The 106003-nt window shown below is 39.0% G+C and overlaps 8 protein-coding genes and 3 long non-coding RNA genes across 12 annotated transcripts; 7 read left to right on the forward strand and 4 right to left on the reverse strand.

Annotated features, from left to right (window-relative positions):
* The first annotated feature begins 475 nt into the window (after positions 1-475).
* Positions 476-18420, forward strand: cp110 (centriolar coiled-coil protein 110). Of its 2 annotated transcripts, XM_028017355.1 has the most exons (10): positions 484-983; positions 1250-1375; positions 6420-8940; positions 9876-10018; positions 13072-13158; positions 13575-13691; positions 15038-15139; positions 15242-15358; positions 16905-16987; positions 17673-18420. In XM_028017355.1, exons 1-10 carry the CDS (start codon positions 846-848, stop codon positions 17830-17832), a joined length of 3594 nt encoding a protein of 1197 aa, XP_027873156.1. In that variant the 5' UTR covers positions 484-845; the 3' UTR covers positions 17833-18420. The 2 variants fall into 2 exon arrangements, with proteins under 2 accessions (XP_027873157.1, XP_027873156.1); XM_028017356.1 differs by lacking the exon at positions 1250-1375 and having other exon boundaries at positions 476-983.
* A 1047-nt stretch (positions 18421-19467) lies between these two features.
* sirt7 (sirtuin 7) lies at positions 19468-25772 on the forward strand. Its single transcript, XM_028017357.1, has 10 exons — positions 19468-19689; positions 19819-19956; positions 20311-20415; positions 20491-20561; positions 20657-20729; positions 20816-20914; positions 22598-22834; positions 23113-23193; positions 23272-23378; positions 24067-25772. The coding sequence occupies exons 1-10, from the start codon at positions 19585-19587 to the stop codon at positions 24275-24277; spliced, it is 1227 nt and encodes a 408-aa protein (XP_027873158.1). The 5' UTR covers positions 19468-19584; the 3' UTR covers positions 24278-25772.
* An 841-nt stretch (positions 25773-26613) lies between these two features.
* On the forward strand, positions 26614-34636 carry pcyt2 (phosphate cytidylyltransferase 2, ethanolamine). Its single transcript, XM_028017358.1, has 12 exons — positions 26614-26906; positions 29228-29316; positions 29513-29674; positions 30299-30450; positions 30530-30571; positions 30681-30819; positions 31421-31503; positions 31716-31793; positions 32197-32262; positions 33170-33235; positions 33462-33550; positions 33643-34636. The coding sequence occupies exons 1-12, from the start codon at positions 26782-26784 to the stop codon at positions 33761-33763; spliced, it is 1212 nt and encodes a 403-aa protein (XP_027873159.1). The 5' UTR covers positions 26614-26781; the 3' UTR covers positions 33764-34636.
* A 2387-nt stretch (positions 34637-37023) lies between these two features.
* gnav1 (guanine nucleotide binding protein (G protein) alpha v1) lies at positions 37024-88422 on the forward strand. The gene is made up of 10 exons (XM_028017704.1): positions 37024-37165; positions 37282-37949; positions 38060-38151; positions 49129-49221; positions 50652-50812; positions 56929-57057; positions 79976-80105; positions 80353-80424; positions 83977-84064; positions 87479-88422. Exons 2-10 carry the CDS (start codon positions 37820-37822, stop codon positions 87667-87669), a joined length of 1086 nt encoding a protein of 361 aa, XP_027873505.1. The 5' UTR covers positions 37024-37165; positions 37282-37819; the 3' UTR covers positions 87670-88422.
* On the forward strand, positions 61337-76285 carry LOC114144602 (histone-lysine N-methyltransferase mes-4-like). Its single transcript, XM_028017623.1, has 17 exons — positions 61337-62761; positions 62850-63012; positions 63110-63302; positions 63577-63678; positions 63796-63879; positions 64190-64261; positions 64431-64520; positions 65128-65199; positions 65369-65458; positions 66071-66142; positions 66312-66401; positions 67167-67238; positions 67408-67497; positions 68111-68182; positions 71473-71578; positions 74695-74742; positions 75283-76285. Exons 1-17 carry the CDS (start codon positions 62656-62658, stop codon positions 75525-75527), a joined length of 1767 nt encoding a protein of 588 aa, XP_027873424.1. The 5' UTR covers positions 61337-62655; the 3' UTR covers positions 75528-76285.
* LOC114144687 (uncharacterized) lies at positions 80614-81026 on the reverse strand. Its single transcript, XR_003595518.1, has 2 exons — positions 80787-81026; positions 80614-80705 (listed from the first exon to the last, which is right to left on the reverse strand). It is a non-coding gene; the product is annotated as an uncharacterized LOC114144687 (long non-coding RNA).
* A 343-nt stretch (positions 88423-88765) lies between the features above and the next one.
* npb (neuropeptide B) lies at positions 88766-89924 on the reverse strand. Its single transcript, XM_028017759.1, has 2 exons — positions 89562-89924; positions 88766-89101 (listed from the first exon to the last, which is right to left on the reverse strand). The coding sequence occupies exons 1-2, from the start codon at positions 89829-89831 to the stop codon at positions 88973-88975; spliced, it is 399 nt and encodes a 132-aa protein (XP_027873560.1). The 5' UTR covers positions 89832-89924; the 3' UTR covers positions 88766-88972.
* On the forward strand, positions 89759-90591 carry LOC114144690 (uncharacterized). The gene is made up of 2 exons (XR_003595521.1): positions 89759-89852; positions 89962-90591. It is a non-coding gene; the product is annotated as an uncharacterized LOC114144690 (long non-coding RNA).
* A 600-nt stretch (positions 90592-91191) lies between these two features.
* On the reverse strand, positions 91192-97373 carry sgsh (N-sulfoglucosamine sulfohydrolase (sulfamidase)). The gene is made up of 9 exons (XM_028017663.1): positions 97184-97373; positions 95791-95951; positions 95602-95707; positions 95138-95508; positions 94496-94577; positions 94213-94416; positions 92578-92744; positions 92286-92503; positions 91192-91388 (listed from the first exon to the last, which is right to left on the reverse strand). The coding sequence occupies exons 1-9, from the start codon at positions 97263-97265 to the stop codon at positions 91205-91207; spliced, it is 1575 nt and encodes a 524-aa protein (XP_027873464.1). The 5' UTR covers positions 97266-97373; the 3' UTR covers positions 91192-91204.
* On the reverse strand, positions 93202-94206 carry LOC114144691 (uncharacterized). The gene is made up of 2 exons (XR_003595522.1): positions 93699-94206; positions 93202-93538 (listed from the first exon to the last, which is right to left on the reverse strand). It is a non-coding gene; the product is annotated as an uncharacterized LOC114144691 (long non-coding RNA).
* Positions 97374-97435: 62 nt separating the features above from the next.
* slc26a11 (solute carrier family 26 member 11) lies at positions 97436-104074 on the forward strand. Its single transcript, XM_028017655.1, has 15 exons — positions 97436-97583; positions 97920-98078; positions 98167-98381; positions 99007-99199; positions 99394-99479; positions 100709-100928; positions 101018-101196; positions 101293-101365; positions 101903-102014; positions 102101-102156; positions 102446-102586; positions 102664-102791; positions 103136-103235; positions 103312-103445; positions 103539-104074. The coding sequence occupies exons 3-15, from the start codon at positions 98178-98180 to the stop codon at positions 103635-103637; spliced, it is 1725 nt and encodes a 574-aa protein (XP_027873456.1). The 5' UTR covers positions 97436-97583; positions 97920-98078; positions 98167-98177; the 3' UTR covers positions 103638-104074.
* The last annotated feature ends 1929 nt before the right edge of the window (positions 104075-106003 follow it).

Raw genomic sequence — 106003 nt, forward strand, 5'->3', positions numbered from 1 at the left:
TAGACGTTCTGAGAGTGAAGACAATGACATAACTTTTATTGCTAGCTTAGGAGTTTTGTTCAATTCAGTAACTTTTTCATTTAAAAAAAATTATGATGTACCAGTGGTTTATTTTTCTGGTGAGGGAAAACGAACCCATCCACTCCTATAAAAATGGTGCAAGCTCTGAAACTGTGTCTAATATACTGCAAAATAGAATAGAATAGAAATATTCTTTATTGTTCCACAGATGAGAAATTGAGGCGTAACAGCAGCAAAGTGATAGGCAATTGAGGCAGGCAGACAAAGACAAAACTAGAAAATACATAAAAAAACAAAATCAAGACTATGTATTTAAATATCTCTGTAGGTTTCTCTGATTATTACTACTATTATTATTATTTGAAGGGATAGATATTGTAAAGTTTGCAGCATTTTACATGTGTGAAAGTGTAGCTTTGTTGTGCTGTACCTTCGGATGGTGCCACCTCGTTGGCAGTCCGCTCCGGGTTTTCTCACCGTCCCAGCGGTGTCCAACTGTCACCGGCTGTTGCTCCTGGAGGAGAGGCGGGTAAAATGTAAACACTGGTCCTTCACCATGGAGACTTTCTTTAGCTGTTGCTCGATAGACTTCATCCTTTCTTTCTCGGTAAACCGGAAACCTCTACCAACCCAATTCCTACAAGTTGGTGTTTCGAGCTGAGTAGTTGGTCATGAAATAAACAGCTTACCAACACGGAACGTTATGTTAGCTAACTTAGCTAGCTGCTACTAGCCGGTGTCAGCTAGCGTTAGCAAACATTAGTGGTGTCGTTTAGTTCTGTTAATACCCTCAGTTACCGCCTATTGTGTCCTTATGCAACTTGATGGAGAACTACGCAGAGTTTGCACAGCTTTGTCTCTCTAGACTGAAGAAAAATGAGGCAGAAGAGGAGAAACACCGCAGACCTTTATCAGCATCCTCCCTCATCCAGTTTTATGGACGACCTATCCTCCCTCCACTGGTACGATGCTAGTTTTAAGACAGTTGCTCTCTGCTCATCTCGGTAGCAGTCGCTACTTTATGATCTAGGCTTCTTGTAGCCATTTATTAACATGAAAATGCACAAATACTTTCCGGGGGAAACCGCTCATCGTACAATCTGACCAGATGTGAAGTTTACTGCACGGTTAAACGTTGTTGAATATTAAAAAGAGCTTGAACGTGCTGTTGCTTTTTAGTTTTATGCTTCGTTTAAGAATACCAGTGTGTGCTTTGTGTTGAAAACAGCTCTCAGGGACACAGAGAGAAGAGATGAGGCGACACAGAGACGAAGCACAGGAAGGTAGAGCCAGCAAAAAGCTCAAGGATGACTCCAGAATGGCCCATGTGCAAACTATCCTGTACAGCGTTCAGGTAATTATACTGCACAGGGATGCAAAGATAAGGCTATTGCTGGCCAACACCAATTTCTTCTTTGAGGTCTGACCTCTAAGAAGAAAAGTGGAAAACATTTTGATGATATTTGCCACAATACTTATTGAAGATTATTGTACGGCAACATTATTTAGTTAAGATTTGTAAGGCTGACTGCTTTCAGTTTGTCTTTTCTGCTCACTGCATCACCATCCACGGCGATTCTTTAAAGATACTTGGATTATATGAGTTGAGATACCATTTAGATTTCCTTTGGGATAAAAAAAAAAAGTATGTTGGGTATGGGTTTAATTGAATTAGCACTTTTAATCATACAAATGTGCTTCTGGTTCCTTAAAAGAGGTCCAACAGAAAATTGAGTGATTACAAAATTACCCTCAGTTATTAAAACGCATATCTAATCTTGATTTGTTTCATACCAAACTCAGAATGATGTGCATTTAAACAACATCCAGTTTGTACAGATTGATAAAAGTGAAAGTGTTCAGTTTGGTGCATTTTTGGGGAAACAGAATCAAACCTGTCAGTATTTAACTTGCTGCTCACCGGGGGGAGAAATAACTTCCTGATATTTTACAGAATAAAGTTTTTGAGGACAGTGAAAGCATGAGCGGAGAGGACAGTACTTATAGCTTCACTTTGGTTTAAAACATTAACATTAGGAACATGCGGTGATAGTTACCTCTGCTGGACAATGATGCATAGATTTAAGTTGCCCAGGGATTTTGGGAGTTGCTAAAGATTTGCAACAGTAGTTTAATAAAGGTAAAACACCCCAGCAGTCTTTTAAATCAGGTCTCCTATGGGGAAGATAAATCAAGAAAATTACCAGGAACACCACAGAGGATTCCTCGTAGGTATCCGAGAAAGATGAATTAACAAGTGCTTCCAGTTGGAAAAATGCAGTTTAAACTGGTTTAATTTTGCTCCCCAAAATCTTTGGTTCTTTTCTCATTTTTTTCTCTCCAAACGTAATTTTTACACTGGCCAAAAAATATTTTTAATTTAATGCTAAGGCATAAATAGCTTCTAAATCCTCTGTTAACACTTTAGTGTGAGGGTGAGGATAGCTGTGTTCTTCAGACTGCTGTGGAGGAATTTGTTAAAATGGTATCTACATTTATTCTTTCTCTCTTTATATATTTTGAAGAATTATCTCCACATACTGGTGTCTGTTTCCTTAAATTTGTGAATTTGCTTTGAAACCCAGATTATGTTGGAAAGAAACCCCTGTTTGAAGATATTTTGTTTCAACAGTTTTTATATAATACGGGTCTAAACAAAATAAAAAACGTATAAAGATTCAGTTTAATGAGGAAATCACTGAGAAATTAGCTGAAGATTTGAATTAGAGGAATTTTAGCTTGACCAACTGGTTATAAACTTCAAAATCTGATCACTTTCTGGTCACTAAATACTCTGAGTGCTAATGGATTGCGCTAATAGCAACACTCGTTAGTGTTGAAGTAGTTACTGAAGGAAGAAGCTAAGCTTTTTTAGTTTCAGTGAGATGTTTTTAACAATAAAAGCAGAGAAGTCTAAAGATTTAAGAAGACATTTAAAATGCAGCTGTATTCATTTAAGAAACATTTTCACTGGTCATTCATGGAGTTGCAAAAAGTGAGACTTTCATATGGAGTGAAAATAGTGTCAAAAAGATTTGTGTGTGCGTAAAATGATTTGTGCGTGCGTAACAGGATTTGTGCGTGCGTAAAAAGATTTGTGCGTGCGTAAAAAGATTTGTGCGTGTGTAAAATGATTTGTGCGTGCGTAACAGGATTTGTGCGTGCGTAAAAAGATTTGTGCGTGCGTAAAAAGATTTGTGCGTGTGTAAAAAGATTTGTGCGTGCGTAACAGGATTTGTGCGTGCGTGAAAAGATTTGTGCGTGCGTAACAGGATTTGTGCGTGCGTAAAAAGATTTGTGCGTGCGTAACAGGATTTGTAAACCTTAAAAATAAAATACATGTTGAAAAAGTACACACAAATCACCTGGTACGCACACACAAAACTGCAGTTACACACAAATCCGGTTACGAGTGCACAACTATTTTTGAGACTCATTTCACGCCTCGGTGGAAGCTCCAAGATTTGTGTGTAGATGGTGCGTTTACATGCTAGTAAAAGCTGGGACATCTGAGTTTTCTTCGGAACTGTTTCTTTTTTCCACAGTTCAATACATATTTCTCTCTTTACTTGTCTCGTGGCTTAGACATATTTTTGTGAGAGAAAAATACATATGTCATTACACCCACGTCTACTTTTTAATACTATAAGATTGTTTATATATGAATCCGCATTTGGGACCTATTCAACTGTAATTACTTGGGTAAAAAATTCAACCACTAGGTGGCGGAAGTTTATTCCGCTCTGACTGGGAAAAGCCTTCATTCAAACTGAGAGAAGAAACAAGAGAATGGCGGGTCAGCCGAGTGATCATGTTCGTGGTTTACCGTCCGAAGTTAGTGGATGTTAAAATTTGCACGTTTTCCTGACCGTTGTAATGCGTATTTGTTAGATTATTTCAGATTACGTTTTACGTTTCAAGTAGTTCGACCCAAAGTTCTCGCCATGAGCAATAACTCATGTCTATTTTAGCTAAGCTACTATTAGCCCTCGATTAGCATCGGTACAGTTTAAAACAGAATCTTCCTGGCCCATTACAGCCATGTCTACGTTTATCACCATGCTCAGCTAGTTTTATGATGCCGACAATAATGTAGGCTTAGGTGACGTCTTTTATTATAATTTATTATAATTATATTTTATTAATTATCTGGCAGATAATTAATAAAATATTCCATATTTAATTTGTATATGTCCTTTTTCAACTATGCAATTTATAAAGTGAAAAATTGAACACTGACTGAAATGTGGAAAACACATACATTATTAGCACTTTTTGGGGACAATAGAAATATAATTTCACTAGATGGCTACAATTACAATTTAGTTAATGTGAAGCACAACTTAACATATTATCTGTCCAAAAATGTAAGTCATCACATGGAAGTAATGAGAAATGTGGTTTGCTCATAATGAAGTAACAGAAATATTAATATTTTAAAGATTCAGCCGAGTTACTACACTTATATTCAGCTGCTTACAAAGGCTTCAGTGTTGGATGAGGTTATATTTTCAAAATTTGAAATATTGATGATCTGCATGAAACTAATATAAAAAACGGTGCAGATGTATATGTATGGCATAGAATACATTTGTACATTTGTTAAGAGATGTTCTACGTATTTATTTCTGGTACGAAAGCAATGACCATCATATTCCAGGAAGAAATGTAGAGAAGAGTAAATCTTAAGTGATTACAGTAAGATATAAAATATACAGGTGATAGACGAAACATAAGTCTGTAGCAGAACTAAAAAAAAATTTAAATCAAAAACTACAATTAGTGAGGAGAACTGGAATGAATCCTTCAAATAATAAAAGACGTCACCTAAGCCTACATTATTGTCGGCATCATAAAAATAGCTGAGCATGGTGATAAACGTAGACATGGCTGTAATGGGCCAGGAAGATACTGTTTTAAACTGGACCGATGCTAATCGAGGACTAATAGTAGCTTAGCTAACGTAGACATGAGCTATTGCTATAGAAGGGCGAGAACTTTGGGTTGAACTACTTGAAATGTAAAACGTAATCTGAAATAATCTAACAAATACGCATTACAACGGTCAGGAAAACGTGCAAATTTTAACATCCACTAACTTCGGACGGTAAACCACGAACATGATCACTCGGCTGACCCGCCATTCTCTTGTTTCTTCTCTCAGTTTGGATGAAGGCTTTTCCCAGTCAGAGCGGAATAAACTTCCGCCACCTAGTGGTTGAATTTTTTACCCAAGTAATTACAGTTGAATAGGTCCCAAATGTGGATTCATATATAAACAATCTTATAGTATTAAAAAGTAGACGTGGGTGTAATGACATATGTATTTTTCTCTCACAAAAATATGTCTAAGCCACGAGACAAGTAAAGAGAGAAATATGTATTGAACTGTGGAAAAAAGAAACAGCTCCGAAGAAAACTCAGATGTCCCAGCTTTTACTAGCATGTAAACGCACCATCTACACACAAATCTTGGAGCTTCCACCGAGGCGTGAAATGAGTCTCAAAAATAGTTGTGCACTCGTAACCGGATTTGTGTGTAACTGCAGTTTTGTGTGTGCGTACCAGGTGATTTGTGTGTACTTTTTCAACATGTATTTTATTTTTAAGGTTTACAAATCCTGTTACGCACGCACAAATCTTTTTACGCACGCACAAATCCTGTTACGCACGCACAAATCTTTTTACGCACGCACAAATCCTGTTACGCACGCACAAATCTTTTTACACACGCACAAATCTTTTTACGCACGCACAAATCGTTTTACACACGCACAAATCCTGTTACGCACGCACAAATCTTTTTACGCACGCACAAATCTTTTTACGCACGCACAAATCTTTTTACGCACGCACAAATCCTGTTACGCACGCACAAATCATTTTACGCACACACAAATCTTTTTGACACTATTTTCACTCCATACTTTCAGCAGATAACAGGAAGGCTGAACTTATTTCTGCAAAGTTCCTCCATTTTCTGCTCTTTATCTTTTAAACGCTGCCATGGAACATTCTGGTTTTCTAATGTCAGTGTTTTGGATACTGCTAAGTATTGGGAGTCTACATTCTCCATGAAATACACACAGAGACAGCTGTTTACAGTGGTTGTTGCTAACTGTGCTAATTACCAATAAAATATGTTAAAAACAATTTGAAATATCAACATTTTATCTTTGTCTTAAATCAGCCAACCCCTGGAGAAAAGCAAAAACACGTATTTTGAACGCTGTTAATCTTAAAGAGAAATCAGCTTTGGTTACAAAACTGGTGTTGACACCATTACAACAACTAAACTCTGATTATAGCATCTGTCATTTTGTTACCTTTTATGAGATTGTTAAAAGAACTTTTCCTTTGGTCTAATTACTGTATTTTTTTTTGTCTTGTCTGTGCAGCTGAGAAAGACACCAACACTGCAGGATTTACTCCAAGAAACGGAGACTAAATTTGAATTTCCACACTTGCATAACAACAGCAGGTTTTCCATGTCCTGCAGTGATGTTTCCGTTGGAACCAGGGAAAGTCTTTCACCAGGACCTGCCGGGAAATTAAAGAATGGCATCGCCCAACCTCCAAAGATTTCCACAACATACAGTGCCTTTCTTCCTTCAAGTATGCCGCCTCAGCAAAGTTTCCAGGAAAAATACCTTACTGAGAGACTGGACAGCCAACAAGGATTACAGCCATGTTCCTTTAATACTGCAAGCCACCAGTCACTATCCTCAGGTTATATCACTTGTGAGAATCAAGAAAACGCCACAGTTGATTCTGTCCGGACGATTGACGTCTGGACGACAGAAGAAACGAACAACAATAGCGGCTTTTTCCTTCACAGCACCTCAAATACAATTGCCAAGATGCCTGATATTATCAGCCATCCTCCCATAGATGGAGAGGAGCTAGAGAGGACTGGACTCGAGTCGTTCTTTTGCACAAACATAATGGGACCTAAAGATCTGTGTAGCACCTCATTTCACATCAATTCACAGAGATGTGATCCTTTAAGAGCTGAACAGCCTGAATTCAGTCGTCCACACAGTCGGAACAAAGAGGTTGACATTCCTTTTACAGCCCAACTAAATCCTGCCAGGAATAGCAGCACAGAAACAAATGACGGCTCACTTGCTTCGTCAGAAAAAAACAGCCTGTCAGACAATGCAGATTTACAGCGGTCGCTAAATCTGACAGAAGTCGTCCATGTTCAGAAACCCCCCAGCAACGCAGAGGCAGAACCTGCAGACATTGAGATTGACGTCGCTGACTTAAAGCAACCCAAGGAGTCTCGTCCTCTGAGCCTCCAGGCTTTGCTGAAGAAGTCTCAGGAGTATCGGCGGCACCAGCGTATGCTGAGGAACCAAGCCAAAAACACTAAAATGCACCAGGAGAGAAGTCAGGAGAAGCCAAAAGGGCGAGCAGAGGAGCCGAGCCTTTCTGACAAGGAGAACGAGGAGTTACATCACAAGGGCGCTGTTACAGTAGAGGGCAAAAAGACTAAGGAGGGGAGAGGCACTCTTATCTGGTCGGAGAAACCCTCACCTCAGAAACCCTGGAAAACAAACAGGATTGAGTGCGAAGGCGTAGCAGAAGATGGAAAAGCCATGGAACGCCTCAGCATTGAAGAAGAGACATTCTTAAAAAACAAGCTGAACAGTTCTCAAGAGGTCATAGCGACACCTAAACAGGTCAGTGTTTTGATTCAGCAGCAGCAGTCTTTGATGAAAACCTCCCTTATCCAAGGAGCGTTTTATGAACCACCTTGTCTGCCGTCTTTTCATGGCGGAGTCGAGAAGTACCGTTCTGTTCCAATCCCAAGCTTCTGTCTGAGTCCCGTTCCCTGCAAAAATAAAACAGACAATGCTGCAGGAACACCAGAACCCAAATCAGATTCCAGTTCTGACTTTAACGAGGTCAGAGTTAAGGACATAAACCTCGATTGCCAACAGAGCACAACGGAGGTTCCTTCTGGGAATGTCATCGTTGGAGACGATGCCACAAGCGTGTTCGCCAAGGGTTCGCTGCACATCGATCAGCTCGAGTCCAACCTGTGCAGTCTGAAGGTACTGATCTCAGATCTGGAGTTCACAGTCAAAGAGAACTTGGACGATCGCCGGGAACCTGACTGCAGCGTGCAAAATGATGAGAACCTTGAGAGCAGCAAGGACTATGAGCAAATCGAAAACGCTGGTCCGGATGATTCCTCCTGCTGTTTGGAGGACACACAGGATGCTGCTGCTGCTGCTGCTGATGATGATGATGACAATGAAGTAGATGACTTATGGCAAAGACAATCATTCATTCAGTTTAAGAACATGGATAAAGATGTGGGACCTAATCCAAGGTCAAGTCTCAGGGATGTTTCCCTACAGAACGGCTCTGAGATTATTAAACTAGTCCAGCATAGTCAGGTCCGAGCCTCAATAAAAGAAAACAGAAATGAGATGAGTTCAGAAGGAGGAGGCAATGGTAATACACAGCGTGGTGTATCCAAAACAGAGCAACTCCCTTCTAAAAATACAATGTCCGTAGCACAGCAGATGCGAATACCCAGTATTTTCCGAAATGTTGCCTGCAAATACGTCTCTGCGGCTCACCTTTCACATCTTAAGGAAAGAGTGGGGAATATAGCTGCTGGCTCTGAGGGCCCCGCTCCCTCACAGTCTCTTAATCGGTCATATGACGTGGACACATCGTCGGACCTTTGGTTGCAGGAAGGATCAGGATCCGACCTCGGCTCACAGCGTAGTTACAGTCAGACAAAGGGTCTGACTCCAGAGAGTGGTGTTGAAGATCAGTCGGGGGTGTCTAAGGTCAAACGGAGACTGCTCATGCATGTGACCGAGGGGACCATGGAGATGAATGAAGGAGGGGGCCGAGCAGTGGACTCTATGGTCAGACCAAACTCCGGCACTCCTACAGGTAAGGACAGAGTGAAGGACTATCGGGGTTTTGAGATATGCAGGTTTTATTTCTCTGAAACAGTAGAACAGATATCCTGAAAGAGAAAACACGAATAATTGTTTATAATAAATGAAGTTAAGTAGAAAGATAGTAGGATAAGAAAGTCACCAATTAGAGTTTATACGATATCAGCACGAATCATGTATACTTTCATTATTTTTTTGATAGTGTTGCATGTTAGAAAAGACTTGTTCAAGTGACATTACTAAGAGAATAGCCAACACCAACAGGTTTGGGAATAACTGACACATTTATTGTTAACCATTGAGTCTGCATGCAGGATACAAGCCCTGCTGGATAGAAATGCTGGGGCGGAGTCAGTGCTGGAGTGGAGTGTTTCTGTCAGAGATTTTAGATATGTTCAGTCTGATATTGATATCAGACTGATTTCTGATATCAATATTAGATTGGGACAGTCCCTATTTTAAGCCGACTTTAGCCCAAATATTTGTGAGAAGCTCAGTTGGCATAGCTGGCATTACAGAAACGGTTATCTTTGTGTGCATATTCTAGACATTTTCAAATGCAGAGAAGTTCAAAAAGATAAAACTTTGCTATGTTCCAGTTAGCCTTCCACTTATTTGCTTAAAATCTTGCTCTCTCTTGCTTTCTTGCAGCCTCAGTGAACCTCAGATGTGTTTTGACAATTCATTTAAAATGCAGGTTCCTTTAAAAACAACTGCTTGCAGTTTCTTTTGCCCAGTCTCAATGAAAAGTGATCATTATATCTGGTGCATGGTTTGGTTGGAAAATTAACTTTGACTTTCTGACCACCTGGTCATCAGTTAGAGCTGTTCCTGATCAAGGACGGCTTTCTTCTCTAATTATTTTGCATCTGAATTTGGCCTTGAAATAATTCTTAACTTTTGACCATTTGTTTTTGTCAATGTTAGCTGGGGTGTATTTGTCCGAAGGCTGCAGCTTTCAGAAACAAGAGACACTGAAAAGTAAACAAGAGCGACTGAAACAGATCCATGCAGCTCAAGTCCGAGCCCTGCAAGAGGAGCACAGGAAGCAGCAGGAAGAACTCTTACAGGTGAGATCATTAAAACATAATTAAAGCAGATCTGTGCCTACAAATTTAAATACATAAGTACAGACCATAGTCAGTACTTATGTTTTATTTAAAAGTCCTAATTTCATTTGTTAGCCAAGTGCAGTCAGTGTGTTTGTGTGTGTGTTAGGTACCAGCACAGGTCATGCAGATTGTGTAGAAACCCTATTTCATGGTCTTTTTGTTTGAAAACAAACCTTTTATATCAAAATATGAGCGTTTATAGGATATGCTTTCACAAACACATTATATTTGGATCCCCACCCATTTGTTGTTTAGTATTCACAGATTTCTCTGATTTGAGTGGCGCGTCGCTCAAAAACATTGGCGGAAACTCCAACTATACGATTTTTTTTTTTTTCTCCCTAGAACAAATCTAAAATGTTTGAAAGAAAATGCAACTTGGGAAGCAGAAATAACTTGGCGCGATGCTGCTTGACACGCTGTTGGCTGGCGTTCGCAAATCCCGGAGCACCATTCATTTTCCTTGGCACTGATTGGCAATGGACGGTTGTGGTCCACTTAAATTATTCTGCAGTTGAATAACATGGACAGTCTGTTCAGCTAGGAAGAAATGCCGAAGTTCTTATTTTTCAAGTGTAGGACTTGTGAAAAATAAATTGCCATAAAACAGCTCTTGTTTTGTTTTTATGATCCGCCTTAATCATCAAATCATGAGACAGTCCTGAGAAGTCAAATTAGATTTTGATTACTTCAATATTGCAGTCGTTTTATGAGCAGGATTCAAGAGAGGACAAGCCGGGGAGATGAGGAGTTTAAACAGTCAGCTGGGAACTCCTCGCTGCCAAGCAGGTGATAAACAGGAAGGTATTAGACTGAGGAGACACTGAGTGAACTCGGTTTCTCACAGTCCAACAGTCTCTGTTCTACAAGCACCAAGGAAATGTTTCAACAACAGAATCACAGAAGCCTTTATCGTGTATTTTTGCCTTTTATTTTAGTCCCAACGCTCTTTAGTTTGCCTTTAATCCAACTTCTGATAATAACAGTGAAAACTATTTGATAAGCGAATAAGTACTATTTTGATTTTTGACTTCACTTTGACAAAAAAATTAATTACTCATAAAGTATTGGAATTGCTGACTGTGAAATTGAAAATAGGGCTGAAACAATTAGTCAAATTAATGGTGATTAATTGATAATTGCAATAATCGTCTACTAATGTAGGCATCGAGTAATCATTAACTGGCATGTAGACTCCTAAAAATGGCCAAAAAACATATATACATTTTGCATTTAAGATGTTGTTTTACCCTGAACTTCTCGAGTGGCATTTTTAGATTCACCTGGTTCAAATTCTGTTGAATAAAACAAACTCCTGTTAAACAACTTTTGCTATACAGTTATTAATAATAATAAAAAACAACAAAAGATTAGGAAACGCTATTTTTTTTAGCTGTAGATACAAATGATCAAATATTCACTATAGGAATGTTGCTATTGCATTTTAGGCAATAAAATGTTTATCTTCTCACTCTAAAAGGTATTTAAAAGGAAAGTTGGAAAGTAAAAGTTTAAACAAATAAACCAGTTTCAGTTCCATGAATATTCATGGGGTTGTTTAGACTGGCAACAACTGAGCTGCTTGAGATTTTGTTAAAAACAAGCATCTCCAAACATGATTTTGTTTGTTTTTCATTTGAATAAATGTTCTCAAATGAAAAGCTGGATTTAAAAAAAAAACAACACTTAAATCAGAATTTATTTCACAGCTTTTTGCACATCTTTACCAGCGGGGCCAATAACAAGTGGGTCTGCATCTGTATCTTTCTGAAACACCAACAGCAGTAAAACATTTACTCTGAGGCACGGTATTGTAACAGCGCAGCATCCTCCCATTGGTCTGCCTCTTGCATCGGATTGCATCACTTAATGCCGTACAGATTCTGTGCAGCGTAATTCCAGAACGGCACCAATAACTCACCCTGCCCGGGGTTCTCGGCTCACCCAAAGTCACCTTTGAGGAATTATAAATCAACGTCTGGCTCGTCTCGACTTTGTCTTTTTGGAAAGCTCTTTATGAATTTCTGACTGTTTCAGAAGAATAATAACTCGGGCTGCTAATGTTTCTTTTGAGACTAAAAGCACATAAGCGTTCCCGCGCAGGTCATGTGCCTACCTGTGAGAGTGAGCTCCTGGGCTGGGGCCAGACTGCAGACGTCTGCTCGTTACGAGAGACCTTCAGACTCCCCCCAGTCTGGAGAAAAAGGGGGATTCTACCATAAATGTTTCATTACATCCCTAAAAGACAAGCTGGCACGGCTGCCTGTTTCCCTGTGCTTGTGTGTGTGTATGCGTGTGGGCGTGTGCGCGCGTGAGTGGGGGTGGGCGTGTGTGTGTGTGTGTGACCATGCAAGGCTTCAAGGACGCCCGCTGTTCTCTGGCAACCTGTTCCCGGTTCCGTAGCCCGTGTCCGTATATTTGTTCTTGGCTGCCGTCCTCGCCCTGTTAATTGTGGTCTCTGTTTAATTTATGTATCCTTAACAACAATATAATTAACATAAGCTGTTTAATAAAGAAGACTTCTCTCTGGCTCTGTGACGCGGTGAGAGCGAGCTGGCCGGACTCTCCGGCGGAGGGCGGAAGGAGGGGGGACTGAGGGAATTGACACAGAAAAGGGAAAGATAATTTGCTTAATTCATGAGCGTCTGTGGTTAAGCGCCAGATCGTCCCGCTGAGCGCCGTCGCTAATGATTCCTTCTTCTTTTTATTCGCTCCCTCTCTTTGTTTTCTATTATTCCACCTCCAACATTGTTCTTACCGTCTGCTTGTATTAATTTCCCCGGATCTCTCCGGTCCTCGTCTCATCCTTCTTCCCTCTGTGCCCCGTCACTCCCCTTCTGTCTTCTTCTCTCTACCCTCAATTAATTTCTTCCTCCTGCCTCATTTGCTGTCCTTTCCAATTCAATATTTTCCACCCTTGTCTTCTCCCAGACACCCACACACACACACCTGTGCCTACACACACATACACACCCATCCTCATATTTGCTCTCTCCTTCTGCCCATCTCAGGTGTTGGCAACACGTTACCGTCTCCTGCAGGACGTGTCTCCCTGCTCTCGACTTGGGGACGCGTTGACCTTCTCCAGCCTCCCTCAGGTATTACCACAACATCTCCACCTTTTACCTGTGCAGTTTCTTATCCTGCTCCACATATTTTTAATCGTAATCAGCACCAATCGCGTGCTATTGTGCCGGATCTAATCAACAACCCGAGTTCCCGTTAGACTCCATTTGTTTAACAAATGTGACCCTTTAAAGCTGCGGCTCTTGAATCAACAAGTGAGTGACAGCACATCAGCTGCTTATTATTCTGTTTATTATTCTCTGTTCTAATGATGAGCCGTGAGTCCACTTGCGCCGATGCTCCGAACAGATGCCAGCAAAAGGACCTTGAGATGCCGTGGTGGAAATTAATTGGTTGTCATTGATGGAATTAGCATTCTCCTCTGTCTTCCCCCTCTCTTATCATTATTCACCCTCTTTTTTTCCCTCTCTCTCTCTGGCTTCATCAGCCCCTGAGCCCGCTCTCGCGGCGCTGCCGCCCCCTGGTGGCTGCAGCCGTAAAAGGCTTTCTAACTCGCAGGATTCTACGGACGGAGAGAATTGCGCAGCTGGTGCGCACCATCAGGGTGAGTAAAAACAGCAGGACTGACGCTCACCAGGGTTTGATGATAAAAAGTGGCTGGCAAACGTATTCATGCCCTGAGACTTTTTTTTTCACATTTTCTTATTTTAACAAACAGAAATATCAATGTACTTTCTTAGATTTTGCATGATTGACCAGGAGTGTCCAAACTTTTTGTCACGTGTCAAAATCGTCACCTCAAACCACTCGCAGACAGAAGAAATATAATTTTTAAAAACTAAAATCCTGCTCAACAATAAACCATGGATGAACTATTAGGGATACAACTTTTTCACTTCTGGTATGATGTTGATGTCGCAGCTTTGATTATTGGCTGATGCCAATATTGACCCAATATGATATCAGCTTGAATCGTACGTAATTTTATTACTTGTTTTGTTGTGTGGATTGTTAAAAAAAAGGTTTGATCAAGTGATAGAGAAACAACAACAATTGACTGATTTATTATTAACCAATGAATCTGCATCCAAGCAGATTTATTGGTTTCTACCCAGCATCCAAGCGCTGCTGGGTATAAATGCTTTAGAAGAGTGCTTCTACTGGCTTTCTTTTAGATGCAAACCATATATAACCCGATACTCGTTTTTTAGGCTGATATCGGACCAATTTATGATGTGAATTTCAGACTGGAAAATCACCATGAACTCTTTTAATTAAACAAATAGAGTAATCAGATTATTGTAGGAATGAGATCATAGATCCAAAACTTCAAGTGGTTTTCACACATTTTCCCTTTTAAATGAAAGGCGTCCAGTTTGCTTTTTATTTTTGGCTCAGTTGAAGAAAACTTAAAATGTATTTTGTTTATTCTCAGCAATGAAAAACAGATCTAGGTCAGTACTCATTTGAAAAACTAGCCAAGGTTTAATACAGCAATTAAAATCAGATTTGGTTTCACCAAGTTGTACTTTAGAGTATATGTCAATGAGTAGATGTGGTCCCAGTTACCATGATAGAAGCAGGCAACCAGAAAGCTTTGGAAAAATTATCACTTTGTGTTGCGTCTTAACATTTTTGTAAGTAGATTTTAATTTAAAGTCGTCTTTTTGTTCTAACTGTTCTAATTTATTCTTGAATTGTGGGCAAGAGGCCACACAAAATAAGTCCAGGGGCCGCAAATGGCCCCCGGACCTCACTTTGAAAACATTTGTACACATTCTTTATAAAGTGTGTCACAATTATCAACTGCTTTGTGCTTTTCTTATCACATTACACCCAAACAAAACACCAACAAGACAAAATATGGAACAGCATAGGCTGTATGAATATTTTTGCAGTACTCTCCATATGTTGCGGGGTGTGTGTGTATCTGTGTGTGTGTGTGTGTAGGACACGCAGCAGTTCCTGCAAGCCTTCCAGCAGCAGAGCGCCAGCAGAGTGGATCGCTGTAGTAGGCAAGATGTATTATTGCAGGAGAGAGTTGCTCTGCAGGTGTGAACACAAACACATGCCGTACAGACATCTGTTAACTCGCGCCGTTACGAGCTAATCATTAAAACCATCTTCTGCGTTTTAATTGTTTCTTCTCTCCAGCTGCGCGCTGCCCGTTATGAGGTTTACGACATATTCTTCAGTCTGTCAGCCGGAGAGCAGATGCAGCTGATCAGATGGGACAGAGAGCTGGCCAGGGAGAGGCAGCTCAGACGGCAGGTAATCTCCCCACAGTGTGCGGTAAATCCTGGGGTGGTAGAATTAGATGCAGGTGCACAACAGGTGATTCTGGACCATCTGGGTGCGTAATAAAGTAACATGGAGCGTCCTTGTGTCATGGCTCAGTTATTTATTTTTTTCATTTATGTCGAGTCAAAGTAAAAATGGGTGTTTCGTTTCTAGCCTTAATGTTTTTTTTATCTGATCACTCTTACCAGGACTTGACATGCAATGAAAAAAACAACACATGGAGTATCATGTGTTGTTTTATTTAGAGACGCACCAATCAGAATTTTGTATTCAATTTTAGATCTCCAGTTTCCATTAACTTTTGACCTCTAGATAAAGATTTCTCTTTAAAGGGGTGGTATAATGTAAAACTGACTTTTTCAAACTTTTTTTTTACCCCTTCAGGGTGTCTTTTGTGGGCTCTAGTGTCCCTTATATGAAAGTAGGCTGACAGGAAAGGGGGGAAGACATGCGGCAAATATCGTCGGGTCCGGGAGTCGAACCCGCGACGGCCGCGTAGAGGACTCAAGGCCTCCAAACATGGGCCTACGCCACCACGGCACGCCCGACTTTTTCAAACTTTATACCATCTTGTATTGTTACTCCCTCATCAAAAACATGGATTGCTTAGATTCTTTCATGCATGTTTGAGAAATCCTTGATCTCTCAAAGCTCCTCCAGCTGAGTTTCTGCCTCACAGAGCAGCCCTCCTCCCACTCAGCTCCTTCAGACTAGCGGCAGCAGCAATTAGCAAACACCTGGTGGAACCGGGAGTATGATGAACTGCTGAGTGAAAACGGTTGTTAACGGCATAGTGGAGGATTATTGTTATGCTGATGTACTGAAGGCAGAGTTTCCGAAAGAGCAGTAGCTTCTTAAAGAGACACAGGCCCAATTTCAAGAAGCTAAATAGCAAAATCAAATTTCTTTTAACTTATGTTTGATATATACAACATTTTTGTAACTACTGAAGGTAACATAGTTACTTGGTTTTGCTATAAAATGGCACTATGTGGCTGGAAAAGCACAAAATACTGCCCCTTTAAGAATGATAAAACAAGAAGATATCACTACTGGTCCTCATTAATAAAAAATATTCACCTTAGAAAATCATTGTAGACATTCTTACTTAAACTAGCGGGTGCAGCAAGTTCTTCCTGAGGTAACACATGCAACGTTCATAGAAACAGACATAAACTCATCTTCTCAGACCTAACAGCAGGTCAACACTAACTAAATTTAGAAGTAAACTTACGCGTTGCATTTTTAGGCAGATTGCAACAATAAACAATTTCTCTCTAAACAATTATGGCACCATGACTTAGATGATCAAGGTAGATGTCCTTTAGACAAAGGAGACCAAAGTAGAAATGGCCAAAAATTAAAACCAAACATATTTTATTTTTTATACTAAAAGCGCCTTTATGGTTAGAAGACTGAATTACTCAAGTCCTTTGTATATATATTTCTACCCTTTGGTCCCTCCTATCTCTGCTGACAAAGCTGTGCCTGTGTGTGTGTGTTTAATCTTGTTTAGAACGGACATGCCGGTTGCGCCCGAGGGAAGAGTTCTCTGTCTGCTGCGACGCAGAAATCCCTGGAGAGAAAGAGAGAAAGGATGTGAGTTTTCCCTCAGTGTACCCGAGTGTGTTCAGTACAAATTGAACCCAGCCTACATTAAAATATATACAGTACCAGCCAGTTATTGACACCCTGTCAAGGATGTGTTAAAAGCTCTAAAATACATTCATCTTGTATTGCTGCCCCATAATCTGACAATGGAAAGTCTTAGAAAAATATAATCACCTTTATTCAGTGGAAAGTAACTCAAGAGTAATTGTTTTAAGCAGAAATCACTGATGGTATATTTATTGGTACCACCAAGAAGTCTTTTAATCCTTTACTTAGGAAGGTTAATCAGAATTCTGTAGAACTTCAGATAAAAATCCGGTGGATTCTTACACAGAACTGAAAATGGGTCGTCATTAGGTTTGGCAACAGAGTAATGTTCCAAATCAACACAGAAATGTTCAACGAGCCATTGCTTTATGTAGGTTTGAACTTTGTAAAATGCTATGAGAGAAGACTATTGACAGAGGCAACATTTGTTCTACCAGTGATTTTTTTATTTTCTAAGAATTTTTCCCCACTGAATAATTTTAATCAAATTAAAAGTTCGATTTTTTCAAAGTGATGTTTCTGGCGCTGACTTTCAATTATTTTTGTCTTGAACACTTTAGAGATTTTATGTGGCATCAGTAATTTAAAATTTCAGCTAATAAAAAGCATCTTTTCTTCCCTCCAGGATTCAGAAAAAGGCTGCAGAATGTCACAGGGGGGCTGCGGCGCAGACCGGCCCAAAGTCTGGATTCTCAGTCGAGAAACCACAGGAGACAAAACGAGGACAGTTTAAAGCAAATCCTCAGAGGGTTCCCAAAAGCGTTTGCTCGTCTAGACCTCGATGACACTTTTTTAATTGGCCCCAGTGAGAACTCCTCTAGCAGTGCCCTCAGCCAACTGAATAAATGCTAGACAGGAAACCTTTTAAATGTAAAATCTAAATGGATGCTGTAGCTGACCGACCCCAGGAGATATAGAGATGCTGTTTCAGGAAAACTAATTATTTATCTAATCTGCTTCTTGTATTGCTCAGAGTTTTCAGTAGAGGAATCGTAGCTCATCAGAACAAAATATTCTCAAGAGTTGGAAACAAACGCCACCGGCGGTTTGGCTCCTAATTCATGGCTCACTTGGACTCCACACATCTTTAGGTGTTTTCAGTCCCCTGACGTGCATTTTTACTCCGTTCTGGAGCTAGTGATTGCACCTGTGCTAAATAAAAAAAATAAAAATGATGTTTTATGTGCCTTCCAACAAAGTCAGGTGAAGTATGGAGGGCCAAAAGTGTTAAAAATAATTACGTTTTTTAAATGTCTGTACATATATCCATATTTGAAGCGTTATGCAGATTTGTGTAAAATTATTTCACTTTTTATCTTTCATGGTTCCAATGCTGCAGTGCCATAATTTTAAACTGTTTAATAACTTTTTTTAAAAAAACAAACTTTGATAAATGAAAAAATTATCTGCAGGGCAAGACAATCAGCTTGACTGGAGCAGTGTTAATCCCCCTTAACAGATGTGCTGCACATGTGGGACCATTATTTCTAGAATGACATTTAATGAAATTGGAATTACTTGTGTCACATTTAAATAGTCTATTTTCAATTTGTTTTTAGCACTGTTGGCCTTCCATAGTATTGGCACAGTTTGGCTGTTTTGACTTTTGCTTATTCTGTTCTCAGACACCCAAATGTCACTGTCACATTTTAGACATGGATGTTTTTCATGCTTGGAAGCATTTTGTTGCCTTACAGTTTGTACCATTTTAAAATGACAGATTTGCCATAATATGTGTAGATTTTTGCTTTTTTACATTCTTGTGTGCAAATGCTCAGTATGTTTGGTATTTATTTGTTTATATTTGATAATAAAGGTTTCCTATTGTGTTATTTTTATGTTGTGATGTTTCTGAAAATACAGGATTATATTGATAGTTTTCATAATTACATTCAGATCTGCAGAGATGCACCAAAAAATTCAGATGACAAGATGGGAGTGGCATTTAATTCCAGAAATTTTTGTTATAGTGGGTAAAAAGGTGAGTGATGTACCACACGTCACTTAAAACAATCATTGGTTCAGAAGTTCATAATTGCAAAGTTTACATAACAGTAATTCAGAGGATATAGTAGATATTCTCAGATACAGCAGACAATGAATAAAACACAAAGAATGAGGTTTATGGCAGTATTTTGGTGAATACTAGTAAGTATTGGGGTAAATGGAAATGAGATGGCAGACAAAATGGCAAAGGTAGCAACAAAGCATGGCGATATTGATAAGAATTAATTTCAGTAGGTTAGAAATTAAAAGTAGGGAAACGAGATGCTGTCCATTTACAGTTCAGTTTCTCTGGTTTATTTGGAAGGATTTGTTTTTTCTATTATAATTCTAAAGTTCTCGTCACGGCAGTAATGTACCATCAAGTTGTTTTCTTCTAAACTTTCTGAATCTAAGGGCAGTTTCACACTCCGAGCAGCAGGGGTCGCTGTCGGTCGCCTCATCGCGTTGATCTACTTGCCTTAACGTCCGCCTCCGCTCTCAGTCGCTTTGTTTTGAATAGATTAGCTTGTTTCCAGCTAACCGGAGTCGGAATGGAGGAGGACCCGGAGACCGGGAATTCAGCCCGGACGGAGAGAAAAGCGTTGGAAAAAGCCAAAATACTACAACGTGAAAGAGAGAGAAAAGTTTTCCGACTGGTGAGGCGGCATTTGAAAAACGTAATTAGATAGCGGTGTACCGCATTAGCAGGCTAATCTGGCAGTCGGGGCTTTAAATCTATGGTTTCCATGGAGGTAATTCTGAGAGGGTTCTCGGTCGTTCCGCAGGTCGGACGGGTTCTGAAGAAGCCTGAAGCTGAGCGGTCGGCGGAAGAGGCCGCAGCGCTGCTGCTACACAGAGAGGCCGTGGACGAGCTCTGCAGGAGGCAGATCCGAAGAAATGTCTTGAAGAGGAAGCAGGAGGAGGTGAGACCAGCTGATGAATGAATGAGCTCAGCAGCGGACTACCAAATGAAAAAATGAAAATACTCTTGCAGGGCAGTAATTTTTGTCACTAGGAGAACATCTATACCGGCCAGGGAGGTATAACTAAATGTATGGCCATTGGTCCCTTTTTTTTTTACAACCAGAACAGACTCAAAATCACCAGGGGGGTACCTCAGGGTTCCATATTGGGGCCCTTCCATCAAATTGCTCCCATTAATTGAGATTATGATGTGCGAAGAAAGATAAATAAAAGTTATAAATGAGCATATTTGTTCTCTTTGGGGCCTGATTTCTAATATGTCTAGCATATTTATCCTCATGCGCTGTTTGCAGGTGTTTGACGAGGCTGATGAATTGAAGAGTAAAGTCAAGCAGCTGGCTGCGGCTGTCAAGCAAGCCAATCACCTGGTGGTTTACACTGGAGCAGGAATCAGCACGGTACGCCGGACCTTTCTTCCTCTGTGTTTTTGTGACTTAAAGGTTTCCCAGAAGTGATGATGACTTTAATTTTAGGCAGCCTCCATCCCAGACTACAGAGGACCTAACGGGGTGTGGACGCAGCTGCAGAAGGGCCGCACCGTAAGGTGAGTTATAGTTATATATTACTGATGGAAATTGAAAGCCATTTTCAGAAATATTTTGAACTGATTATTGCTCTCATTTCTGTTTTCTTTTGTAGCTCTTCAGACTTGAGCAAAGCTGCACCAACCGTCACACACATGTGTATCAGGATGCTGCATAAAGAGAAGCTTGTATGTTAAAACCCAAACAGGTGGTGCTGATTGTTCCCTTTCTTCCAGGAACATCTCAATGTCTTCTTTTTTTTTCTCCAATTTAGCTGAAACATGTTGTTTCTCAGAACTGTGATGGACTTCACCTGCGCAGCGGTCTGCCTAGACAAGCTCTGTCTGAGCTCCATGGCAACATGTTCATCGAGGTAACACTCCTCTACCATGGCTTCTTTTTTGTCTCTCACTGATTTTTGTCACTTAAAACTAAATAATTTCTACTTTCCAGTAAGTCAGGATGTTGTCACATAGTTCAGTTTTTGTTCTACTGCAAAAGCAGTGGACATTTTAGAATGTCTTTTTTTTTTACATGCTGCTGGATTTTTGACTTCACTACACTGTGTTCCAGATTATTGTGCAAATTGGATTTAAGTGTCATAAAGATTACATTTTTTGTTGTGCTATTAAATTTATAGATGGTATTGTGTGTCAGGGGTCTTTGAATCACTATAATTTATTTCAGAGAGCTGGGTTGATTAGTTTGTCTGGTGAGCTCAATTAAAGGAAATCTACTTATGAAGGATGTTCCACATTATTTAGCAGGCCACAAGTTTCAAGCAGTATGGAAAAGAGAAAGGATCTCTCTGCTGACGACAATAATCAGATAGTGTAGGCCGTATGACAAGATATGAAAACATTAGATATTTAACGAAAACTGAAGTGTTATCGTACTGTGAACATGTAACTCTGTCTGTTGAGATGTTTTTAATTGAAATAGCTTTTGATTTTAGTACATGTGACCACTTAATGCTGCACATTCAAAGAATGACTGTTTGCAGTTCTTTATAATCCATAAAATGTTTAGAAAATCTACTGTGCATAATAATTTGGAACAGAGCATTTTGAGTTTTTTATTTTTGAAAAAAATACTGTTCTCATGGGGAGCTTTGTTCAGTAAAATTTGATTTATACTGTAATAGTTCATGACTTGAAAATTATACTGACCATAATTTGCATTGACCATTTAAGAAAATCAGAGAAAATATCACTAGCATAATAATGTGGAACACGGTGTGTTTGTTTGTGTTTGATTATAGTAGGGATCCAACTTCATGGATGCTTTTACCTATGTTCTTATTTTGGTTTAGGCCTTGTGATGTTTGTTACGGCCTCTCAAACTGACCGGTAGCTCTGGTCAGAGATTTACATGAACCTGTTTTTGGGATGAGTTTGACCCATTGTTTTTTTTTTTTTAGTGTTGGAACAATCACACAACACACACCGTAGATGATTTTTAAATATATGAATTTGGTGCATAAGTTTGAATTTAGTGTGGCTTAACTTATATATTTGCTCTGACTAAATATGAATGACCTTTGTTTTTTTATAGCCATCAACCAGCCATATCCAGCCTGTAAAAGTAGTCACACCTTGGATGTTTTACTTCTTTTCCAAATCAATCATGAACCAAACAAATAAAAGAAAACCCTGAATGTCGTAGCTGATTTTTACAAAATAATGACAACAAAATAACATAAGTCCATAAATATTTGTTAAATGTCTTTTGTATCTACAGATAAAAGCACTATTTAAGCATTACAAGATGAATATTTGTAATTATATCAATAAACTGTCTTGTGTGAAAATCAAAAAATAATTTAACTGAAATGTAGGTATGTGGCGGTGAGACGCAGCTTCCTTATTTAATAGCCAGATAGGATTTAGGCAGGCTGTTCTCATTACGGTTACAATTAAAAGGCATCTGCTTTCACAGATTACAGGTTGTAAATAGAGTTTTTGTGCCAGACAAAATGGATGACTTGTTTTATAAACTGTCTTGCGGAAGTCACTCCCAAAGTAAACCGAGTTGCACCAACTGTCTCTGTTTCCAGGTGTGCACTTCCTGTTCTCCTCCCAGGGAGTTTGTGCGTTTATTTGATGTGACGGAGCGGACGTCGCTGCACCGCCATGGGACAGGGCGCCGCTGCAGCCACTGTGGCAGTGAGCTGAGAGACACCATAGTGCACTTTGGGGAACGTGGAACCCTGGAACAACCTCTGAACTGGAAGGGAGCGGCGGAGGCTGCCAACGAGGCCGACGTCATACTCTGCTTGGGCTCCAGTCTGAAGGCAGGTTTTGCATTTCCTCTTTATTGTTTATTGTGTTTTATTTTAGATATTCAAAATATCTTTTGTGACATGTTCTGTACATAATGAAAGTTTATTAGTCTTTGAGAGGGCCAACTTGCATTGTTATCATCAGTATATTGCTTGGAAATAATATTAAATCACAATTTCTCAGACAGCTTATCAACCAGTAACATTTATTGTTGTGATAGTCTAGTTCTTTGCTACCTAAACACATCTAACATAAATAAATGAATTTTGACTTTTTTTTACTTCAACAGGTGCTAAAGAAATATGCTTGTTTGTGGTCCATGAGTAGGCCTGCAAACAAAAGGCCCAAACTCTACATTGTGAATCTCCAGGTACATTAAATTTGATGGTTGTTTTGTAAATACCTTGATGTTCTGCACCAGACTTTCTGTTTCTGTTTCTATTTTTAGTGGACTCCAAAAGATGATCTGGCCGTGCTGAAAATTCACGGCAAGTGCGACGATGTCATGAGGCTCCTCATGGAGGAGCTGAACATCCAGATTCCTGAATACGACAGGTATGGACTGGATAAAGCAAGAGTTGCAAACGATGCTCCATTTAACTTCCTCTGTTAAGGACATAAGTGGATGTTTCTGTTGGAGATGCTAGTAATGGTGAACAGTGCTGAAATAAATCACATGCTGATATAAATTACAATATTATAGACTAACACAACATAGTTTAGGTTTATGAAGAAGAAGGATGTTTATATATGCGTCTTTCTTTTTAAAAAAATCTGAAAAGTGTGGAGTGAATTTGTTTTATTAAGGTTATTTTATTTTTAATTTGTGACAGATTATCAACTGGATTCAAGTCTGGACTTTGACTGAGCCATTCTCTAATACACATTTCTTATGTGATCTAAACCTTTCCATGGTAGTTGTCTTCACAGAACAGCTGGATTTATACAGAGATTAATATTCACACAGGTGGACTCTATTAACTAATTTGATGTCGTCTGAAGGCAGTTGGCTGCACTACTGCATGTATCGTTTTTACTGGACTACAAGCCGCACTTTCTTTCATAGTTTGGTTGGTCCTGCGACTTGCAGTCAGGAGCGACTTCATTAACTTAAGTTTGCAATTGTAAGGTTGAATCATTTTTGCAAGCCACTAGACATTTATGAAAGCATGCAAAAATGTAAACAAAAAAACAAAATGGCTGATTAGCTACGTTTTTTCTTCCTTTATGATTGTCTCCTCAGAGCAGAGGACCCTATTTTCAAACTAGCCACGCCTCTTCGCCCAGAAGAAGTCCAAAGCCATAACCGTGAGGTCTTAGCTGCCCCCGACGGCCTGGAAAGCCCCTCTGTCGAGAACCAGCAGCCGTCGGAGGAAACCTCGTCGCTGCAGGGCGGCTGGTTCGGTCGAGGCTACAACAAAGGCAGGAGGAAAAAAAAGAAAAAAGCAGCATAATGAGGGAAGGTCTTGGAGATGATGAAGTACATTCAGGTGCTACCAGTGATTTATGTTCCTTATCTTCTTGAGGAGCGCAGATGCTGTTGCTCACTGTATTGAAATGATACATATACGCATGCATCATGTGTATGAGTGATGAGATTTACAGAAAGCTCTTTGCACTGTTATTTTGTTCTACATTCTTTCTGTAGCAGCAGCAGGGATTAAAAGTAGATCCCGTCATGTAGCAGTTTTTCTTTTTTTTTAATGCTACCTTTTTTACAGCAGCTGGCAGATCGGGGTTAAAAAGAACTGCAATTTTAACCCACTTCAGTTGCTGTGGGATTACTGAGCAATGGCAATTACTATCAACAGAAATGTTGGTTAAAAAGTCTTAGAAAGATCCTGAAGACGGAAGCTTTCAGGTTTTGGATAGTAATGAAAACACTCCTGCACTTTTTGCTCATCTGATTGCGCCATATGCATGCACAGCACCATGTTAGCTTTTTTTTTTCTTTCTTCAAGCCTTTGTGGAACGAATTTGATTTAACAATGTTGCCTGTTGATAGATAAACATTATTATTGTTCTTCTGGTGCTGCCATATAAAGTGCCAATTACCTTAGTGTTCGTTTGGGAAAAATTAGACTTTTGTTTGTCAATGAAACGTTTCAGAAGAAGCAAGGCAGCAAAAAATTTGCGTTTTCTACTGTTTCTACATGCAAAAGATATATTTTTACTCCATTTTTCAGAAGGTGCATGTTAAAGTTGTATACATTTTATTTTTTACATTGCTGTACATTTGTGTTTATTTTGAAGTGGTTGTAGTTTACGTACACTATTTCTTAAACTTGGCAGTCGTTCTGTAACCTACCATCACAACTGTATATGTTTTGGGTTATTTTACAATTATCTTTATTTGTTTACAGAGGTGTAAGAAAGAAGCGTTTCATATTTTACTCGTGTTGGTTACTCCTTATTTTATGTGATAACTTAATGTTTTCTTTGGTTAGTAACAATTGCATTGATTATTTTTGTCTCAGGAAGGTCATATGATATTGAGATCATCGTGTAATTTATTAAATCAAAAACAGGGAACAGCTATAATGAGCTTGGGTTCACAGTTCCTAAAACTGAAAACAGTGTTAAACCTGAATGTGAAGACGACTCTGCTTTCCTTTGGTGCATTTGTTTATAAGACGAAAAAAACAATGTTTACCGTTTAATGCTTTAACTCGTTTAAGAACGCCAGAGGTGCTAGTGTTTATAAAACATTTTGTTTTATTTGTTTTATTGACATATTAATGCTAACGGGTTTAATTACAAGAGCAGTATCTTGCTGGAATGTGTGGAACATAAGCAGGTTGAGAACTGTGTATTAGAATTGTATGTTAAGATAGTTTGTTGATAGTTTATTACTTCCATCTGGTATTAAACTTGATTTTTTTTTTTCTTTTTGAAGATGATATTCAGATGCTAAACAAAAACCAGAATATTAAATGCCTTTGTCGTTTATTTTGAGTTCCTTCTGTGGGTTTTTTCTCCCCAAATATAAACCTGGCTTATGCTAAATGAACAGAATGTTCTTGTGGGTATCAGTACATAGTAATAGGGTTGTACAAATATCTAAAGTACATACCCAGTGTTTCTTTTAAAGGTTTAATTGCTTTTTTTTCTTTAGGGATTTGAAGATGCATTGTACTGTGTACTACCTATTGCTATCAAGCACATTTATTTGCAAGAATTTTGAAACATAATTTTTAATTATGTTTCTTGATTGCTAAAATTTTCATTTTTGATATCCATTCATCCCTTTTCTGTATACCCTAGTGGGGTCAGGAGGGGTGCTGGTGCCTGTCTCCAGCTGCGGGGTACACCCTGGACAGGTCGCCAGGCTATTTTTGATATGATTAGTTGAGGATCAGTTGAGTTAAGGAAGGAAAGCAGCATAATATTTTGTATGGACTGAATTCAAGTCTGCCTCTGTTAATAAAATAAATTATATATTGGAGCAGAGTTATAAGGTGGCATTACCAAAATTACAACACTTTTTTTATTAGAGTTATTACATTACATACAGTATATACATTGGCTTCCGTAGTTTTCATTTTACAGACGTGGTTTTAAAAAAAAGACCTGAGGTTAAGCATAAATTATAACTTGGACTTGGTAATTTGCGTGAAATTACAACTTTAGGAGTTTTTACATTTAATAAAAATGTACAAATGCGTATATGTATCTAAACTGAAGTCAACTGTTTTTGGTTTAAATTCGGGTTCTGTTTCTTTAAATCCCTTTTTGGATTAATTATGCAACCACTACGTCATCGCGAGACCAGCCGATCGCTGTGACGCAATCGGAGGCGTTGGCCGCCGTTCAGTGACATTCTGTCCCATCACCAGAAGCGGGGTTGACCCGTTGAAGACTTTTGTTGTTTAGTTCTTTCAGCACAGATTGTAGTAACTTTTTTTAAAAACACAAAGCAGCTCTAAAACATTAAACGTATCTCTGTAAACTCGTAGAAATGATCAAAAACGGACACCACGCTGCCAAGGATCAGAGCGGGGAAGCCGGTTGCAGTAAGCCGGGTGCCTCCGCGTGTAGCCCGGAGAAAAGGAAGAGGGTGGTCCGGTTGTGGTGCGATGGATGGTGAGTCGCATTTATACTGGTATTACTGGTATTGGTACGCGTGTCTGGTTTAAAGCTGTCCTTGTGGAAAAACCCCAGCAGGAAACAAGTCGGCTGACTAGCATGCTACTGTTAGCATGCTACTTAGCAGTTGATGACAGGAGTATAACCGATTTATAGTGATAGCCTTTCTATTTATTTTGCATATTGCTTGTCATTTGGTCATGGGAATATTTTATATATGTAAATATCTAAATTAAATGTAATAAATTATGTTAATGTAGTAGCTCTCTCCAAAACGTCTTATGCCCAGGGGTTAGATATAATCTCACAATCCTCCTGTGCCTTTAATTGATATCGTATTGCGTGTTTGTTCTAGGTAAACTATTTCACAGGCAATCCACCAGCAAACAGGTGTTTGATAGCTGGTCCATAAAGTAGTGTAACATAACATGTAGTTATATCCTAATTAACCTGCACAGTAAGTACTGCTAAGAGTGGCTCAAGGAGAAACATTATTTTGTTTTTTTCTCAACACAATTTACTGGCATAAATAGAGACTTAAACTCACACACTTAAGTGCATTTATAAGCTGTCAGATGGAAGTTATTTGGTGGAACCTTAAGCTCTTGTTGGTGTTATTAGATTAGGATTTCTGCATGATTTGGTTGCTGCTGCTGCTGCTCAGAAAACTGATTCATGTTGCAGAATCATGTATCTGTTTTGGTCCTGTGCTTGGAACAAAAAAGTTATGAATCGAGTTTAGCACATTTCAGCAACAAGGTATTTTATATCATGAAGCACTTTGAACACAAAAATACAGTCATGAAAAACACCGTACACTCAACATTTGACATAACCAGAAACAAGCATTACATTTTGATGAGTAATATAATCAAATACACCTTCTGACAGCTTCTGCTTCAGAACTGAACCTTTTTTACTTTAAACTGATTTGTTTTATTTTCAATAAATATTCCTTTGAGTTGGGGCGGTTTGGGGTTTCCTGGTCACTTCTAAAATGTAGTGCTATTGTATTACTGGTGTATTGTTAGCAGTCAGTATTACAGTGACTCTGAAGAAGCCTCTGACTAAACACAAACCCTTTCCCAAAAGCAAACATATTCACATGCTTAATTGTTAACTTCAGACAACACTTTATTTTAACTTTTGTCATTTATTTTGGTTCTGACTGCTGTCTGAGCAAGTCAACTCTTACATAACAGAATATGACCATTGTTGCATTGCACCTTTTCTGTGCAACAACCAAGTTCACTGGTTAAGGGTCCCTACCATGAAACTCCTTTGAGTTTTACCCTGAAATAATGAGTTTTGTAAAGTTTAAAACAGAATTTGATGCCAAAAATGATCAAATGTTACAAAATCCTCCAAATGGAACAGATACAGAGTGACATTCATTGTCGTCGCAACTTTGGGCCACACTTAGCTCAGCTTAGAGGTGCAACCAAGTTGTAGAGCGAGTTCTGCTTTTATCTTCTCCTCATTCTGGACCAAAGGGTATTGGTTATCAGTTTCATTTTGTTCATGTGTGACTGTCGCCAGTCTTATGTGTTATGGTTATGTACGCAGCAGCAGTGTGCGTGTGAGCAGATAAAAGAGACACAGGAAGGACACAGAATTATTTTATCCACAACACCACTGGTCATGATTCACAACAAAAATGATCGGATTGGTCGAATGGATCTAAACACCTGGATGTTTCTGGTAATCTCTGGCCTTAATGCACTGCTGGTATCTACTTTTACTTCAGTAAATAAAAGGTTTAGCTGTAATCTTACAGAGCTGTAAAATAGTTTTAATTCACTACTAATCAAAAGTGTCCAAATTAGTTATTTATTAATTGTATGAATAAAAGCAGCCGCTTCTCCTCATATTTACTTTTTATGTTTGAGTCAAGTCTCTGGTTTAGCATAGCAAAGCATCGATTGCCTTAGTTACTAAGTGACTGAAGTCAAATAAACATTGCTCATTGGTGGCCGGCAGGATGCCTGTGGCCATTACCTTAGTCCCAGTAACCTTTATCACTATAACCCACCAGCAACAGTCTGTTGTGAAATTAACTCGGATAAGTTTGGAAAGCCACAAACATGGACCCCAATAGTGAATATTCAACCCAAAAGGATTGTTTAGTTGGCCCTGAACGTCTTTGCTTATAGGACATTTAAAAGATAATAGTTGCTTTTAAGAGAAGAAAGCCTGACGGCAGGGGGTGCTGTTGCTGCAGCCTCCCTCTGGGTGGTTGTTGTTTTATCTCTTTTGACCTGGAGCAGTGCCCTCTTCAAGCTATTGTTTTTAAAACTCTTGATGTCTTGTTTCCACAGCTACGACATGGTGCACTATGGTCACTCCAACCAGCTGCGGCAGGCTAAATCAATGGGAGATTACCTCATAGTTGGGGTCCACACAGATGGTGAGACAAACGTGTATGAGATGAATTTCCTCCTCCACGTCTAAATGTTTTTATTAATAAAGACTTGACATATCATTACATTTCTTGACATATCATTATGTTTCATGCAAAGCTGCGGTTAATGTTTAGGGAACGTGTGTATGACTTGCACACACGCCAGTAATAAGCATCTGACTCCAAGAATTTCTTTTCAAAGCGGAGATTTCCAAACACAAAGGTCCCCCAGTTTTCACTCAGGAAGAGCGCTACAAGATGGTCCGCGCCATCAAGTGGGTGGATGAGATAGTTGAGGGAGCACCTTATGTCACCACTCTGGAGACTTTGGACGAATACAACTGTGACTTCTGTGTGCATGGAGGTGAGGCAGCCTTTGTTTTAACACGCATTTTGTCACGTTTTGACAAAAACACTCCACTTTGTTTTAATTGGATTAGTTGTGATAAATCAACACAAAATAACACTTAGTGTGAACGACGTTTCTACTTAAAAGGTCTCAAGGTAATTTATCTAAAATAAAGGCTTTTTAATGTCTTAAAGCAAATGTAAGTTGGCCTTAAATACATGAATCACAGGTCTTACATTTTGCTGTGACAGAACTATTCGGTCTCACATTCTATGTAGGTTTTTATCTCGCAAAGGTTTGAGGTATTCACAGACATCTTCACTTCACACAACCAGTGATGTGGTCAACAAATCTGGCCTTTTATTAAAGAATGGGTCCCTTTTCCAGTTCTCCACAAGTCAGGCTGTGAAGCGGACTCTGCAAACAAACATGTAGGTGAAGGTGCTTCTATCAAATGAGACCAAAACACAACTTTTTGGCCTATGTGCAAGTGCACCCCACACTTTTCAGATTTGTTCTGCTGAAAATTTGGAAACCTGCGTATTTTTTCCTTGTACTTCACAGTTATACTCAACCTCATCACATAGTATCCCAATAAAATACATTAAAGTTAATGGATGACTGCTTTCTTTCTGTCAGATGACATCACGCTAACAGTTGACGGTAAGGACACGTACGCAGAGGTTAAGCGTGCCGGGCGCTACAGAGAATGTAAACGCACTCAGGGCGTCTCCACCACCGACCTGGTGGGACGAATGCTGCTAATGACCAAAGCCCACCACAGCAACATGGTAGGTTTACACTCCTGTGTTCAGCGTGTCGCCCACGGTTGCTTATCTTGACTGTGATCTGGCGTGCTTCTCCCTGCAGGAAAATACAGATTACCAGCAGCACACTGACAACTTTGGAAAGGTAAATAAATGGCTTCTGTCTTGAAAGACAAGAAATTACATGCAGCTTTTGCTCTGTCATCGCTGCGACAGCAGAGAGTCTCTGTTAAGTCCTGCCGTTGCCTTTTCAGGGTGCTACACTCCACAGTCCGTGGACGGGGGTGTCTCAGTTCCTGCAAACATCTCAGAAGATCATCCAGTTTGCCTCAGGGAAGGAGCCGCAGCCTGGAGACACCATCATTTATGTGGCGGGAGCTTTTGATCTTTTCCGTATCCTTTACCACATGAGAAAACTCTGACGTGTAAATTTATGGAGGTATTTGCAGCTGTGAAATGTGCTTAAATGTTAGTATTTGTCTAATTCTGTAACAGCATACATCAGCACAGCTGGTCCTGGAACAAGTCTGCTAACCGTACAGCATAACTCTGCTCTGAGGCAGTTTGCTCACATACAAATGAGGTATTTTGCATGTGTAATGGCATACCTTCTGGCTTTGTTTATGTATTTTTTGTGATTTGCAGCTATAGAAACTGTAAATGTGTTATGTCTTTTAGCATCTGCAGCATCGCTTATTGATTTAGAAATGCAAGTCTGAAGCAATCCCGTGCATTCAGATAAAAAGTAAAACATGTTTTTATTCCAGTCTGATTCACATGTAAAGAGAGCGACTCAAAACTAGGTGCAAATTGGTCCCATCTGCTGGTCTTGGCGTCTTCATGTGTTTAATGCTATTTGCTTTGTGAATCTGCTGCAGTAAATAACGAAAATCTAACAAAACAGCAGCAAATTGGAAGAGGTTGTGTTGTTTTATGAGCTCCCTCCTGGCTGCTGTGTAGAAATGTTTCTGCCTTGACCTCTGACCTTCTCCAGATATCGGCCATGTTGACTTCCTGGAAATGGTTTACAAGCAGGCAGAGAAGGCCTACGTTATCGTAGGTCTGCACTTTGATCAGGTGTGCAGAATTTCTCACTAATCTCCAATTACTTCTTTTTGCACTGAGAAGATCAGTTAAAAGCACAGCTAACATGTTGGGACTTGGAAACTCGTCGTCTGCTGTCCAGGATTGGGAGACAGTTTAACTTTTTAACCTCTGCTGCCATCAAAAGTAAACATCTAGTTGATATGAATGTAAAAGAACTCACTGAGTCCTTCCACCATCTTCAGGAAGTGAACCGCTACAAGAGGAAGAACTACCCGATCATGAACATCCATGAGAGGACTCTGAGCGTCCTCGCCTGTCGGGTGAGTTCCCACTCAAACAGACACACACACACACAATGCTTGATGCTCAGAGTGGTGGGCTTCTTTTCTGCTCTTCCTGTTCGCAGCACCGCGGCCTGAACCGGGCTCTGTGCCCTTCATTCCTTCTAGTTAGCCATCAGCCAAGAACAATGAGTCCTTGTTACCGGTGTGCATGGCGTGTGTGTGTGTGTTGGTGTCAGTTATATCAATGTTACACAATCAGTGTCTGTACTCTATCAGTTCTGATGAAGGCCTTTTGAGAGACTTCAAAATTTTCTAACATTTAAGGAAGCAAAAAGTTTTAGCTTTGCTTTGTGGTTTAGACTCGTTTAAAGAAGAAAAAAGTATCAGAAGATTTTGTTTTTCCCTAATTGTTTCTCTGTGTGTGTGCGTGTGTGTGTAGTATGTGTCAGAGGTGGTGATTGGCGCTCCTTATGCAGTGGGCAAGGACCTGCTGGATCATTTCAAGGTGCGTTCCTCACTTTCTCTTAATGGATTAATTATTACCTACTTTTATCTGTTCAGCTAAAGAGAACAATAGCAGCCTGGCTGAAAGATGGCTGCAAATTGCTCCCCAATGAAAGAAGAAAGTGTAAAAACACCAACAACCGTAATTTACTGCGTCAGATTTTCAGCTAATAGCGCTTTGTTGAAACTAAGATACTTTATTTCTCTGTCTGACTGTATTATTGATGATAATTTTCATATAGTGGAACCTCTAACAGGCAAACTGTTTCTTCACAATTTTTATTTAAAGACATGTTTCCCCAGTGGAAATTATGGAAATCCAAGCAACTTATCCATGCTAAACAAGAACAACTTTCAGAATATTCAATTTTTAGCAAAGTAGAGTCATTATCATAAGTGATTAAAGTATTGTACATTGACATAATGCAGACAAATATAAGTAACAGACAGTAAACGTGGCTGTCCAGCTTCCCTTGGACAGCCACGTTTTTGATCAAGTAGCGTTCTCCATCTAAATTTCAACTTGCCTGGCAAACTGTCGACAGAAAGAGAGTAACTACAACTGGGCTTGCAATTAAAAATCTGTTCATAGAAACTATGAGCTTCAAAATGTTAGGAAGCATCCTAAAATGTGAATACTTATGCACATGTTATGTCTTAGTAGTTTATCTATAAGACATATATACATATATATATATGCAAAAAACTCATCATAGGGTATTTATAGTTTTGAAGGATGAAATGAACCATTTTGAAATAAGACTGTAACATATAAAAATGTGGTAAACAACATTATTTAAACACCTTTTTTGCTGTTTGACATGACATCATGCTGATCTTTCACTGTTTTAGATAAACTAGGGTTGCTACATTTGTTGCTGTATTCCTGCATTTCTGTTACTTTCTAGGTGGATTTGGTTTGTCACGGCAAAACCGAGGTGTTTCCAGACAAGGACGGGGTCGACCCATACGCTGTGAGTACAACAACAACAACAAAAAAAACGATGTCTAAAAATTACTGCCACACAAAATCTGTGCAGCACCTAGGAGTTGTAATCACTACATTACATAATTTATTACATTGTTATTTTTTAACGCAAGATGGCGCCAGGAGACCCAGTTTCTGCAGTGATATTTTAATACATTTCTGCATTTGGTCTTGGTTGCATTAATGCAGTAAGTTATGTGTTCGTCCTTTAGGAGCCGAGGAGGAGGGGGATATTCAGGACCATCGACAGCGGGAACAGTCTCACCACTGATGACATCGTGCAGAGGATCATCGCAAACAGGTGACACACCGCACAAACAGCAATGCCAGAGCGACACAGCACAGTTTAATGTGTTTATTTAATTTATGTTTAAATATCTGTTGGACTTCCAGGCTGCAGTATGAAGCCAGGAACCAGAAAAAGGAGGCTAAGGAGATGGAGGTGTTCGAAGCGATGAAGAGGAGAGAACACCAGGAGCAGGAGGCGCAGCAGGATGAAGCTGTGGCACATTAATGCTCCTGGACAGTTTTTAATCTGTTTTATGCATCCAGGTACAACTCAGCTTTAAGAAGGATGATCCGGCAGGGCCAGCCTGTTTCAGATCCTCTTTACGGTCTCAGTTTTTAAAGAAAAAATCTTTACTCCTTCATTTCCGCCAAAGAAAACTTTACTTGCTAGGTTTAGTTTTTCCCCATTTGAGTCACACACTACATGTGATAGAATGTTGAGTTCGGGATTTTATTCATAACTTATGAATTGTTAATATCAGTCTTTTAAGCAAAGGCGTTTTAGCATCAGTAATGTTTAATGTGCTGTAAAGTGTCACCGTTAATTTCTTGCTATAGTTTTGTTTTTGTCCTCACTGTATTAAAAAAAAAAACCCATCGTAGCTTTGTATAATAACTTGTGAAATAGTGTGTCGATTTTTATCTGTGGATTTTAACCACCTGAATTTGCACCAAGTGTGAATGAATGTGTGTCAGTGTGAGCGAGTGCAGACAGAAGAGAGGACGCGAGTGTGTGAGAGGAACGTAGTGCCTCGATCCTGAAGCTATAAATTATTGTAAGGGCTGTTAGTTTCAACCACTTCTGTCTCTGCAGCTGTTTGATTTAAATAAATAACATATTTTCTTCTTTTTTTATGAGACAATCCAAGGAAAGGAAAGATTTTCATTTCCAGACCTCCTCTGTTTTCTTTTAACGGAGTTCTGTTAATGTGATCCTTGAAAACAAAATGGTCTAAACGTGGTGAGATATAAACTTACCTGGTTGTTTTTTTGTTTGTTTGTTTGTTTTAAATGTTGGCGCTTTTCGCAGCTTTTCAGTAACAACTTTTTTGTGCGTGTATATTTCACTTTGTGAAATAAAATGGGTAATCTGTGAAAAGCGTCACGTGTTGATCCACGCAGGTGGACGTTTGTGTGATCAACACATAGTCCTGGTTCGCTGAGGCGGAGAAATTAGGCCACAGTCGCTCCGAAACAACTGAAGCTAACTCAGCCGCAGCACTCGCACAACCAACGCCAGCATGGCTTCACAGTATCCGCCATCATCTTCCAAAGTGGCACTAAATCACATTTAGTAATGTCACGTTTTGAATATTCATTTGTTATTTCTTTCAAAGCATTTATTCACCCCTTGAGTCGCAGTTCTGGCCGAGAAATGTAAGCGTCGCTACCAAAAGAAAAGGCCGCGCGAGCGTCGCAGTCGACGCCATATTTTGAGTGACGCGTTTGAGGAAATGAATTCAGAAAGTTGTGCAACGTGTAAGAAAGTTCTGCTGCAGGGATTTTTTTTGGTCGAGCTGTGACCCCAGGACAGGTGATCTGTTGTCACACCAAGTTTGTTTCTGTTATACGTTATGTGTGTCAAAGTCGAGGCCCGGGGGCCAAATGCAGCCCGCCAAATCTTTTCATATGGCCCTCCAGACTGTAGAGGGACACGTTAATAGAAGATAGCAGTTTTGGCCTGAAATGTTATTTTATCAGTCAAATCAAAGTAGATTTTATCTAATTATATCAGTGTGAAAAGATGTTCAATATTATTTAACTTTCGAATGCAGAGATTTATTCATGTTTTAATAGTTTATGATCAATACGTTCTGCCACTACTGGCCCTTGGAGGACATTTCTAATCTTTACAAGGCCCAAAATGAAAATTAGTTTACCTTTACTGAGTGGCCCTTTTTGTTCTTTATTTAAAGTTTAGATAGTAAATGAACAAATAAGGTCAACATTCATGACTTAATGTGTGTCACCATTGTGACTGAGATTTGTGCTAATTTGCACAAATCTCAGTGCAAATTAGCACACAATTGTAAACTGGAAGAAAAAAAATACATATTTTTCTAGTTTTTCATTTTTGCAAATCTAAATTGGACAAGCGTGCATACATCTGTTCAGCCTCTTTTACTTTGATACCACAAATAAAAATTCCGCGCATGAATAAACTCTACCATAAACAAACAAACACATTTGGGTTTGTTGTAAAGTAACTATGCCAACAGGAGGTCAATGCACGTTCATTAAGGTCTCTCTTCGTGTCTCGGGGTTCTGGGTGTTTTTGTCCAGTTGGCCTGTTTGGTTGTTTTCTGTGAGCTTTCAGACCTTTTGGTGTTTTATTTCCTCTACAAATGTTGACCTCCTCTCTGACTGGTTGGTTTTGTTTTGTCAGCCGAGCAGGGACACCTGTCTGAGCTACACTTTAACAACTCCCCTGACCTGATAATAAATGCAAATTAAGGAATCCATATGTTCACATGTTAGAATCAGTTTAGAACCTTTCTGTTTATCCGTTTTATACTGTTAGGGTTTTTTAAATGTCGTTTTTTGTTGTTGTTGACATTTAAGAGATATGAGCGGAGAGTAACCAAAATCAATTTTATGTGTAGACAATGATACCCTTTATGCATTTTTTCACTGTGCTTTTGCAAAAAAAACAGAAAGATCTCAATCAATGTTTATTCATTCAACTGCACAGTTTCTAGGAATAGTTTTCTTTCTTTCCACTTTCTTTCTAAATGGCTTCTATTCATAACACTTTAGTTTCACACAACACAGAGCGGTTTTGGATAAACGTGAGCTTTGATAGCATTTTTCTGCCTGAGGAATGTCTTCATCAGATACCCTGTGCCATCAGGTATCGCATCATTTTGGTATTTGATAACAAGCTTGTTCCTCTCTTCCAAGGAATGCTCTGGTGAGGAGCATAACACAACCTGAAGAAGCAATGGCCATCAACAGTGGCCATTGCTGCTGATGCAAATCAATCCGTAAAGGTTTATAAGGCCACTTACAAACAATAGGTGTCTCATATTCTACAGTGGGTGGGAAATGTTGTGTTTAATCCTCCGAGGCGTGGAAGTCCAGGTACGCAAGACCACGTGATGCCCCAAGAAACTGCTAAAAAAATATTAGAAAAGTGAAACATCTGGCGCATCTCTTAAGGCTGACATACTTTGTTAATGTGTATAATGTTCAATACTTAAGCAACATAAAGCAACTGATAGGCAAAGGTTAAATATGGGGGGTTCCATTACATTTCCACATGCATGTAAGGTATATTTTGGTAAAAATTAAAAAATTTTAAAAAGGCAAACTCACACCCCTCATCGCAACAGTCACACAGGGTGGAGGAGTGAGAATTTGGGCTGGTTTATGAGCTCCTCAGAATACTAATGAATACTAAACTCATTCAAATATAACTCAAGGAAAGAAAGGATGAATTAACCCTTTCACGATCCAGATCTATACTAGATTCAAATCCAGTGTTGGATCCTTACGGTGTGAGCTTTATATGTCATTACACAGAGGACAAATGAACACACCCAAGGCGATGAGCAAAGCCAAACTCAGACCTAAAGTGAAACATGCGTGGGAATAAGACAGAGTGAAACCAGGATCGGCAGCAGATAAGGTAACTGCAGATTATGTTGGTTTTTCTTTCAGTCATGCGAGACGCTGATGAGGTCATTCCGGAGATGACTGTAAAAGTGGTTGAGCACTAAACCCTTGAACATATTTGGTTTTTAGAGTAGAAACCCGTCATATGGATTTTTCATTACCACATCATCACGTCTGCAGCGAATTCGTCTCGGCGGAAGCCGAAGTTCGGAGCTGGAGCTGAGTCTTCAGGTGAGACCCACGGAGCCCACGTCACTTCCCCAGGGAGGTCCAAGAGGTTTCCATCTGGGCAGCGGGCTGCCGTGGGAGAATTTGGGCTCGTTTTCCTGTGTTGGGCAGATCAGGAGGCTGACCTGCAGCTCGGCTCTGGGTCTGTTTTTTGTTTTTTTACCGCAGAGTAAATCTGGCGCTGAGAGGCGGAGAAAGCGCTCGGAGCCATGCGTGAAAACAGTTTTGCCTGAAGGCTTGGCGATCAATTGCCAGCAGGAGTTTGAAAAGCATGCAAGATGGCCTGAAATTTTCCTTTTTTAAAAAACTTTAATCAGAGTTGTTTGACTTCTCTGGGAAGTTTTTCTAGTTATTATTATTATTTTTTATTTTTTCGAGCTCGGAGTTTTCTAGGTTTCCTCTCTGCCTGTTTGGGTCGGAGAGGAGATGATCGCTCAGGATGGGACTGTGCCTCGGGACCGAAGACACAGAGGACGAGAAGAGGGCGAAGATAAACAGCGCCAAGATAGACAGAGACCTGTACGAATGCGCAAAGCGGGAGATGAATGTGGTTAAAATCCTCATTCTGGGTGAGACCGACTGTCAAGATCAACTTTTACCCGGGAGGCGCTTAGATAATCCCCGGGTGTCCGATTGAAATATGGAAGTAAAAAAAAACTCGCGTTTACTCTCCTTGCAGGAGCAGCAGAGAGTGGGAAAAGCACTTTGGTCAAACAGATGAAAATCATCCACAGCAATGGCTTCACCAAGCAAGAGCTGAGCAGCTTCAAGGTGGGAACCTCACACAGCTTTCACACAGAGACCCATCAGCACACAGGGGAGGGACTTCACCTTCCTTGGAGTTTCTCTGGCACCTGATTCACAAAACAGAAAGCAGTAAACATTTCGAGACGCAAAGCGTTGCCAGGCTGTCCTAATCTTTCTGACCGATTTGATCAAATCAGAATGCTGGTGGGACATTTTCATGTTGGTTTGCCGGATGCCTTTTTTCTTTTGTTTGTGTGTGTTGCTTTTGTTACTCAGCAGATATCTTTCCGATATCTACATTGTATCAGCTTTATCGGGGAGAAAATGTGTCCGCCGTGAAAAGAAAGACAGAAATTAAACATGTATCGGATGATAAAAGTATTACGATAAAGTTGCCTTTGACTTCTGTCCCGCCTCTGGGCCTCTAATTCCTCAGTGCTCTTCAACAAAGTCAAGCAATACAAACAGATCTTTAGAAAGTTCATTTATTTGAGTTCTGTCTAAGCATTTGAAACCATATGGGTTTTTTTTTTTTTTTGGTGGTTTTTTGTGAAGTCAGCATTTTTGCTGGTTCCTTTTTTCTGCCAAATTTGCAGAAAACAAACAGCTCCAGTATTTCAAAAATAAAAACCTGTTTCATGATTCACTTATATGACCTTTCCCACGCTTTTCCCTGCATGCATGCATAGCACCTCATTTAAATGTAGACGGACTGCATGGGTGCAGATTTATTTATTTGGCCAAGTTATTGTCTCCCTAAAGTTGCATCCAGTTTCAAAATCACACCAGCAGCTGACTGTATTATTGAAAATTGGATGCAACCGATCAATCAAATGACTTAATCAGAACCAGTAAAAACAAATTACTTATGTAAACACACTTTGCAATGCAGTCAGTTCAAAGCATCCAACGTGAGCTCACTGGTTTAGCTATGTAGCTTAGCTAATCATTTAAAAGAGAGGTTAATCATGCTGCAGCTGCTGATGGGGCATTGCTCTAATTGAAACTCAAATTCGGCTTAGAGCCTCATCCAATCTCTGAACAGAAATATTACAAAACAAGCATGACTTGAATAGAACGATGTAATTTTCATTGAGGGAAGAGCTGCAGCTCAGCAGAGGAAGCAGAGGGTGCAGCGTGCCGGCGCAGAGTGGTTTTAAAAAAATGATTGTTTAAATGAGGAAACAGTGATGCAGATCGGAGGGAAGCTGAGGTGAAGTCTCGTTTTCCTGTTGGGGGGGTGGGGATTTGTCATGACACTCAGATTCAAGCTGGTATGCAGTGGTTTTAGTTCACATCTGCTTTTCCTTCTTTGTGTGTGTGTGTGTGTGTGTGCGCAAATGGGAGCCAAATTCCTCTGTTATTCCAGGGGTTGGGACGGGGTGGGGTAAAGGGAATTGGTTTGACATACAGACACACACACACACAGCACTTTCTGTTTTCACTTATCATTTCTAGCTTTCTTACAGTGGCTGCTCTTCATGCCTCCCACTTTTATTTTCTTCTAACTCACCTGTTTTCAAGCCGTCAGCCTCTTTCGATCATATGAGTCGATCTCATGTGATTGGGGATTGTGTGTGTGCTTTCACACCTTGAGGTCGGGATTGTGGAACCAAAGGGGCGTGGCTACCAAATCCCGACATTCACATGAGGAGGTAATTTAAGTATGGGGTAATTCCCTGGACTTGTCTGAACTTCTCGTTTATTCTTTCTAAATACATTCTGTGCTTTAATTACAAGGAAGATTTTGTGCACCAAACTCAACGTCAGATTCTGTTTGCTTTGTATTGTATCATTACCTCACAGTCATCCCCATCTTGGAGCTCAGAGTGGAGATGGATTGTGATACGCTCTGTGTTGGTCCGTCTTATAAAAGCCCAATAAAATAAATCAAGGTTTGATTATTGTAACCTAAAAAATGTTAAGAATTCACTGGGTGTGAGAACTTCTGCAAAGTATCATACAATAGTCAATAATGAAAGATGGTCATTTAAAAAAAAAAAAGTTTGGCAGTAAAGTTTAAATAGAAGAAGTTCTAATATAATAGGTTCATCTGGGAAAGGTCTCACTAATATTTGTTTTTGTTTCTGGGACTCGGTCGTCTGGAATCTGGCCTCTTTATTCCTCTGCTTCCTGTTGGCATTGATTGTCAATGCCACCTCACTGAATACCAAAGAAGTTTCCAAGTACTACCATCCTCAGGGAAACGATAATTCAACTGGGCTATTTTCCTCAGAAAGGCATAAAAATCGAACTGAAAGAGACAAAACATTCCTACGTATCGACACTACATGTTGTTTGAAAGCTATATTTACTTGGAAGTCAGATTTTCCAGGCATTGGAAAAATAAACTGGAAAATTCTCTTCAGTGAGAATTAAAGTTGGAAAACTTGGGAGTTTCCTCACTCCAAATCCAATATGTTTACATGGCGGCCATATTGGGATAGATGTGACAGTAAAGTGTTTATTTACAGTTTGTATCTCTTTAAATCTTTCACACACAGTAGTCTACAACATGTTTTTTTATTGCTTGCATACAACTACAGTCAATATTCAATCAATTTGATTATTGAAGCAAAATTGATAGAAAAGAAATGCTTGCTAAAATCTACAGTGTTAAAGCCAGCCTGCTTTCAGTTGTGAATCGAGTAATATTCATTAGCTAATGTTTCTGGGACAGTTCTTTTTGATATTAATATTGTGGAAACTGATGTTGAAATGATAAATATGCTGATATTGTGCAATTCTGCCCTCTTCCTCGTTTCGTTTCTCAGTTTGGACTTCGTCTACGTGCCTAAATCTTTATTTGACCTTTGTGAATATTGTTTCATCTGTTTTTATCTCAGTTTGACTCAAACACATGCTGGCTTGTGTTTGGTTGATTCAACATTTACAAGCATTTAATGACACACACGTGAATACAGATGTTAACGTAAACACAGTTTATAAACTTAAATAAATGTGGGAAAGAAGAACTTGAAAAAGGAAACTCACATTTTGATTTTAGTGACCATTTTAAATAAGTTTTATGAAAAACAGTAGCTTTATTTTTAAAAAGCTTTCATTCAATATTTTTGTGTTTAGTTTTTCACACAACACTTGATGAATCTGAAAAGTGATGCTGCAGTAAACATGAATACTGCAAAGCACTTTTCAGAAACAGGACTATTTGTCAGCCGCTTCTTCCAGACGTTTTTCCCGTCTGTTTGTTCAGTAGCAACTTTTTGCAGATAGAAATGTTTTGTGTGGAAGGGGTGCACACGCGCGTTAACACACCGCCGCTCCGCTCCTTTGTCCTGTCTGGTGTCAGTTAGCGCTGCCTTTGTTCTGCGCTGACGCCCTTAGTTTCAGATGAGAAAATTTGACACTAACCCACAGGGCGGTCCCTCCCTTCCCGAACCGACCCAGTCTCCCACAGCAAACACACACACACACACACACACACACACACACACACACACACACACACACACACACACACACACTGCTCTCTATCTGACCTTTGTGGACATTGTTTCATCTGTGTCTTTATCTCCGTTTGACTCAAACGCATCTTTCTCCATCAGCCCGGCAGCGAACGTCTCACCCCACAGCGAGCGGCCGAGCTTCTTAACTCGTGTTTCTTTGTTGCCCTTTAATTTGGGTTTGTGTTGCAGTTAAACTTTCACAGACCTGGATGGCCTGTTGAAGGGAAATGAGGAGAGGAATGGTTGGAAGAGACTTCTTTGTTGTTTCATCCCTCTTTTATTTGAAGCCTGAGGCCATGCTGTTGTTCTGGCTTTGGTCAGACTGAACACATAACTCTGTCTTTGTGTCAGACTGGCAGCGCTTATAAAATACCACAACTATGAAATCTTCAGTCCAAAATATCTGTTGAGTTAAGTGCTTAATACCACGTTCCTAGACAGTCTGGGTCAACGGAGAAAATTAAATTAAGAAAATAAAAGAATGTTTTTATTTTCCTACTTTGTTACTTAGCACATCGTGTCCTTCCTTCCCCTCTCCATCCTCTTTCCTTTCTTCCTTTCTTCTTTGCACTCTAACTTGTATCCTTCTGTTCTTCCTTCTTTACTTTATTTCCTCCCTTGTGTCCTACCATCATTTCTTTCCTTCCTTCCATCCCATCTGGTATAATACATCTCCTGCATCAAATTCTTGTTTTAGTTGAGTATTTTATACTTTCAAAATGTTTTTATAAACATAAACAACTCGAGAACTTTGAGAAGCTGAATATGGAAAAGTGTGTTAATTCTGTAGAAAAAAAATATTTGCTTAAAATACAGATTTTAATAAAAAATGTAGCAAATATTGCATAGCCATTCCTCTTCCTCCAACACTCCTTGCCTTCTCATGATGCGTTACATGTTTTACAAGCTGGGGTTAATATTTAAATATCAGGCGGTAACCCGTTCATCCGCATTCTTCTCTGTGCTTTCTTTGGAAATGCCCCGACACAATCCAGGTCGTAATGGCTGGTCGCTTTCTGTGTCCAGAGAGGCAGACCCAGCAGAAACCTGGAGCAGAACAATAGTTCACTGTAGGTGGACGGATTTAGAGATTACGCTGCTGTAATGACGCTCAGGACTTCGCTGCTGACGCTCAGAGTTCCCACAGGGATTTGAACCGCAGCAGGAAGTGGAGGTCAGAAATGTGCTTTTCTATCTGAACGACTTCCCTTCAGGAATAAATACCCACAAATATCAGAGAAAGGAAGGTGTTATGTTACTCTGTACTCACAGGTGATGTAGAGCTAATAAAAGATTAGGAAAAGCACATAATGGCTCCTGCAGGCCTGGTGGTGCTTGATCAGCTGGAAAATAAATGCAGGTAAAAGGAAGTCATGGCTCAGCACAGGCTCGTCACGATAACACATTTCTCTGGACGATAAATTGTTCCAGAACTTATTGCGATAAACGATAATATTGTTGTTTTGAGACACTTTTCATGGAATATAGCGGTAATGGGAAAATAATAATGCAAGAGCACATTCTAAAAACTTTAGGTAACACTTTGTTTGACGGGTTGTGAATAAGACTGTCATGACACCGTCATGAACATGACATAACACCGTCATAAACATGACATAACACCATCATAAACGTGACACAACACTGTCATAAACATGACCTAACACCGTCATGCACATGACATAACACCGTCATGAACATGACCTAACACCGTCATAAACATGACACAACACCGTCATAAACATGACATAACACCGTCATGAAAATGACCTAACACCGTCAAGAACATGACCTAACACCGTCAAGAACATGACATAACACCGTCATGAAAATGACCTAACACCGTCAAGAACATGACCTAACGCCGTCATAAACATGACATAACATCGTCATGAACATGACATAACACCGTCATGAACATGACCTAACACCGTCATAAACATGACACAACACTGTCATAAACATGACATAACACCGTCATGAACATGACCTAACACCGTCATAAACATGACATAACACCGTCATGAACATGACCTAACACCGTCATAAACATGACACAACACTGTCATAAACATGACCTAACACCGTCATAAACATGACATAACACCGTCATGAACATGACCTAACACCGTCATGAACATGACCTAACACCGTCATGAACATGACATAACACCGTCATGAACATGACCTAACACCGTCATAAACATGACACAACACTGTCATAAACATGACCTAACACCGTCATAAACATGACATAACACCGTCATGAACATGACCTAACACCGTCATGAACATGACCTAACACCGTCATAAACATGACATAACACCGTCATGAAAATGACCTAACACCGTCAAGAACATGACATAACACCGTCATGAAAATGACCTAACACCGTCAAGAACATGACCTAACGCCGTCATAAACATGACATAACACCGTCATGAACATGACTTGACACCGTCATGAACATGACATAACACCGTCATGAACATGACATAACACCGTCATAAACATGACACAACACCGTCATGAACATGACATAACACCGTCATGAACATGACCTAACACCGTCATGAACATGACACAACACCGTCATGAACATGACTTGACACCGTCATGAACATGACCTAACACCGTCATGAACATGACCTAACGCCGTCATAAACATGACATAACACCGTCATGAACATGACTTGACACCGTCATGAACATGACATAACACTGTCATGAACATGACACGACACCGTCATGAACATGACTTGACACCGTCATGAACATGACATAACACTGTCATGAACATGACATGACACCGTCATGAACATGACCTAACACCGTCATGAACATGACATAACACCGTCATAAACATGACATAACACCGTCATGAACATGACATAACACCGTCATAAACATGACATAACACCGTCATGAACATGACTTGACACCGTCATAAACATGACATAACACCGTCATGAAAATGACCTAACACCGTCAAGAACATGACATAACACCGTCATGAAAATGACATAACACCGTCATGAACATGACTTGACACCGTCATGAACATGACATAACACCGTCATAAACATGACATAACACCGTCATGAACATGACTTGACACCGTCATAAACATGACATAACACCGTCATGAACATGACCTAACACCGTCATAAACATGACATAACACCGTCATGAAAATGACCTAACACCGTCAAGAACATGACATAACACCGTCATGAAAATGACCTAACACCGTCAAGAACATGACATAACACCGTCATGAAAATGACCTAACGCCGTCATAAACATGACATAACACCGTCATGAACATGACTTGACACCGTCATGAACATGACATAACACCGTCATGAACATGACCTAACACCGTCATGAACATGACCTAACACCGTCATGAACATGACACAACACCGTCATGAACATGACATAACACCGTCATGAACATGACACAACACCGTCATGAACATGACCTGACACCGTCATGAACATGACCTAACACCGTCATGAACATGACCTGACACCGTCATGAACATGACTTGACACCGTCATGAACATGACATAACACTGTCATGAACATGACCTGACACCGTCATGAACATGACTTGACACCGTCATGAACATGACATAACACTGTCATGAACATGACTTGACACCGTCATGAACATGACATAACACTGTCATGAACATGACACAACACCGTCATGAACATGACTTGACACCGTCATGAACATGACATAACACTGTCATGAACATGACATAACACCGTCATGAACATGACCTAACACCGTCATAAACATGACATAACACCGTCATGAACATGACATAACACTGTCATGAACATGACATAACACCGTCATGAACATGACCTAACACCGTCATAAACATGACATAACACCGTCATGAACATGACACAACACCGTCATGAACATGACACAACACCGTCATAAACATGACATAACACCGTCATGAACATGACACAACACCGTCATGAACATGACTTGACACCGTCATGAACATGACATAACACTGTCATGAACATGACATAACACCGTCATGAACATGACCTAACACCGTCATAAACATGACATAACACCGTCATGAACATGACATAACACTGTCATGAACATGACATAACACCGTCATGAACATGACCTAACACCGTCATAAACATGACATAACACCGTCATAAACATGACATAACACCGTCATAAACATGACATAACACCGTCATGAACATGACACAACACCGTCATGAACATGACATAACACCGTCATGAACATGAGTAAGTCTTCATGAATATTTATGACTGTTATAAAGTGTCATTAGGTAAATCATGACACTGTTAATACAAAGTTGACATTATTCAAAATGTCTTTGTTATGACAACTTGACATTAACCAAGAAATCATGATCTGACATAAATTTCTTATAAAAGTATTACTGATTAAACTTTAGCTTTAATAACATAAAGCTACATAATTTTTAAAGTTTAATCAGTAATACTTTTATAACAAATTTATGTCAGATTATGATTTCTTGGTTAATGTTAAGTTGTCATAAAAAAGACATTTTGAATAATGTCAAATTTGTATTAAAAGTGTCATGATTTACCGAATGACACTTTATGACAACAGTCATAAATATTCATGAAGACTTACTCATGTTCATGACGGTGTTGTGTCATGTTTATGATGGTGTCATGTCATGTTCATGACGGTGTTGTGTCATGTTTATGATGGTGTTATGTCATGTTCATGACGGTGTTGTGTCATGTTTATGATGGTGTCATGACAGTCTTATTCACAACCCGTCAAATAAAGTGTTACCCAGCTTTAAATTCTAATGAAAACTTTAACTTTAAATTCTAGTGAACATTTAACACTGGAACTGGAAGACATTTTAAATATCCAAAATAAAATGACAAAACAACAAATAAAATGAATTTTGAAGTTTTTCGTAAACAAAATTGTCCTTGACAAACACGACAAGTTGAGACCAAAGCACCAAACTGAAGACTTTTATCATCTAGTTTTTGGTAGAAAGAGAGAGAGAAAGACATAAATGATAAATCATGCCAATGGAAATTATTGAGTTTGTTTGAATTTATCATGCGATTAATTGATTTATTGATTATTGTGACAGGCCAAGGTAAGCATAATGGATTTAGAGCTCTTAGCTCACCGACAGAAGGCAACAACGCACCTGTGCATCTCAATCATTTCATTTCGTCATGAGGGAAGAACCTTATGTGCAAGACTAGAAACATCATCTGAAGATATCAGCCAGGAAGTAAAGCTTTAAAGTGCCTGTAGGGCTGCAAAGGTCAGAGATACACATCTTTACCAAAAAGAGACGCTGTACTTGTCCTTCAGGACATTTGGACCAAGTTCCAGAAAACTTCAGTATTTTTTGATATGCAAATCCGTTACATGTCTTTTCTTGAGTAATCTCTTTTGTTAAAGTTGTCGTTGATCCCAGCATGAAATTCTTCTCTCTTTTCTTTTGGTTTTGGAAACTATTTACGACATTTACATAAACTCAGGAATTCACTCAGGAGGTCACTGTATCAAACAACCAGCTGAAGCTTCTCCCTCTTCTCTCCTATTTTTATCTGGTTTTATTCACCTTCAGTTCAGAAACCATTTTTATTTCTGACTTTTATAAACAAAGATAGAGACAGGACGAGGAGAACAACTTTGAATCTGATAACATTAGAGACAATGGCTGCGTTTCTTTCTAAATGATAAAGCAAACTGTGAGCGATCCATTAGCCTACAAAAACCAGTCAAAGTTAAACATCAGTAATAGTTTTTACGCTTTATTTGTGCAATATCTTTAACTTCATAGTCTCAAAAATAAACATTTTGGTGTTTTAAAGAAAGCAGGGATTTTTAATCTACCAATTCTGTAGAGATCTCTGGTTTCTTTTCTTCTGACAATGATAACAGTGAAGCCAAAGGAAGATAGAAAGAAACACAAAGAGGCTTTTATTTCAACAGGAACCAACGCAGCGCTGCCACAAAATGTTTCCAATCCACTCACACAACCGCCTCACATGTTCCACTGAGAGCGCAGCGGATGTCAGGGTGGATTAATAAAATGCGCATAAAGCACACTGATCAGGCTGAACTTTAAATTTATCTTTACTTTTCACACTCCTTCACTAGTTTGTCCCGCGCCTTGTTACATCCCACTGTTTTTCTAAAATCAGTCTTAGTGCAGCTTTCTTTAACATGACTGATATATGATTATTCACACTTTATGCCAAAACATTTAACGCTTTTTTAAGAGCCTAACTCAAAGCGTCTTGGTTTTAATTCTACACTTAATGCTTTATCTTTTCAGAACGGCTATAGGCTGTGGTAACACAAAGTTCTGTGTCATTTTACGATTTTTTGTAAAAGCTGAACTTTGACTCAGAAAACCAAGCAGTTCAAAATGTAGATTTCACCTGCAGTTGGTGTAATGTCCAACAGGGGGCGCGGTATCCCCACTGGAGATTTGTGTCGTGTATATAGTGTCAGTAATTACTCTTAAAACGCCTTTAAAATACAATATAATCATATAACATATGATTATCTTCAGGAAAAAGAGAGGAAAAAGCCGGTCATGCTTTGAACCAGATCTACGTTGTGATTAATGATAAATGCTTCGTTTCTGTTTTGCCCTGCTGCTCAGTTTCAGTGGAGTCAAATTCAAAAGGTTCACAATCCCAAACAGGAACTCCCAAACCCACATCCACGTCATCTCAGTTGAATGTTTTGAGTGAGATCAGCAGTTTCCGATCATATTTGAGGAAAAAAAACAGATACTTTATACTGTTGTTGTCAAACAAAGGTAAATAAAAACCCAGATAATGTTCTTAAAACTACAAAATCATATTTTGTTCACCGTCTCCCTTCAATGTGTATTATTTGCGAAAATTATTTTTTGCAAATACTTTGTGCAATTTGAAGAAAAGAAAAAAAAAATCATTTTCCACATTAAGTCGTGTTGCAAACATTAAATGTAGGGATTTAAGGTGATAAAGTAATGCTTGATTGGAAGGAAAATCAGACATGATTTATAAACATTATTACAAAATTGAGAGCATCAGTTTTTCAATCAAGCCACATATTCTTAATTGGACTTTGACTAGGCCATTATAACACATGAATACTACAAAGCATTGCCTTGTAGTTCTGGCCCCATGTTTCCTCCACCTGTGTGCTGAATCCCCAACATGACATGAAATGTGACTTTTTATAGTTTTCTTTCAACAACGTGTTGCGGTTAGGAAGCAGGAACAAACTATATTGGAATAATTTTCCAATCCACTGTATGTTAAATTTGGATACTTCCTTTAGCTGTAACAGTTTGCCTACTGTTAGACTGACCCAAGTCTTTGTCCATACGGTCATCACTACTGAACAGACCACGTGACAAATAATTGAACACTGAATATGAGTTTAAAGAGAACGTGCTGCAAACTTTTTAAAGTTTTTGATGAATCAACATGATCTGATTTTGTTTTGCAGCCGGCGGTGTTGGATAACCTCCTGACTTCCATCAAGTTCGTCCTCCATGGAATGGGCGTCCTCCGGATCAACCTGGCTAACGGCAGGAATAAGGTAGCCTCCTTCTCATTCCCCTGCCTTGCCTGGTTTTCTAGTTTTGTTCCTATTATGCAAAATGCACTTTTTACAAGTTTTTGTACTCCCATTGGGGTCTCAGCTGCATCTAAAAAAACACAACTTACAAAAACACCCAGGCATTTTTTTTTCAATAAATTAATGTTGTTTGGTATCTGGATTCTTCAAAAACCTCCAGAGTGTTGAGTCGCAATCGATTTGCACTGCACCGTTACCTAGCACCCTAAGCTGAGCTCCAGCACATTTGGTCAGCTGGAAAAGACAAGTGTGACTTAACATCCAGAAACCACTTGCTGCATTCTTGTTGGTTGTACAGGAGGCTCCTCTTCTGCTTTTCAAACTTGTACGGTTGAATAGTTGTGCATCTGTTTGCAGCCATTTTCACATGTGATTGTGAACATAGAGTTATGTGGCGGGCTGCACAGTGGCGCAGTTGGTAGCACTGTTGCCTTGCAGCAAGAAGGTCCTGGGTTCGATTCCCGGCCGGGGTCTTTCTGCATGGAGTTTGCATGTTCTCCCTGTGCATGCGTGGGTTCTCTCCGGGTACTCCGGCTTCCTCCCACAGTCCAAAAACATGACTGTTAGGTTGATTGGTCTATCTAAATTCTCCCTAGGGGTGAGTGTTGTGTGTGAATGGTTGTTTGTCCTGTATGTCTTTGTGTTGCCCTGCAACAGACTGGCGACCTGTCCAGGGTGAACCCCGCCTCCCGCCTGGAACGTAGCTGGAGATAGGCACCAGCAACTCTCCCGACCCCATTAGGGACAAAGGGTGAACAGAAAATGGATGGATGGATGGAGTTATGTGGCCAGCAGCAGCTTATTTGGATTTAAAGTGGCTGGACGCCCTAAAAACAGCTCATTCTGGAAGGAGCTCAAAATAGGCAGAACTGAGCAGACTAAAATTTAATTATCTAAGAATGATTTTGTGCAAAAAGAACTGCGATGAACATGTTTTGAATAACCTATCCCTAGAGGCATAATAGGTCACCTTTAAATTGTTTTGAGTGGTGCCTGCACTGTACAGAGTCAGCCACTAGAGGGCGGCATGTCGACACTCAATCTGCCCGGAAAACAGCTGAAACCGAGGAGGCAGGTGGGTGGTGAGAGTGCGAGGTCTGATTTGATTTGAACTTTGTTTCTTGAGTTATCGAAGCTCCTCCTGTCACCACCCACCCCGCACATCCTGCTGGGAGATGATGGCCAGCATAATTCCTCTAATAAATGTCACAGAGGGTGTGTCTGCCCACTTTCACATCTCTGTTCGTGTGCTCAGTCATTCATTTCAGCATCTTTAGTGATTACCGAGTCTAAAAAGTGGAGGCAGACTCCTAAACTCCACCGTCACCAACGCTTTACTTCCCTAATAATCCATCTGGCCTCCTGGTCTCCTTGTCTCGTCGTCTCCGCAGGTCCACGCCCATTCGGTCCTGTCGTGCGGGCGGTGTTTCGACGAGGAGCAGGTGCTGCTCCCCTTCCTGAGCCACGCCCTGTCCTGCCTGTGGGCCGACCAGGGGGTGAGGGCTGCGGCCGCCCGCGGCTACGAGTACGAGCTGAACGACTCGGCGCTGTAGTGAGTAATTTTCTCACGCTGAGCGGAGGAGAAGCGGGGGTCTAATTAGCGGAGCAGAGGAGCTGATGCTGGCTGTCACTTGAAGTCAGCATCTGGAGAGCCCGGCTCTGTTTTTAGATACATGGGAGTTAAGCGACTTTAATTAATGGGATCAAATACCGCAGAAGTGTTTTGGATTTTAGAGATCTTTAAAAACAAAAACAAAAAAAAAACTCTCTTGTTGTGTTTTAGTGAGATAAATCATAAGTGGGGAAAAGGAAGGGAAATGATAGTTCCTCTTTTTTTTACACTAAAGATCTGAAAAAGTGTGCCATGAGTTTAGGGCTGAAACGATTAATATGATTAACCGTGAATTGAAAAATTGTCAACTAATTTAGTAGTTGATTAACGATAACTGGAGTATGTATGAAATTTGCTGAATGAACAACACACTCAGAGCAGTAATTCAACCAAAATTGCACAAAACATACACATATTTTTCATTTCAGACAATAAAAACCCCTTTGGTTTGCAGCCTTTTTTTTAAGGTTTTAAACCAATTCTTGCTGATATTGCATGAAAAGCGATACAAATACAGCTAAAACGTTTTACTTTGTTTTTCAAAAAGAAACGGATTTTTCTGTCATTTTTGGCCAACGTGACGGGGAGTCAGAGAAGAAATCCTGCATGTTGCAGACCTCGGTACCAGCCTGGATTAGACCAACAATAATTGTGAAGTGGACACTAAGTGATGCATTGTTTTCTACATTTGTCTACTGAAGTGAGCAGCCGCAGAATCTGTATGTGTTGATATAAACAGGAATAGGTAATGGGTGAAAGTGAAATATAATTGTAGAGGAGACGGTGTGTGTCAATGTGTGTGTGTGTTTGTGTCTCTGTGTTTGTGATGCGGTGGCAACAAAGTGCTGAGGAGCACCAGGAGGCCGTCTGCTCTCATCCTCTGCCCCAGTTAGAGGCCTCGCTTCTGGGGTTATCCACACCGACAGGCCCCTTGGCTCCCACTGATAACCAGCATCCATCACCTCACACACACACACGCACACACCCTCGCACACGCATGCACACTCTGTGTGTTACATGTGAGGATGCTTGCTGACACGTCCGACCGCTGGACTCTGGTCTGAAACTTGGTGTGTGTTCATAGGTAAATCCTCTGCAGTCTTGGAAAAACCCTGGACAGCATTAATTTTGATTTCAAGATTTCCCAAATCTGGAAAAGTGTGGAGAAGGATAATGGAAGACATTTCATGAATCAACAGGCAGAACAGCATTTAACACAGGACGAATTATTAGGGCCAACAGTAAATATACAAGGTTAACCCCAGAAAACTTGCTAAGCCCAGTGGGTGGGTGGTAGGACAGCCATTCATCCAGCAGCCCTCTGTGTTTTTGAGTCAAGAATGTTTAAAGTTGACAGGAAATTTGAAAATATCACTTGATAATTATGTGTTATGTGTTTGGAAGATTAATATCTGAACACCAAGTATGACGTCTTAAAAAATGCTAGCATTTAAAAAAAAAACTAAAATAAATAAGCAATGCTTACCCTGGTGGGGGTACAAGTAAAGCCTGGTGGCTTATAACACACTGAGGGAAACCTTAATATATCACCAGAGCTTTTTACACACAGGCTTTTACTCATCTGTGCTGTTTTTAAGTGTGACTACAGAATATTTTATTTTTCACACTATTTTTTGGAGTAACCTATTTTCTAACATGGGATCAAATAATCATATGCATTTAAGAATAATAAATATATAAGGAAGTATACAAAAAAAACACATTTTAGAGGTTTATTAAATGACAACAATGACATTTCTGGGCCCATCTGTGCATCTCAATAGTTCATTTAACCTTCATGTATGATGACTTTTTATTTCCCAGGAAGATGATAACAGAAATCAGGCTTAGCATTTATGAAGTGAATAAATTCATTTTGATGGATGAATTTTAGGAGCTGCTCATCTAAAAAATGTTTACTATCGCAGGCAAAAACGTGCTCTTTAATAAACTAAACATCTTTAATAAACTAAACATCTTTAATAAACTAAACGTCTTTAATAAACTAAACATCTTTAATAAACTAAACATCTTTAATAAACTAAACGTCTTTAATAAACTAAACATCTTTAATAAACTAAACGTCTTTAATAAACTAAACGTCTTTAACAAACTAAACGTCTTTAATAAACTAAACGTCTTTAATAAACTAAACGTCTTTAATAAACTAAACGTCTTTAACAAACTAAACGTCTTTAACAAACTAAACGTCTTTAACAAACTAAACGTCTTTAACAAACTAAACGTCTTTAATAAACTAAACGTCTTTAATAAACTAAACGTCTTTAATAAACTAAACGTCTTTAATAAACTAAACGTCTTTAACAAACTAAACGTCTTTAACAAACTAAACGTCTTTAATAAACTAAACGTCTTTAATAAACTAAACGTCTTTAATAAACTAAACGTCTTTAACAAACTAAACGTCTTTAATAAACTAAACGTCTTTAACAAACTAAACGTCTTTAACAAACTAAACGTCTTTAATAAACTAAACGTCTTTAATAAACTAAACGTCTTTAATAAACTAAACATCTTTACTAAACTAAACATCTTTACTAAACTAAACATCTTTAATAAACTAAACATCTTTAATAAACTAAACGTCTTTAATAAACTAAACGTCTTTAATAAACTAAACGTCTTTAACAAACTAAACGTCTTTAATAAACTAAACGTCTTTAACAAACTAAACGTCTTTAACAAACTAAACGTCTTTAATAAACTAAACATCTTTAATAAACTAAACATCTTTAATAAACTAAACGTCTTTACTAAACTAAACATCTTTAATAAACTAAACATCTTTAATAAACTAAACATCTTTAATAAACTAAACGTCTTTAACAAACTAAACGTCTTTAACAAACTAAACGTCTTTAACAAACTAAACGTCTTTAACAAACTAAACGTCTCTAATAAACTAAACGTCTTTAATAAACTAAACATCTTTAATAAACTAAACATCTTTAACAAACTAAACGTCTTTAACAAACTAAACGTCTTTAATAAACTAAACGTCTTTAATAAACTAAACGTCTTTAATAAACTAAACATCTTTAATAAACTAAACATCTTTAACAAACTAAACATCTTTAATAAACTAAACGTCTTTAATAAACTAAACGTCTTTAACAAACTAAACGTCTTTAACAAACTAAACGTCTTTAATAAACTAAACGTCTTTAACAAACTAAACGTCTTTAACAAACTAAACGTCTTTAATAAACTAAACGTCTTTACTAAACTAAACGTCTTTAATAAACTAAACGTCTTTAATAAACTAAACGTCTTTAATAAACTAAACGTCTTTAACAAACTAAACGTCTTTAATAAACTAAACGTCTTTAATAAACTAAACGTCTTTACTAAACTAAACGTCTTTAATAAACTAAACGTCTTTAACAAACTAAACGTCTTTAATAAACTAAACATCTTTAATAAACTAAACGTCTTTAATAAACTAAACGTCTTTAACAAACTAAACGTCTTTAATAAACTAAACGTCTTTAACAAACTAAACATCTTTAATAAACTAAACATCTTTAATAAACTAAACATCTTTAATAAACTAAACGTCTTTAACAAACTAAACATCTTTAATAAACTAAACATCTTTAACAAACTAAACATCTTTAACAAACTAAACGTCTTTAACAAACTAAACGTCTTTAACAAACTAAACGTCTTTAATAAACTAAACGTCTTTAATAAACTAAACGTCTTTAATAAACTAAACGTCTTTAACAAACTAAACGTCTTTAACAAACTAAACGTCTTTAATAAACTAAACATCTTTAATAAACTAAACATCTTTAATAAACTAAACGTCTTTAACAAACTAAACGTCTTTAATAAACTAAACGTCTTTAATAAACTAAACGTCTTTAACAAACTAAACGTCTTTAATAAACTAAACGTCTTTAATAAACTAAACATCTTTAACAAACTAAACATCTTTAACAAACTAAACATCTTTAATAAACTAAACGTCTTTAACAAACTAAACGTCTTTAAGAAACTAAACGTCTTTAATAAACTAAACGTCTTTAACAAACTAAACGTCTTTAATAAACTAAACGTCTTTAACAAACTAAACGTCTTTAACAAACTAAACGTCTTTAATAAACTAAACGTCTTTAACAAACTAAACGTCTTTAATAAACTAAACGTCTTTAACAAACTAAACGTCTTTAATAAACTAAACATCTTTAACAAACTAAACGTCTTTAATAAACTAAACGTCTTTAATAAACTAAACGTCTTCAATAAACTAAACGTCTTTAATAAACTAAACGTCTTTAACAAACTAAACGTCTTTAACAAACTAAACGTCTTTAATAAACTAAACGTCTTTAACAAACTAAACGTCTTTAATAAACTAAACGTCTTTAACAAACTAAACATCTTTAATAAACTAAACATCTTTAATAATCTAAACATCTTTAACAAACTAAACATCTTTAACAAACTAAACGTCTTTAACAAACTAAACATCTTTAACAAACTAAACATCTTTAACAAACTAAACATCTTTAATAAACTAAACGTCTTTAATAAACTAAACATCTTTAATAAACTAAACATCTTTAATAAACTAAACATCTTTAACAAACTAAACATCTTTAATAAACTAAACATCTTTAATAAACTAAACGTCTTTAACAAACTAAACGTCTTTAATAAACTAAACATCTTTAACAAACTAAACGTCTTTAATAAACTAAACATCTTTAATAAACTAAACATCTTTAACAAACTAAACGTCTTTAATAAACTAAACATCTTTAACAAACTAAACATCTTTAATAAACTAAACGTCTTTAATAAACTAAACGTCTTTAACAAACTAAACGTCTTTAACAAACTAAACGTCTTTAACAAACTAAACGTCTTTAACAAACTAAACATCTTTAACAAACTAAACGTCTTTAACAAACTAAACGTCTTTAATAAACTAAACATCTTTAACAAACTAAACGTCTTTAACAAACTAAACGTCTTTAATAAACTAAACATCTTTAATAAACTAAACATCTTTAATAAACTAAACATCTTTAATAAACTAAACATCTTTACTAAACTAAACATCTTTAACAAACTAAACGTCTTTAATAAACTAAACATCTTTAATAAACTAAACGTCTTTAACAAACTAAACGTCTTTAACAAACTAAACGTCTTTAACAAACTAAACGTCTTTAATAAACTAAACGTCTTTACTAAACTAAACGTCTTTAACAAACTAAACGTCTTTAACAAACTAAACGTCTTTAACAAACTAAACGTCTTTAACAAACTAAACATCTTTAATAAACTAAACATCTTTAACAAACTAAACATCTTTAATAAACTAAACATCTTTAATAAACTAAACATCTTTAACAAACTAAACATCTTTAATAAACTAAACATCTTTAATAAACTAAACATCTTTAACAAACTAAACATCTTTAATAAACTAAACATCTTTAATAAACTAAACATCTTTAATAAACTAAACATCTTTAACAAACTAAACATCTCTCTGACACCCGAAGTGTTTCTCAGATCAACAGAAGTAACAAACAAACTCGAGTGTCTTTTCTTTCTTCCCTTTTAAAGCAGCAGGACGTCTGTCTTTGTCCAAGAAACTGATCCAGGATGACTTGCTGAGAATGTCACAGTCAGTTCACATAGGTGGAGATGCCTCTGTGTGTGTGTGTGTGCATGTGTGTGTAAAAAGACCAGATCTTACCGAGTGTGTGTGCTTGCTCATGATACAGTCGATCACGGCGGCTTGTGTTAGCAGCTAATCAGTGTTTGGAAGCTTAGCCTGAGTGTGTTTATTATGGTAAACGACTCTGAATATTCATCGTGATGAGCCCCCAGGGGGGATCCCGCCTTATCATCTACACCCAACCCACTAACTGGCAGCCGACACGACCAGGACAAACACAATGCGCCGATGACTGATTCCTCGTTTGATCTTCAGTTTGACTGCAAGTTGTTTTCCTCGTCGCCCTTCGTTCTTTTTAACCTTTTTTCTTCTTCTTCTTCTTCTTCTCTCTGCTCAGTTTCTTTGAGAACATGAGCCGCCTCACGTCTGCAGACTACGTGCCCACAGAGACGGACGTCCTCCGAGTGCGGCTGAGGACGACGGGCGTGATAGAGACCCAGTTTAAAGTCAACCACCTGACTTTCAGGTAGAGGCCCTCTCTGCTCCACCTTTCTCCACTTCTCCGCCTGCAGCTCTCTCTTATCTCAGTCCGCGGCCTGGAGATTAGCCCGAGACGTGAGGCAGAGATTCAATATGTCAAAATGAATATTAGTCGTTGTTTTTGAGGGGAGCGGCGGCTCGCTCTTATCAGGGCCGCAGCTCAGATCTTGTTCATCGGTGTTCGATGAGCTGCTCCCACATCGTCATACTTCATCACAAACTAACCCTGACCCACTGATCAACCCAGGTTTTCTGTTCAAATTAGGACTGAAATGATTAATCGAATGATTCCTGACTAATGGATTATTCCGATAATCGTCAACTAATTTAGTAATCAAAAAAAAAAAGAACAATAACTTTGTGACCACATGATCCCCAACTTCACAAAAAACCCATTTAAATCTGGTGCTTTGTTATTTTGAGACAGTTTGTTGTAAGTAGGCCGGTCACGACAGCACATTTTGCCAGACGATAAATTGTCCCAGAACTTGTTGAGGTAAAGAATAATAATGTCATTTTGAGACAATTTTCAAGTAATATAATGCTAACAATGGAAGAACACATGCTTAAAGATCAGTAAACTTTATTCTGATGAACATTTAAACATTGGAATTGGAAGACATTTTAAATATCCAAAATAAATAAACAAAACAATAGAAACAACAAATAAAATAAATTCTGCAGTCTCTGTAGACAAAATGGTCTTTCCAAAAAAGGGATAGTTGAGATGAGAGCACCAGGCTGAAGACCTGTTTTGGTAGAAAGAGAGAGAAAAAAGAAAAACAATAAATCAAGCAAATTAAAATTATTGAGTTTGTTTTAGTGTAATTGATTTATTTTTTATTTTGACAGGCCCAGTTGTAACTAAGTCTGTAGTTAAACTTGTAGAAAAACAGAAGTTTGATTTCAGTCCCAACAGAGGGATTATCGCAGAGCGTCTGCGTCTCCGGAGTCCTGATCTTTACTATCTCTTTAAAACTTCACACTCATATATTTTCTTGCAAAAGAACCTTGTTCTTTGGTACACTGGAGAACAGATTTTTGGGATTTTTCTGTCCACTTTCCTTGATTATTTCTAAGAACTCTCCACACAATAGTCTGCAATGGTCTCTGCAATACAGAGACCGGACTGAAGGAAAGAGGGGAAAATGCCATAAAACGAAAACTTTGAAAGCATTACAAAGGTTTGAAAATCTTGTAGTTTCTGAGTTCGGAGCCAGAAAAGTCAAATGAAACGTCAGCCAAATCCAGGAAATCTAACTTGGAAAGATGAAGCTCATGTCACAATCACAAATTTTAATGTGTTTTATTGACATTTGTTGTGATATACAACAAAGGTTACAAGTACAAGTACACCATAATTGTGAAGGGAAGTGATCTAATTTTTTTAACTAATGCCTTTGCATTTGTATGCATGCACAAAGCAAACTTTAAAAAAAAATCCAATCAAATCAAATGCAGCCCAAACTCGTCAGTTTTTCTCTGCGTGCTAGCATCCCGTGGCATTGTGCTTCTCGTCATATTCAGTAAAATCTGATTACTTCTCCCCTGTTTCTAAGTTTCTCTCTCCTCCGTCCTGCCGCAGAATGAACCTCTTTCATCCTGATCTGATGCTACACTCGCCGTGAAGCAGTGACAGTAAATATCATTACCTCTGCTTTCCAGACGGCCTCTGCTTTGCATATAAACGCAGCAGAGAGCCGATCTGTCAGCCGGCGACTCCGCTCTGGGCCGCTCGTGTGACACCTAGACGCTTATTTTAGATCTGTGGCTGACTTGTGGGACGTCTGAGTTGACAGGAAAATTTCACGCCCCGGAAAAAGTTTTGGCAACATTGAAACACCTTAAAAGCTAATGGATCTGTCATCTGGTGCAGACAGACACCGGTTTTCCCTGGCAGTTTTACTGACTGCGTCACTCAGATGCCGCTCTCTGATTTATTTACTTTATTCTGGATGTTTCCCATATGAACGCCATCGGTGTGACGGTGTCGAGGTCGGAGCCAGAGGAAGTCTCAGGTGGATCCTCTCCCCACTTCCTCTTTTCTTATCTGCTTGAGAAGATAAATAATTGGGTCTAGATATTTGACATGCAGCAGCTCGAGTGTTTGTGTCGGGCTCTGTCTGCATATCTGCGTGCAGGTTGATGTGCAAGAAGATCTAGCCCTCGGGTTTGATGAGTAGCTTTACATAAATTAATGTAATTATATCAAACTGAGCCCCCAAATGGGTTTTAAAGGGATTTGGAGAGCTGGTTTGTGTTCGTCAGGGATGGAGGGAGGTTTTATTGCTCTTTGAGATTCGGAGCTGAAAAGTTTTTGCTTTCAAGGCATCCGCAGCAGTTTAATGGAAACACTTTCCCTGCTCTGGTTTCATATTGTGAGAATTAGGGCCGAGTTCACGCCGAGCATTCTGCGTCTGGATCCGTCTTATTGCCTCGTATGCTGAAGGTTTCTCGTCGGCGTGAACATCTGCGCCCAGCACTCCTTCTCCTGCAGCTTTAAGAGCAATCTCAGCGCTTACTGAGATAGCTGTCTGAGTTCTAGATGATTTCTTCTCTTGTTGTTGCATGTAAGGTGGTTTTCGATTGATCTGTTGGCCCGGCGTCCCGCTCATACCAACGTTTATCGGTATGAGCGTCTATGAAAGTCTAAATCTCATTTGAATTACAAAAGAGTTTTAATTTCAGACACTGAAAAGCTCATTTGGAGGTGATTCAGACGCCTCATTGAGCATTTTCCAATTCAGATAAAATACTATGCTTTTGCCATTTTAGAAACACCAGCAAAGCATGAATACAATTTCAGAAACTGAATAAAATAAAACCATCCAGTTCAGTTTTTCACAATATGCATAGAAACAATATAAAAGGGAAGAAATGCATTCTTAAAACCGAATGTTGCCACAAAAAAACAACAAAAAGTTGTGATGACTAAATCATATGATAAAGGAGTTTGTGTCAGCACATATTGATGAATGTAAATTAAAGTATTGATATTTTTCTGAGAGACTGAGGATGCTGACTGATGGTGCAGCTTGATTGGCAAATCGTTTTAGCTTCTGATGAGGCTGTCTGTGTTCACAAGTCAGATGTTTATTCTGCTGCTTCTGTCATTCAACGTCTTTGGAAATGAAGAAGTTTCATGGGTTGACTTTTTGTTATCATTCTTTTGTTTCTAGAAATTCTTACCCCATTTCTTTGTATATATCTTTCTTTCTCTCCTTCTTCCTCCCTTTCTTTTTTTCATACATGTCAGAAGTCGCCAGTTCTTACACGTAAGCGATTTGATTGGCTGCAGACCGCCTTCATCGATCGGCCCGTGTCATCCGACGCAAGACAAATCCATAGTTCCATGATCGAACCTCGAGGTCCAGACATTTTGTTTCCAGTTGTGGTCTAACTGCGGTTCAGAAAGCGTTAACTGGACGGGGAAACTCAACGAACAAAAGTGCCGAGAAATTTCAGCGGAACTGGCGGCCTAACGGTTCAGCACGAAATGACATCATTGGCGTGTCGAGCAGGTTCACGCCCGTATTTACGCTCCACATAGCGAGCACCACACCGCCGATGGAGACACACAAAAACTCAGAACCGGACCTGACCTAAACCAGCTGGAGTCAGACTTGAGAACGGAGAAGGAGGTTTAGTTGCACGTGATTTTATTTAGGGGTGTCAGAGTGAAGGGGACTGAATACAAATACACGCCACACTTTTCAGAGTTTTATTTTGAAAATGTTTGAACCCTTAGACCTTTGCTGTATCTGTGTCATGGAAACGTAAAGCTTTGTGTTGTGAAGCAGTTAGACCGTATTTAACCCATTAGCTGCTGATGTGTGTGGGGGTGTGTGTGTGTGTGTGTGTTGGTATATATGGTTTAGCCTGCCTTTTGACCTGAATACGTACTTACGTTACGCGGACCTAAGGGTAATACACGGACAGTGCCAATGTCCGCATAAATCATGGAGTGTATTTTAAATTTTGAGTATCTAAACAACACTTTTTCTCATAAATCTAAAGTTTTATAGGAACTATGCCAGTGTTTGCATGATTTGGACCATGTATTTGTACTTTTCATTGAATAAACAGCGTGATATCTCACTTTCTTTAATTGTCCTTTTATACCTGTAACCTGAGTTTTGTGTATTCCAGTGTATAACACAGCGCCACCTGATGTCAGTGTATGAATTGCAGTTTTACACACATTTTTATACACTACGCGCGCTTTTAGCCGGTCATCATCTGATTGGCTGGAAAAAAACTGTGGGTGTGTCTTATTACCAAACCATCCCAGACGCAAGGTTTTTAAAAATTAAATCCTCATTTGAAGCCGCAGCCCTCAATATGGACGTGTTGGTGGAATAACTGTGCACAGGTAAGCATTAATGGTAAATTAAAATAATTTTTGCCTAGATGAAGTTATTTACAAGTAAATAACTGCAGATGCAAGAAAGGTTTTTGAGCAAAATGAAATATTTTAGATTTTAATTTAGGTAACATTAAAGCTAAGCAACTTATTTTAGATATTTGCATCAAGTAGCTTAAATATGTATGCTTTTATGACTGAAAAGACTTACCTGAAGCAGTATAGTTTTTATTTCGAGTGTTTTAAAGTAAGAGACTAGCTGGGCTAGGAGAGCTAGCTTCCTAGCTAGAGCTAGCCTCCTAGCTAGAAACAGGTGTTTGACAAGTTGACAATATTTGGGGTAGGTGGTACCTGTGTGGTACCTACTACCTAGCTTTTGGTGATAAAAGTTGGGTGATGAACTGTAAGGTTTTCATCATTATATTTAACAATATTGGCGAACTGCTTGCTTTATGTTAGCTAATTGCACCGTAGTGATGCTTGTTAAGCTCGTTAAGCTTGATTTCAAGCAGGAGATTAATAAGAAGCAAACCCACAGGTTTCTGTGAAACTTGTTTATCTTTTGGAAAAGCACCAATGGTTGAAGGTTTTAATAATTGGCTGCAATAGGGCTGGTGCATCAATGGCTTTAAAGCTGTGTACTGTAATCACTTTCATGACTTAAATGCTGAAAGTGTAAATCAAGAGTCCTCAAATTTAGGCAAATATCGGTGTCCTTCAATTTTTAAATGTGTATTTGTACCTGAATCAATTAGCTGAATAACCTCCTCATATGCAGCCAAATTCTCCAGATTTCTGACCACATTATTTGACTTAGGTGTGTTGAAGCAGAGATGCATCTAAAAGTTGGAGGAGACTGTCCCTGGAAGACTGATTAAAACTGTTTAATTAAAGATAAATTGGACTTCTCTAATAAAATTCATTTGTGCAACAAACTACCCTTTTTCCTTAAAGTATGGCTCAAATGTTCTTGTAAGGCTGTACTATTGGCTGAACAACAATATATTGAACACTGAACTATTTGTAGATGGTAAAGCACTTTTTTAAATCAGTGATTAAATAAATTATAGTGTTGGTGTTTTATCTGAGCTGTGTGTCTTGCATGCATAACATGTTTCCATATTTATAATTAAATTTTTAGCTTTAACATTTGTAGGAATTACAAAGAAGCTTGTAATTCCTTCTTTGACTGTTATAACTTTTCATACATGTCAGTAAAACATGCAGAGGCGAAGACGCATAAATCCGAAGGAAGATGCCAAATATTATATTGATACCAAAACGGACAAAGTGGGGCTTGACGTCACGTACATCAATGCCTTTAAAGGTATGGGGATTTCTTTGGAGTGGTTTAAATACAATCAAGCCTTTATACTGTTTACTCTTTCTACTATTATTTTTGCTTTCTTCTTTAGGTCGTGGTATCTTTGCCACAACCTCTTTTCAGAAAGGAGACTTTCTGTGTGAATATCGAGGTGAACTGATCAGTAAAGAGGAATGTGAGAGGAGACAGAGAGTTTACCATGACAACCTTAAAGTATTCTTGTTTGAATTCTATTTTAATGGAAAACTCTGGTGGTTAGTATGTTTGTATCAGAAGTCTAATTAGAACTAAATGGCATATATATATAAATGAATATTTTAATATTTAAAATTAAATGTTATGTATTTGCAGTGTTGATGCAGCAAAAGAAGATTGCTCCCTTGGAAGGCTTATAAACGATGACAATATCAGCCCAAATGCCAAAATGAAGTATCTGACCGTCCAACAGAAACCACATTTGTGTTTATTTGCAACTCGAGATATCAATCAGGGAGAAGAGATTACGTACAATTATGGGGACTCAGACTGGCCATGGCGACTCAAGGTACTAAAAAAATAAAAATGTATGAATCTTAAGACAATGTTCATTTAAGAAATGCACTAATAATGATGATTTACAACCTGAACCTCCTTTGTTTTACCATTCTTTTCACAACACTAGATGGCTGACTATACAAGACATTACTGGGCAAATTAACCAGTTGCCCACAAATGTATAATAAATAATTACAGTATAGTAGTATTTACAGTAGTGTTTTACGTACTCTCAAAACATTGTTACATCTACAATGAATTTGATATATATTCAAATTCAACAGAACTCCAGTGGGATGTCTTCAACTGGACAAGATGTTGAGGTGCCATCCACATCACAGTTGGTTTCATACTATGGACCGGTATCAAGCAAAGACCAAATAAAGGTGTGGGAAAATGATATTATTGAAAGTTTTAAGACAAAATCTGAATATAAGTGAGGGTATCTCTGTGAATTAATCTAGGGCAGTATGGTGTTGACTTGTATTTATTTTCTGTTTCAGATCAGAGCTGAAAATGACCCGGATCAGATGATAACCAGTGTCAAAAACGAGACAGATCCAGTCCTGGATTCACTCCCCATCAAGGTTGTGAATATTGGTTTGACCTCTGATAAATGTTGACTTGGCATCACAGAATATATTGGGAGAGTAAAAATTTTAATTTCTTAAAGGTTATAGAAAATATTTTTATTTTTGGTGATTTTAATCAAACAGAATCAGACTTCAATTTGGTCAGTGCTGGTGAAATTATAATAGTCAACTTGTTTCTTAGCATTCGTCTTGCAGACTGTTTCCAGAATTCAAAACACTTGGGTTAACCACCAAATTATTTTCTCTGCTACATCAGAAAATCTTCTGTGGGGATAAAACAATCAATCTTTCTTCTTTTTCACAGGAATTGGAGAAAGAAATGTCCCAAAGTCCTGACTGCACTCATTCAACTTCTACGGCTGGCAACACAGAACAGGTACAGAAGTTGGGTTTTCATTTTGAATTTACCAAACATTTTGGCTGGATTTAAAACTAGTTTCCTTCCATGGGTGATGGTTCTCATAGAACAATCATTTAAGTGAAAATATCTCTGTGAAGTAGTCAAGGGCAGTATGGTGTTGACTTGTATTTATTTTCTGTTTCAGATCAGAGCTGAAAATGATCAGGATCAGATGACAACCAGTGTCCCAAATGAGACAGACCCTGTCCTGGATTCACTCCCCATCAATTCAGAGGTATTTTATATTTAAGGTGCAGCTAAATGATGTCAGTCAGCCAACCTGTTCAACTTCAGTGTGTCTGTGTGTGGACCTGAATGCCATGTGGTTTATCTGGACATTGGTTTGTAAGGACAGTCTCATGTCATGGTTTTCAGTTTGTAAGTTCAGCGTGTGTATGTGTGTGTTTCATGGTCACCTGCCCCAATGTGATACAGGAGGACCATATTGTATATGGGGACCTTGCGTTATTGAATTGATAAAAACATATGTTTTGGTTCTTGTGACCTTGTGAATATTGGTTTGACCTCTGATAAATGTTGACTTGGCATTACAGAATATATTGGGAGAGTAAATATTTTAATTTCTTAAAGGTTAAAGTAGATGCATAGATTTTTGCTAAAATTTCTTTTAATTTCACAACAGAATCAGACTTCAATCTTGTCAATGCTGGTGAAATTGGAGTATTTTGAATATTTGTTAAAGTTTGCTTTCATTCAATGTGTATAACGTTCATCTTTTAAGGTGTTTCCAGGATTTAAAACACTTGAGTTACAATCGGACTATTTTCTCTGCTGCATCACAGAATTTCTGTGGAGAAAAAAATCAATCTTCTTTTTCACAGGAATTGGAGAAAGAAATGACCCAAAGTCCTGACTGTCCTTGTACAACTTCTTCAGCTGGCAACACAGAACAGGTACAGAAGTTGGGTTTTCATTTTGAAATTACCAAACATTTTGGCTGGATTTAAAACTAGTTTCCTTTCATGGGTGTTTTCTCTCATAGAACAATCATTTAAGTGGAGATATCTCTGTGAAGTAATCAAGGGCAGTATGGTGTTGACTTGTATTTATTTTCTGTTTCAGATCAGAGCTGAAAATGATCAGGATCAGATGACAACGAGTGTCCCAAATGAGATAGACCCTGTCCTGGATTCACTCCCCATCAATTCAGAGGTATTTTATATTTAAGGTGCAGCTAAATGATGTCAGTCAGCCAACCTGTTCAACTTCAGTGTGTCTGTGTGTGGACCTGAATGCCATGTGGTTTATCTGGACATTGGTTTGTAAGGACAGTCTCATGTCATGGTTTTCAGTTTGTAAGTTCAGCGTGTGTATGTGTGTGTTTCATGGTCATCTGTCCCAATGTGATACAGGAGGACCATATTGTATATGGGGACCTTGCGCTATTGAACTGATAAAAACATATGTTTTGGTTCTTGTGACCTTGTGAATATTAATTTGACCTCTGATAAATGTTGACTTGGTATTACAGAATATATTGGGAGAGCAAATATTTTAATTTCTTAAAGGTTAAAGTAGATGCATAGATTTTTGCTAAAATTTCTTTTAATTTCACAACAGAATCAGACTTCAATCTTGTCAATGCTGGTGAAATTGGAGTATTTTGAATATTTGTTAAAGTTTGCTGTCATTCAATGTGTATAACGTTCATCTTTTAAGGTGTTTCCAGGATTTAAAACACTTGAGTCACAATCGGACTATTTTCTCTGCTGCGTCACAGAATTTCTGGGGAGAAAAAAAATCAAATTTTCTTCTTTTTCACAGGAATTGGAGGAAGAAATGTCCCAAAGTCCTGACTGTCCTTGTACAACTTCTTCAGCTGGCAACACAGAACAGGTACAGAAGTTGGGTTTTCATTTTGAAATTACCAAACATTTTGGCTGGATTTAAAACTAGTTTCCTTTCATGGGTGTTTTCTCTCATAGAACAATCATTTAAGTGGAGATATCTCTGTGAAGTAATCAAGGGCAGTATGGTGTTGACTTGTATTTATTTTCTGTTTCAGATCAGAGCTGAAAATGATCAGGATCAGATGACAACGAGTGTCCCAAATGAGATAGACCCTGTCCTGGATTCACTCCCCATCAATTCAGAGGTATTTTATATTTAAGGTGCAGCTAAATGATGTCAGTCAGCCAACCTGTTCAACTTCAGTGTGTCTGTGTGTGGACCTGAATGCCATGTGGTTTATCTGGACATTGGTTTGTAAGGACAGTCTCATGTCATGGTTTTCAGTTTGTAAGTTCAGCGTGTGTATGTGTGTGTTTCATGGTCATCTATCCCAATGTGATACAGGAGGACCATATTGTATATGGGGACCTTGCGCTATTGAACTGATAAAAACATATGTTTTGGTTCTTGTGACCTTGTGAATATTAATTTGACCTCTGATAAATGTTGACTTGGTATTACAGAATATATTGGGAGAGCAAATATTTTAATTTCTTAAAGGTTAAAGTAGATGCATAGATTTTTGCTAAAATTTCTTTTAATTTCACAACAGAATCAGACTTCAATCTTGTCAATGCTGGTGAAATTGGAGTATTTTGAATATTTGTTAAAGTTTGCTGTCATTCAATGTGTATAACGTTCATCTTTTAAGGTGTTTCCAGGATTTAAAACACTTGAGTCACATCCATCCATCCATCCATCCATCCATTTTCTGTTCACCCTTTGTCCCTAATGGGGTCGGGAGGGTTGCTGGTGCCCATCTCCAGCTACGTTCCAGGCGGGAGGCGGGGTGCACCCTGGACAGGTCGCCAGTCTGTCGCAGGGACTTGAGTCACAATCGGACTATTTTCTCTGCTGCATCACAGAATTTCTGGGGAGAAAAAAAATCAAATTTTCTTCTTTTTCACAGGAATTGGAGGAAGAAATGTCCCAAAGTCCTGACTGTCCTTGTACAACTTCTTCAGCTGGCAACACAGAACAGGTACAGAAGTTGGGTTTTCATTTTGAAATTACCAAACATTTTGGCTGGATTTAAAACTAGTTTCCTTTCATGGGTGTTTTCTCTCATAGAACAATCATTTAAGTGGAGATATCTCTGTGAAGTAATCAAGGGCAGTATGGTGTTGACTTGTATTTATTTTCTGTTTCAGATCAGAGCTGAAAATGATCAGGATCAGATGACAACGAGTGTCCCAAATGAGATAGACCCTGTCCTGGATTCACTCCCCATCAATTCAGAGGTATTTTATGTTTAAGGTGCAGCTAAATGATGTCAGTCAGCCAACCTGTTCAACTTCAGTGTGTCTGTGTGTGGACCTGAATGCCATGTGGTTTATCTGGACATTGGTTTGTAAGGACAGTCTCATGTCATGGTTTTCAGTTTGTAAGTTCAGCGTGTGTATGTGTGTGTTTCATGGTCACCGGCACCAATGTGATACAGGAGGACCATATTGTATATGGGGACCTTGCGCTATTGAACTGATAAAAACATATGTTTTGGTTCTTGTGACTTTGTGAATATTGGTTTGACCTCTGAAAAATGTTGACTTGGTATTACAGAATATATTGGGAGAGTAAATATTTTAATTTCTTAAAGGTTAAAGTAGATGCATACATTTTCGGTAACATTTTTTTTAATTTCACAACAGAATCAGACTTCAATTTGGTCAGTGCTGGTGAAATTGTAGTATTTTGAATATTTGTTAAAGTTTGCTGTCAGTCAATGTGTTTACCGTTCATCCTTTAGGTTGTTTCCAGGATTCAAAACACTTGAGTCACAATCGGACTATTTTCTCTGCTGCATTACAGAATTTCTCTGGGGTGAAAAAAATCAATTTTTCTTCTTTTTCACAGGAATTGGAGGAAGAAATGTCCCAAAGTCCTGACTGTCCTCATACAACTTCTTCAGCTGGCAACACAGAACAGGTACAGAAGTTGGATTTCATTTTTAATTTACCGAACATTTTGGCTGGATTTAAAACTAGTTTCCTTCCATGGTTGTTGGCTCTCATAGCACAATCATTTAAGTGAAGATATCTCTGTGAAGTAATCAACCATTTCATATATGGGGACCTTGCTTTATTGAATAGATAAAAACATATGTTTTGGTTCTTGTGAGGTTGAGAATATTGGTTTGACTTCTGATAAATGTTGACTTGGTGGCACAGAATATAATCTTAGAAAAATGTTTTAAATGTTGTCAAAGTTAAAATATATATATATATAAATTTTGTCTTTTGTATTTATCTACATCTTTACCACACAATATTTTTAATTCAACTATTTAAAAGTTTGCAGAAAAAGTTGTTTTTTATGACTGGAACCCTCTGTAATTATTTGTCTCATTTATTATCCAATATAGTATGATCCCAAAGGGGAAATTGCTTATTCATTGAAAAGCTACTCCATCTGAGCTAATAAATATAAATAATAAAATATGTCTGTCTGTCTGTGAAAACGTTTGGGCACCCCTATTAATCTTAATTATTTTATTTCTAAATATTTGGGGTTTTGCAACAGCTACTTCAGTTTGATATATCTAATAACTGATGGAAACAGTAATATTCCAGTATTGAATTGAGGTTTATTGTACTAACAGAAAATGTGCAATATGCATTAAAACAGAATTTGACAGGTGCAAAAATGTGGGTACCCTTATCATTTTATTGATTTGAAAACTCCCAACTACTTTTCACTGACTTACTGAAACACAAAATTGGTTTGGTAACCTCATTAAGCTTTGAACTTCATAGACAAGTGTATCCAATCATGAGAAAATGTATTTAAGGTGGCCAGTTGCAAGTTGTTCTCCTATTTGAGTCTCCTCTGAAGAGTGGTATCATGGGCACCTCAAAACAACTCTCAAATGATCTGAATACAAAGATTGTTCAACATAGTTGTTTAGGGGAAGGATACAAAAAGTTGTCTCAGAGATTTAAACTGTCAGTTTCCACTGTGAGGAACATAGTAAGGAAATGGAAAACCACAGGGACAATTCTTGTTAAGCCCAGAAGTGGCAGGCCAAGAAAAATATCAGAGAGGCAGAGAAGAAGAATGGTGAGAACAATCAAAGACAACCCACAGACCACCTCCAAAGACCTGCAGCATCATCTTGCTGCAGATGGTGTCACTGTGCATTGTTCAACAATTCAGCGCACTTTGCACAAGGAGAAGCTGTATGGGAGAGTGATGCGACAGAAGCCTTTTCTGCAAGCATGCCACAAACAGTCGCTTGAGGTATGCAAAAGCACATTTGGACAAGCCGGTTTCATTTTGGAACAAGGTCCTGTGGACTGATGAAACAAAGATTGAGGGGTTCCGGTGACGTCAACTTCCGAGATGGCAGCTTGAGCTGACTGCACCTCCAGTAAATCTTAATTTGACCGCCATTAATTGCCAAATATAACAAAAAATGAGTAAAATGGAATCTATAAGGGGGTCTAGAATGGGGAAAAGGGACGGGAATAAGAAAACCACGAATAAAGAATTGGCAAAAGAAAGAAAGACGGCAGGTAGCTCACCAACACATCAGCACCTCGGCGAAGCTAATGCTAATAAGCTTTCCACTGACTCAACTGCACTAGCGCAAATCCTGGGGGAGTTACGGGATTTCCGAAAAGATATGAAACAACAGCTTGATGACATTAAGTCAGAACTCATCAACATACACCAAAAAATTAAGGAGACGGATGACCGAGTCAAAACGCAAACCATTATCATGTCTTCTGGGACTACCCAATCATAAAAGATTACTGGAAAGAGATAAATAGTGCCTTACAAGATATTTTCAAGCAGAACATTCCTTTTGAGATCAAGCTTATGTATTTTACATAATTTCTTCAAAAAGAAATAAATATTTAATGACTATTTTATTAATAGCAAGTAAGAAAAACATTACAAGAAAATGGTTATCACAAGACAAACCAACTTTCGACGACTGGATCGACATAACATTTAACATGTATAAAATGGAAAAGAATCAACAGTCACAGGACTGAACAATTCTGTCAGTGGTGGCAGATTTGGGTAGAGATCTGATTTCATTTTTAGAGACCAAACTTGATTAAATCTCCTATGACAGCCATACTTCATAATTATTTTATACTATGTCTTTCGTTTATGTATTTCTTTTTTTTCTGGTTTGCTCTTTACATTTCTAACTTGATTCCTTTCTCTATTTTTGGTTTCTTCTTTCACACTCTCTTTATTCCTTGCTTTATAATCTTTCTCAGGGAAGTGAAGTTGCATTTTTGTTTTGACTGTTATTATGCAATGGTCTACATGTCTACCTTATTACAAATGTTGAAGTTAATCCTGTGATGTAGAGACCTAAGTTCATGTAAGTGATACTTTCTTGAGAATCAATAAAGATAAAATAAAAAAAAGAAACAAAGATTGAGTTGTTTAGTCATAAAAAATGGCGTTATGCATGGCAGCAAAAAAATACAGCGTTTCAAGAAAAACACTTGCTACCCACTGTAAAATGTGGTGGAGGTTTCATCATGCTTTGGGGCTGTGTGGCCAATGTCAGCACTGGGGATCTTGTTAAAGTTGAGGGTTGCATGGATTTCACTCAATATCAACAGATTCTTGAGAATAATGTTCAAGAATCAGTTACGAAGTTGAAGTTGTGCTGGGATATTTCAGCAAGACAATGATCCAAAACACCGCTCCAAATCTACTCGGGCATTCATGCAGAGGAACAATTACAATGTTCTGGAATGGCCATCCCAATCCCCAGACCTGAATATCATTGAACATCTGTGGGATGATTTGAAGCAGGCTGTAAATGCTTGGCGACCATCAAACTTAACTGAACTGGAATTGTTTTGCAAAGAAGAATGGTCAAAAATACCTTGATCCAGGAACTCATTAAAAGCTACAGGAAGTGACTAGAGGCTGTTATTTTTGCAAAAGGAGGATCTGCTAAATATTAATGCCACTTTTCTGTTGAAGTGCCCATATTTCTGCACCTGTCAAATTCTGTTTTAATGCATACTTCACATTTTCTGTTAGTACAATAAACCTCAATTCAGTACTGAAATATTACTTATGTCCATCAGATATATCAAACTGAAATAGCTGTTGCAAACACCCAAATATTTAGATATAAAAATAAGTAAGTTTAATAGGGCTGCCCAAACTTTTTCATATGACTGTATATATATGTATATGTGTGTGTATTTTTAAATATATGTTTAATTTGTTCTTTGTAGTGTCAAAAACATCACTTGATGTGCACAACAGTATCCTCTTTGGAGAAGTGTACTCAGTGTTTTGGACCTTGTTCTTCATTCAAGTGGGTTGGCTACCAGTGCAAAGGTAAGATATTTAGTTAATTTGTACTGTGAATTAATTAATTTTAATAGGATGTATGTCTTTGTTGAACTGTTGACCATGAACAAATTACAGTTTCAGAATTGAGTACATAGTTTTCAATACAATGCAATTTATGTCATCATGGTGACTTTCAAAGCAGTGGAAGTTTTCAAAGTACCTTAAAGCCTTTAACCGTGATCTTTATTTAAAACAGAACATAAAAATTTTATCCAGAATGTTCAATTTTGCACATTTGAAAAAAAAAAAATTGTTAATCTATATTTAACTATTCCATCTGATCTAAACGTAAGGTGTAATGGTTTATTTGAGATTTTGGATTTTGCTTGTCTTCTGTGGTTTTTTACATTTAAATTTTTTCACAGGTTGTTCAAAAGTCTGGCATTCATCCTGCCTTAAACAAATTATAAAGGATGATGGATCTCAGGTGAATATCCACATACGTTTTTTTAGCTTTGCCTTCTAAGTCTCCATTATAACATAAATTATATTTCCCACTTCCCACTCCCAATTTCAGGCAAAAGAACTGTTTAAGTATTCCATAGCTGACTCCTCATCAGATAACAACACATCACCTTCCAAAGAATGTGAAATGTCAGATGATGACCATGCATCTGATATTGACTACATACCAAATTCAGAATCTGCAGAAGCTGATGAAGACTCAGATGTTAGCATCCCTCTTCAGCCCATCAAGTCTAAAGTTGGACAACTTCAAGGAAACCCAACAATACCCGATCTCACTTCATTCTTGCCAGACTCAAGTTCTGTGGTTGAACCTTGCACATCAAATTACTGGCCTCCTTTTCACACAGATGATATGGGTGATGGCACATTCGAAACATTCAGCCCAGCCAAGTCTACCAAAGACTCAAACAATAAACCAAAAAGTCAAAAGGAGCTTCACAAACAGGAATCCTCACAGCATATTTTGAGTGCTAAGAACTATTGCTTTGTATGTGGTAGGCCACAGAGCAAAATTTCACGCCATTTAAAAACCCACAAGACACATGCTGAAATTGCTTATGCCTTTTCCCTTCCGGAAGACTCAAAAGAGCGCAATGTTCTTCTAGAAAAAATGAGAAACAAGGGGAACTTCAAACATAACTGTGAGGTTTTACAAAGTGGGAAAGGATCGTTGAAAGTTAAGAGAAAGCCAAAAGCAAAGACTGGAACATTTATACATTGTATGTACTGCCAAGGTATGTACATTCGAAAGGAACTATGGAGACATGTGCAAAGATGCCCCTGTAAGCCACAAAATGAAGATTTGAACCAAGGACATGGAAGAACCAAAGTACTGGGTTTTGCTATGGCTCAAGAGTCTGCATTCTGTCAAGAGATTTCAAGTGGGGTTTGGAAGCTCCTCGGTCCCATGAAGCAGGATGATGTAGCCACAGTTGTGAGAAATGACCTGACCATTATTCAGTTTGCCCAGTCTCTCTACAACAGACATGGACAAGACCCTACTAAGTATGAGTACATCCGACAGAAGCTCCGTGAAATTGGACGTCTGTTAATATGTCTACGGTCTGAATTCTCTATACATAACTTGGAGGAAGCTGTGAAACCTGCTAACTTCCAAAGAGTTGTCCAGGCAGTAAAGATTGTCTGCGGTTTTGATGAAGAAAAGCATTCATACCAAACACCAAGTCTTGCACTAAAACTGGGACATACACTACAGAAAATCAGTGACATTATCCATTGCCGAGCGCTCATGGCAGAAGATGAAGAACTGATTAAGTCAACAGACACTTTCAAAAAGCTGTATACATCCAAGTGGTCTGAGTTAGTGTCACATACTGCCTTGAACACTCTGAGTCATGCCAAATATAATAAGCCATTAACCTTACCATTCACAGAAGATGTTCAGAGTCTTCATAGGTACCTTAAGAAATCTGGAGAAAATGCATTTTCTAACTTGAAAGAAGAGGTCAGCCCCCAGAATTATGCAGAACTTGCAAAAGTTACTCTTGCACAGGTCATTGTGTTCAATCGAAGACGAGCTGGAGAAGTCTCAAAGATGCGTCTCAGAGGTTTCCAGCAGAGAGATGACTCCAAGCTCCATGAAGATGTTGCTGCTGGATTGTCCAAGGTTGAAAAAAGGCTCTGTAGCTACTTCAGCCGTGTTGAAATAATTGGAAAAAGAGGTCGAAAAGTTGCGGTTCTCCTTTCTCCAGATGTGGTGGATGCTCTGACTCTGCTGGTCAGCAAAAGAGAGCAATGTGGTGTTTGCTCCACAAACATCTTTCTTTTTGCCCGACCAAGATCTCAAAGTCACTACAGGGGCCAAGACTGTTTGCGTGTTTATGGAAGCCAATGTGGGGCGAAGCATCCCGAGTTCCTCAGGTCCACGCAACTCAGGAAGCATGTTGCCACATTGTCACAAGTCCTCAACCTCAAAAATAATGAAATTGACCAGGTGGCTGACTTCCTGGGACATGATATTCGTGTCCACAGGGAATTTTATCGCTTACCTGTGCCAACAACACAACTGGCAAAGATTTCTAAGCTTCTTTTGTCCATGGAGAAAGGACACGTATCTACCCTGCAAGGAAAATCCCTTGATGACATCGAAATCGAAGGTTATTGCTGAATTTCTTTTGTGATCTTATTTCCATTAGTAGGACTTGTCTGACATAATCAACATTCATAAAACTGGTGGATTTAAATAAATGATTATTATTGGAAAATATTACAGTAGGGATTCTCTGTTAGAAAATACTAATAAATACAAAATGTGTTTTAAGCCTCATTTTGGTAATGCTTAGATATAATTTTATGTATGGCACTCATTTGTATTCTAATAATGCCTTTCAGATGAAATAGAACTAAGTGAGGATGAAGAAAAGGAAGATTTAAGTGATTTGGATGACTGCGATTCTGTGGAACCTGAGGAACCCGTGGAAACCGTGGAATCTGTGGAACCTGAGGAACCTGTGGAACCTGAGGAACCTGTGGAACCTGAGGAACCTGTGGAGCCTGTGGAACCTGAGCAAAGCAAGAATATGGATGATTTGTGTATGTTACTTGAATCCAAAGATGCTATAACTTTTTGTCTATCTGTTTTTTGTTTTTTAAACTTTTGTTGTTTGTCTTAGTGGGAGCAGTGTCATCGACAGCAGAGGAAACTGTCCCTCCTGTTGAAGGCAAGTCAAGTTTCCTTATGAGTCTGTGTTTTGATCCTAGCTACATTTAGTTAAAGCATAATTCTACTGCGCTGACCATATTAACTAGTTCATGCTTAAAGGCCATGCAGTCTAGATGACCTCAAACTATATGCCATTTGCTTGAGACATGTGCCAACCTAGTGAAGAGTGTTACGACCGGCTCTTTGAGCCATACCAAAGACAGGAAGACACGGAGTTCAACAATAAATAAGCTCTTTATTGAGCACAAGCATGAAATAAAACTAAACTGAAACAACTTGTTTTTTGTCCACATGCCTCCATTTGGGAGATTGCTTTTGTTTCTGCTTGGACATTTCTCATTGTCCTTCTTCTCCACCCAATTTCCAGTAATTTCACATTTTTGAAGCATTGTATTCCAAATTTTTGTCCACTTTCTCAGTTAGTTGATTAGTAGAGAAACTTACAAACATGCTTGGCCAGCAGCCATCTTGAATGTTTTTCATTTTTTGTTTTAATAAACTGTTTTAATCATTTTTCTCTTTACTTTTTTCCCTTCAGAGACCTCCTCTGCTGCACCCAGAAGACAACCAAAAAAACCATGGTCAAGTGCTGAGGTTTCTGCTGTTATGAGGCATTTTAAAGCTCACATAGGTAAAGGAAAACTTGCCACTAAAAATGAGTGCAAACACTGCAAGTTGGTGGAAGGTCCTGTGCTGGCTCAAAGAACAGCACAAAATATCAGGGACTTTGTGAGAAACCGTGGAATAACTGCTATGAGGCAGGCACAAAAGAAAAGGCTCTAGATTTTATGTGAAGTAATCATTTGTTCAAAAGTGTTCCATTTTGTTCATGCTACTAAAACATTTTTTTTGTTGCCTATCGAACAATATTATCTGTAAAGTCCCGTGACTTAGAGGCTGTTTAAATGTATTTGTGTTGATAGGCAGAAAAGCGTTTTTCTAATGGTGAGGCATTTTTCTGTTGTCCAGCATAAAAATTATTCGAAAAGGTGGCAGAATTTTAATTTAACATTCTTTTACTTATTTATTTATATTCAGAATATTTGGCAACAGTCTGCACCCTAAAGCCCTTATTTTACTTTTGTGTACGTTTTGTTGAGGCACTTAAATTAGATTGTTTTTCTTTTGGTAATTTCAATTTGAGGCTTACTTTTATTTTTTAAAGAAAAATAATTGAATTATTTGGTCATATTTACCTAATAAAATATGTTCTGTTAATGCTTTGTGCTGTCAGGTTGTGTATTTATGCTAATCAGCAGGTTTTTAAATATGACGTAGTTGTCCCTTTAAAGTTCTCACAATACTTTGTTTTGTTCTCATAAACCACATTTGCTGATGTCCATACAAGCCACCATGTTGTCAGGCTGCTGAAAGAAAGGCTGTGTAGCTGCTATCTGAAACCTAAAGTGAGCTAAATTTTTTTCAGATTTTTTGCAGTGTTTTAAGCCACCTCCCATTGCTCTAGCTACTTGGGAAAGGGTAGTCCAGCTAAACCACCGTCGGGCCTGTTTGGCGAAAAAGGCAGGCTATACCTTATATACCTGTATGTGTGTGTGCGTGTGTGTGTGTGTGTGTGTGTGTGTGTGTGTGTGTGTGTGTGTGTGTGTGTGTGTGTGTGTGTGTGTGCAGACAAGTACAGTATGACTCAATGGGATCACATCAACATTAACACTGAAGACTGTTTTTATTTAGACTTACGTGACTTGAATGATTTATCACCATTTTATGTTTTACGGTGATCCTTGTACACTACATTAGTCATCAAAGTTTAATCTGCCATTAATCATGAAGCTGCATAACAAAAACAGACGGCCTGTTTTCAGCCACAACGTTGCTTCACTACAGCATTATATTAAATATATATAAATATATATATATATATTTTATAGATATAGATATATAGATTTATATATGCAGATATATCCATATGCTTAACCCTCCAGAACCTCTGGACTTTTTTATTTATATGTACTTAGTTTGTGAAATTTATGGCAATTATGTAAATGGCCTAAAATTTGGTCTGATTTTGTGTTTTCTTTCTTTACATTTTCTTATATGGTTTGTAAACTTTGCCTTTTAAACTCAGAACTACAGTATCTGTGTCTTTTAGGGATTTTTTTGTACATTTTCATAATGTTGCAATAAGTTTACACAAAAAAAGGCAAATAAAGTTGCTGCCATTTTTCGACTCTTTCATGTTCACAAAATAGAATCCACTATTAAACAATCATTTTTAATTTGTGAGTATTTATGGATGGGGAGTATTGAAGTTAAAGAAAGTATTCTTTAAAAAAATAGACAGAAATAAATGCACATGATATTTCTACATCAATCTTTAAAATGTTTAATGTATAAAGGAGAAATTCATTTACAAACTTTGCACATAAATTCATTTGAATCATCATAGCTGCCAAAATTTGCAAACATTTTTATTCCTATTGAAAAAGGAGGGATAGGGAGATTTTTTCACTAAAGCTGTCAATTAAAGGGTTAAAGTTGAGAAAATGTATAAATATTATTTATGTATGGTCAGAACTAAAAATAACAAAAATATTCATCAAAACAAATTGAAAGCAATAAATTAATTCATAATATTTTAGCTTTATTTAAAGAACATTTTGTTTCTAAGGTACACAGATTGAGCAATTTATTTAAGAACTTTGAATATATATATATATATATATATATATATATAAAACAAAAATGCCTCCAACTTTCTGGTACTCAGAAAACAAGGAGCCCCAAATGATGAAGAGACGGATGATAGTGATTAAAAGAGAATAAATGGTTTCTTGCTTTAAATGACAACTTTTTAAAAGTGAAAAGTGAAATCAGAGTTTTATCCTCCTTGTCTTTGTGTTTCACATGTGAGTGTGTGTGGTTCGGTTAGCAGCACAGAGTTTGCGTTTGACCTTTGACCTGTAGCTGTAATAGGGATCTTCTCTGCATCATTAACATGAGGCTGTCTGATAATTACAATTAGTTCCCTGCAGATGAGGCTGAGCATCATGGGTCATGAATAACAGGAGCTGGGGGGACGGGTGGAGGCGGAGGGTGGAGGGAGGCTGATGAACTAAAAGGTGTTTAAAAATATTCAAATAAAAATAACACACATAATCTGCAGATTATTTGTAATTTTGGTAATTTGACAAAATCGATCACTTTATTGATGTTTCTAAATACTTTGATCACAATTGACATGAAAAAATTACAACCTTTCCTTAAGTTTCTGATCTCAAATTGATGAGGTCGTGAGTCCGGATGGATGGACAAAAGGATAGATGGATGGACGGATTCACTTTTTCAGTAATTATTCACATCTGTAAAACACCGATGTTAAATCACAGACTCTTCCAGGCCTCATAAATGCCTCCTTAGTTTTATGTTTTTGTTGTTGTTGGGATTTTTTTGTTGCCATATTTCAACATTCCTTACCCAAAACCTGGGATCCTACATCGGAAATGCAACACAGATGAATTTCTACTTATGTGGAAAATGAGGAGGCTGTTTATGAATTTGACACAGATTTCATCCCTCGCTCATCACTTCAGGTGAGAGCTGACTGGTGACATCACTGGTGACATCACCGAGGTTTTATCTGTTGTTGGATCTCTAACGCTATAAACTGCTAGACGTAGTTCTGATGTCAGCTCAGGTCAGTCTGCTGTTTGTGTTAATCATCTACACTGATGGCAGATGTCAGACTAGAAGCATCTTCTTGTTTCTGGTTTGTTTTGAATAATATTGAGAAAAAACCCCTGAGATTTAAAAGTAGCGTTATTAAAGGGGAGGTGAACGAGTCTTTGATGACACATCGGCGTTTTGCCTGTCTTCCATCTCAGTGGAAAATTTCCATTATAATCTGACATTTATGCTGCGCTCCCTTTCCTGTGCGCTTCCCTTGTTGCGTTTCTTTCTACATGTTCATTTCCCCTCTCAATAAAGCGTGGCGCTACCTCCACAGACACTCGACAAGGAAGGTGGGCGATGACACATCTGGCTCTGGAAATGGGTGAAGAGGGACGGATGCGTCTTTCCCCCCTTTCCGTTTGCGTGCCTGCATTGCTGCCGTCTTTTTGTTTCATCCTTCTGGAGAACGTTGACCTTTTTCGCTCCTCGTGCTGCTGCCACGTTGCGAAAATCGAAGAGGGTATTAAGGGCGCGGATTCTGCCGGCAGACGTGTGTGGCACCGTGTGTGATGCTTTGGAAAATTTCAGACTCTCATCTCAAACCAAAACAATGTGTTTGTTGATCAGGATTCAATTTCTGCTGCCAGCTGCAGCCTGAAAAGGAGTCTGAGTAACAATGAAACGTCATTTCATAAAACCCAAACAAGGCCTTCTTTGAAGACTTTTTCCAATTAACAATCAATGCAATGTGCCTCAGACGAAGGCAGGTGCAATCATGTGGATCCCATTACATGTTTGCTTTTTTCTTCCCAAATATGTCACCATCTTCTCATCTGCAGGTTTTAGCCTCCATGACAGCCGATTGAACAACACAGCAGAAAGAGAGAAAGAACAAACTAAAATAAGGCAAACTATATCAGTTCCTTTTTCCCAAAGAGCTCGATAAAATTAACTGTTCATGCCAAAAATATGTTTTTATAATCTTTACTTTAGTGTGTAGCTAATGTTTGATTTGGGACTATGGATGTGACTTTTAATCTTCATGTGTTTTGCTTAAAAATGCATCTAATTCTGTCATTTCAGTCTGGTTATAGGGCTGCGTTTACACTCTGGGAGTCTTTTTTGATCAGATTGATCAAAAAACAAAAATAGATTAAATCTGTAAGAGGGAAATAATTAAATTTTCTCATGTTGTGTTGCTATTTATTTTAGTCATCTAAAATAAATACATTAGGGGTATTTTGATACAACTTTCTCACTTCTGATACAATACCTTTGACTATTGACTGATGCCAATATCGATCCAATACGATATTACCACAAATCAAACATACTTTTACTACTTATTTTGTAGTGTGGAATGACTGAAAAGGCTTGATCAAATGATAAAACCAGATCAAGCAAAGATCAGTAGTCAACAATGACAGGTATGAGAACAACTGAGCCATTTTTGGCTGATTCAGGATTGATTTCTGATATCAATATCGGATCGGGACAACACTAAAATACATTCCTAAACGACTGTGCGTAGAGCTGCTTACAGAAACAAAACGCTGCTCATCAGTGACCTCCGCATGTTGCGTCTGCTCTGTTTGTTTCAGGATGTACGACGTTGGAGGTCAGAGAACCGAACGCAGGAAGTGGATCAGCTGTTTCGAGGACGTCCGAGCGGTCCTGTTTGTCGTGGCTCTCAGCGGATACGACATGACTCTGGTGGAAGACCCCTCAGTGGTACGAGGTTTCACACATCACTCCGAGTCAGACGACAACGCTGCACAATCAGAAAAAAAATCCCAAACCAAAACAAAAGAAAACATGTTTTGACTCATTTTGCTTAAATTCTCTTGGAACTTTAAAGTGTCTGACTGAACAGTCAAACATTTTGATTTGCATGTTTTCTTCACAGTATTAAAGTGACTTGAATCCAATTTTATTTTATTTGAAGCGCTGTTTGATGTGTTTTGTCTTCTCCCTGCAGAACCGCCTTCAGGAGAGCATGAAACTTTTCTCCTCCATCTGCAACAACGTCTTCTTCCGCAGCACCTCCATGGTAAGCCGTTCATCACTTCCTCCACCTCAGCTGAACCAAACCTAAGCTGTGGTGGAGAACGACTGAAAAGGATTTATTCTGTTTTTAACAGACACTGTTAGTGGAGTCTGGAGCTCCATAACAAAAGAGCTGTCATGTTTGGTTCCAGTTTATGAACCCACATGCACGAACACAATCAGGAGACGCGTGTGCAAAACAATAATGAAGTTTATTGACAAGAGGGAATAGGGTTGGGGAGAAAACACGGAGCAGGAGTCTGGAAGGGGCAACCAGTTCAGCCACTGTCAACGAGGAGAAGCTGTTAGAATATACGAATTCAGGAAGGTGGATGAATATATATATTGACGAAGGGAAAGGCTTACTAGGAGCGGATGGATGTTTCCTTTGGAGCAACAACGGACCCAGGGGCGGCGTGGAGAGGCAACGAACCGTTGGAGGGCGGACAGGTAAGTCAGACTGAGTGGAGGAGCGAACTGACGGCTGGTCGGAGTCTGGGACAAACGACCCACAGAACTCTCCTCTCGGAAAACTCCGGAGGAATCCAGGTAAACCAAGGTAAACAAACACTCAGGCAAGGAAGTGTCAGCTCGCCGCTTCTTAGATACTCCCAGCCTCAGTCAGACAATGCGCCACAGGTGTGTCCCCGGGTTCGACCCGACGCCTCTCCAGGGGCTCTGCTCCTAGGCGGCATCTGGTGGAGGAAGTGGGAAGCAGCAGGCTTCCACAAAAAACAAAACAAAACACCGATCCTGACAAGAGCTATTGCTCAATATTTATTCATCATAGTCATGCTTTTTCATAAGCGTCTTTGTCTTTCTGGATGGGAAAGAGAAATCATTTTAAACCTATAGTATCATGTCTGTTTTACTTTGTGAACTCCTTCAATCATGCTGTAGCTGTGGGAAAAACACAGTACACTCAATTTTAATTCTAAAATGATTGAAATTCAGCCTCACGTTTACAAAAACACACACCTGAATCTGCGTACCCAGGATGAGCAGCGGCTAGATGCTGCTGTGAAGGTCCTTGATTCAGAAAATTCCTGCTTCGGATGTGTGTGTCAACTAACCCTGTCGCAATAATCAATTATTAATCGCATGATCGTTTTAGATTTGTAAAATATCTTCCACTAGTGTTGAGTGTTCTGTAATAAAATAAAGTTTATTGGTCTTTGAGAAGCTGAACTTGTATGAGTAAGCCTCAAAACAACAATTTTATCATTTATTGTAATAATTTATGAGACAATTTATCATCCAGGACAATTTGTTATTGCTGTATAATCTGTTATTGCTAATTTTAAAACAATTCGAAATGACATCAGAAATGACCTAATGAAGCAACTGTTGCTGGAAATGTTATAAGATGCCAAACAAACAAATTCAAGTCCATCGGTCTACACTGAGTTAAATTATTCACAAGTACAAGAATATTCAAGGTTGTTGCAAATCCTAGCAGACTCACCAAACAATTGGATCAGATTAGATCAGATTAGATCTGAGGCTTCCATGCACAGGCTGACACAGCTGCACTTTACCTTTAAATCCTGTCATGCTGCTGATAAGCCAACAAAAATTCAGACTTTGTTTCCTCCTTCATACCTAATGCTGAAACTGATGGTGGAGATGCAGAAACATTCCTGAATATTCAGGGAAATCCTGCAGTTTGTGAGAATACGTACATTTTAGTACAGATGTGAACAACATGGCAGTATTGCTGTGATAAGATGGCAAAGAAAACCGCAGAGAAAAAGACCTTTACTGTCCTGACCAGCTGAGAAAGAGGCTTTAGCTTGGTTTTATTAGAGTTTATGACAATCATAGGTTTGGATTGTGGGTGAGAAGCAGAGTACCAGGACTAGGAATGGAAGCTATCAATTAATTAATTAATCTTAAACTGATTGATCGAACGACTAACAATTAATCAATAAGCGGTCATTCTCCCTTATGCAGCTCGGCTGAATGAGCGCTACTAAGGTGAAACGTGTCAAAACAGAACCACATGCAGTTCATTTTGCATCCTACAACTTGGACTTTGTTTGGACCGTTTCTCTTTCCCGTTCTGGGATATCTCCCCCATCTTTGCTTCTGCATCAACTGGCTCTGCTTCATGATGACCAGCAGCACCCTCTGCTGGATGGCGGCCAAACTACCGCGCTAAAATTAGGTTTAAGCGGATGTTATTAGTTAATCGATAGGAACTAATTTTGATCTAGTAAAACATTTATTGAAAATTGTTCAGTTGTTTGTATCCCTAAAATCCACACATATATACAGGAAGAAACTCCAGACAAAACAACAAACGAACTACGCCACTCACTGTATTTCATTTTGCCGTCAGATTTATTCACATTGGTCCCAGTATTAGAAGAACTCAGAGTTTAACTCATGTCGGCTCAGATCCAATCCAACGAGTCAAGACAGCATCCAGGGCCACCAGGATCCACCTGAACTAAACTTCTACAGGTTCTTCTTGAACAGACCGGACAGGAAAATGCTGTTTGATAAATCCTGTTTCCTCACCACTAATTGAAAAGCTTGTTGTATTTAAGTTCATCTTTGTCAAGGTGACATTTTTTCCCCTCTCTTCCAGCTTCCTGTGTGTAATAACATTAAAACTTCACAGCAATGAGCTCACAGACTTAAGTTATATTTAAAGCCCACTTAGGGCAACTTCTGAGAACTCTCCTGTGTTTTCCAGCAACCTTTCACCGCTAACACGGGTTTCATTAGTTCAGGTTAATCTGTGTGGAAACAAAGACATATTCAAAGGTCAAAAATAAAACGTCACTGCGTTGATTACTTTCTAATCGCATCACAGGCACATAGTTTTACACGTTTCCTCCTGCAGAAAACACCAACTAAGTTTTTCTTTTATCTTTTTTTTTTAGTCATACATACTCATTTAAAGCTTCATTACAGCCGAATGGGCAATTAAAATGCCTGCATGTGACGTGTTTATGTGCCGGCTTTGTGTGTGGGGCTGCACATTACGGCGACTAACAGGCTCATTAAATAAAACTGTTTAATGATACGTGTTTTTTTTTTTATGTGGCAGGATAATTTGTAACCTCCACCTCAATTAACTCGTCACTGTGGCTGGTCAGTGATAATTACACACCTAGGTGTTGCTCCGCATCCTGTTTATTGAAAATCTGCTCTACCTTATCGCTCCTTTGTTATCATCCGGAGGATTTTTTCTGGTTTTGTTTGACTTTGTGATCAGACAAGCGGGGAAAAGGCAGAACAAAGTCACAGTTTTAATTGGTTGGGTACAAAGCCTTAAGTACCAGGACGGTGTTTTCCTGAGACGACGAGCAGAGATGCAGATTTATGGACGCGGTCGCTCAGCCGATGGCTGATCACGTTCACATGATGCATGACTCCAGTCAGGTGCCGTTATTACCTAATCTCATATCAATACAGCTATTGATTTTTGGGTGAATCTTTCTAAGTGACAGTAAATCTGCCTGTTATTCCAGATGGCATTCTGCAAATCAACGTTTTCTCAGTTCCTGTGCTTCCAGCCGACTTTCTCTGTTTGTTGTTGTTGCAGATTTTATTCATGAACAAGATAGACCTTTTCCAAGACAAGATCTTACACACAGGACGGCATCTGCGGTTATATTTGCCCCAGTTTAAAGGTAGGACGGATCCCTATGCATTCATGTGAACAGCACCTGCACAATGTTTGACCAAAAATAGATGTTTCTAATGTCATTGACCTCTATGATCTGTGTGACATGAATCATTAAAAAAGCAGCGAAAAGGTTTTTTATGAAACCGTTACCAGAAAACATACATTTGGTCAAATTTATATTACTTACGTCAGCGTCTGCAGTTCCTTTTGAGGCATCATGTTAAGTTCACACTAAAAGCCTCCGGTTTCTGCTGTATTATTCTAATAACCCCATACAAGAATAACATGAAAATTCAAAGGTGGAGCAGAACATTAGCTATGTGATAGTTATTGAGTCCTGCCTGATCAAAACTTATTAAGAATCATTTTCCTGTTGGAAAACCCAGCTGGGTCAAAGTCTCAACCATCCGGCCTGGAGTGGCGATTGTTTGTCAAACCAAACATCCTATAAAAGTTCAATCAATGAGCCACTACTGCTGCACTGGGGTGAAGTTTCCTACCCCAGTGCAGCAAATAAACTCGTTGCAATCTCATTTTTATTTTCTATTAGCTTACTGGGGAGATGGACAATGCCAGAGTGAAGTCAGAGAGCTGGCTGGATCAGAAAGCAGCTTTCATTTTGTAATCTAGTTTGTTTCACGAGTTTGGTTTTCCTTCAAGTCCAAAACTTGAAGGTTGCTGTTTATTTTTAAAGGTTGGCAAGCAAATAACCAAATCACACTTTTCATTGTTTTGTTTCCTGCTGCCTCCCCCTGCTCTGGTAAAAAGCCACAGGCCCCAAACCCAATGCACACTGGTCCTATACCAGTCCCTATACTTATAGAGAATGGATCCGCAGTTATTTCTGTCTTACTTAGAGAAACAAATTTTAAAAATGAAATCAAATCAATAATTATTAACCTACAAATAAACTTTGTAAATAATACAAAAATATAAAGTAAACTAAGAATAAACTAACAAAATTCAAATTGATAAAAAAAAAAAAAGAAGAAATATCTCCAACACGACCGTCAGACAAAAGGAAACTGGTCAGGAAGTTTAAGCCTTGGTTTAAAACCTGGAGTCAGTATGTTGGTATTATAAACAAGGCTTCTTCAACCTCAATCTAGACCACAAGCTTAACATTGAGAGTGAAATTAGAGTCTGACATTATTAAAGAAATGCCTTTTGGGAAATTTAGCAGAGGCATATGTTCTTTTTGAGCTCACTGTAAGTGTGTGTTTTGATTAAAGCTCACTCTAAGGTATTCAGAAATTAATATTCGAACATCTGATATTCTGTTTATTAAATATTTGTGGGAAGAAAATGCAGCCTGTACCTTCAGCAGATCTTTATTAGCTCTAAATGCACTAATTTGCTACTACAAAACAACTAAATAATCTATATAATATATTAATGGTGACATCCATATGTGATATTTGATACTTTATTTTGCACCGATGGGTAATTATTCTGACCCTGCCCTTAACCTTGACTTTTAACCATCATCTCATTTCTCTAGAGGGTTTTGAATGTTAAGTAAACCTTTCGTATGCCCATCATGCAGACTGATTAGCTCCTTATTTAAGATTTGACCAATAACTCTGATTCTGTTTCTGATGAACTCCATTACAGACATGCTCAACCATGCATCCGTCTGCCTTTCCTGCTCATATTTTATGCATTAAATACATTTTTAAAAAGCTTCTTATTCCACCTCAGTAGTTTACTCAGACACGTCAGTCCTTAAAACTCCACAAAGCGATGCATAAACCCATAGCAGGTTTGGCAGCTTATGAAGCACAGAGACGGGGCTGATAATAAGCTCTCGGTGCCCCACATGCTGTTGTTTCTGGAGGTTTTGTATATCTGCTCAGTGTCGTATCTCCCGTGTCTCAGCGAGCTCAACGGGAGCCGTGTCCTCTTTGCTCTCATGCAAATGTCAATAAAAATGCTAACGCGGCTTGGATTGGGGTCAGCCAGCAGAGCAACCTGAGCGCAGACATGATGATAAGTCCGAGTTCTTGCTCAGGTTCTCAGCTGCTGTGAATTAATTGTTCTTCTAAGCTATTTCAGTTTCTCTGCTGGACCCACGGTGAAAAGGCAACATCGGCACTGCAAAGTGAACTTGCTCTGGTTTTAAAAGGACCAATTTGAAGATGATGGACTTTATTTTTGTCGCATTTTCATTTGAAACTTGAAGTTCATTGTAGTTCGCCACATTGATCCAACATCTTTATTTTTAAGATGTTGCTGCTGAAGAAGCAAAGTCTGTCCAAACTTTGTTCTTCTTTGTCCAGCTGCTTCTCATGATTCTGATTAAAAGTTTCATTTCCCCATCACTGTCTGATGAAGATGCACAGAGTATATTTGCATGAATCAAGTCTGATTTTGTTTTCATCCTGAGCACAGGTAGATAAATTTTGGCCAATTTCACCTTTTCTTTTATATCATGTATAGATTTACTAAGACAAAGTTTGGATACCCCAAGGTGGTTTTCACATGTTTTATTGGCAAATCACAGAGCTGCTAGGTAATATTAAGAAGTCTGGAAAATTATGAATTACAGTTATTATTATTATTATTATTATTATTATCTAACCGATGTGCATTTTCGTAAAGAAGAAAGCTTTTTACATGAAGTGCTGACATTGTCCTTTAGCGTACATTCATGCAAAAATGTAAAAAATTGGCAAAAATTAGTTTTATTTAGACACCAAACAAACCATTAGATGAGTTTTTTATACCATGGATCATAAACTGCTTTAGAAGAAAATGGGGGATAATTCACAGACTGTGACAGAGAGCTGAACAAAGGTTCTTCATAAAAGCTGTGAAATAGCCCTTTATCATGCAGCTGACTCGCGTCCAGTGGCGTTGGTTCATGATTTGTGATTTTTTTTTTTCTTTTATAAAACAGGTAAATGTTCTGTATTTTCATGTCAACAATCTGATAACAAAAAAATTAGTCTGGAAAAGTATTGGTATTTTTGGATGTAAAATGTGTTTGAAAACAGTAATTAGTGAAATTAGCTAAGTGAACTGTAACTTGGCTCAAAGTTTGTCAAAATGCTGCTGTGAAGGAAATATTGTCGCTCTTAGTCACTTGTTACACACTTTCCCTGATGAATTTCTAAACACTTTGAGTTTTTCTTGCCCATTGGAAACAGCTGCACCAATAAAATCCTGCAGCCAATGGAAACTTAGCTATAGAGCATCCAACCATTAAGGCTCCAGTAAGGAATTTAATTAACCAGTTACTTTCTCTGTGCAGGGGGTCATAGTTCATTTGCGTTCCATACAGAGATTGTCAAACCTCTCAAGCCACACCAGTTGTAGAGGATGGGTTTACGGCTGAACCAGAGAGCGAAACCATGAAAATGAACTTTTATTGTTACTGATGAGAGAAAAGTGACCTAATTGTTGCTCAACCCTCCAGGTGCGGACTGTGACGTCGATTCGGCCGCACGCTTCATCCTCGCCACTTTTGTCTCGCTCAACAACAGCCCCAAGAAGCTCATCTACCACCACTTCACCACGGCGACCGACACCTCCAACATCCAGGTCGTCTTTCAGGTGGTCATGGAGACGATCATTAAGGAGAACCTGGAAGCTGTGTCACTCCTGTAGCCGGCGGCGGCGGCGGCGCCACGGACCCCCATAGACTGAGACCTCAATGAAGTTTCATTTAAAAAGACTGAAATGAACCAAAACAAAGTTCGTCCTCTATTAATATTTAACTTCCCACAACACAAAACCAAGCTCTGAAGCTTTTGGAAATGCTTCCAAAACACCCGGGCTTTGCTTTTGCGTCTGTGACCGAAGCACAACAGAGAGGCGCGGTGAGGATTTACTGTTTGTCCGCTACCTTCCTCCTCACAAGATTCACCCATGCATACATACCATCGTGTGTTTTTCCCCCTCATCCATCACCGTGTCTCTGCGCCGTGCGTCACAGCCTCCTAATGAGGCGCTCATGGCCGTATAACTGCTCGCGGGTTTTGTGTTCGCCCGAGATCCCAGACGCAGCAGGCATCTTAATCTGTGCCATTAACTGTCCCACTGACTTAATACCAGCCATGCGGCGGAGCTTATTAGAAGCAAAACGTGTACATTAAAAACACCCCAGAGGTCGTCTGACTTGGGTTTAATTTCCTTTCTTTCCACCTGTGACACATCCACTCATAAACTCTGATTTGTCGTGCAAATCGCTGCCTCCTGCGTGTGTGAGCTGTGGCGTTATCTGTTCCGGAGTTTGTTTCTGAAGATTCCCCTGAGCGACCGACGGTGCCAACACGCTCCGACTTCAGTAATAAACAATATTTGTCCATGACTGACGGAGGCTTTACTGAAACTTTAAAAAAAAAAAACACCCAAAAGTGCTTTTTATGATGAAATGGTGATGTGTGTGTTTTTATTTGAAATGTGAATAAATGTGACTCTGTCCTCTTTGACAGACATGAAAACAAACCTTTCAAGATTGTGAAACAAATTCAGACAACAGCAGGTTAATATTGTTTGTTTGTTCATTTTAATAGATAAATAAATAAAAGTAATTTACAGAAATTCTGGAAAACTGCAGGTAAACCTCTGGACATTTTTGAACATTTCGATATTATGCAAAGGGGTTGGAATGAAAATGGCTTTATCTAAACTGTCTGGCATTGTGTTTTTTTCCCTGTTTTCATTTTTTTTTCTTTGCAACCAAAAGCAAAACTGAACAATGTTTTTTTTTAAGCATTTTTCTTTAAATAAGAGAAAACATTCAAAGTCTGCAACGGTCCGTCATCAAAGCAAAATCTCCATCCATCCCTCATCTCTGTTTTGATTTTTTTTCTGCTTTTCCAGATAAAATCTCTGGTTTTTCTCTCTCTTTCTGTCTGTTTTCTTTCTCTCTTTTTTTTGGATGATGGTGAGGAGGATTCACGGAGACTCATGCGGACAGGCAGTCCAAGGAGTCCAGGGTGAGGAAGACGTCTGCCTTGCACTGGAAGGTTCCCGTCCCGTCCTGCAGCAGCTCGCAGCTCTTCAGGTTTGGAGAGATGTCCTTCAGGCAGATGGCCTGGAGTTTGGAGAGAAATCAAAGTTGAAATGAAACATGGCGTTATCTTACAATGTCACTTTTGAAAAAAAAAAAAAAAGAAATCGTAGAAATATCAGAATCAAAGTGAGGAATTGAAGAGACTTGGTTCAGTTATGTGTGTCTGTACAAGTAAATCAGTGTCTGTGTGTGTTCACTGATATGATTCAGCCCAAATATTTCGAACTAGTAGAACAGCGGTTTGTTTTGCGCTTTAATCTGCGCTTTTACGCAGATTAAAGCACAACGCGCAAAGTATTTTTTTTTTTTGCAAGCCACACATGTAGACATAATGCCATGCACTCTATATCGGAGTTCCTCTTGCGTTTAAAAGAACGTTTCACTTTTCATGCCATCTTTAGCAAAGCAGCAACTCTTGATTTTACGCGCGTAATCATTCTCTGAGCAGAAATGAACTTTCTGCTCTCCGAGGAGAGCCTACCATGTTCTTCAGGACGGAGATTTGCTTGTTGGTCTCTTGGATCAAGTTGTTTCCCGCCGCCTCCCCGCTGTCCATCACCGTCTCCTCGGACTCAGCTCTCCGGACGGTCGGAGACCTCCTGATGCCGGACAGCAGCCCGGAGGCGCGGCCCACAGAGTAGTAGCTGGGTCCGGTCACCTGCTTGTACCAGGCTTCGACGGACTGGCAGGAGATGAGCAGAGACACTCCGACGCACACCACGGCGAACCTGACGGACTTCTTCATCTCCATGAGATTTGGCACTTTTTGGGGGTGATTTTTTATTTTTTATTTTTTTTTTACGCACATACAGGTCTGCTCCTTCGTCTGCGGACACTTTGTTTTTGCTGTAATCTTGGAAAAGTTTCTGTTTCTTATATAGGGAGGCTGGGTGAGGTTTATCGTGACACGGGACATTCGTCAAATCAGAGCCAAGGTGGGCGGATGATGATGATCCGTCTGTAGAAAATGGGGTGGAAACGACGCTAATTGATCCGTTTCTGATGGGCTGCTGGAGCCACGCCATCTTGGAGCGTGTGTGTGAGAGAGGTATGAGGACGTCACCCCTTCTGACGTTTTAAGGGGTCAAAATGAATCTGTCGTCCTTGAAAGAAATGTGAGGCAAGAGGTCACAGCTTAAGAGGTTTTGTGGAGAAGCTGTTGGAGAACATGTGTGAAAGTGGACAAATTAGGACTGAAAATACCTGCAGATTAGTCTGGAGCAGCGCAACCTGATCACGACACAGCGCTTGGGTCCGTCTACGTCAGTTTTCTGAAGTTTTATGCATTTTGTCTCGCAACAAACACAAGCTTTAGTTTTCTTATCGGGATTTTATTTGTCAGGCCAGGACGGAATGGCGCCGTCTATACATCTTTTTAAGTTTTCTTTACATACACAAAAAATGTGAAAAGCGTGGCGTGATTTGTATTCAACCCCCCTCAGTAGAGCCACATCGCTGTACTTTTATAGTTTCAAATCTCTTTTTCTTTTGGGGGGATGGGGTATTATTTGTAGGTAAAGAAAGAAACAAATGCAAACTGTGCATCTTTTCCCTTCCACTTGACAATTTTGTACTATGTCCATCACATAAAATCCTCTGATATTTGTGGTTATGTGACAACGCCTGAGCTAAATTAAAGCATGTGAATATATTTTTGAAAGGGTTTGAGTTATAAATTGATCTGGGTTTTATGTGGAGCTCTGAGTGGAAACGTTATAATCAATAGAAACCCTTTTTAGGACACAGGCTAACTCTTCCCGTCAAGCACCATGAACTCCTCTGAATGGTGTAATTAGCAGATCAGTCTTAGTCAGCTTGACTGAATAATTCAAAAAAACAAACTGTTAAACTGTAATTATGTTGGGTTTCTATGAGAACGTGTCATGAGAATCCTGATCATGGTCTTAAATGTTGAAAAGTGGAAGGAGAAAAAAAAGTTGACTCGAGGGGTGAAATTGTCCAGAACAATGAAGCGGAATGAAAAACTGAAACGATGTAAAGAATTAACTCAAGTTTTATTTCTTATTTACAGCTTATTCTATTACAAAAATATAAAACCAAATGAATGAAGTCATTTGAAAATATCACGTCAGTGAAGATGGAAGAAAATACCATCAGAGCGAGTCAGAGGCCGTTGTAGAGGGGTCTGCAGTGAGGCTCCAGCTTTTCCTCCAGGACGTAGTCCGGCCCGCAGACCCAGGGGTCTCCGGTCTTCCACTGCCATTTCTGCAGAAGCTGCCTCAGGTTGTCCAGCACGCCGCTGTAGGACGGGTCTGACGCCAGGTTCTTGGCTTCCTGAGGGTCGGTCCTGGGTTTGTTCACAACAAAACGCCATCAGGTTCCTCTACTTGAGGAGGTCATGATGTATAAACCCCGAGTCAGTCTGAATGTATGAAACATTAAACAAACTATGTTTACAAATGCAAATAATACGCCGTTCGCAACTGGTTCAGAACTCAGCTGATAGGTTTTTGTGAAGTGATTATTCCTATTTATTTTGATTATTAAGGCGATAATACTTTCTCAAATATATACATACACACACATATCTGATTACAACCAGATATGTGATCTGGTTGTAATCCAATTATATAAATATACTGAAGTTTTTCCTCTTATTATTTCACATAACAGCTGAGAACAGGGAGGGGGACTGGAAGTAATGATCACTTACAATATTAATTTATCTGTCATCATTTCTGAAGCAACAGTTTGTCACCTAAATGATGAAGAATGATCATCGCGTCTGCACAAGGCCTAGGATGGCGTCTTAGAAAGGCTAACAAGCAAAAACGACGGATGACTGAATAAATAGCAGCTCAGTTTATGGTCGTCTGACGCTCAACTTTATGCTTTAGCGTTTGGAGGGGGACAAGAACAACTTCTGCTTCATTTACCTCAAAATCACTGGAGAAGAGAAACAACTTAATGCATAAATTAACTTTTACGAAAAAGAGTGGCGTTTTCTTTTATTAAAGTTGCACAATATTTGAACAAATTATATTTTCCGTATGCTGCCATTTTAGGAAATGTGGGCCTGATTGTTGATTTTTTTAAAATTTGATTTCAAAGTTCAGATTTTTTTTTACCCTAAAGATTAAAAATCTTGATTTAGTTTTATTCTCTTTTTTTGGTTCAGTTGTGTTGAAGAATTTTCTCCCCTGCGTCAGTTTTTAACCTGAACTATGTCACTGCGGACTCAGACCTGGTGTCGAACAGCTCCCAGCGCTCCCTGTAGTAATACTGGTCCAGACTCTTGAACCAGTGAGTCGGCCGCTGCAGCCTGGTCCGGTTCAGCAGATCCTGGAAGGTCGGGGACACGTACAGGTCCTGGTCGACGGGGAAGGGCATGCGGTAGTGCATGTTGTGAAGAAGGTGGTACGCCCCCTGGTGGACAGAGCGGATCGGGTAGTACATGGTCACCTGGAATCAGAGCGGAGTTCGTCAGGGCCTGGAGTTTTGAGTTCCTCCTGACTGGGCGACGGTGAGGTCTCGACCTCGTGCAGCGACTGGCTGGAGTACACTGTGTTCCAGCTGCTGGGGTCGGAGGTCAAAGCGGGCAGCAAGGAGCGGCCGGTGAGGAGGACCTGCAAGGACGGACTCTCAGGGAGGATGTAGGATGGATAGGGGATAGAAAACCAATCCAGGACGGTGGGAGTGATGTCTGCAGAAACACAGAAAGAAATAGGAGGATGAAAAATGTGGAAGATAAATTTAAACTGTAACCTGTTATCACTGAACATTGAATCAGCTCATGAATGGATAAAATTGAGACGTAGCTCGTCATTGTAGATTATTAGTAATACAAAATTACTAATTTTGTACCGAGTAAATGACACAGAACTAACAAAACCTTCATAGTAAGAGTTTGATGTGTTCAAACTACCTTCTGACAATTCCTGGAGCAAACACTCGTCCACAGAGGTTGATCAAAATGCTGCACATGCACCGATCAATATAAATGATCAAATTCTCCAGCAATGCATAAAAAGCTTCTGCCTCTGTACATAAACATTGCCTCCTCCGATCTGCAACAATGTTTTATTTTTAAAAATTATTCTGTTTAATAAGTATCTGTGCATTCTACTAAATTATGATGCTACAATGTTGCTGTTCTCTGTTAGCCTACTTTCTTTTTTTTACATAATTTGTACTGACTGAGAAAAATGATCTGGTCTTGTGAAATATTAATGGTGTGTATTTTAAAGAATATTATAGCTTTTTCATTAACAACATTGACATTAAGTTCATGTTATCTTAGCAGCTGAGCAGCTTCTGTTGTGTTCCTGTGTCTCCCTCTAGTGGCAGCAGAAACACATTGAACGGAGAAACTGACACTAAAAATACATACAGTATTCACTGTTAAATCCTCGGAGGGTTCTCTGAAAGCTGACAGTGTGTGTTGTCCTACTAATGTTCTCTCTGGTCAGGTTATTGTCCCAAACCAGATGGTGACACCTGTTGAGGCCAAACAGTGCAGTTTTTACATATCGTCAAGCCGAATGGGCCTAAATGAGCTTAAAGAAAGTGTCAGCACTTTTGAGTTGATATTGAGACTAAACTTGTATCTATGTCTTGTGATTTGGGTGACAAAACTTCTCTCATTGATGATTTGTACCTTAGAGCGGTGGATCCCAAAGCTGGGATCATGCTTGTGACAGAAATGGATGCTTCCTGGCATTTCTCTCTTCAAACAGCTAGAATGAGCATAATGGCAAGATAAGTCTGGGTCCTAATTCGCTCAGCTTGTCACAATTTCCATTATTTGAAACATTTCAATTAGTCCTGAGACTGTAGCTCCAGGCAGCTTCAGGTAAGCAGATGTTTTTTGCTGCTATTTCCAGACTATTGAAGGTCAACATATACATCCATCTTACTCTAGACGCATGTTCTCTTGTCTGTCCAGTTTTGAGGAATGGCTAAAGGAAATAGGCCTGTCTTAAAAAAGTTATTACATATTCTGATCAGCTTTAAACTGTCATGTTTAAATTTCTAAAAATGTTTTACTTACAATCTTGCCATAACTTTACACTGTTTTCTGTTAAATACCTGCATGTTCCCAATTATAAAAACCCAGGAAGGATTGGAGGTGAGGGATCTGTTGTTGGGTGGAAGATGTGGCCGTCTCTCACCCAGCAGACTGACGTAGGCCTGGCTGGTGTTGCCCCACCGCTCCCTGTGCTCCGGGGAGGAAACCAACATGGGTTCGGCGGTTCCAGACCGATACAGGTTGGTTCTGCCGTTGGGGAAAGGGATACCGTTGTCGGAGCTGTAGATGATCAGAGTGTCGTTCTCGTAACCGGCATCCCGCAGCTCCTGAAGGACCAACCCGATACCTGCAGAGGGACATTGTGGGTTAGTCTTCCTCATGCTTTTGTTGGGTTTTTTTTGCGCTTGTGAAGGTGCTGAACAGACCCTGATCCAGCCGGCTGACTGTGGTGTACTGTGCAGCTAGGTCGGCCCGAGCAGCGGGTGTGTCGGGTACGAAGGGAGGAACCTGAAGACGTTCAGAGTTAGAAACACTTCGCTCTGGATTCAGTTCCTCAGACTGACTTGAATCCATTTTATGAATCCACTGAAAACCTGACACCACTGACTAGAGCTGGACAATAAACCAATAACAACATATATAGAAATAGACACCTAATCAATATCAATACAAAACACATCTGATAGAATATTCAATCATTTGACTGAACTCCAGAACTGCACAGCATTCGGGGGGATGTAGGCAGAGGAAAGACTTTACCTGCTTAAACAAGGCAGGTGGCATCTACTAACTCACTCTTTGGTTACCTAGCAACAACCTGTTTCCTAGCAACAAACTGTTGAGCAGTAGCTTAAACATAAAAAAAAAACAGTCTGTGGAGTGAAAGAGGAAAATTAGAACAACAGCTTGAGAGGAAACTGTGGATAAAACAGAAAGGTCACGTTTTATCCATGTTTATCTGCCATTATTTCCGATATTTAAAACAAAAATCTAATCAAAAATGATCGATATCGAGTGATATGACAACCTTTTATCGTGATGCATTTTTCAGCAGCCTTACCCCTCACCTTAACTTGCTCTGGTGTGTAATACACTGGCGTCCAGTCGGGAATTAAACCCATTCCCGGTTCTCCGTTCCCAAACTTCTCACAGAAAGCCCCATACTGAGGCTGCGAATGGCCACATCGGTGGGTGTCATGGAAGGCCACGTAAAGAAAAAACGGCCTCTCCTCCTCCTGCTCTGCGTTGCTCGTTCCCACGCCTCTTACTCGCCGTCGCTCAGCTGCTTCCTCCTTGTGAGTCTGGAAGAAATTGCGGACCAGGAGTTTGATCCGAGTGATGTTCCTGCCCACTTGGAGGACAGAGCTGTTTTCCTCCGTGTAGGCGAAGTCAAAGGGGTAAACAGATCCGGGACCGACGTGCTTCTTCCCGATTATACCTGCGGGAAATGACAGGAAGAAAAAAAACAAGAGATCAAAGGAAAGCAACACAGAGTGAAGAAAGGTGATAAGATGTCAGTTTTTAAATGAACCTGTGTGTATGTCGGCCTGGCTGAGGAGCAGCGGCAGACTCTGTACTCCGTCGAATGAGTTGAAGTGATGAACTCCCTGATGGAGGCCATACATGCCGTTCTGATGCTGAAAACACAGGACTAACCTCAGTGCCATCAAACAGGAGGGACTGACGGGTACGGGTGTGTGTGTGTGTGTGTGTGTGTTACCTGCGGCAGGCCTGTGAGGATGGCGGAGCGGCTCGGGGAGCAGCTGCTGACAGATGTGAAGGCATGCCTGAACACAACGCTGCGTCGGGCCAGAGAGCGCAGGTGAGGAGTGTGAACCGCAGAGTTATTATAGACGTCTGTTTCAAAACCTGCATCGTCAGCTGGGGGGGAAAAGGAAAAAGAAATTCATCTTAACTTTATTGTTACCTGAGATGGGATCTGACCATAGTTTAACAACTTGGTAATTGTCCAGAAAACAGTCGTTGACGCTCTCCACATAGAGAATAAGCCACAAAAGATCATAACTAAAGAAGCCGGCTGCTCCCAGAGTGCTTTAGCCAAAACATTGAGTGGAAAAAAAAAAGAGTGGCAGAATAAAAGGAGCAAAAGCAACAGAGATGACCACAGCAAAGCTGATTTAGAAAATTGGAGAGAACATTTTTTTTCTGCCATTGTGTAGATTGTCAGTGGTTTAAGAGCGATGACATCAAGGTCACACGCTAAAGACAGTACACTGTTCACATGGTTGTTGAAAAGGTTAACCTTACTGTATTAATAATTGCTTTAACTGAATTTTGGTTTCATTACTGTTAGATATAAATAAAAAATTAACTTTTGAATTGGATCACCAAACAACATTTTCTATATCGTAATGAAATGAGATGCACCCGTATTTATCCTATTTGATCAGTATTTTGTATTAATAAAGATAACGTTTAACCAATATAAACCAGCTTGGAAGAACAAAAAAAAGTAAAATAAATGACAGATGATGACACAAGACTGTTGCATAGCTCTCTGCACATAGAGGTTTGGCAAACCAAACATCTAACATTCAAAAATCAATAAGTCGCTGCTGACTGTGGTGATATTTTTGCATGCAAGCAAGCAACTGCAGTCCAATGTCTAAAATCTGAAAGTTGCGTTTTAGTGATTAGTTATCCAGTTTGGCGAACAATACGCAAAGATCCTCTTTTTTTGCTTTCCTGCTGCTTCTGATATAGTGAAAAAACAAAACAAAACTTCAAACGCTGGTCCACCGCAGTGCATGCTGGTTTTATACCAGTCTCCTTTACAGAAATTGTAGTAGGCAAACAGAAAAAAACCAACAAAACAACAAAAAATGTATTATTATAAACTAAAAAAAACCCCAACTCAAACTTGTAAATAATAATAATAATAATAATAATAATAATAATAATAATCAAAAATACCCAAGAACAGATTTTAACAAAACTCAAAGTAATACAAGTAAAGAATAAATAGCTGGAACAGATACTGGTGTAGCTAATGAAATAAAGAAAGACTGGTACAAACATACAATGAAATTATACCTTAACAGTTTAATTTCCAAACATTTAATTTTTATCTAATATATTAAATGGTTACGCACCAATAATTAGAAAGACATTTTTTCTCTTTGACTCCGAGACGCGACAAGAGGCTACAAGCACAAACAGCAGCTGGATCCGCATAATGAAGGTTTAAATATCTGCTGAAAATCTGAGCGACAAAATGAGACAAGCAGCTCTTTAAACGTTATGATCTCCGGAGACAACAACAGCCGCCATTCTTTACACTTCCGGAAACAACCGGCGCGCCCGGCACATGACAGCGGTCACGTGACTTGGAAGAAAACAGGAAGTTGTGACATGTTTGGACTAGCAGCTCCTCAGGCGGGTTTTAGAGAAGTGGATTTGAACCTCTATCATTTAGCAGAGCTGGACGCGAAAAATCACAGCCTGGCCGATGAAAGGTGCCGAGAGGAGGACTGCAGTCAGCACCATGTGGTGGTATATTCTGTTCTATTTTGTTTTTATTTTATTCTATCATTTGTCAGCCCTCATTTCTGTAAAATTTTAATATCTCACTTTGAAATTGCATGCCAGCAGGGTGCACATTAATAACATTTTGAGTTTAGCCGTCTTGTTTGCTCATACCTTTATAGATAGCTTCCCTGACACGACTTTAATCAGTCAGGATGTTCAGGTACATGAATTTCACCTGTCTGTCACGTGACCATCCTATGACTGTCTGAAGTCACACACCTGAGCATAACCTATGTGAAGTGTTGGAGGAAGCTGACAAGTTTTGTTTGTTTTTGCTTCTTTTTTCTTCTCCACCTGAAGGTAAGGAGTATGCTTGCTTTTGAGAAGTTCACAAAGGGACGCAGACACATGCATCCCCTCAGAGCAGGTGTGTTGTGTTTTCCTGAATGCTAGGAATCACAGCAGGAAAACCAAACGACCCAAAGCTGACGGCCTCAGCAGGGACACCCTGAATTCACTGTGAGTGCTTTAATTCTCCAGTCATACACACATTCCTAAATATGTTGATTTTTTGATTGCCTTTTTTATTCTTCTCTCTGCCTCCAAGGGTTTTTAGAAATGGATCGGCCGCTGCAGGGAGGACAGTCGTCCCGGCGCTGCTGTTCTTACAGCACCCTGAAGTCCTGGCTGCCCATTCTGTCCTGGTTACCCAAGTACAGGGTGAGGTACCTGCAGATGGACCTGTTGGCGGGCCTCACTGTCGGGCTGACCACTGTACCGCAGGCTCTCGCTTACGCTGAAGTGGCCGGACTTCCTGTTCAGGTGAGGTTAAGTTTGACTTTTGATGAATATGATGTTTTTTTCCCCCCCAACTGATGAGACGCATCAGAATGATGCTACCACCACCATGTTTCTCCCTGGACTTCATGATTCACTTTGTTCACTATTGTTCTTTAACAAACTTGTGCATTTTGTAATAAGATAAATTTACACACAAGTGGACTCTATTTACTAATACGGCAACTTTATCATTTATTTCAGACATGAGAAAAACAACAGAAACTAAAACAAACATATATAAATAAATAAATGAATAAACAAAAAAAGTAAAGCAACAATCAAAATAGTCCAACAAATGTGTAATGTTTACATTACATCTCTGAAAACGAGTAAGAAAAGAGGATATGTTTATTTAATCCTACTGACAACTGGTTTCACTGGATTTTATTTAGTAATACTAAAGACGACTGAATACAAAAACATGCCAAACCTTTCTGATTTTCATTTGTAACATATTTTTATCCTTTTCATTTAACTTTATAATGACGTGCTTTATAATTAACCTATCCTATTACCGAGGGCATTAGAGTTTTTGTGAGTTGAGATGCTTTCAAGGTGAAATGTTTACTAGTCACAACAAATGTTGAATTCTGGTCGTTTCTCACAGTACGGCCTCTACTCTGCCTTCATGGGCGGCTTCATCTATACGCTCCTGGGGACATCTAAGGACGTGACACTGGGTCCAACAGCCATCATGTCCCTCCTGTGTTTCTCTGTGGTGGGCGGCCAGCCTCACCGGGCCGTCCTGCTCAGCCTCCTCTGTGGGGTCATCCAGGCCGCCATGGCGTTACTCAGACTGGGTAAGAGACACTGCTGCTGCGCCGCCGCAGCTTTAACGATGTTACTTGAGTTAACGCAGATCCTCTTTTTAACTTTGCTGTTTAAACGTTCTTTGCACGTTTAAATTGGCTAAAATAAATTGGCAGAAGTAGCATAGATAAAATCTCCCATCTGTTTCTGTCTATAATTCATTGTTAATCTTTGTTTTCCTCAGGATTCCTGCTGGATTTCATCTCTTACCCTGTAATTAAAGGATTCACCTGCGCTGCTGCAGTCACCATCGGCTTCGGCCAGGTCAAAGTGAGGCTGCACACACACACACACGCGCACACACGCCAACACACCCCTACACACACTGTGAAACAGCAACACACCTCTTCATGCTGTGTGATCTCAGTATTGCACGTGTGCAATCGGCATAATTAGCAAAGTGCTAAACATCATTTGTTTGAACAGAATGCAGAAACATTGTTCAGTTTTAGTAACTGAGGAATGTTGTTCATTCAATATTATTTGCTATTTTTAATTGAATTGAAGTTAAAATTATATGATCTCAGTTTGGTTAAGAGGCGGATCGTGTTTTTCACAGATGTGAGCATAACCTTTTTCAATGTAAAGCCAAACTGTTGGGACATGTCAGCATTCAGAACGTGGATTGGCATCACCTTGTTGAATCACCTGTGATGTTCTGATAGTTGTGTGTTTGGCTCTAAAGCTTTTTGTTGTCATGATGACTTCGCACAACCAAAAGCTGTTTGAATTAACGCTAACAAATAACAGCAAAAACAAAATGTTGAACAATACGGGACAAATGCAGAGCAAAAAGAGCCATTTCAATAACATCTGTCAGGTTATATATTCATTTATTTTAATGCCTGCTTTATCCCTCTGGGCTGCAGAAGGCTGGTGTTTGTCTGCTGCAGGCAATGAGTTTAAACCAGAGAGTTTATATTATTTGTGCTTTTTAAATTATTTTGGCACAACTTTGATGCAGATTTGTATTTAGGGCCAAATTTTAGTTTATTTTAATGACTTTTAAACTAAACGGAGCATTCAGTGCTCTTTGGGCACTTTTCTGCTGTAAACTCCTATTCCAAATGCATTTGTTGAATACGCTTTCAAGTAGATTTGAATTTCTTTTTGTCCATTTTTTGTTAATAAAAAAATGTTTTAGCATTTTCCAGAAAGTGAAGATATTTCTTCATGTTCTGTTGTCTGAGCAATTTGCATATACATGGGACTGACAAAATTCAAGGTTCTTTGTGTATGGAGGTGGTTCTGCTAAAACAAAAATACTTTAATTACTAAACTTTCACTTAAGGGCATATAGAGTCTTGGATATTTGCTATAAGATTATATAGAATGTATGTCTATATGTCATATAATGTATGAAATAAAACTTCATGTTTGTTCCAAGCTTGAAATCTGAAATGAATGTTCAGACTCGTTGTTATAATGCTGCTGAACTGGTTTAAGCTCCTTTTGTTTACGTTTGTGATGCGAGTGGTTAAACTGGTTGCTGTTTGCAGAATATTCTGGGAATCCGGGATGTTCCCCACCAGTTCTTCCTGGAGGTTTACGACACCTTCCACAAGATCCCAGAGGCCAGAGTGGGCGACGTGATCCTGGGCCTGGTTTGTCTTGCTCTGCTGATCACACTGATGTTCATCAAGTCACATCCGGGCTCAGACCATGGATCATCACTCTACTCCAGATTCGCCAGGAAACTGGTGTGGGCTGTGGCCACCAGTCAGTACTTCTCTCATCTAGGCAGAAAAATAAAACCTGGATGGTTTAACTTCTAAATGTGAGCTGTTTTACCTCTTTGTCCTGATCAGTGCGTAATGCGCTGGTGGTCGTGGCTGCGACTCTGGTGGCGTTTTCCTGGGACGCTTTTGGACATCACGTGTTCACCATCACTGGACACACGACTCAGGGACTCCCACCGTTCAGCCCTCCGCCCACCTCGGACACCACGTCCAACGGCACCGTCGTCTCTTTTAGAGAGATTATAGAGGTCAGAAGCAGAAGTTTGAGCTGTAACATTCACTTCTCCATTTCTCTCTGCTGCGTGACACTGACCAGTCATGCGTTCTCTCCGCTTTTGGTGCAGGACTTTGGAGGAGGACTAGCTGTGATCCCTCTCATGGGTCTGTTGGAGAGCATTGCTATCGCCAAAGCTTTTGGTAAGCTCCTTTATCGGTTCTTACAAAATAGCTCTACTGATCATCATCCAGAGTACAGGAACCTCTATGATAACTTTTTTCTCTTCAGCTCAACCCTAAAGTTTTCTACACAACAATGTTTTGGTCATGACAATGGTTGTCTTTATGTGAACTGATCATTTGTTTTTGATCATTATTGGATCATTGGATCCTGCTAAAATGTCCCATCTTCAGGTTTTTTTCACGCTGGATTTGTATCTAAAATGTAATGCCATTTGAAAGAGTTCATGGTCCCATGAAGGTTCACAGGAGCCAAAACATTCAATATCACCAAGTAAAAAAATGATCCAGCTGAATAAATGCGGTCTACTTAAATGTTGGACTATTCTAAATTAATGCAGCTATTTATCCTGCTGCAATAAAACCTGAATTTATTTTAAGGGTTTTTACACGTTATATCCAACAGTTGCAGCGGGTTGTGGATGATTTTTTTATTGAATAAAGTTTTCAGAAACAATGGAGCATCAAGTTCATCTTTCCTTGTCTGTTTCCTCCCAGCCAGTCAGAACAACTACAGGATCGATGCCAACCAGGAGCTGCTGGCCATAGGCATGACCAACATCATGGGCTCCTTCGTGTCGGCGTACCCCATCACCGGCAGCTTCGGACGGTTCGTGTTTGGCCCTCTGAAGACTCTACTTTACTGATCTATTTAACTCTTATATCGTCAACATTTGCATTCTTTCTTCCTCTTAGGACAGCGGTGAACTCTCAGACGGGGGTTTGCACCCCAGCTGGAGGCATCGTCACCAGTAGGTTTGATCCTTTTACTCTTCTGCCCTCTTGTGGCAGACTGCGTTATTGCATATTTCTACTGTCATAATAATAATAATAGAAACGTCTTTACCCTCCAAATACAACCAGAATCTTAGTTGATCTAAACTTATATATAAGAATACTAACATGTTAGTTATACAGCAGAAAACTCCAATGGTTAGTTGAATGTAAAAGCTAAACCTTTATCTGTATTTCCCAAAACATGAAAACTTGTGTTTGTTTTTGACTTTCCAATTGTTTTTCCTCTTCTTTGTGCGTCTGCAGGTGTGATCGTGCTGCTGTCGTTGGCCTTCCTCATGCCGGCTTTCTACTACATCCCTAAAGCTTCTCTAGCTGCCATCATCATCTGCGCGGTGGCTCCTATGGTTGATTACCGTGTCGTAATAAAGATGTGGAAGATGCATCGTAAGAGTCTCTGGGAGATTCTCCAGAATCTACCATGTTTCTGTCAATTTAGCTAAGCTGTGACTTGCCATCCACAGGGCTGGACCTGCTTCCTTTCGGGGTGACGTTCCTGCTGAGCTTCTGGGAAATGCAATACGGCATCATCGGAGGTGTGGCCGTCTCTGGAGCCCTGCTGCTGTACGCCATGGCCAGACCCAAGATGAAGGTGAAACAACGTTACTAATAAGATGCTTTTAAAACCAACATTTGGGTTATCCACCTGTCCAGGGTGAACCCCGCCTCTCGCCCGGAACGTTAGCTGGAGATGGGCACCAGTACCTCTCCTGACCCCACTAGGGACAAGGGTGTTAGAAAATGGATGGATTTGGGTTATCCAGTGCCTTTTATAAAATTGTACAATATATGGATCTTGTAAGATTTTCCTGCACCACTTTTTCAATGATCTGCAATGGTCTGTAGCATAGAAGGGGAAAAAAAATCTTCAAACCTTTTCAGAGCTGCAGCTGCAACTAGTTTTTAATCATCAACCATGTTTGCTTTCCTGTGCAGGTGTCTGATCACGACGTGTTGGTGATAGAGTTGAGCAGTGGGCTCAGTTTTCCTGCTGTGGAGCATCTGAGCCACTTCATACACACTCAGGCTCTGCAGAGTAAGAGCTTCTTCATCCAGTCCTGTTGAAAAACTTTTATTTCCTCGTCTTCACATGTCCACCTTCTGTCAATCAGCCTGTCCTCCGAGGTCTGTGGTGTTGGACTGCCATCATGTGAGCATCATAGATTTCACAGTGATCAGCGAGCTGACGGACCTGCTGAGGCAGTTCAAACTGAGAAAGGTCAAGCTGGTGTTTTCCGGACTGCAGGTGAGCCTCTCGTCCTTTCAGTCTTTAGCTGATAGTTATTGGGGTAAATAGTCGTCACCTTTAATCTCCCTCTTGTCTCTCCGCCTGGTTCAGCCCGCCGTTCTGAAGGTTCTCCTTGCAGCTGATCTGCAAGGCTTCAGATACACCGACAGCGTGGAAGAGGCGCTGCAGATTGATTCAGCGAGCGACTAAAACCCGACCTGATGGACGTCCGCCTGCAGTCTAAACGTTTGAGTTTAGACAGACGCAGTTGATCATTTCCTATGCGGGATTTTTAAAACGTACGTTACTGACAGTCGAAGGAAAATCTCAGAATCACTTAAGATTTTATCTGCTAAATGTGTGTCATCGCCTTTACCTAAATTAACATTCCAGTATGTTTGAGGAGAAGTTTAACACCATGTCGTTTTCGTGTTTTACATTTTGTGTAAATATCTATTATATTTTTTCCTTTTCTTCCATTGACCAAGTTAGATTTTAAGAATTTAAAAATGCAAGTGATGCTTCAAGAAAAACTAACATTAAATAATAATGTGTTTTCTTAATTTATAAAGGATTTTAGGGAAAGTTAAATATTTTCTTTATGTGGATGGAGAAGTTCTGTCAATACATAAATGTCTTTGACAATATCCATTTTTTTACTGGAACCTTTTTTTCAAATAAACAATTTTTTTATTATTGTGTCTTTGCGTCTATTTAAGTGTTCGCTGTAGTGTAATGTGTAGATTAATTTAAATACTTACATTTTGACAAGAAAAAAACATTGTTCATTTCTCAGGTTTCAACATTCTTGCAGCTGAGAGAAAAAGTATTCTCTTGCACCATTTTTTTTTTTTTTCAATTTTTAAGCATAAATTTGCAACTAAATGAAGCTCACAAGTTGTGGTTCATCAAGAATTAAAAAAAAGTATAATCACCATTATAATTATAAGTCTGCCTCTGAATGTATCAAGACAAAGAAAAGAAAATGAAGCTTTGAAATAGATTGAATAAATCTGTAAAGAAGAGTGGGTTAAAAATCCCCTGAAATAAAGCAAAAATACTCAATCATCACAAGCTTTAAATGAGTTATTTCTGCCAGGTCTGGTACAATCAATTATTTTATGGAAAAACAGTTTTTCAAATAGGATCATTTTCTTTAATAGATAAAATTGTCAAAAAACAGTTTGTTTTAATTATTTACTCAGTTTATCTCTTTTGCTAGCAGGACCTTCTCTTGTGCTTGTAGAGATGGTTTTGTTGGTGATAGTCTGACCTGCGACGACAGAAATCTGCAACAAATCTCCCTGCTGTGAGAGAGGTTAGTGATGGTCTCCAGACCTCAGCTGTGTTGACATTGATGAGTGCTCTCATCACAGTTCTCCGTGCTCAGCGCATCAGATGAACCATTTACTTTAAAAAAAAAGTTGTAAAATTGCAAAATAGAAACAGAATTTTCCTCCACTTTTCAATTTTCAATAATGTGTTTTGAAAAAAAAAAACAACTTAAAATAGCAGTAAAGCTGAACTGATAATGTGCAGTGGCTGCATAAAACAACATAGTGATCAAATTGTGTATAAACATGCAAGACAGCAGCTCAGTGTGGCTACACAGCCTAATAACTTTCTGTCAGCTGTTATCCTGGATTATGTCACAGCGTCATGGCAGCCCAGTGCTTCCTGTACATGGGGGGAAAAGATCATAGCAGTCTCTCAGTCCATGGAACAATACAGGATATAAGCAAGCAAAGAGCTTATTTGTTATATTTTTATATCATCATAAGCCACAAATAGTGTAAAAATGTACATTTTCTGTGTGTAACTAATGTCACATATTTTCTACATTATATACTAAAACAGTAACTATGGTTGGGTTTAATTTTCTTTCATGCTCAGTCTTTAGTGTGAGACAATTCAGGACGCCCCCTTGTGGATTTAAATAACCCCTTCACTCCTTTCAGAGATTTATTGCTGGTGTGTTTTTCAGAGAAGAAAACATTTAAAACCCATTACATTAGAGCAGTAAACTGTCATGTAACAGAAGCATGTTTTCTGATTGCTGGTTCAACACAAACACAAGCTTCAGACAAAATGGGAAGATTTCTGAATTAAAACCTCCCATTCCATTCATTTTTCGCAGGTAAATTTGTAAATGTAACCATCAAAAGCCAAATAACAAACTCATATGGTAGTTTAAAACTCAAAATGCACATTTCACTTTACTCTGACCCAGAAGAAGAGCTGTTGAATATAGTCATCTCATTCATTTTGCAACATTTTTCTGTTGGATAATAAATTAAGGAACAAAAAAAAAAACCCCTGAAGAGCCGCTTTGGAACCGAAAGAGCCGACTCTTTTTAGTGATCCGAGCCAAAAGAACCGGTTCTCTAAAAGGAGCCATAATTCTCACGCTACCATGAACCCCTCCCACTTTCCCTGAGCTCAGACAGGTGGTCAGTCCCACAGTGACCTGATCCAGAAAACCTCACCTGCACACAGAGACCCCACCTTCAGGAATAAAAATGGAAACTGATCTTAGAGTTTTCGATTCCCAGACAAAACACTGGCTAAAACAAAAA

The sequence above is a fragment of the Xiphophorus couchianus genome, chromosome 5, assembly GCF_001444195.1.
Source record: "Xiphophorus couchianus chromosome 5, X_couchianus-1.0, whole genome shotgun sequence".
NCBI classification, from domain to species: domain Eukaryota; kingdom Metazoa; phylum Chordata; class Actinopteri; order Cyprinodontiformes; family Poeciliidae; genus Xiphophorus; species Xiphophorus couchianus.

Coding starts and splice junctions, on each gene's coding strand:
- cp110 (XM_028017355.1), top strand. CDS start 846: ATGGAGAACTACGCAGAGTTTGCACAGCTTTGTCTCTCTAGACTGAAG. Junction 1,376..6,419: donor CTATCCTGTACAGCGTTCAG/GTAATTATACTG, acceptor TTGTCTGTGCAG/CTGAGAAAGACACCAACACT. Junction 13,159..13,574: donor CCTTCTCCAGCCTCCCTCAG/GTATTACCACAA, acceptor TGGCTTCATCAG/CCCCTGAGCCCGCTCTCGCG.
- sirt7 (XM_028017357.1), top strand. CDS start 19,585: ATGGAGGAGGACCCGGAGACCGGGAATTCAGCCCGGACGGAGAGAAAA. Junction 20,730..20,815: donor TGCTGCATAAAGAGAAGCTT/GTATGTTAAAAC, acceptor TCTCCAATTTAG/CTGAAACATGTTGTTTCTCA. Junction 22,835..23,112: donor GCTTGGGCTCCAGTCTGAAG/GCAGGTTTTGCA, acceptor TTACTTCAACAG/GTGCTAAAGAAATATGCTTG.
- pcyt2 (XM_028017358.1), top strand. CDS start 26,782: ATGATCAAAAACGGACACCACGCTGCCAAGGATCAGAGCGGGGAAGCC. Junction 30,572..30,680: donor ACACTGACAACTTTGGAAAG/GTAAATAAATGG, acceptor TTGCCTTTTCAG/GGTGCTACACTCCACAGTCC. Junction 32,263..33,169: donor ACCTGCTGGATCATTTCAAG/GTGCGTTCCTCA, acceptor GTTACTTTCTAG/GTGGATTTGGTTTGTCACGG.
- gnav1 (XM_028017704.1), top strand. CDS start 37,820: ATGGGACTGTGCCTCGGGACCGAAGACACAGAGGACGAGAAGAGGGCG. Junction 38,152..49,128: donor AAGAGCTGAGCAGCTTCAAG/GTGGGAACCTCA, acceptor TTTGTTTTGCAG/CCGGCGGTGTTGGATAACCT. Junction 50,813..56,928: donor CTGAACGACTCGGCGCTGTA/GTGAGTAATTTT, acceptor CTCTCTGCTCAG/TTTCTTTGAGAACATGAGCC.
- LOC114144602 (XM_028017623.1), top strand. CDS start 62,656: ATGCAGAGGCGAAGACGCATAAATCCGAAGGAAGATGCCAAATATTAT. Junction 63,679..63,795: donor CAAGCAAAGACCAAATAAAG/GTGTGGGAAAAT, acceptor TTTCTGTTTCAG/ATCAGAGCTGAAAATGACCC. Junction 68,183..71,472: donor CAGCTGGCAACACAGAACAG/GTACAGAAGTTG, acceptor TGTTCTTTGTAG/TGTCAAAAACATCACTTGAT.
- npb (XM_028017759.1), bottom strand. CDS start 89,831: ATGGAGATGAAGAAGTCCGTCAGGTTCGCCGTGGTGTGCGTCGGAGTG. Junction 89,102..89,561: donor TCTCCGTCCTGAAGAACATG/GTAGGCTCTCCT, acceptor TCCAAACTCCAG/GCCATCTGCCTGAAGGACAT.
- sgsh (XM_028017663.1), bottom strand. CDS start 97,265: ATGCGGATCCAGCTGCTGTTTGTGCTTGTAGCCTCTTGTCGCGTCTCG. Junction 94,578..95,137: donor ACACACCAGAGCAAGTTAAG/GTGAGGGGTAAG, acceptor GAACGTCTTCAG/GTTCCTCCCTTCGTACCCGA. Junction 92,745..94,212: donor GGCCTACGTCAGTCTGCTGG/GTGAGAGACGGC, acceptor GTGTTTCTGCAG/ACATCACTCCCACCGTCCTG.
- slc26a11 (XM_028017655.1), top strand. CDS start 98,178: ATGGATCGGCCGCTGCAGGGAGGACAGTCGTCCCGGCGCTGCTGTTCT. Junction 100,929..101,017: donor GGTGTGGGCTGTGGCCACCA/GTCAGTACTTCT, acceptor TGTCCTGATCAG/TGCGTAATGCGCTGGTGGTC. Junction 102,587..102,663: donor AAAGATGTGGAAGATGCATC/GTAAGAGTCTCT, acceptor TGCCATCCACAG/GGCTGGACCTGCTTCCTTTC.